This window comes from Cherax quadricarinatus, chromosome 5 (genome assembly GCF_038502225.1).
Source record: "Cherax quadricarinatus isolate ZL_2023a chromosome 5, ASM3850222v1, whole genome shotgun sequence".
NCBI lineage: Eukaryota > Metazoa > Arthropoda > Malacostraca > Decapoda > Parastacidae > Cherax > Cherax quadricarinatus.
This window is the reverse complement of record NC_091296.1, coordinates 73,868,571-74,012,749: the sequence shown is the minus strand read 5'-3', so window position 1 is coordinate 74,012,749 and position 144,179 is coordinate 73,868,571. Positions and strand designations below refer to the sequence as shown.

At 41.6% G+C, this 144,179-nt stretch overlaps 2 protein-coding genes across 5 annotated transcripts in view; one reads left to right on the top strand and one right to left on the bottom strand.

The window, feature by feature from the left end:
• Window positions 1–44,749, bottom strand: part of LOC128685105 (MFS-type transporter SLC18B1-like) — a 46,330-nt gene extending 1,581 nt beyond the window's left edge. The window contains exons 1-15 of one of the 4 annotated variants that reach the window (XM_053771623.2): window positions 44,597–44,749; window positions 36,767–36,897; window positions 31,622–32,291; window positions 30,771–30,963; window positions 27,169–27,264; window positions 26,595–26,668; window positions 22,358–22,485; window positions 19,636–19,724; window positions 19,294–19,381; window positions 13,707–13,843; window positions 4,482–4,681; window positions 4,202–4,300; window positions 3,848–3,916; window positions 2,149–2,242; window positions 1–933 (exon numbers count right to left, since the gene is read on the bottom strand). The exon at window positions 1–933 is cut by the window's left edge and continues 1,581 nt beyond it. In XM_053771623.2, coding sequence (XP_053627598.2) covers window positions 877–933; window positions 2,149–2,242; window positions 3,848–3,916; window positions 4,202–4,300; window positions 4,482–4,681; window positions 13,707–13,843; window positions 19,294–19,381; window positions 19,636–19,724; window positions 22,358–22,485; window positions 26,595–26,668; window positions 27,169–27,264; window positions 30,771–30,963; window positions 31,622–32,291; window positions 36,767–36,897; window positions 44,597–44,688 — 2,217 coding nt within the window. In that variant the 5' untranslated portion in view covers window positions 44,689–44,749 and the 3' untranslated portion in view covers window positions 1–876. Of the gene's footprint in view, window positions 934–2,148; window positions 2,243–3,847; window positions 3,917–4,201; window positions 4,301–4,481; window positions 4,682–13,268; window positions 13,515–13,706; window positions 13,850–19,293; window positions 19,382–19,635; window positions 19,725–22,357; window positions 22,486–26,594; window positions 26,669–27,168; window positions 27,265–30,770; window positions 30,964–31,621; window positions 32,292–36,766; window positions 36,898–44,596 lie in introns of those variants that run through there. The other 3 variants (XM_053771622.2, XM_053771624.2, XM_070104286.1) reach the window with 3 other exon arrangements.
• A 6,526-nt stretch (window positions 44,750–51,275) lies between these two features.
• Window positions 51,276–125,497, top strand: LOC128685101 (uncharacterized). Its single transcript, XM_070104658.1, has 16 exons — window positions 51,276–51,483; window positions 67,753–67,966; window positions 68,923–69,057; window positions 69,492–69,649; window positions 70,027–70,160; window positions 70,422–70,592; window positions 72,101–72,289; window positions 72,692–72,814; window positions 73,076–73,175; window positions 73,727–73,929; window positions 104,123–104,269; window positions 118,311–118,499; window positions 118,859–118,981; window positions 119,557–119,653; window positions 120,324–120,475; window positions 124,868–125,497. The coding sequence occupies exons 1-16, from the start codon at window positions 51,480–51,482 to the stop codon at window positions 124,973–124,975; spliced, it is 2,247 nt and encodes a 748-aa protein (XP_069960759.1). The 5' UTR covers window positions 51,276–51,479; the 3' UTR covers window positions 124,976–125,497.
• Window positions 125,498–144,179: the final 18,682 nt, after the last annotated feature.

The window sequence follows — 144,179 nt, the reverse complement described above, 5'->3', positions numbered from 1 at the left end:
TGTTTGCTTTGTTGAAGCCTTGTGTGTGCACACACGTACCATCTCTTTTGAGTTCATTTCTTGTCTATAGTAGAAGTGGCATTTAGGAAGCAATCACCAAACTTCAAATGAGAGGGTATGTGCTGAACGGTACGATGTTGCCAGAGTACTGAAAGTGTTGTGACCTGGTATTTGTGTACTCTGCCATCAGTGATCAATGACCCATGCAGGTTTGAGGAAACATTTATGCTTATGGAAAACTCCTCCTTGCAAATTCACTTCCGGCTAGGTAATGTGCCTAGCCTCACCACTGCCATGACCATCACCAATCAGTGGTAGCCAGCATCCAGGCTCTAGCATAAGTCTCTCAACCTACTACTTGCCCCCTCTGCCCATTATTACTGCCTTCACAGTTCAAGTCATTGTTTTGATACTGTGAAGTTTTTATAAACAAGACTAAGTGCAATTATATTTGTCATAGCATATTTATTATCACTGGTCAATTTCTTTGCTTTTTCATTTGTTATACTATATTTACAAAAGTAATTAGTTGGATGTTATCCCATGACTTACATATTTGAGGCACTACTTTGGGTTAGGTAATATTGCCTTGATTAGGAACACACACAAGTAGAGATGGTGCTTTATGAAGATGCACCTTTTTATGTGCCATTTGTTGTGTCAATTATGCTTCTGAGATGGACAGAGCTAAAGACAAGTAAAACAGGCAGACAATAGTATCTGCAAAGAAAACTTTGAACATGATCCAGTTTTCTGACAACTGGAATAAAAAACACAAAAGTGCAGCTAAAGTAGCATATTATGCAAAAGGAAGTGGATGGAGTAGTAACTTATTGCTACATGCAGGCAAAGTCCCTTTAGGCAAGCAAGTGATGCTCATTCTGAGGTGATGGGGAAACAAGTGGTACACTTGTAGGTCCCTAACACAATTGCCTGGAGGAGGAAAAATGAGCGATAAAAACTTGTTAAATAGCAACTGGAAATAAAAAAAAAAAAATGGAGGACTAAAAGGAACAAAAGAATGATTGATGAAAAATGAAATTAAGAGAGAACGAGGGCTGATTTTTTTTTTTTTTGTTTTTTTTTTAAGGATCTTTCAAGCCTTTGGATATTGAATGTTTTGAATCTAAAAAGATGTTGCAGTTGGAGGGTCCCACATTTCCCAGCATATTAGGCACACTCCTACAAGGTGCACCCCAATTTTAACAGGCAAATTATGAGGAAAGTAAAAGAAAATGCAAGGCTTTCTTCAAAATGAGTGAGCATATAGCTGGCTGGTCATCTGCAGTGTAGCTGAGACAGGGTAGAACCTTGCACAGCTTGCCTAGGCTATTGCTGCCAAAACAAACATGGCTACTTGTCATTTACAGATGGCTACTTTACCATTATTTACAACTGCTGAAACTGGTCTGCTTATTATATACCAGTTACTGTGATAATGGTAATGGTTACTAATTACTAAAATAATCTGAGGAAACAGTTTTGCAGGAGGGAAAGGTGCTTGAAGTTTAATAAACCAGTCAGCACAAACTACCATCTGCCAGTAACCCAAAGCATACTCTTGTTCCTGACCTTGAGCATACAAGGCATAGGGTAATTTTCATTTTTTTTTTGTGTGTGGGGGAAGGGGGGGGGGGCTGGAAGTGCCTAATATACCAAAAAATACAATAATCTGAACTGTGACCCTGCCTTGGTGGGAGATGACCAAGGAAGTTACATAACTAAAAAAAAGTTGCAACTATCATTACCCACTTGTTGCTAGTGTCACCAGTTTCCCACTACTACAAAAATCATAATACAGTGCAATCAAAGCCTTTAAGTTACATTTCATGTTTCTGAAAATTACTGAAATTATCACAGATGTAATATTTTTTAAGAAAGTTAGGGAGGATTCTGTTTTAATCTGAGGAAAAAGGGCAAATATTGCTCCAATTTCTTAGATCAAGAATCCTTCACTAGAGAAAAAAAAAATGAAAAAGATGGAAAGGAAGAGGAATGAAAGAATTCAATGACCTTAAAGTAAGAGGCAAGAGTTAGATAAAGGAAGAAATTGGAAAATGAGGATACAAGGGAGTAGGAAGTTTATGGAAAATGTAAAATTGAGAAAAGAGAATAAGACAAGGCACTTCCGATCAATGGAACACTCACCACAGCAATGGGCAGAAGGGCAGTGAGGGTGGTGGCTGTAGCAAAAGTGACATAAGCCATCATCATCCCACCATAGAGGGGGCCCAGCATCTCCCTGTTGATGAAAGTCATGATGCCTGAAAGGGTCTTAACCAAATTATATCCCATTTCCTCCCCCTCCTTCCCCAGTGCAGTTTGTTGCTCATAAGAACCTAAGAAAGAAGGAACACTGCAGCAAGCCTACTGGCCCATGCGGGACAGGTCCTCCACTTAAGGAAGAAGCACGGCATCTGGTCCAGTAGCACCAGCTAGTCAGGTCCAACCCACACCCACTCATGTATTTATCTAACCTATTTTTAAAACTACACATCATCTTAGCTTCTATGACGGTACTCGGGAGTTTGTTCCACTCGTCCACAACTATTGCCAAACCAGCGCTTTCCTATATCCTTCCTGAATCTAAATTTTTCCAGCTTAAAACCATTGCTGCAAATCATGTCTAGGCTAGATATTTTTAGCATGCTATTTACATCCCCTTTATTCATTCCTGTTTTCCATTTATACACCTCAATCATATCCCCTCTAATTCTACGCCTCTATAGAGTGTGCAGATTCAGGGAAGATTTCTGATAAATGGGATCAACTTTGTCATCCTCCTCTGTATGTTTTCCAGTGCATTTATATTCATTCTGTAATATGGTGACCAGAACTGTGCAGCCTAATCTAAATGAGGCCTAACAAAGATATATAAAGTTGAAGAACAACCTGAGGATTTCTATTAGTTACGCCTCTTGATATGAAGCCAAGTATTCTGTTAGCTTTATTGTGAATGCTTATGCACTGTTGTCTTTGTTTCAGGTTACTGCTAACCAGAGCTCCCAAATCCTTTACGCAATCAGTAATATTAAGATCTACATTATTTAGTTTATATGTGGCATGGTTATTTTCCTGTCCAACATTTAGAACTTAGTACAGGATTATGCACACTATACATGCAATTTGACTATTAATCAAGGACCAAAAAATTCAGTGTGTGCGAGGCAAATTAGATATTATTTAACCCTTAAGCTGTCAAAACATAGATCTACGTTTTTTCAACATTTGAAAGTATGTAAAAAAAGTAGATCTTTTCTTTTTTTACATTTGAAAATGTGTAAAAAAACTTTGATCTACTTTTTTTTTTTTTGTAATATTTGAAAATGTAAAAAAAATGTAAATCTACTTTTGGAGCACTACACATGTGAACATAGGTCTGCTTGGACAGTTTAAGGGTTAAGGAGAAGTGCCAAACCCATATGGGTCATACAGCACATGGGGAATGAGAGGCAATCTGGTTTGATCTAAGGAAGGCAAGAAGAGGTTTAATTTCTTTGATCAAGAGCCTCTCACTGGCATCAAGGAACCTCCTTTGAAGAGAACTGTAATTAATAAAATACTGCATACATAAAATTTTTAACCACTTAAAGGATAGTACAGTATGATAAACTGCTAAACTTTCTATCCATTTAAATACTGCAATACCTACTAATAATACACCTTTGCCACAATCATCCTTAATGCTCTGGTTTAACTTTTGGGTTTCTTCTTGCTATCTCACTTGTAAAGTGATAATAGTTCAGGATGGGTCATAAGAGCCCCTCTGGTTTTCATTTTCATATTGTGGGTCACTTTTGAATTATTTTAGCCTAGGTACTGTGACAATCCAGCATTAATTGCTCACCCGAGAGAGTATGTTGCCGACCAGACTCCTCCCACCATGCTGTATGTATTAATGTCATCGTCTCCTGCACTGATTACATGGAAGCAGAGAACATCAACTTTAAAGGGCAAAAAACAGTGGAAGGTGGCAGTGTTCCAAGTCAGGAAAAAAATTAATGAATTACATTAACCAGAGTGTATAGTATAGTATTGCAATTATTTGTATTTTAAATTCATAAATATACATAATGCAAACCATGATAAAAAAAAATTATTAGATTAGGAAAACAAGAACACTAATGTCAAATATGTAAATCCCAGAGTTACATAAATGTATATTTAGCTTGTCCACATAGTTACCCAAGAATCAACTCACCTAACAGCAATGCTCAGTATAGCACCGTATGTAGGCACGATGCACATGGCAGATGAAAGTCCTAGTAAAACAATACCAGCCACATCTTCATTGTACAGCCTGGAACAAACATGAGGATGCACAAGACTGGATATGGAACATACTACACTAGAATAGTACAGTTGCAAAAAATCCTCCTATGCCCAAAACAATTATTTTTCAAACCTGAAAGATTCAGACCTCATTCTCATTTTGGAGACATTTAGGGATAAGTCCTTAATTACTATCCCTTCCAACTTACTCATCGTGGGATAGATGAGGCAGGAGTGGGGAGTTGCCAATAAGTATGTAGGCAACAGCAGTGAGCAGAAGGCCCACCAGCATGATACCAAAGGGGCAAACAAAACGATCTGTGGCAAGGCCTGCTAGAGGAGAGGAGACAGCATAGGATGCGGAGAGCAGCAAGTACACCAGTCCCACGCCCTCTACAGACACACCCAGCTGAGGACACAGAATGTGAGGGAAAACATCATCTGCAAGGAATATAGGTCCACATCCCTTTGTCCGAAACCCTTGGGGCCAGTGTAATTTTGAATTTCAGAATTTTTCGAAGTTCAGAATGATTCTCAAGGCCGCCATGTGGTGGCGTGACCCATGTGGTGGCGTGAACTTTTCCAATTTCAGAATTTTGGACAAAGGGTTGTGGACCTGTATAATATTAGCAAGGCAAAAACAGTGACTAACTGAAAAGAGGAGAATATCAATAATATTTAAAACACTAGTAGGTAAAGGAAATATTAAAAGCATTTGACTTTCATAAACCAAGAAAAAAATACCTTGCCATTCTAATTAGATGAAAATATTTGGCAGACTATTAAAAATAAACTACTATTCTCTTTCCATCAAGGTAGAGCAACCTAAAAAAAAACATTCACTGTAACTACCTTTCTAGGTCACAGTGGCCTTGTGGCTTAGCGCTTCTTTTTTGATTATAATAATAATCTAGGTCACAGTAATCCTGGCCCTGTTTTGACCCAAAACTTCCCAAAGAGCAAAAACTGAATGATCCAACATCCAAAATTAAGTCCAATTAGTCTATTTTCCTTAATACCTCCACAGATACCCACAGATACTGCTGGAGTGTAAGCTTGGTACTACGTCAATTTTTTTTTTAGACTACATGCCTCCATGGTAATATAAAACGATGATTTATGTTCAACATCCTATTATTCAACTTTATTTGTGCTAAGAAATATACAGTGGACCCCCGCATAATGATTACCTCCAAATGTGACCAATTATGTAAGTGTATTTATGTAAGTGCGTTTGTACGTGTATGTTTGGCAGTCTGAAATGGACTAGTCTACTTCACAATATTTCTTATGGGAACAAATTCGGTCAGTACTGGCACCTGAACATACTTCTGGAGTGAAAAAATATCGTTAACCGGGGGTCCACTGTATACGTATTTAACCTGTGCTTCATTCTTCCTACATGACCAAAACCATCTCACCAACCCTTGCACCTAATTTCATTTCTGTTTTCCAATAACACATTTTCACTGCTGTCAGCTTCCTCCTGCTTTATGCAACACAAAGACCATGCATCACACTCGTACAAGTGGCAATATCACTATACACGTACTGCAATTCTCATTTTGACATTTACTGAAACTCTTTCCAGACTTGGCCCCATCCTTTTTTTTTTTTTTACCATTTATTGTGACTTATTTCCCTTACAGATCCATCAGCTGATACATATATTCTCAAATACTGTACCTAAAAACATTCATCTCTTCAATAGTTTCATTTCATGTCCTTTATTACTATACTTTTTTCATTTTACCTTTTCTTTCTTATTCACTTTCAAATTTCTTTTACTAACATAGGGAAAGGAGAGAGAAGAAAATTTTGGAAACTGCAAATGTTGGGATTCTGCAGTCATTCAGCACTGCAATAAAAATATTGATCATATAAACCATACCTTCTACTTTTTAGGAATTAATACATACAAGTGCAATACAGACAAGTGAAACCATAATAGACCATATATGGACCAATATATTAGCCTCCCTTAATACACAAAGATATTCTCACACTATTCATCAGTTCTCACCAAAGTAATAAAGAAAGTCAAACAACTGTACTACTCCAGCAGATTCACTGACAAGAGGAGATATAAAAAAGACCTGGAAAACACACTCAGATTCTGGGCACCCACAAACTGAAAAAACCAAGAATATTGTCCTAACTAAACCTAACAAAACACCACTGCATCCCACTGAAACAGCTAACAAGATAAACTACTACTTCTCAACCATAGGATCTAATCTTGCCAGTAAAATTCCACGTACCAACGCCCGTGCCGGGGACTATCTAGATGGGAATTTCCCAAATTCCTTCTATCTTGTACCAACTGAGCCCACCAAAGTCACCGAGATTATAAAGTCACTTAAAAATAACTCGGGAGGGGGGGGGGGGCTGTCTCATGTCCCACCATTATTGTACAAGCAAGCGCCCCATGTCCTCTCGCATGCTATTTCATTACTTTTTAACAAGTCACTAGAAACTAGCACCTTCCCGAAACTACTCAAGACAGCAAGAGTTACACCAATACATAAAGGTGGTGACCCTACAGATGTAAACAACTATAGGCCAATATCAAACTTACCATTGCTATCCAAAATCTTCGAGAAACTCGTGCACAGGAGACTGTATTCATTTATAACGGCACAAAACATACTTAACCCCTGCCAATTTGGTTTCAGGAAAAATAAAAGCACTAATGATGCAATTGTAAAAATGCTAGATCTGCTTTACACAGCATTGGAAAATAAGGAATATCCACTAGGAATTTTTATTGACCTAAGAAAAGCTTTTGACACAGTAGACCATGGCATCCTGCTCCACAAACTTGACCATTATGGTATAAGAGGGCATGTGCTTCCATATTTCAAATCCTACCTTACTAATAGGTATCAGTATGCCACCATTAAAGACACAGCATCATCAACACGGCCACTTGATACTGGAGTTCCACAGGGAAGTGTCCTTGGACCCCTTTTCTTCCTCATTTACATCAATGATCTTCCAAACGTATCCCAACACCTGAAACCCATTCTCTTTGCTGACGACACGACTTATGTCATCTCTCACCCTAATCTTGCCACCCTCAACACCATTGTTAATGAAGAGCTGCTCAAAATATCAACTTGGATGACCGCCAATAAACTTACACTTAACACAGACAAAACCTACTATATTATGTTTGGTAGCAGAGCAGGTGCTGCACAACTAAATATTAAGATTGACAGCACTCTAATTGCCAGACATAATGAGGGCAAATTCCTAGGCCTATACCTCGACAACAACCTGAATTTCAGCACCCATATCCAACACATGTCAAAAAAAGTATCCAAAACAGTTGGGATCCTCTCCAAGATATGATACTACATGCCGCAAAATGCCCTTCTCACACTATACCATTCACTCATTTATCCATACCTCACCTATGCTATTTGTGCTTGGGGTTCAACTGCAGCAATACACCTAAAGCTAATAATAACTCAACAAAAAGCCGCAGTAAGAATAATCACTAAATCCCATCCCTGGCAACACTCCCCCCCCCCACACTCTTCATAGATCTAAACTTACTCCCTGTTCAGAACAACCACACTTACTACTGTGCAATCTACATATACAGGACCTTAAATTCCAATATTAACCTTGACCTAAAATGCTTTCTTGATGGTTGTGATAGGACCCACAAGCATAACACCAGACACAAACATCTCTACGACATTCCCCTTGTCCAACTAAATCTATACAAAAATTCAATGTATGTCAAAGGCCCTAAAATCTGGAACACCCTACCTGAAAACTCTAGAATTGCAGACACATTCATCACCTTCAAAACTACTGTTAGAAAACATCTTATCTCCCTGATACACCCTGTCAACTAACTACATAAAAACCACCTGGTGGTTCACACTTACACTCACTCACCCATTTGACTATAGGCACAGAAATACGTATCTTAATCTTAAAATAATGATTCCTAACTAGTCACAAGTTTGCCTGTGATACTCCAATATAGAAACTATGTATTGTGCCAAAACAAAAGCATTCACATTGCTAAACTCACAAACTAGTATTTAGTCACTTAGTATTTAGCCACTTAGTATTTAGTCAACTTACTCCACAATTTGTAATAATTTAGGGTTAGGAATTAATCTAAGTTTGCCCGAAATGCCTAGCCTTGCTAGGTGTTCTAGTGGCCCCCTCTGTAATTAGTATTTTATTACATGTAAACCACACAATAACCAAAATCTGTAAACCCCACATTGTAATCCTTATAGAGAATAAATTTTGATTTGATTTGATTTGATTTGATACATCTGATGAGGCAAAAGTGGAGGATGGCAGGGCATGTGCAAGTGTGATGGACTGGAGTTATTGGAGAAAAGTGGCATTTGGGATTTGATGGGCTGTTGGAGTGAGCAAGGTAACATCTATGAATCAAATCAAATCCAATAAAGTTTGTTGTCTATAAAGATTACAATGCAGGGTTTACATATTATAGGATATTGTGTGGTTCACATGTTATAAAATACTAATTACAGAGAGGGCCACTATCACACCTAGCATGACTAGGCATTTTGGGCAGACTAAGATTAATTCAAAACTCTATATTGGTACAGATTATGCAGCATATTGGTATTAAGGCTAAATAACTGCATTACAGTTTGTAAATTTAGCAATTTGAATAGTTTTGTTTTGGTACAATATATAGTGTTTATTTAGGAGTATCACAGGCAAACTTATGACTAGTTAAGATTCATTAGGTAATAGTTGTATTACGTATTTCTATGTTTATAGTTAATTGGGCGAGTGAAACTGTGAATTGTGGGGAATCACAGATATCGAGGGCAGGTCTAGGTTGTTTTTGTGTGTGTATGATAAAAAAGAATAGGCAGTTTTCATGTAGTTAACTGATGGTGGGGTGTGTCAGGGAGACATGAAGGGATTCAGGGGCACTGATTAGCTGGACCGGAGTTTTCAAACTAAGTATAGTACTGTACCTGTACTTTGAATGAGACAATGTGGTTCAATTTTTGGGTCCAAAGTTTTACTCTGATTACAGTAAATTCTCAATATAATGAACTTAAATTATTAGGCAATATCTACCAGTTACTTATAATTTTAACTGCTTTATTTTCAATGTTTATTGTAATATAAATAGTGTACAGTACTATATTAGGTATGCAGTGGAGTACTTAAAAAATAAAAACTCTACATTTTGATTTAACAGACTCAGACAATACTCCCCATTAATCTGTTACATCAAGAATTTACTGTATTAACCCAGACAGGTTAGTAACCCAGGATAACTCAATAAAGCCACTATTTGGTTAATTTCCATTGGGGAGTATTACAACCCAGGAACAAAAAAGCCTGTTATCCTGGATGTAAAGGGAGCAAAATAAACACAGCCAAAAACTTTGACTTGTATTATCCTTTACCAGGTATAAACAGCAGTATGTACACTATATACACTATGTAAAGCAATAGGTATTAGTGCACGCCACGGTAATCAAGCAGAATTACTACTACTAGAGAGCAGACTGTGCTTCAACCAGCTCTCGAATGGAAATGACAAGGGTGGAACCTTGAGTGGTTACCATGTTACCTCCACAATTGCCAGATCCACTTTCTCATTGGCTGAACCTAGATACTGATCTGAAGATGGGGCCCCATCGTCTGACCCTTAGCACCAGGTTCACTGGTTGGGGAGATAGTTTTTTAATGAGGGTGTGCACATGCGCCGAATAAAGGTTACATACTTTCTGCATGCCACAGGGAGTCACCCTTTAAAAAAAAAAAAAAATTACTGTACCGTACTGTACCTTTTCACAATGTACTGTATTATATCTGCCATAAAACAATAAAATGACATTACAGTAAGACCTCTATGTAATGGACTAGTAATTGGGGAGCAGGTAGCCAGTAATGGTAACTGTGGTAGATAGAGAAAAAGATTGTTTTGCCCTGACTAACTAATGAACAATTCTGGGGCCAAAGGACCTTGTTCATTTCCAAATCAATTGACCCAGTGGATTTCATTTTGCATTTCCAGAGTCCATTAAATGGAGGGTTTACTGTATTAGCTCATACAAGGTTAAAATGATTTGCATCCATCAAACAGATCATTCCACTTTAATTGGGTAAACACTAAACCAAAAGGGGTCACAGTGCCTGGGAGACCACTAGGTTCAATCTGAGGAAAGGGAGGCGAAGTTCAGTTCTTTGGATCAATAACCTCTCAATAGCAACAAGGCATCTTCCTGGAAGGTACAAGAGATCAATGGTCCCACATTACAGTAGAAGACTTGGATAAAAGTTTGTCAAGGTCTTGGCAGACACCTACATAAAAAAAAATATGCTAAAGGTGAAAAATCTGAAGAAAGTCTGAAGAGAGCAGTTAAAATACTGTCACACAGAGGACTTCAGAAATGTTGTAGTAGTATATTACCAACCAATCTCGAAAAACACCCTGACTTTGCCCATTGTAAATAATGCATTACCACTTACCTTTTTTTTTTTTCTGGGTGTGACCCAATTCATGCTTACATAAACTTACAGTGGAGAAGATCCCTGGCAAGCAGAATCCATGAGTGAGGATTCCTGTGGGAATACTGGGTACAAAAATCAACTTCCTGCCTACCCATATACAACATTCAACTCTTCTGCACGGCCCACTGCCCTTGGACATAACGGACTAACAGGGATTGATATGGGGTAGTGGGGGGGCATGGGCCCCCTCCTGGGCCATTATGGAAGACCACTGGGCCACAATAAAATCCTTCTGGGCTCTAGAAAACTGTCTAGAAATAGAGAAATAAACTTAACTAAACCAGATAAAACCTCACATACAGCCTATACCCACAGCCAACAAATTTAATGTCTTCTTCTCTACTGTAGGATCGAAGCTAGCAAGCAAAATTCCTAGCTCAAATACCCAGCCGAAAGACTACCTCACTGGCAACTACCCAAACACTATATCTAGCTCCAACTAATTCTACTTAAGTCCCACTCATCATTAAATCATTAAAAACAAAGGAGATCTAAATAACATACCACCATTCATATAAAAAAAGCTACTCACATGCTGTCACCCATTACTGCAACACTGTTTAACAAATCTGTAGAGTCTTCAACCTTCTCGTCCATACTCGAGACAGAAAGGGTTACCTCGATCCTCAAAGAAGGTGATCCAACTGATTTGAAAAACAATAGACCTATAGCAAACTTGCCCTTACTTTCTAAAATATTTGAAAAAATAATACACAAATGACTTTACTCCTACCTTATATCCAACAACATACTTAACCCCTGCCAGTTTGGGTTTAGAAAAAAAAAAATATAAATGATGCTATTTTACAAGTGCTTGAACTAATGTATACAGTCCTCAATAAAAATGATTATCACCTGGGGCTCTTCATTAACTTACGGAAAGCATTTGATACAGTGGACCACAATCTCCTGCACCTAAATCTAAATCATTATGGCATCAGAGGACATTCCCTCGATTACCTAAAATCTTATCCTAATGATAGACATCAGTATGTATATGCAAATCGAGTCAACTCCACTATCCAGGCTGTAGCTGTCAGAGTGCCCCAGGGTAGTGTCCCAGGCCCACTCCTCTCTCATCTACATCAATGATCTCCCCAATGCATTTCAACTCCTTAAACCAGTTCTATTTGCAGATGACACTAGTGTCTACTCCCACTCAAACCCAGCTATACTTAGAGACTAAACAATGAGTTGCTAAAAATATATACGTACTTGGATGATGACCAACAAACTCACTCTCAACATAGACAAAACATCCTTCATGCTGTTTGGAAACAGAGCCTTAAATATCCAACTTAATAAATAGATACACAGTTCCCCTATTACAAGACAAACTGAGGGTAAATTAAATAACAAAAAAGGCACAATACCCTGACTGGAACGATACACAAATAACCCGCACATAAAAGAGAGAAGCTTACGACGACGTTTCGGTCCGACTTGGACCATTTACAAAGTCACATTAACCAGAAGTGGAGCAGGACGGCTATATATAGGCAGGAAGAGGTGGTGGAAGTAGTAGTAGTAGTAGTAGTACAAGAATGGTGTATAATACCGACAAGATGAAATTAAGACACATGCGCAACACCTGGGCATCTCTATCGTAGACGTTTCGGCATCCAGCCAGCCATTGGATGGCATCCTTTCCAAGATATTATACTATATACCCCAAATGACACTCCTTACCCTATACCACTAATATATCCCTACCTCACCTGTGGTATTTGTGCCTGGGGATCAACCACAGCCAACCATCTTAAACCTTTAATAACCCACCAAAAAGCTGCTGTGTGGATGATTACCAGCTCCTGTGCTGGACAGCACACCCCACCACTTTTCAAAAGCCTGAACTTACTAATCATACGAGACATACACTCACATTATTGTGCCTACTACATATACAAAACATTAAACTCCAATATAAATCCTCCACTTAAACTTCTCCTTGATAGCTACAACAGAAAGCAAAGTCACAACACAAGGTACTCTGCGACATCCCTAGTGTCAGTCTCAAACTATGTAAAAATGCAATGCACATAAAGGGCCTGAAGATCTGGAATTCACTACCTGAACCAGTAAAGGATCCCCTGACTACTTATAAATTTAGGATTGCTTAAAAATCATCTCTTCTCTCAATGCTAACCAAACCAACAACTTCTAATCAGTTTGAAACAACTCTCCCAAATATGTATATTATATGACGTAGTCTATTAAACATCTGCGAATTTATGAAATATTACCGTTTGAACCATTATTTGTAATAGTTTTTATTATGTGCAACTTCAAGATTATTATTCTTATAAACTTCCACCTTGACTACCTTGCATTAGTATTAAGGTTAAATAAAGATTTTAATACAAGTTAACCATTTATCTTGTCTAGATTTAAGTAATTATCTACTACTAGGACTAGTCTACCCAAAATGCCCTGGCATGATAGTGGCTTTCTTCGTACTTAGCAAACCAAAACTGTAATTACACACTGTAACCTTTACAAAGAAATAAACTTTTTTTCATCTTTGATTTGTACTTGGTACTGGGTGGCCATGGGGTCAATTGGTAGCGGCCTCAGCTCTATAGAGGGATTGGGGGTTCGGTTCCCAAAGGAGTGGAAACTTTGGGTAGTTTCCTTATACCCATTGCCCCCTGTTCATGTAGAAACAAGTACCTGGGTGTTGGGAGACTGTTGTGGGTCACATCCTGGTGAGAGAATTAGAGGATCCAATGGAAATAACCAGACAGTTTAAGGGCTATTTTTTTTTTTTTTTGGGGGGGGGGGGCTAATTTGAATAAAATCTACATCTAAAGGCATCAACAAGGATGACACTATTTACAAGACAGACCTGGACGAGGGAAAAGGAATACACTGAAAATGTGGAGACAGACACTGACCTTGCTCATGTGGGGCTGGAGGGTGGGATAGAGGACTGCTAGACACACAGCTGTAGTGAACAGTATAAGGAGAGAGACAAGTGCTCCAGGTTGCACCAACACTCGCAAAGCTGACCTAGCTGCCCCACGCTCCACCTCTATCTCTGAAACATTGTAGTACTGCAAGCAGGGAGCAAAGGGTCTTATTTTTAAGTGGGAAGAAAAGAATTTTGAATGTTAAATACTGCAGGGTCCAGAAGGCCAATCAGTGCATCTGCTCACAATTAACCCATAAACGATCCAAACGTATATATACATTCACTACCGTACTGCCCCAACTTTTTTGAGAAAAAAAAAAATTGTTGTTTTTTAACCCTTTGAGGGTTTTGGCCGTACTAGTACGGCTTACGACCCAGGGTTTTTGACGTACTAGTACGCCTAAATTCTAGCGCCCTCAAATCTAGTGGGAGAAAGCTGGTAGGCATACATATGAAAGAATGGGTCTATGTGGTCAGTGTGCGCAATATAAAAAAATCCTGCAGCACACAGTGCATGAGAAAAAAAACTTTGACCGTGTTTTTGGAATAAAAAGCGACTTTGCACTGTATTTTCGTATGGTATTTATTGTTGTATTCTAGTTTTCTTGGTCTCATTTTATAGAATGGAAGACATATTACACAAATCCAGACGATTTTGACTGGTTTTGCAATGAAAAGTACCTTGAAACTGAGCTCAAATTAGCAGAAATGTTCGATTTTTACCAAAGTTCAAAAGTAAACAAATCATGCCAAGCGTCCAATACACATCAACTGGCGAGTCTAATATTCTTTCACAAGTGCGCTGATATTATTTGTACCATTTCTACACTAATGCAGCAGTCTGCATAACAGTAAATCTTCTATTTTTTGTAAGAATAAAAATTGAAAGTGGAAAGCCAAAGAAATATAAGAGGGGCATGGGGATGTGACTAACGAACAGAGGAAATGTTATTTTAGTGCCAGGAATGTCTTTGTTTATTCTGGACCCTATTTGGAAATTGGCATCTTTTGAAATTTGTGTGAAATTGGCAAAATTTCTAAATTCTGACCACTGTACAATGTATTGGATAGTTGAAATCAGTAAATGGGTGGTTTCTTGTACTTAATAGAAAAAATAGAGTTCTAGAAAAATAGTTATGATTTCTGTCGACTAGTACACTGGAATTGGCCGAAAATAGGGCTCAAAGTGGGCAAAATCGCTGATGCGTAAACATCGCCGAGACCGCTAACTTCGCGAGAGCATAATTCCGCAAGTTTTCCATCAAATTTCATACTTTTGGTGTCAATATGATCGGGAAAACATTCTCTATCTTTTCATAAGAAAAAATAATTTTTTTTTTTAAATTTGGCTGACCCTGAGAACGAGTCTTGGAGAGGGCCTGTTGACCCTCAAAGGGTTAATAGGAAAAAAGAGCATATGGTACCCTGGCATCCCCAATTATTTTAATATGGCGCACAGCGAGTGCTCACACCCATTCTCTCATGTCTAGGTACTCAGGCTTATCGTGGCAATGTTAAATGTATGACACAAAACGTATACAGGAGGGCCCCGCTTTACGGCGTTTCACTTTACGGCGTCCCGCTAATACGGACATTTCAAATTATGACCAAAACTCGCTATACGGCTCCCCCCACCTGTCTTTCTAATACGGTCACAGCGGCCCACCGAGTTTGTTTACATTCTCCCTGAGCACATCTCCTTATTATGTCTGGAAACTTTCCAAAATTTCAAGTGTTTTAAAGTTATTGTATATTTTATATGTATTGTACTTGATAATTAAACTTGTGTACACCTGTACCTAAATAAACTTACACACTGTGCTGGCATGTAGGTACACATTAAAATCACTAAGAGTGTCTCTACTCTTGATGCAATAATAATAATAATAAATAATAAAAATAATAATAATAATAATAATAATAATAATAATAATAGTAATAATAATCTCTTGGGCGCATTAATGTCGCATATTACGTTAATATAGACATTTCCCTTAATCTATCTAAGATATTTTTTCAAAATTATATAAGAAACACATTATGTAACACACAAACATGATACATACACCCACAGTATAAAAATTTATACAAATATATATGAGATGTTTGCCAAACGGTTTGTAGAAGTGTCGGAAGAATTACGTTTTCTCTAGAAGAAGGGGTTACTACCCCCTTGCTCCTGGCATTTTAGTTACCTCTTATGACACTCATGGCTTATAGAGGAAGAATTCTTGTCCACTTCCCCATGGAGATGTTTGTATATGCATATGTAGTGTGACCTAAGTGTAAGAAGTAGCAAGACGTACCTGAAATCTTGCATGTTTATGAGACAGAAAAAAGAGACACCAGCAATCCTACAATCACATAAAACAATTACAGACTTCCATTTTAAACTTACTTGGCAGGACAGTAGTACCTCCCTGGGCAGTTGCTGTCTACCAACCTACTACCTAGGATTAAGAGAATGTGCCTATTATATTACAGGTTGGCCCTCATTAATCTGGCATCGCTGGGACCTGTAGCAAGCCAGATTAGCAAGTTTGCCGGATTACAGAGTGATTAGATTAGAATACACTTAATTAACCTAATCAATAGAGACTTTCTGCTACACCTGCCTCATTTTCACCACTGCTTTCTCCTCCACTGGCTTGTTGCTGTGGATTTACAACCATATGCACAATTTCTGAGTCAGTATAATGATTCGAGTCAGTATAATGATGAAATCTGAAATTATGCTAGCTGAAATTAGTGCTGGATTACTGATGGAACTGGATAACTGATTGCTGGATTAGTGATGGGTGACTTGTACAGCATTTTAATCATAGGGAAGTGCTAAACCCATAAAGAACATGCAATATTAGGAAACTAGGAGTAATGGGGTAATCAGGTGGGATCTGAGGAAGAGGAACGGGGTTCTAATTCCTTGGATTAAGAGCCCTTTATTTGTATCACATAGTCCAAGACTGCTTTTTTAAGTATGATTTTTTAGAACCAACTAGAAGAAATAATTTGCCTGATTTGGTTTTGTCAAACAAGGAATATGATAAATAACCTTAAAGTTAATGAAGAGCTTGAGGAAAGTGATCACAAATCACCTAATTTCAATATCTGCTAAATTACCTTAATGACAAATTTGGAAAAAGTTGTCAAGTAGCCCAAGCCACACTCACTCCAGAGTGAAATTAAGTAAAGACTGAAAGTTAAGACACTTGTGCAACATCTGGTTATCTTTATTGTAGACGTTTCGCCATCCAGTGGCTTTATCAATACTGGATGGCAAAACGTCTACAATAAAGATAACCAGATGTTGCACAAGTGTCTTAACTTTCATCTTGTCGGTATTGTATACCTGTCTTGCACAACTTGTCAGGCACTGCAACATCATGGTATCTTGATTCAGAGGACATCTACTTGACCTTCTTCACGACTTCTACAACTAGCCCATCAATTTGGGAAGGACCTACTTCCACTGGGGAATCCCGCCTACCAGTGACTATGCCCTCGTCTGCTACACGTCCCTATTCACTGACGCCTATATAAGCGCCAGTCTCCTTACCTGTGCTTCAGAATCTCTACAACCATGGTGCTGTAAACACCACCTCCAAGGCTGAGGGACTGATTACCTCATCTTTTATATATATATCTTGTTTTCTAATTATGTCCAAGAATCTGTATTGATAAAGCCACTGGATGGTGAAAAGTCTACAATAAAGATAACCAGATGCTGCACAAGTGTCTTAACTTTCATCTTGTCGGTATTGTATACCTGTCTTGCACAAGTAAAGACTGACTAAATGAATAAATAGACAATCATTTCTGGGGGTAAAAAGGGGCATTTAATAGTGAATCAAAAGAAGGGTCACTTTATTGACCAATAAATTCAATGTAAAAAATAATAAGGATAAGCCAAAAGATGTTGTGAGGGAATCTAAGGCCAACCCAAAGGGTTTGTCAGGTATATAGAATAAAGTTTAGGGGAAAATCTGGGCCCACTTATGTAATTTGAGTCAACTTACTGCTAATGGCAAAGAAATTTGTACCATTTTTTACTACAGTGGACCCTCAGTTTTTGAGATTAATCCGTTCCAGAGAGCCTGCCGAAAACCAAAACCATTTTCCCCATAAGAAATAATGTAAATCCAATTAATCTGTTCCAGACACCCAAAAGTATTAACAAATTTTTTGTTTTTTTTTTTAGAGATTAAATATAGATTTACATACAGAAAAGAATGACAAATCAATATAAAGCAAAAATAACATCACACTTACCTTTATTGAAGACTTGTTGGTGTATGCAAGACGGGAGGAGGGGAGAGGGAGAAGTTACTATTGTTCGGAAGGAGAATCCCCCTCCATAAAGACTTTAGGTACAGAGTCCTTATCCAGGGTTACTTCCCTTTGTTTTTTAATGGCACTAGGACCAGCTTGAGAGTCACTGGACCTCGGTTGCTTAAAAATTTGTTCCAGAAAGCACTGTTTCTGGCATCTCTAAGGTTTGCCCAAAATGGGACAAAGCGTTGTCATTGAACATGTCACAGACACGGCCTACAACAGCTTTGCTAGGGTGATGGTCCTCCACAAAAGTTTGCACCTCATTCCACTTTGCATAAATGTCCTTAATCACTGAAGAAGGCACCTTTTTCCCCTCTCTCTTTCTCCTCCTCCTCTGAAGCAATTTCCTCAGTTGTGGTCTGTTGCTGTTGCAGATGAAGCTCTTGCAGTTCTTCAGTGGTTAGGTTCAGTGGTCTGACTCACATCCAACCCCATGGATTTCCCCAAAGCTGCAATAGATTCCACAACAGGCATAGGGTTGTCAGGTGTGTGTGGGGAAGTGCCTTCGCTGGTGTGTTTCTTGAATTCTATCATGTTTCTTGCCTTCTTTATTAAAGGGCTGGCACTAGCAGCTTTCTTTGGGCCCATGGTGGCTTATTTAACAGTCACACACAAACAAGTGCAAAAAATAATGTACGTATTATGAAATGTTTCGTATTACCTCGCAGGGTAATGTTCACTCGCCGAGAAACAATGCCAGACTGACTCTTGAATGCGTCTGTGGGAGGCTTAGTGTGCGCAAGGCTACTGGGACATGTACTGTACGACTGCTGAAATCCAAGGGAAATCACAAAAACCAAGGGTCCACTGTATTTATTGTACACAAGGAGATAAACAAAATCCTAGAAATCAATAATTATACAGGATAGGGCAAAAATAAATTATGCAAGATCACAACTAGGCAAACCATTAGCTAGTCCATTCAATGGATCACTACAATTGGGTATCATACCAGTAAGTGAAAAATGGTAAATGTGATACTTGCTTACAAAGCAGGAGATAGGTTCTTAGCTTCAACTTTTAGATCTTAATTGAAAAAAAGTCAATAATCCATTGCAAATACAATTCAAAGCCATCTTGAATGATATAATTTGATCAATGGTTTTACAAAAGAGTGATCTTCCTTTACAAATTTACTAACCATTAGTACTGAAGGTTATTGCTCATAATGGACCGAGACACAAGAGAAAAGACAGTGGAGGGCAAACACTGCTTTTAAATTTTTTGATAAAGCTTACCATTACTAGGGAAGGCAAAGTAGCTGGCAGGAACAGTGAGGAGAATGAAGGTTCCCAGGCAGAAGAAAGGCAGGCTGAATCCTCCTTCCTTAGGACCAAGACAATATTAGTTAGCACAATGACTAAAGTCATTATGTTAAGGAACAATGCTAAAATGATGGTTAAGTTAGGGTTGTTTAAAAAAAAAGGGGACATTTACAATCCCAGAGTTTTGGTAGGTAGAGGATGGGGGGGAGGGAATGTTAGGTGTTAATAGGTTTCGGGGATATTACGCTACACTTTCCAATCTCAAACCAAAGGTTACGCTTTTTTCCTCTATCCCAGATACAAGAGTACACTTACCAAATACAACCAGGCACCAGCAGCAGGACCAATACACATGCCCAAACCAGACACTGTTTCCAGCATTCCATTCACAGCATTCATGTCATCTGGAGAGAGATTTTGCATAGACTAAGAAACTGATCTGTTGATAAAGTTGCTTACAATCACAATATTCAAAATTTTGATTTTAGAAACAAGTCCCAAAAATCTCTGATAAAAATCAGACGTTTAAGAAGGATCAAAGGAGCACAATGAATTAAAAGTATTTTGTTCTCTAATGAGCTTCTACAGCTATCTTAATGATGGCAAAACAGATGTGAAAAGTGTAGAAAGGCAAAATGTTAATGAAGGTTTAAAGAGGAATAGATATTTTTGGTAGAGGACCAGCTTAAGGGACAGTTATGGTCGCTGACAATTCAATGGAAGTGTCTATGCCTGTGAATGGCTCTTGATCTAGAGAAGTGGAACCATCATCTCCTTTCCTGGATCAAACTTTAGATCATATACTGTATGACCTGTATGGGTTCAGAATTTCCCCTTGAACATACTACTATATGATCACTGTTATATCTTTGAAATTGGTCATCCTGTGTTATTTAACTATTGTAAGAGAAAATGTTCATCACTTAATATTATAGCGCGAAAGTCCCCGTTTATAGCTAAAATAGAGACTTTCGGCGTTATATTATTATCTGTTAATATATGAAAAATACCATGGTATTATCACTACAGTGGACCCCCGCTTAACGATCACCTCCAAATGCGACCAATTATGTAAGTGTATTTATGTAAGTGCGTTTGTACGTGTATGTTTGGGGGTCTGAAATGGACTAATCTACTTCACAATATTCCTTATGGGAAAAAAATCGGTCAGTACTGGCACCTGAACATACTACTGGAATGAAAAAAGTTCGTTAACCGGGGGTCCACTGTATTTTGTTATTATCGCTATTTTGTTATTATTATCTCTATTATTTTATTATTATTGTTAGGTAGGATTTCTTGTGTATATAGAGTTTAAGTCTCGGAACTATCCGGTGAATTGTTCAATTGTTTATGTCCGGCTGGCTGACATTTGGGTCAGCTGATCCAACCTGACGACGCGTCAACAGACTGGCAAGTAGTCAGTCCGCTCCCTGCTCTAGCCCTGACAACTGATCGTATATTGGCTCTTACGGTGTACAGTTTGAATGGTTTTGAGAATTGGACTATAGAGCTGACTCAGTTTGTTCCTAATTGCTCTGAAAGATTCTTTTGATATTTATATTCTTGGTCAGTTCAGTAATCCATAGAGATACTTTACGGCCAGATTCAAAGGTCTTGCCAAATCTTGTACCTTTTGTATTTTGAGTTTACAGTCTTATTAAGACAAAGACGTAAATGTTATTTAAGTCTTAATTACACGAAGAATAATTAAACTTCCTTATTAATGTGACATTTCCATGATTTTGAACTAAATGTATATGGTAAATTTATTGTACAAAGTATTAAGAGAGAAGATAAAGTATTGTATTTAAATACTTTAATAAATTTGAATATTACTCTATGGAGTTTCCCAGTTGAAATTATTTCCCCTAGACTAAAATACCTTTAAATAACTCGGATCCAAAAATCTTGTTGCATAAGAAATAAATGGTAACAGGCCATATTCTGAAGTTCTTTAAAAAATTTCTTATTTGCAACAATCACTGACATGACAAAGTTTAGCATCATTAAGAACATGTCATCCTTTGGATATTACACTTGCATTTTTGCAAATTAATAAAATTCTAAATGCTCTGATTCATACTGCTATTATTGTCACTAACATTTCAAGTACAATACAGTATTTTTTGGCATGCAAGGCACACGAGCACATAAGGCACGCGAGCACATAAGGCACGCGAGCACATAAGGCACGCGAGCACATAAGGCACGCGAGCACATAAGGCACGCAAGCACATAAGGCACGCAAGCACATAAGGCACACAAGCACATAAGGCACACAAGCACATAAGGCACACAAGGCACACAAGGCACACAAGGCACACAAGGCACACAAGGCACACAAGGCACACAAGGCACACAAGGCACACAAGGCACACAAGGCACACAAGGCACACAAGGCACACAAGGCACACAAGGCACACAAGCACACAAGCACACAAGCACACAAGGCACACAAGGCACACAAGCACACAAGGCACACAAGCACACAAGGCACACAAGCACACAAGGCACACAAGCACACAAGGCACACAAGCACATAAGGCACACAAGCACATAAGGCACACAAGCACATAAGGCACACAAGCACATAAGGCACACAAGCACATAAGGCACACAAGCACATAAGGCACACAAGCACATAAGGCACACAAGCACATAAGGCACACAAGCACATAAGGCACACAAGCATATAAGGCACACAAGCATATAAGGCACACAAGCATATAAGGCACACCCCAATTTTGGCAGGCATCTTCTGCCAAAACTAAAGATACAGTACTGGGTTAAAAATGAAAGTGAGCCAGTGGCTGACCACTTGTGCCCAAAGTAGACTTAGCAACAGTTATTCACAATGAAAAAGTTAGAAACACCAATTGCAGATAAAAGAATTAGATTTCAGTGGAATCTGTGCAGATTAAGTCTACAGTTAGTCTCCACTCTCCTGATTTGTATTATACAGAGCTTTCAGTTTCAGAATTTTTCAAGGTTAGCTTATAAAAGGATCCAAACAATGGCAGAACAAGAGACTCACTGGGAAAGAGAAGGGGAACAACAGCATAGATGACAGTGAGGAAGAAAGACGAGCCAATGGCAGTCATCAGCCGCAGGATGATGCTTGCCAATACGAACACTTCAGGTGTCCGTGCATAAGAAACCAACCTAAAAGAAAGGAACATGCATGAAGTAACTGCATACACAGTGTGATCAAGTGATTACATAGATGTGGATGACACAAGATTGTATTTTGTTATAGTTATGGGGAAACTAAACATGAAGGCTCATAGTGATTGGGGAATGGGCAATTATGTCTGATCAGAAAAGGGGGAAAGTAGATAATTCCTTGGATCAAGAATCCTTTGCTGGCACCAAGGTATACCTACTTTCTGCTCCCCCTTGAATGGCTTTCATCTTTCCTTATTTACAAAGTACTTTAACCACTTGGTTATTCAGTGCTGAGAACAATGTAACAAACACTGAATTTACATTATCAACTTCCTACTGTTCTTACAAATTCACATTTCATTAATCCTAATCACAAAGCAAGTAAAACTTTGCTAATTATATTTTTCACATTCTGCACTTCACATCCATTCATTCATTGTCAGTCAAGATCAGCAAATTTAAATGAAAGGGGAAATATCCCCACAGTTACTCTCAAGAGATGCAATGTTCTTAGTCAGGAAAGGACTGAGGAAAATAGCAACTCACTCAGACAAGAGGCCCCTACCCTTAGACACAAACCACTCAAACCTCACCACTGTCTAAAGGTGACCCAGTGGAGGGAAAGCACTCTTCTTTATAGGATGTTTAGTGCAAATTATTGTGGTTGGAAAATTGGCAAATTAGGTTCACTTTGAAGGGGCAAGAGCCTAATCTTTATAAATGAAAATAACCCTAGCACTTGTAAACTAATTAATATAGACCTATCATACAGGTGAAAAGGACTTTTGGAGTTGGTAACCAGAAATCTAAAGCCAAAACAGCAGTGCCTAAGCAGCTGTAATAAAGCTAACAGACTGCTTGGATTTATGTTAAGCATAAGCCACAGTATATAAGAGTATTATACAGCTCTTTACATAATAAGTAAGGCCTCATACAGATTGTACAACAGGTCATGTTTTTATACAGGATGGCTATCAGTGTACTAAAGAAATTAACACTAATCCACCAAATAGAGAATCTTTACTAAAAAGAGAACAAGAGCTCTGAACCTGCACCCTTTTGAAAAAGTTAGGATAAGGAGAGAACTTTTATAAAGTGGAAGATAGGTATAAATAATGAAGATATCAATAGGGTGCCTGGAGTATACCTGGAGAGGGTTTTAGGGGTCAATGCCCCTGTGGCCCGGTCTGTGACCAGGCTTTGCAGTGGATCAAGGCCTGATCAACCAGGCTGTTACTGTTAGCTGCACATAAACTGACGCATGAACCATAGCCTGGCTGGTCAGGTACCAACTTTAGATGCCTGTCCAGTGCTTTTTTGAAGACAGCCAGGGGTCTATTGGTAATCCCCCTTATGAATGCCAAGAGGCAGTTGAACAGTCTTGGGGCCCTTGACACTTTTTGTGTTGTCTTATAGTCTAATTATGGGGCCCCAACTTTTCATTGGGGGGGATGTTGCATCGCCTGCCAGGTCTTTTGCATTTGTAGGGAGTAATTTTCATGTGCAAATTTGGTACTGTACCAATCTCTGAGAATATGTAACAGAAAAAAATTAAACAATGGATTAAATTCTCATTTAGAGACATGGGAAAGTATGAGTTTGGAAATAACTGTAGGAGAGTGGAATAATCTGCCAAGTAGTGAATGAAGTTAGCATCTTTGGTAGCTTAAACATGGTTGTCCCTAACCATACAACCCCAGGTGCTTGAGCCTACCCTCCCTCATATATAACCACACATGCCGCCACCATGGTGATAACTACTCTTATGTCAATTTAAAAAAATAAATTTTATAATTCCCCCATTAATGTTACAGAAATATGAAGCATTACCATTCATGGTTACATACCTTAACTACTGTAAGGACTGTACTTAACTGACCACCAACTTGCTCAACCAAAAGAGCACTCTCAGCCTTTTAACATTTGATGTTACTGTATAGTGTACAGTAATGTACAAGCATTTCATTAAAGTTTTACTAATTCTGATAATGCATTCCTTGCTACTGTAACTTCCTCGGTCAGTAGAACTTTGGGTAGTCCTTTAGCCCATTGTATACCTTTAAGGAAGGGATTACCAGCAATGAGCTTCTTGGGAGGGACTTGCAGGTATGTGATATTAAATGAACACACCTTCCATGGAAGGCTGAAATGCTCTTGTTGTCTACAGTGATACAGTTCATGCGGGTTATAAAACTTAATGTAATTGCACGTTTTCACAATCCATTTAGATCCGTGTGTATTTACTTCTCGACACTTAGTAAGATTCATTATGACAGTTTCTGGTTCATTTCTTAACATTCTAATACCGAGTACAGTGTTAATCTTAACAATCCTATCACTGATACTAGAAATACCTAGCTCCTTCCTCATATTAAGAACCTTTGTAGATTTGGGACAGCCAAGAATAATTCTGAGAGCTTAATTTTGCATTAACTCCAAGGGTCGGAGATAACTTTCTCTAGCTAATATCAAGATGGGAGCAGCATAATCAATTAAGGACCCAACATAGGCTATGTACATCATTCTCACGATTCTCACATTAGCACCATAATTGGGGTTGTAGCCAGCAACAGCTTTGAGAGCATTTAGCCTATCTTTGCATTTCTTATTTAGTTGTGGTATAGTGGATTTGTTATAGGGTACATCTACACCAAGATATCTAAGTTTTAACGTAGCTAATGCTTTCACCCTGCAAATAGATGGGTGGGGGATGTCGTTTGCTTGTTAATATCTTTGTTTTAGAGAAGATGTTATGAGGCCTAGTCGATTACAAATTGCTTGAACTTCATTAAGAATGGCATTCAATTCTTATGCCCTGTTGTGTGGATCATGATGTCATCAGCATAGCTTATAGCTATATGTTAGGCGAGGCAGGTAGAGCATTTAGAAGAGCATTAATCAGAATATTAAATAGCATGGGACTGAGAACTCCTCACTGCGGTGTACCTAGGGACATTTCTTTAGACTCACTTCTAAAGCCTTGGTAGAGGACAGAGGATACTCTATTTGACAGGTATCCTATTATCCAGCATAGTAAGCTACCACCCATATTCATTTTGGCTAGTCATGTAGTATAACGGTTCTGTTTGCGATATCAAACGCAGATTTTAGATCAAGAAATGTGGTAAAACTAGTAGAGGTGTGTGCAGTGAGAAAGGTGGAAATACAGTTCTGCACACTTTTACCTTTCATGAACCCATAGAGGTAGGGGGAAAGTTGGTGTCTGATTCTGTAGGAAACAGAATATCAGTGGATATACGTAGGTTAATTTTGATGGTTTCCGGGTATTTTGTATTGGCCTTATATTCAGGAGCTCAAGTATCAACCAAAAAATTGATATGATTCCATCAGTAAGTTGAATATAGAGATAACATTTCATTCACAGAATCACAAAACCTACAGGAGTCATACAGCGAGTTGGGAATGATGAAGTTTAGAGAGTGCGAGAGTTTTTGACATAGTATATCACTTGGTACTCTTGAGAAGAAATACAACTCATAAAAATGTTCAAAAGGCTGATTTATATAAGAACTAATAGCATTAACTGTGAACGAAAGTTATTCAGGTTTGATTCAAGGGAGCTCAAATTCCTTGAATCAAGGCCCATCACTAGTATCCAAGCATTTCCCTTGAAGGAAAAAATGTTATACAGGCACATTTCTTTAAAGGGAGGGGGAAGGGAGTGACTGTATAAACCTGTGAAGGGCTCTCTATAAAGAATTCAAGCTACTCTTCCCTTCTTCAATTAAAAGTGATTCTCTCTCATTTTCCAGGCTAAGTCTTAGTGCTTTCCCATGAATAATATCAGATTACACAGGCACAGGGATGCAGGTTCATAAAGGCACAGGGACTGCAGTTTTGTAAAGTTGTGATAAGTAAACTAGATATAGTAGAAATTGGTAGTTTAAAAATTACTAATTAAGAGAAGCAAGATATTCTACAATAGTCTTAATTTTCTCCATTGTTTAAAAATACAGTAATAAAATTTGTGATGTGTAATGCATCACCTGATAATGGTTGTGCCCATAAAATGGGAAAGCCTGTCTTAATATTCATTACTTTTGGCAATACTGTAAGAGCTTCCAAAATTAAATTTTTTTACTTACCCAAAGCAGATATCAGAAAAGCCATTAAGGAAGATTCCCCCGATGTATGCAGTCCGCAAATTCATTAGTGGTAACTAGTTATTGTAGAAGATAATCATTATTGCTAATAAAATAAATAAATGCTGGGAGCGAGGGGACTAGTAACCCCTTGTGTATAAATTACTAAATGTTAAAAGGAAAACTTTATTAAAGTTTTTTTTGGGGTCACCCTGCCTCAGTGGGAGATGGTCAGTGTTAAAAAAAAAAAAAAAATAATTATGAAGAGCCTCAAAGACCAGAAGTCATTAGTTTATTCAAGTTCATATACATTAACATGAAGTAGATATTTTTTTAAGACAGGAACTTTTATATTGCAGTATTAGTAATTAAGAGAAATTACCAAAACTAAATTAAAAATGATTTTACTAAAACTGGTAATCACTGCAAGTTATGGAAAATAATGAGTCTACCCTAATGAAGCTGAAGAAGTAGTGATGTTATTTAATAATCATTGCATGGCATGGGAAACTATGAAACACGGCCATGAAAAACCATGAAATGCGAGGATCACGAGAATAGGAAAATCAGAACTCACAAATTTTCCAATGATGGGGGAGGTGATGACCAATGCCAGGGAGTACATACTGAATATGATGCCATCCAGAGTACTGCTCATGCCCATCTTTTGAACCTGAACCACAAGAGAGCACATTAATGCTAAGACAAGTCTGAGGTTTTTAAGCTACTGATTAATTAATTTCAGTTCCTACATTACTGGTAGAGTAAATATAAATGTATCATGTATCCTAAGACAGGCATCTGCAATGAATTAAACCAAGTCTGTCAACAGAAATCAAAGACATTCAAGAGCTAATTCCATTCAAAGTCTCAACCTGAGTCCACTGACACTGCTGAAGCTCTTGGTTCATAGTAGAATCACAGGCTGACACAACCAAACCTTATCTTTGACTAGCTAGTTAAGATAACCTTGGCTAAGAAGTAATACTTTCATTTTTACATAAAATAGGTGGGCTAAATGATTTACATCATAACTAAGTTTATTCAGGTACAGGTAAAATAAATAAACATACACAAATACAGTTACACAAATTACCATATATAGCAGCATATGTAATCCAAAAATTATAGGATGACAGGCTGCCAAAATGGTGGAAGGCTTTTTTTTTTTTGGGGGGGGGGGGGGGAATCCTTGATAGACTAATAATAGGGGGTTATCAGTATCTTAAATCAGAATAATGTTACTGGAAAAAATGCAAGTACAAATGTACATAATAATCTACTGTATACCCACCCAATATACTATATGCACAATTTAGTTAAACTGTAATAAGCACTGAAAATTAAGGAGTCAGTGTCTCTAAGGTTTATAGTATTAAATTATCAGGTATGCTACACAATGGTTTCAAACATATCTTTGACAGATTATAAACACTAATTTCCCAAAACTAGTTTATCTTTATAATCTGACAATATGAAAAAGCTACTACAGTGGAACCCCGAATATCAATTGCTGCGCTTATTGGCCAAATTGTATTTAGGCTGGTTTTTGGGCCGAAGTTTTGCTCTATTTCAGCCGGTGCCTCACAAATCAGCTGTATTAGACGTGTCAGTCCGCCTCCCACTGAGACGCCACGCGTAGGTGAGTCAGTCTCCCCGTGTCTCTCAGAATTAGCATATAGCCCATTCATTCTTCCAAATATTTCCTTAAAATCGATTGGTTTCTGTGCTTGTTTATTAAGTGGGACTGTGAAATAAGCCACCATGGGCCCAAAGAAAGTTCCTAGTGCCAGCCCTTTGGTAAAGAAAATGAGAAATATGATAGAATTGAAGAAAGAAATTGTAGAAAAAATACAAGTGGTGTGTGTGTTCTCAAGCTTGCCAGGATGTATGGCAAAAACAAATCAACAATCACTTGTATCCTGGCAAAGAAAGAACAAATCAAGGAAGTTGATGTGGCAAAATGGGTAAACATGTTAACAAAAAGGAGATCACAAACAATGGAAGGTATGGAGAGAGGCAGGGAGTGTAGCATGGAGGGAGGGAAGTAACCCCAGAGGGCTTCTATACCTGAAGTCCTTATGGAGGGGGATTCCCCTTCCAAGCAATACTCAGTCCCTCTCTCCTCCTCCCTGTCTTCCACAAGCCGACAAGTGTCTTCAATAAAGGTATGTAGCAGTTTTTAGCAAGCCACTAACCAGACGGAGTTGAAGATCTAAATGATTTTTTTATGAGAGAGCCACAGAATTTGGTAAACACAAGCCTATCTGATGTTATCCTGATGGCAAATGACTTCGAACAGGCGATAAATGACATGCCCATGCACTTTTCCCCAGGGCCAGACTCGTGGAACTCGGTTTTCATCAAGAACTCCAAAAAGCCCCTATCACGTGCTTTTAACATCCTATGGAGAGGGAGCATGGACACTGGGGTTATCCCACAGTTACTAAAAACAACAAACATAGCCCCACTCCACAAAGAGAGCAGTAAAGCAATTGCAAAGAACCACAGATTGATAGCACTATGATCCCATATCATAAAAATCTTTGAAAGGGTCCTAAGAAGCAAGATCACCACCCATCTAGATACCCATCAATTACACAACCCAGGGCAACATGGGTTTAGAGCAAGTCGCTCCTGTCTGTCCCAACAACTGGATCACTATGACAAGGTCCTAGACGCATTAGAAGACAAAAAAATGCAGATGTAGTATATACAGACTTTGCAAAAGCCTTCGACAAGTGTGACCATGGCGTAATAGCGCACAAAATGCGTGGTAAAGAAATAACAGGAAAAGTTGGTAGATAGATCTATAATTTCCTCACAAACAGAACACAGAGAGTAATAGTCAACAGAGTAAAGTCTGAGGCGGCTACAGTGAAAAGCTCTGTTCCGAAAGGCACAGTACTCTCTTGTTTCTCATCCTCATATCTGACAGACAAGGATGTCAGCCACAGCACCGTGTCTTCCTTTGCAGATGACACCCAAATCTGCATGACAGTGTCTTCCATTGCAGACACTGCAAGGCTCCAGGCAGACATCAACCAAATCATTCAATGGGCTGCAGAAAGCAATATGAAGTTCAACGATGAGAAATTTCAATTACTCCGATATGGTAAACATGAGGAAATTAAAACTACACCAGAGTATAAAACAAATTCCAGCCACAAAATAGAGCGAAAAACTAACGTCAAAGACCTGGGAGAGATCATGTCGGAGTATCTCGCCTTCAAAGACCATAACATCGTATCAATCGCATCTGCTAGAAAAATGACAGGATGGATAATGAGAACCTTCAAAACTAGGGATGCCAAGCCCATGATGACACTCTTCAGGTCGCTTGTTTTATCTAGGCTGGAATATTGCTGCACACTAACAGCACCTTTCAAGGTAGGTGAAACTGCTGACCTAGAAAATGTACAGAGAGCACTTGAAGTTCCTGAACCTGTACTCCCTGGAATGCAGGCGGGAGAGATACACGATTATATACACCTGGAAAATCCTAGAGGGAGTAGTACCGAACTTGCAAACGAAAATCACTCGCTACGAAAGCAAAAGACTCGGCAGACGATGCAACATCCCCCAATGAAAAGCAGGGGTGTCACTAGCATGCTAAGAGACAACACAATAAGTGTCAGGGGCCCAAGACTGTTCAACTGCCTCCCAGCATACATAAGGGGGATTACCAATAGACCCCTGGCTGTCTTCAAGCAGGCACTGGACAAGCACCTAAAATTGGTAACTAACCAGCTGGGCTGTGGCTCGGATGTTGGACTGCGTGCAGCCAGCAGTAACAGCCTGGTTGATCAGGCTCTGATCCACCATGAGGCCTGGTCATAGACCGGGCCGTGGGGGCGTTGATCCCGGGAACTCTCTCCAGGTAAACAGTGATTTAAATGTTCCTTTATTTTATTTAGTTCTCATTGTTTTGTGCATGTAAAACTATAATTAATCTTTAAATAATGTATTTTTTTTTTAATATTTTTGAATGTCTGGAATGGATTAATTGTATTCACATTAATTCTTGTGGGAAGTATTGCTTCGAATTTAGGCCTTTTCAAATTTAACCGATCTTCTGTAACGGATTACAGCCGATATTCGGGGTCCCATTGAATTTAGCAAAGGCAAGAGCCATTATCAATGCACTGTCACATGAATCACAAGATTTAAGTTACCAACCTGATGTGGGAAGAATGGGGCCATGATGGAGAGAGAGGCATAAGAGAAGAAGACTACAAGGAGCATGGAGGAGAGGATTGTCATTTGCTTCTTGGTGAAGTTGTAGCAGCCCCAAATGGTACCATGGCTCTCTATCACATCTTCCTCTCTCACTCCTGCCTCCTGACTTACCCTGCCATCTCCCAGCAACTCCCTGCAAAATGTGTTGCTGTAAACAAAGTACATAAATGTGCAATGTTGGTAATATGAAAATTAGTCAATGAGACTGGAGAAACCCCACTTGGAGGAGACATTAAAACATGCAAAGAGGCTGCAAAGTATCTTTAACCGAACTCCTCTTCAGCACACTTTTCATTTTTAACATCAATTATATTTATTCGTGGGTTTCTTTATTCCCAATAAGTGAACATTTATAAATCACATGAGCACTAACAAGGAAATACTCAATTATGGATTAAAGTGAACTATATTATTATACTAATCAAAAGGAAGTGCTAAACCTACCAGGGTCATACAGCACTAATAAAGTGAACTATAATATGAAGTTTTTTATGTATAAAAACTCCAAGTGCATGATTATGGAGCTCAACAAAAAGTGTTCACTGCATTGGATGGCAAGACTCGCCTGCTAATATTGTAAAACCCATTATCAAGCAAGCAATGCACATACCCAACAGCTACAGATAACAGCCTCTTCTCATCACCTTACCAACTTTTTATGTACATAATGTCACATAGCATTACTCTTACTTGATAAAACTTTTAGAGCAAACCTTCACCAAATGAAGGTTTGATCTGCACATAGTGGCCTTTTCCAAAATATTGCATTTTTAAAAAAGACAAATAAATACCTGTGAGTGGTATTAACACAAGACTCCTGACAGGGAATCATAAGGGCCTGGACCACATGCTGATCACAGAGCTTACCAACCCCAGGCTGGGTAAACCCTTGGAAAGGAGCCTCTGAAATGGAGTGTGCACAGTCTTGTTCAACTTGTTGAGTAAGGTTTTGGTTGGAAGCCTTCACGTAAGAGTGATCTACTGCTTGGTTAGAAGCTTGAGTGAAGGACTGAGAAAGATTGGAATCAGAGAGGGAAGACAGCTCAGTGGTATGTCCATGGGCAGGGACAGAGGTGTAGGCTGGAGGGTGGGCAGGGTACAAGGCAGAAAAGAAATCTGAATTTGATGGGGACTCAGAGAGAGGTTCACTGGTGCTCTGGACAAGACTAGTCACTGGGACAGCAGGGCTGCTCAGTACCACGACAGAGGGCAAAGATTTGGAGGTGGCAACCGAAACCCAGAATGATGGTATGGATGTGGTGGGTGGAGGAACATTGGTCTGGGATGATGTAGAGACTGTGAATGGAGGAACAGAGGCCTGGAGGGGGACAGTGGTAGTAGTAGAGGCTGAAATATGATAGGAGTCCATCACTTTCTGTAAAGGTGGCTGTTGCAGTTTACTTCCTGGATTTCCATCCATAAGGCACCCTGACATCACTGAGACTTCTGCCACAGCAACACCTGTTCAAGGAACACAAAATTTAAATTGTTTACGATTTTTGCTTATTATTACTGCTCATTTGTTTTATTAATTATAAAAGTATCACATCATTATTATTATTTTCAAATAAGTAATAAACATGTATTGTAGGGGTGAAACACCAGAGAAATGGGAAACAGCCTGATGTGACCAAAGGAAGGAAGGGTTCCTCCAAATTATTTTACAAAGTTGAATTTAAAGTCCAAGAGCGGTTATCCTACATAAACTCATTTAGAAGTCCTGCCCTATTTAAGGTACAGTAATACTGCCTGGGATGCAATGCACAACAGTCTGCTGATATCCAGGTACCTACTCACTCCAGGATCAAATCCAGGTCCCTCAGTTAAAAGATGATAGTGATTTAGATTTTTGGGACAGAAGTAGCTAGTTTATTGTGCACCCATATTCATCCTGTGGACGGTAGTGCAAGAGAATATGGATACACAAAAGGCCTAGGAACTAGGCCCCAAAAGGATTAACAGGTGTACATATGGATTTATATCTACAGCTCACTTGTCTGTTATAAGCAAATTTAGGAAATTTCCTTAGTATATCTGGTATCTTATTTTCATTAATAAGAAATCTTGACATGTCACATAGGTTATTATACTGTATCTATATTCTTCAATAAGTGGACAATTATGCACAATGTTCAAGAGTGACCATATGCCTGACCACATAACTTGCATTTAGTGTGATAATCATCTGTATGTCTCCCAAACTGCCAGTAGTAGTATTTGTAACCAAGCCTAAACCTGGCCACTACATCAGTCTGTCTGTGTTCACATTGCAAGTTGCTCTATAAACCTACTTATCTACGTTCATGTTATAGTGGGTTATAGATCTACTGAGACTAACTGCATTCCTATACCAATCATTTTCATTATTTACTTCTCTCCTAAAATTATTCCTAATGCTAGACACAGATTTACCAAAGTTATATTCTTGGTTAACATATCAACTTTATCGCTAACACTCAAGCCACAAATTCTTTACATCGAGTGCTTTACTAGACAATGCTAATTATGTGCCATATTACATTTATGGGGAAGTGCTAAAGTGGTAGGACTTCACTTATCTTACAAAATCTCAAATATCCAGCTAAAGCAAGGTGTGCATTTTTTTTAACACACCAGCAATCTCCAACCGAGGTAGGGTGACCCAAAAAATAAACTTTCACTATCATTCACTATTGCCTTGCATGCATTTATACTTTAATATTTAGAACCTTTGCCTCCTATCACGTGCTTTTAACATCCTATGGAGAGGAAGCATGGACACTAGGGTCGTCCCACAGTTACTAAAAACAACAGACATAGCCCCACTCCACAAAGGGGGCAGTAAAGCAATAGCAAAGAACTACAGACCGAGAGTGCTAACATCACATATAAAAATCTTTGAAAGGGTTCTAAGAAGCAAGATCGCCACCCATCTAGATACCCATCGGTTACACAACCCAGGGCAGGATGGGTTTAGAGCAGGTCGTTCCTGTCTGTCCCAACTACAGGATTACTACGACAAGGTCCTGGATGCACTAGAAGACAAAAAGAATGCAGATGTAATATACACAGACTTTGCAAAAGACTTCAGCAAGTGTGACCATGGCGTAATAGTGCACAAAATGCGTGCCAAAGGAATAACAGGAAAAGTTGGCAGATGGATGTATAATTTCCTGACAAATAGAACACAAAGAGTAGTAGTCAACAGAGTAAGGTTTGAGGCAGCTACGGTGAAAAGCTCTGTTCTGCAAGGCACAGTACTCGCTCCCATCTTGTTCCTCATCCTCATATCAGACAGACAGGAATATAAGCCACAGTGCCGTGTCTTCCTTTGCAGATGACACCTGAATCTGCATGACAGTATCTTCCATTGAAGACACTGCAAGGCTCAAGGCAGACATCTACTAAATCTTTCAATGGGCTGCAGAAAACAATATGAAGTTCAACGATGAGAAATTTCAATTATTCCGATATGGTAAATGTGAGGAAATTAAAACTTCATCAGAGTATAAATAAATTCCAACCACACAATAGAGCGAAAAACTAACGTCAAAGACCTGGGAGTGATCATGTCGGAGTATCTCACCTTCAACGACCATAACATTGTATCAATCGCATCTGCTAGAAAAATGACAGGATGGATAATGAGAGCCTTCAAAACTAGGGATGCAAAGCCCATGATGACACTCTTCAGGTCACTTGTTCTATCTAGGCTGGAATATTGCTGCACACTAACAGCATCTTTCAAGGCAGGTGAAAATGGTACTAGTCCTAGAGGGACTAGTACCGAACTTGCACACTAAAATCACTCACAACGAAAGCAAAAGACTCAGCAGACGATGCAACATCCCCCCAATGAAAAGCAGGGGTGCCACTAGCACGTTAAGAGACAACACAATAAGTGTCAGGGGCCCAAGACTGTTCAACTGCCTTCCAGCATACATAAGGGGGATTACCAATAGACCCCTATCTGTCTTCAAGCAGGCACCGGACATGCACCTAAAGTCGGTACCTAACCAGCCGGGCTGTGGTTCGTACGTTGGCTTGCATGCAGCAGGCAGTAACAGTCTAGTTGATCAGGCCCTGATCCACCATGATGCCTGGCCACAGACCAGGCAAGGCGGGCGTTGACCCTCGGAACTCTCTCCAGGTCAACTCCAGGGGATCTTAACTGTTATGCTCATAGGAAGAGCTAAGCTATGGGGATCATAATAAATAAATTTATATATATATATATATATATATATATATATATATATATATATATATATATATATATATATATATATATATATATATATATTATATACACATTTTTTTTTTCAAAAAGTCGGCCGTCTCCCACCGAGGCAGGGTGACCCAAAAAAGAAAGAAAATCCCCAAAAAGAAGATACTTTCATCATTCAACACTTTCACCACACTCACACATTATCACTGCTTTTGCAGAGGTGCTCAGAATACAACAGTTTAGAAGCATAAACGTATAAAGATACACAACATATCCCTCCAAACTGCCAATATCCCAAACCCCTCCTTTAAAGTGCAGGCATTGTACTTCCCATTTCCAGGACTCTAGTCCGACTATATGAAAATAACCGGTTTCCCTGAATCCCTAAACTAAATATTACCCTGCTCACACTCCAACAGATCGTCAGGTCCCAAGTATCATTCGTCTCCATTCACTCCTAACACGCTCATGCACGCTTGCTGGAAATCCAAGCCCCTCGCCCACAAAACCTCCTTTACCCCCTCTTTCCAACCCTTTCGAGGACGACCCCTACCCCTCCTTCCTTCCCCTATAGATTTATATGCTTTCCATGTCATTCTACTTTGATCCATTCTCTCTAAATGACCAAACCACCTCAACAACCCCTCTTCTGCCCTCTGACTATTAACTCCACACCTTCTCCTAATTTCCACACTCCGAATTTTCTGCATAATATTTACACCACACATTGCCCTTAGACAGGACATCTCCACTGCCTCCAACCCTCTCCTCGCTGCTGCATTTACCACCCAAGCTTCACATCCATATAAGTGTTGGTACTACTATACTTTCATACATTCCCTTCTATATCTATAATATATATATATATATATATATATATATATATATATATATATATATATATATATATATATTTATATATTTATTTATATATATATATATATATATATATATATATATATATATATATATATATATATATATATAATATATATATATATCTTTCCGCTTTCTTTGTGGCCAATCTTCATTGTTCGACTTTCCTTATATTATTTAATGCTTCATGCAAATTTACAAATGCTATTTTCTTTATTATACGGTTAATACAAACCTATAAAATGTTTTACTACAAATAAGCCAATTAAAAAGGAACCGATTTGTTTGGCAAACAGATTACCTTCAAGATTTTGTCCGAGTGTCTACTTTAGTGGAGAGTGACATTCATCTTGGCTGAGAGTCAACATACGCCCGAGATAAGAAAGTATAACTTTATATTTCTGTTTTTTTTCTAGAGTGTTGGTAGGTGACCTTGTTTAGCTCTAAAATATGTTGGGTAAAATAGACAAGTGCAAGTAATGCGACATTTTACTGTGGCAACGCTTCGCTCTCCAGGAGCTTTTTGTCGCTCCTGGAGCGCAAAACGTTGCCACAAAATATCACATTAGTTGCACTTGTGTCCTTTTTACCTAATATATTGTCGGTAATTCTACCAACATTAATACAGCTTCAAAATATACAGCATCTGTTCATGTTTTGTGTTAATATCACAAAGTAATTTGTATTATTAATGCAAGCAAATTCTTTGGTTATATTAAACTTACTGAGGTCAAGTTGTTTTATTAAACAGGTAAGTGGTAAATCGCAAGGTGAAATTGTTATTAATATAATTCTATACATATACGTATTAATCCAAATTAAAACAATATAAAAACCAATAAAAAAAACTTACCATTAGCCATACAAGTGTTCAGTGGAGGTATTAAGACTGTGGTATCCCTCTCCAAAGTATCCAGAGCATCATCCAAAGTACTCAGAGCAGCATCACCAGTACCTGCCCTGGGCTCCACACCCTGACAATCCCTTGGTGAATGAGAATTAGACTGATAATCAAAAACAGTTATTCCAGGTAAGATATCGTATGAATAGGTTTATATACTGTATTATTCACAACACAATGCTAAACCTTATAAGGGTAATTTAGCACAGGTCAGGAGAGGGACTCTTGAGAAGAGCAGCAGCATTTACCTGGAGTTTACCTGGAGAGAGTTCCGGGGGTCAACGGCCCAGCGGCCCGCTCTGTGACCAGGCCTCCTGGTGGATCAGAGTCTGATCAACCAGGCTGTTGCTGCTGGCTGCACGCAAACCAACGTACGAGCCACAGCCCGGCTGGTCAGGAACCGACTTTAGGTGCTTGTCCAGTGCCAGCTTGAAGACTGCCAGGGGTCTGTTGGTAATCCCCCCTCATGTATGCTGGGAGGCAGTTGAACAGTCTCGGGCCAATGACACTTATTGTATTGTCTCTTAACGCACTAGTGACACCCCTGCTTTTCATTGGGGGGATGTTGCATCGTCTGCCAAGTCTTTTGCTTTCGTAGTGAGTGATTTTCGTGTGCAAGTTCGGTACTAGTCCCTCTAGGATTTTCCAGGTGTATAAAATCATGTATCTCTCCCGCCTGCGTTCCAGGGAATACAGGTTCAGGAACCTCAAGTGCTCCCAGTAATTGAGGTGTTTTATCTCCGTTATGCGCGCCGTGAAGGTTCTCTGTACATTTTCTAGGTCAGCAATTTCACCTGCCTTGAAAGGTGCTGTTAGTGTGCAGCAATATTCCAGCCTAGATAGAACAAGTGACCTGAAGAGTGTCATCATGGGCTTGGCCTCCCTAGTTTTGAAGGTTCTCATTATCCATCCTGCCATTTTTCTAGCAGATGCGATTAATACAATGTTATGGTCCTTGAAGGTGAGATCCTCCGACATGATCACTCCCAGGTCTTTGACTTTGGTGTTTCGCTCTATTTTGTGGCCAGAATTTGTTTTGTACTCTGATGAAGATTTAATTTCCTCGTGTTTACCATATCTGAGTAATTGAAATTTCTCATCGTTGAACTTCATATTGTTTTCTGCAGCCCACTGAAAGATTTGGTTGATGTCCGCCTGGAGCCTTGCAGTGTCTGCAATGGAAGACACTGTCATGCAGATTAGGGTGTCATCTGCAAAGGAAGACACGGTGCTGTGGCTGACATCCTTGTCTATGTCGGATATGAGGATGAGGAACAAGATGGGAGCGAGTACTGTGCCTTGTGGAACAGAGCTTTTCACCGTAGCTGCCTTGGACTTTACTCTGTTGACGACTACTCTGTGTTGTTAGTGAGGAAATTATAGATCCATCGACCGACTTTTCGTTATTCCTTTAGCACGCATTTTGTGCGCTATTACGCCATGGTCACACTTGTCGAAGGCTTTTGCAAAGTCTGTATATATTACATCTGCATTCTTTTTGTCTTCTAGTGCATTTAGGACCTTGTCGTAGTGATCCAATAGTTGAGACAGACAGGAGCGACCTGTTCTAAACCCATGTTGCCCTGGGTTGTGTAACTGATGGGTTTCTAGATGGGTGGTGATCTTGCTTCTTAGGACCCTTTCAAAGATTTTTATGATATGGGATGTTAGTGCTATCGGTCTGTAGTTCTTTGCTGTTGCTTTACTGCCCCCTTTGTGGAGTGGGGCTATGTCTGTTGTTTTTAGTAACTGTGGGACGACCCCCGTGTCCATGCTCCCTCTCCATAGGATGGAAAAGGCTCGTGATAGGGGCTTCTTGCAGTTCTTGATGAACACGGAGTTCCATGAGTCTGGCCCTGGGCCAGAGTGCATGGGCATGTCATTTATCGCCTGTTCGAAGTCATTTGGCGTCAGGATAACATCGGATAGGCTTGTGTTAACCAAATTTTGTGGCTCTCATAAAAAAATCATTTTGATCTTCGACTCTCAGTCTGGTTAGCGGCTTGCTAAAAACTGAGTCATATTGGGACTTGAGTAGCTCACTCATTTCCTTGCTGTCATCTGTGTAGGACCCATCTTGTTTGGTGACAAATTTAAAACAGCTTGAAGAGTTGGCAAAATAAATGAAGAAACCATTTCTCTAAATGAGAAGGCCAGACAAGTGAACACAAGCACAGAGTACGAAATGCAGTTATACCGAATTCTTAGTAGGAGCATACAAGTTAATATGTTTAGAACAGTTCGCAATGTCCCGTGGCTTGGTCTGCAACGCACCCAAGCACCCTCCCCCCCACACAGCCCATGGTTTAATCCCCGGCATGGTAACCTTGGGGATGTCTCCTCACATGTATGCACTTAATGTCCCTGCTCACCTCGCAATAAATACTTGAATATTAGTCGCTTGGTGTGGGTCGCATTATGGGAGACGAGATTGAAGGACCACCAATGGGACTAAGACAGTCCTCTATAACGCACTGACTTTCTTGGGTTACACTGGGCGGCTAACCTTCTCCCGGGTTAAAAATCCCAGCAAATCTTATCTTCCCTATATAAATCCTAACCCCCATGGTACTGAAGCCCCCCCTCTCTGTTTTCTTAATTGCAAGAAGTTGATGGGGAACTTTTTTTTTTTAATAAATAGAATACAGTCTTCGACATTTCTAAAATCAGTGCTCTAACAAATCCACGAGCTGCAGAAAAAAAAAATATTACAAAGATTATGTACGCTGATGGCTCCCTTAAGAGCTATAAGCATAGTCTGTGATAGTTTTCTTTGATCTAAGGTCGTGTGTGTAAGTTTATTCAGGTATACAGAAATATAATTACATATATTATCATACATAGTAGAATATGTGTAGAGAACGTAGGATAACTCAAAAAATTGAGAGAGAGAGAGACAGACAGATATTGACTGATTTTCCAGAGTACTGATTTTTGGAAGTAATCGAAGTTGAGGACTGCTCAATTAGTTTCTTTGGGAGGTTAGGTGTTAGTTTAATATGTTTATTATGCACCCCATACCCATCCAGTGGGCGGTAGTCAAAAGATTACAGAGGTACATAATGGGTCCAGGGACTGGGCCTCAAAGTTTTGATAGCTGAGCAAGTTACAGAGGTAATGAATTCACAATTTACAAAGGTAATGAACTCACAATTTACAAAGGTAATGAACTCCAGGTAGGTCTAGTCACAATCATGACAAGTTACAAAGGTATTTACAGATTACAGAGGTACACAGTGGGTCCAGGGACTGGGCTCCAAAGTTTTGATGGCTGAACTAGGTACAAGGTAATGAACTCACAAGTTGCAAAGGTAATGAATACTGTAAGAATGGTTACTTACGTGTATACATGGCTGCAATCATGAACAAATTTTAGAGTAATGAGCTATTCACACTTCCACACCCGGTCACAACTGTAGCGAGTTATTGGTGCAAATGTTGATTGCTGAGTCTCTCTCTCTCTCACACACACACACACACACACACACACACACACACACACACACACACACACACACACACAATCACACACAATCACACACAATCACACACAATCACACACACAAACTCATACACACGCACACACACTCATACACACATACTCACACACACACACACACACACACACACTCACACACACAAACACACAAACACACACACATGTGGTAATGCTTTATTTACAGCTAGCAAAGTCAGGGTATTTCTCCAGAATGGTCTGTAATATACCACTGTGGATAAAATACTTAGCCATTTCTTGAACACTTCTGAGTGAGTTGTTTCTAAATTCATTAATTTTATCGCACTCCAGTACATAATGACGCAGGGTGTGACAATAGTCCATCTGGCAAAGTTTACATTTCGTTTGGTCTACATCTGGTGGTGGTGATTTAACCTGCCAAAGATACTTGTAACCCAGCCGGAGCCGGGCGGTAGTGACATCCAAGAGTCTGCTTATTTTGTTGGATGCACCATAGACAGGTTAGGTGGGCACAGTGATATCAAAACTTATCATCTGCCAGGGTGGCAGGAAATACTGTTGTTTCCTACCATGATACAGTTCACGTAGTCAAAAATTTTTGTATGTAGCTGTTATTTAAAATCCATTTGGATTCCCTTGTCCCATGATATTATATGCTCTAGTAATTCTGTTCGGAACAGTTTTCATCACCAGGAAGCAGCTTCAGTTCTATCATGATACTGATTTCACTTATGTTATCAGCAACACTAGGCATATCTAATTCGTTCCTGATATTAAGTATTCTTGTGGTTATAGGGCAGCCCAGGATAATTCTTAAGGCTTCACCGTGAGTTTTTTTTTCTCTAGTCTTTCAATGGTTCTATTGTGTTTCGGGACAAACTGGTGCATGGTAATCTACCAACGATCTTATGTAATGCTTGGTACATTATTTTTGCAATTTTAACATTTGCTCCATATTTGGGATTATACCCCTACAACAGTTCTGAAAACTTCAAGTCTGTCTTATATTGATGTTAATTTTATTCACAGCTATTAGTGTATATGGATATTTACAGGACAATTAATAGGTCTGCCATAGACTTTTTTGATGGTCCACTTTTACTGTCTTAAATACTTCTTTGATCTTTTCTGCAGAAATTATAAAGCCAAGATTATCACAGACATACTGTATGATTTAGAGGTTTGCCTTTCACAACACGTATTGATATACACAATATCAACGTAGCGTACGTCAGCGTGCGTGCGGCCAGCAGTAATAGCCTGGTTGATCAGACCCTGATCCACCATGAGGCCTGGTCTCAGACCGGGCCGCGGGGGCGTTGAACCCCGAAACCCTCTCCAGGTAAACTTTTGTGTGTGTGTGTGTGTGTGTGTGTGTGTGTGTGTGTGTGTGTGTGTGTGTGTGTGTGTGTACGCTTGTGTGTGTGTACGCTTGTGTGCGTGTGCGCCCTCGTGTGCGCGCGCTCGTGTGGGTGTATGATCCACTTAATATTTGTATTTATAACTCATTACAATTGTGACCGGGTGTGGACATATCAGTGGCTCATTACTTTGTAATTTGTTCATGACTGTAACCATGTATAGGAGTGTAAATGGTTCATTACCTTTGTAACTTGCCATGATTGTGACCAGATCTACCTGGAGTTCATTACCTTTGTAACTAGTTCAGCTATCATAACTTTGGGGTCCAGTCCCTGGACCCATTATGTACCTTTGCAATCTTTAGACTACCTCCCACACCATGGGTATGGGGTGCATTGTTATGCTACAAATTTGTTACTATAATGTTTATTTGAAATACTCATTTGTACTTCATGTTGTAATTTGTTTACTGTAATCTTAAGTTACTTTTAAGCCTGCCTATAATGATCTGCATACAAGGGGCTTTTGGTATGTACACCCAATCACTATTTCTTTGTACAACTATGTATCGTGTCCAAATAAATAAACTAAACCGATATACCCACACGAGCGCGCGCACGCGCCCACACACGAGGGCGCGCACGCACGCACAACTAGTTTATTGCGAACCTGTTTCGTCCTGTGAGCAGCAGTGCAGAAAACAAGATCACAAAGGTCTATGGGTTTTTATGCTGTATAGTCCTTGTGGCTTAGCGCTTCTTTTTGATTATAATAATAATAATATGGGTTTTTATCAGACTCCACTGGGCATTGTTACGTCACACAAAATATATATTAGTCATTTCATGTTTTACAATGTCTTCATATAGATAATGAACATAAAATATGAAATTAGTCTCAAACATTTAATATCTTATTTATTAGTTACGTATCACTAAAACATTAGTCTTGAAAAAGGGTTGCAGACTTCAAAAATGATTCATCTAGTAGATGCAAAACTTGAGTAGACAAGATTTCATTCATCATATTAAGAAGAGTGTTTTGCCATAGCTTATAAGGTTTGCATAAAGATGTTTCGGAAAGGCTGGATGTTTGGACACTAAGATATAGTACTCGTGTATGGGCCTGTATGTCCTGGCACTTTGCATTTTGTTATTGACACCCTCACAAACCAAACTGCCAGAGAGACATATAGCCTAGTCTTAGTCTGGCAATAACATCTCTGATAATACTGTATGGAGAATGTCAATGACAAAATGTACAGTTTGGGGACAGAGACGGGGTCATGTAGTGAAGCATTAAATGTTAGTGTCCAAACAACGAACCTTTCAGACACACCTCCATGTGAACCTAACAGTATGTGGCAAACTCTCATTGTTATTGATAGGATAACTAAAATCTTGAGGTTGTATCCACATTTTGCATCGATTAAATGAATGAATGGTTTTTATAGAGGAAATTACGATTCAATTATGACCATTGTTTTTTAATGTTAATAAAATATTTTTCTGAGATTTATTCTATACTGCATTATGTAAACTATATGAAGTAACCGTAAAATATGAAATGGCTAATATTTCTTTCTAGTGATGTAACAATGCTCAGTGGGGTCTAACAAAGACCCATTGTGACTTTTTTGTTCATTATAATCAAGGGAAAGCGCTAAACCCGTAGGGTTATACAGCGCCGGGGGAGATGTGGAAGGCATTCAGGATTAATTCGGGGAACTGGAGCACAGATCCAATTCCCTAAATCAAGAGCCCCTCACCAACATCAAGGAACCTTCCGTGAGGGGACTTTTATGTTCAACCGGTCGCAGGATGATCATGGGATGCACAAACTAGCAGCTCAGGTGGATCAACTAACATAACTATGGTTGCAGTAGCTACGGCACTACAAAATATTTTGCTTATTACTGTGTTTGTTTTTTTTTCCTCCCGCAAAGTATTTTGCTTGGCGTTGTATCGACTACACGGGAATCAAAAGCTACATAGTACATTATAGCTATAATACTTTGTATCCGAAAACAGGGATTAAAGTACACTAGACACTTATTGTTATACATAATACCCTGCGTTATATACAAAATGAATCTAACTTGACAAAAAAAATAAAGCATTTATGTGGAAAATACTGTATATTTTCCGGAAATACGGTAATTTATAGGTAAATGGATGCCATATATTGTATTTAATAAAAGTGTATTTTTAAAAAGGGGAGTCGCCATTTTTGTTTTTCAATTGAGTAACAGACATTAGTAATGGGAAGAACTTTTCGTGCTCTAGAGGTTAAATTTGGGCTGACACCTCTCAAATAGGAGCCTAAATTGTTGGATGTGCATTCCTGCATAATTTGAGTATCAGGCGACAGGACAGGGCAACTCCAGGAACCTCAGACAAGCTGTCTAATTTATGTTTAAATTCTGGCCAGTAAATTTTTCATAAATGTAGGCAAAAGGGGGGGTGGGTCCTGTACATGACACATTAATCTCCAGTCAAATTGGTGAGTGTTATGATTAAGATATTCTCTTTGTTATATAAATGTGTGTATATACTATAATCTTTTTAATTTTAATATACAGTCCACAAATTTATATATTTACCAGCATTCCTGGTGATGCATATTTCATTTAATTAATAGGTCCAGAGCAACTTGTGGATATGACAGTGGTTGGTATCGAAGGGGGACATTTTTTGCGACCTAGGTGTCCCAAATTCCTACTTGTCTAACTGATAAATAATAATTATCTATGTTCATTTACTGTTATGTATATAATGATACATCCAAGTAAATGCAATTTTCCACAATTTATGACCCTGGACTTTACCATACCTTCATCCATTTCACAACCTCTACATCCACCCATTTCACAACCTCTACATCCATCCACTTCACAACCTCTACATCCATCCATTTCACAACCGTATATGTATAATACTCACATAGCTACAAAAATTAGCTGAGCAGAAACAATCCTCTCTCTCTCGCTCTCTTTACACTCATTCAGTTTCCTCACAGCCTTGTTGTTGACCATGACTGAAAAGGTTTAGGAGTTTAGGAAGAAATGAAGGCTGACACAGCCTAAGGTTATTAGTTTGCTACTCTGGTGATCGTCGCTGTCTACTCAGAGATGGCGCTACTCTCAACTGTACACAGTGCCCAGAGTATATACATTCCCCAGAGAGAAATTAGGTCTAATAATAACGATCCCAAATGGGTTAACGGGAGGTTAAAGCATCTATTAGGGGAGAAAAGGGGAATTTATAGGCGCATCAGAAGAGGAGAGGTTAACCTTACTGACCAATATGTTCAGCTTAAAAGAGAAGTAAAAAAGGCGATTAGAAAGGCTAAACGTGACTATGAAATTAGAGTCGCTAATGAATCAAAGACTAATCCAAAGGGGTTCTTTCAAGTGTATAGGACGAAGGTGAAGGAAAAAGTAGGACCTCTGAAATCTGGGAATGGACAGCTGACGGATAATGAACTGGAAATGTGTTCCTTATTTAATGACTATTTTTTGTCAGTTTTTACACAGGAAGATGTAAATGAGATTCCAGTAATTAACAATTATTTAGTTCCTGATGAATTTAAGTTAACTAATATTACTGTCACGAGGGACATGGTTATTAAACAGATAGACAAACTGAAACAAAATAAGTCCCCGGGACCCGATGAGTTGTTTTCAAGGGTACTTAAGGAATGCAAGATGGAGCTTAGTCAGCCATTAACGAGTGTATTCAATGCGTCCATCCTTACCAGTGTTGTGCCAGAGAAGTGGAAGATGGCTAATGTGGTTCCTATATTCAAATCAGGGGATAAGTCCACTCCTTCAAATTACCGTCCAATAAGCCTGACATCTATAGTGGGCAAGTTATTAGAATCAATTATAGCTGACATTATCAGAAGTCACCTTGAAGAGCATAACTTGATAAATGAATCTCAGCATGGATTCACGAGAGGTCGTTCCTGCCTGACAAACTTACTGACGTTCTTCAATAGAACATTTGAGGCAGTTGACAGTGATAAGGAATATGATATTGTTTATTTGGATTTTAGTAAAGCCTTCGACAGAGTACCTCACAAGAGACTCTTAAGAAAAGTGGCAGCTCATGGTATAGGAGGTAAAGTTCTAGCATGGATTGAGGCATGGCTTACCAATAGAAAGCAGAGAGTTACCATTAATGGAGTGAAATCTGAATGGGGATTAGTCACTAGTGGCGTTCCACAAGGATCAGTTTTAGGCCCTCTCTTGTTCATAATTTACATTAATGACCTTGATGAAGGGATTACTAGTGACATGAGTAAGTTTGCTGATGATACAAAGATAGGCCGTATAATTCACTCTGAGGAGGATATCAATGAACTCCAGGACGATTTGAACAAATTAATGTCTTGGTCTGAGAAATGGCAGATGAAGTTTAATGTGGATAAGTGTAAGGTACTTGCCCTTGGTAATGAAAATAACCCTCGAAGCTATAATCTAGGTGAAGTAGAGCTTGGTCATACAGAATGTGAAAAAGACTTGGGAGTCATGGTAAGCAGAAATCTAAAGCCAAGACAGCAGTGCCTCAGTGTGCGTAACAAGGCCAACAGATTACTTGGATTTATCTCAAGAAGTATAAGTAACAGAAGTCCAAAAGTTATTTTACAGCTCTATACATCACTAGTGAGGCCTCATTTAGATTATGCTGCTCAGTTTTGGTCCCCTTACTACAGGATGGACATAGACTCATTAGAGAACATACAGAGAAGAATGACTAAAATGATTTACTGTGTAAGGAACCTCCCGTATGAAGATAGACTTAAAGCTTTAAATCTCCACTCTCTGGAGAGGCGTAGAATGAGGGGAGATATCATTGAAGTGTATAAGTGGACGACGGGCATAAACAAGGGAGACATTAATAAAGTACTGAGGGTGTCGAACCAGGTAAGAACCAGGAATAATGGATTTAAGTTGCATAAATTTAGATTTAGAAAGGACATAGGTAAGTACTGGTTTTCTAACAGAGTTGTAGATGCGTGGAACAGTCTTCCCAGTGGGGTGATAGAGGCTAGGACCTTGGGTAGCTTTAAGAAGAGACTGGACAAATATATGAGTGGGAGGGGCTGGGTTTGATTGGTGTTGGGGGGTGCGGGAGTTGTTTCTTGAGTAGCTTTAGGTAGATGTCGTTTTGATAAGGACCTGCCTCGTATGGGCCAGTAGGCCTTCTGCAGTGTTCCTACATTCTTATGTTCTTATGTTCTTATGTTCTGTGTTGTCCCTGGACCCATTATGTACCTCTGTAATTTTTTGACTACCGCCCACAGGATGGGTATGGGGTGCATAATAAACATATTAAACTACTGTTGTCACTGGTTGCCAGCAGTGACGCGGTCACCTGGTCTGGGGCTAAAGATGCAAAGGTTCCCAGATGCAAATATTTTGTCCAATTAATGGATATTTTTTACTGCAGTATATTAAACAGTGACCACGAAAGCACGACAGTTTAAGAAGTTCCACATTCATACTGAAAATCATGTTTTCAAAGACGATTTCTTTTAATAATAATAATAATAATATCTTTATTTACTACAAGTACATGTACAAGGTATACAGGCCTAGCTGACATCAACGACATACTACTATATAGAAAGCCCCTTGTTATGTAGAGCATTCCCCCTCAGGGGAGGCTCCTTGACGCTGGTGAGGGGGCTCTTGATCTAGGGAATTGGATCTGTGCTCCGGTTCCCTGAATTGAGCCCGAATACCTTCCACATCCCCCTCCCCCCAGATGCGCTGTATAATCCTAGCGGTCTTCCATAATAAAAATAATGTAAAGCATTTCCGGCTAATTAGGTCAATTTTGTCCCACACCAGTCGACTAACACCCAGATACCCATTTTACTGATGGGTGAACACTGGATAGCAGGTATTCTGGAAACAAGTCCTAATGTTTTCAGCTGTACCAGGGATCGACCCCCGGACTACAGTGTGCCGAGTGCGCTAGGCCTTCCCGAGATTGAAATCCTAACTTTTAGTTTTCAAAATATTCGTCCATTTGGTATTTAACACACATATATACTAAGTAACTTTTTTTGCGGTTACCCTAGATAATTTACACGTGTTAAACTTTGTATGATAATTATACTTATGTGTACCTGTACCTAAATAAACTTAATGAACATTGCTTATGAAGCAAGGCCATCCAAAGGACACAATGTCTTGAGGCTGGGTAAAGGGCTCTTGATCCAAGGAAGTGGAGCTTCCTCCAGTGACCTGGATCAGATCTGATTACCTCCCATTCTCCAAGTGCTGTATATCTCTTATGGGTTTAGCGCTTCCCTGTGAATATATTAATATCAAGATACCTGTGGAATTTTTTTTATAATTTTCCTAAATTCAGCAAGTGTAAATATGAATATAATAATTGTGTATTATAATGTGACTGATTTGACTCGTCAAGAAGAAGGGTGTGCAGCGGCCGCAGAGTGATGCAGGGAGGAGGACGCCATATTGGAAAAACCTGGGAGCACTAGTTGTGACATTTTGTGTATGTAATCAAGTGTCTTCGAGGTCAAATTGGTGTATATTGGCCTCAGTCCGTAATTTAGAAATTGCTGACACGATCCCCGCTGAAGAATTGGGATAAATAGTGTGGAAAACCCTTACAATTCTGCAACAAGGATGGAAAAATAGAGTACTCCGATTCTTCCCAGCAGCACACCTTAGCTAAGTGACGTTTACCCATAATGTAGGTTAGGGTAGTGTTAGGGTGTGTTCCACAAATAATAATTGTGATCCTGTAATTAAATGATGAGTGCATATATTTTTAGAAAAAAATACTGTGTTCTCAATACTTCCTTCCCCCCTCCCCCCGTCTCCTTTCAAGTCACAAATCATCATACACTCCACTCAGTATCTTGTAATTTACCAACATTATTGGCATTAATTTTTATGTTGTAATAATTGATAGGCCTGACTTTCTTTGTGGGTGGGAAAGAGTGTGTGTGTGTGTGTGTGTGTGTGTGTGTGTGTGTGTGTGTGTGTGTGTGTGTGTGTGTGTGTGTGTGTGTGTGTGTGTGTGTGTGTGTACTCACCTATTTGTGGTTGCAGGGGTCGAGTCTTAGCTCCTGGCCCCGCCTCTTCACCGGTTGCTACTGGGCCCTCTCTCTCCCCGCTCCATGAGCTTTATCAAACCTCGTCTTAAAACTGTGTATGGTTCCTGCCTCCACTACGTCATTTTCTAGGCTATTCCACTGCCTTACAACTCTATGACTGAAGAAATACTTCCTAATATCTCTCTTGACTCATTTGTGTCTTCAACTTCGAATTGTGGCCTCTTGTTTCTGTGTCCCCTCCCTGGAACATCCTGTCTTTGTCCACCTTGTCTATTCCACGCAGTATTTTATATGTCGTTATCATGTCTCCCCTGACCCTCCTGTCCTTCAGTGTCGTCAGGCCGATTTCCCTTAATCTTTCTTCATAAGACATTCCCCTTAGCTCTGGAACTAACCTTGTCGCAAACCTTTGTACTTTCTCTAGTTTCTTGACGTGCTTTATCAAGTGCGGGTTCCAAACAGGTGCTGCATACTCCAGCATGGGCCTGACATACACGGTGTACAGTGTCTTGAACGATTCCTTACTAAGGTATCGGAATGCTGTTCTCAGGTTTGCCAGGCGCCCATATGCTGCAGCAGTTATCTGATTGATGTGTGTTTCCGGAGACATGCTCGGTGTTATACTCACCCCAAGATCTTTCTCCTTGAGTGAGGTTTGCAGTCTTTGGCCACCTAGCCTATATTCTGTCTGTGGTCTTCTGTGCCCTTCCCCTATCTTCATGACTTTGCATTTGGCAGGATTAAATTCGAGAAGCCATTTGCTGGACCAGGTGTCCAGTCTGTCCAGGTCTCTTTGAAGTCCTGCCTGGTCCTCATCAGATTTAATTCTCCTCATTAACTTCACATCATCTGCAAACAGGGACACTTCTGAGTCTAACCCTTCCATCATGTCGTTCACATATACCAAAAAAAGCACTGGTCCTAGGACCGACCCCTGTGGGACCCCGCTCGTCACAGGTGCCCACTGTGATACATCATTACGTACCATGACTCGTTGTTGCCTCCCTGTCAGGTATTCTCTGATCCATTGCAGGGCCCTTCCTGTTATATGCGCCTGATGCTCTAGCTTCTGCACTAATCTCTTGTGAGGAACTGTGTCAAAGGCCTTCTTGCAGTCCAAGAAGATGCAATCAACCCACCCCTCTCTCTCTCGTGTCTTACTTCTGTTATTTTATCATAAAACTCTAGAAGGTTTGTGACACAGGATTTGCCTTCCATGAATCCGTGCTGGTTGGCATTTATACTCTTGTTCCGTTCCAGGTGCTCCACCACTCTCCTCCTGATAATCTTCTCCATAACTTTGCATACTATACACGTCAATGACACAGGTCTATAGTTTAGTGCCTCTTTTCTGTCTCCTTTTTTAAAAATGGGAACTACATTTGCCGTCTTCCATACCTCAGGTAGTTGCCCAGTTTCCAGGGACGTGTTGAAGATTGTGGTAAGCGGCACGCACAACATATCTGCTCCCTCTCTAAGGACCCACGGGGAGATGTTGTCCGGTCCCATTGCCTTTGAGGTATCGATGTCCCTTAGCAGTTTCTTCACCTCTTCATCTGTATGTATGTCGTCCAACACTTGTTGGTGTATTCCTCGCTGGTGTCCCCATCTGATCTGTCCCCCCAGAGTCCTTCCTGTCTCTACTGTAAATACTTCCTTAAATCTCGTGTTGAGCTCCTCACATATCTCTTGATCGTTTCTTGTGAGTTCTCCACCTTCTTTCCTCAGCCTTATCACCTGGTCCTTGACTGTTGTCTTCCTCCTAATGTGGCTATACAGCAGTTTCGGGTCAGATTTGACTTTCGATGCTATGTCGTTTTCATACTGTCGCTGGGCCTCCCTCCTTATCTGTGCATACTCGTTTCTGGCTCGTGTGTGTGTGTGTGTGTGTGTGTGTGCGTGTGCGTGTGCGTGTGCGTGTGTGTGTGTGTGTGTGTGTGTGTGTGTGTGTGTGTGTGTGTGTGTGTGTGTGTGTGTGTGTGTGTCGGAGGAGAGGCATGGTGCAGCCTAGTGTCTAAAGTGTCACCTAACTCTGAGGTACAACTAACATTGGTAAGTACAATAAATTCTTGTTTAGTTGTGGCCCCCCCCCCAATTATGTGGACGAAATATTTCAGGAATGTACCTGTGAGCCTCATCCCCATAATTTCCCACAATACCGTTTTTCCTCCAGAGGTACTGGATTTTTAACAACAGTGATGTATTTCACGAATTGGTTCTGTACAAGGTAGTTTTTTCCCCCATGCAAGGAATTTCCATTTGGTTAATGGGGTTTAATGCCTATCGACCACACGAGGGTCATGAAGGCTGCTTGGTAACCTTTTCACCACCGGGCAAGAATACTTTAATACCTAAAAAGGAATTAAGGTAAACTCAGTATATATACTCTGAGAGAAATACACCCATCAGGGTGTATGTCCTGCGTTTCCATTTAGTGTCTTAATCCCCTGACTTTATAATTCACGGTGGCCAGAGTATGATTTTTAAAAGTTGTTTGGCAACCTATGTTATAAATACTGGTAGATATGGCCACCAGCTCACTCCTTCCCGAGCCTTCAACGTGTTAAAACCCACTACATTTCTCCCTCAGCGCTAGCAATAGTCACTTGTGAGATAAAGGAACTTAGTTTCTCTTCAATAAACGTTAGTTTGTGCCCGATCACGACGTGTTTTCAACGATAAAAGAATTAAGAGATTATTCACCTGCAGTTTGTGTTCCACAAGGACATGGGTAAAGTGTTTTTCACATTTTCTTATATATTAGTTGCAGGCACACGATAGTTTCAGTTAGGACTGACTTTGTTTTATTAACTAGGAGTTCCTTAATGTGTTGGTGGGTTTATTTGGTTTAAAGGTTATTATTGACTACACGAGGGACATGAAGATTGCATCAGTCACTCTACCAGTCAAGGATACATGCAGCCACAAGACATATACTTCTCCTAAATATAGAGTTCCTTAACCACTTGACTGGTGTTGGTGAGATACCAACACGATATAATCGTTCTTTTAGTTTTCACAATAAAAAACAAAATGCATGTGTAGTCGAGAAAGACAAAGTCAACAATTTACACGACATTTGTAAAAACTTGATTTTCCGTACGGTGTATTATGAAGGTTATCACCATCTGTTTTTGTCTCCCTCTAAGTATTTACAAAATTGTAATTTGTGTACAAGTTGTGAATGAATTTGTAATATTAGTGTATGTCGAGAGGCACCAGTGTGAAAACTCGCTTCACCTCCCATCATATACTCCCAATATCCACACACCAGCTACACTTCCCACGTTAACTAGTCACACCTCCGTCAAACCAGCCTCATCTTCCATATAGACTAGCTACGCCAGGGCTACTGAATTAGCGGCCCGTGGTCCGAATCCGGACCTTCTGAGTGTTGTAGTTAGACCGCGGGCTTCAGTGTTGTAGTTGGAGCGCGGGCTTCAGTGTTGTAGTTGGAGCGCGGGCTTCAGTGTTGTAGTTGGACCGTGGGCTTCAGTGTTGTAGTTGGAGCGCGGGCTTCAGTGTTGTAGTTGGAGCGCGGGCTTCAGTGTTGTAGTTGGAGCGCGGGCTTCAGTGTTGTAGTTGGAGCGCGGGCTTCAGTGTTGTAGTTGGAGCGCGGGCTTCAGTGTTGTAGATGGGGCGCGGGCTTCAGCGTTGTAGTTGGAGCGCGGGCTTCAGTGTTGTAGTTGGAGCGCGGGCTTCAGTGTTGTAGTTGGAGCGCGGGCTTCAGTGTTGTAGTTGGAGCGCGGGCTTCAGTGTTGTAGTTGGATTGCGGGCTTCAGTGTTGTAGTTGGAGCGCGGGCTTCAGTGTTGTAGTTGGAGCGCGGGCTTCAGTGTTATAGTTGGACCGTGGGCTTCAGTGTTGTAGTTGGAGCGCGGGCTTCAGTGTTGTAGTTGGAGCGCGGGCTTCAGTGTTGTAGTTGGAGCGCGGGCTTCAGTGTTGTAGTTGGAGCGCGGGCTTCAGTGTTGTAGTTGGAGCGCGGGCTTCAGTGTTGTAGTTGGAGCGCGGGCTTCAATGTTGTAGTTGGAGCGCGGGCTTCAGTGTTGTAGTTGGAGCGCGGGCTTCAGTGTTGTAGTTGGAGCGCGGGCTTCAGTGTTGTAGTTGGACCGCGGTCTTCAGTGTTGTAGTTGGAGCGCGGGCTTCAGTGTTGTAGTTGGAGCGCGGGCTTCAGTGTTATAGTTGGACCGTGGGCTTCAGTGTTGTAGTTGGAGCGCGGGCTTCAGTGTTGTACGTCATATGGTGTAAATAAAGTTGGGCAACAGTGGTGTTATTTATAGGTTTTTGTGGTTAGGTGTGCGCTAGGCACAATCTTTGTGTTACTTATGTCATGGTTATATTTTATGTTGTACTGTACTGTTGTCAATAGCACTGTTATGTCCATATAAGCTGTATAGAGCTTGAATGTCATAGTTGAAGCTGTGTTATTGTTTTTTAACGTTTGGAATTGCATGTTTAAATGTGTAGAAGCTTACATGTGTTGGGTTTTTGAGACTAAGTTTATACCTATGGCTTTGTAGTAATTTTGTATAAGAACATAAGAACGAAGGAACACTGCAGAAGGCCTACTGGCCCATGTGAGGCAGGTCCAAGTCTCCTACCGGCTTAAGCCAATGCACCCAACCTAGTCAGGTGGGTGGCCCGGTGGCCTGGTGGCTAAAGCTCCCGCTTCACACACGGAGGGCCCGGGTTCGATTCCCGGCGGGTGGAAACATTCCGACACGTTTCCTTACACCTGTTGTCCTGCTCACCTAGCAGCAAATAGGTACCTGGGTGTTAGTCGACTGGTGTGGGTCGCATCCTGGGGGACAAGATTAAGGACCCCAATGGAAATAAGTTAGACAGTCCTCGATGACGCACTGACTTTCTTGGGTTATCCTGGGTGGCTAACCCTCCGGGGTTAAAAATCCGAACGAAATCTTATCTTATCTTATCTTATCTCAGGTCAGGTCACATTGACTTAAGGGAGGAACACATATTGTTATGTAACTGAAGCATTAGGACAATTACATAAATTAATGTTTTGATCATTGCTGTGTGACATTAGATTAGGTAACATCCATTGTTTGTAGTATGTTAGGTTGTAAATAGTGGGGTGGTTGGATAACCACGGGGGAGGGGGTAATATGTCTGTGTAATATGTTCAGTGCAATGAATTGCATGGTCTGTAGTCGATTGCATCATCAGTGTGGGAAGAAAATGGATGTCTCTGAGGGTACAGATTACGTACCATTTCGAGGGATGTGTATATAAAAGTGTTGTTCATATTGTATAATTCTGATAAGTTGGGTAGCTCCAACAGGTTTGGGTTAAGTGATAGGATGAGGGAACAGAGAGGGGGGGGGGGTTGAACCCACACGGAGTTGTAAGTGTGGTGTATAATGTTAGCTGTAGGTAGGATTGTGTTAATTTTATAGCCCTACATGAGCTTTATATATATTATATTTTTGTAATGTCATGTTTTAAATAAAATATAAAAAAAATAAAGCAGATTCCATTATCTGATAATACATCAGCGAGGAGAACAGAACTATTGGCAGAAGATCTTATGTCGCAACTTGATCTATGAGTGAAAAAAGCACCTTGTATGTCATTGGCTTTAGATGAGTCAACAGACAGTACCGATAATGCTCAACTCATGGTATTTGTGGGATATTATGACGCAGAGAAAAAGAATTTTGTCAGGACTTGTTGGGTGTGACCGACCTTAAAGGAAGAACACGAGGAGAGAATATACGTATATGGATCCTTGAAAATCATTTTTAGAATCGAGAAATAGTGATGTCAAATCCATCATTTCACTGACCACAGATGGAGCTCCAGACATGGTTGGTCGAGAGAGGGCACTAGTCGCAAGATTAAAGGAAGATAATCTCGATATGATAAGTTATCACTGCATTATCCACTAATCAGTAGTGTGTACCAGTCTGGGAGATGAATATGGTGACCTCATGGAGACTATTATGAAGCTAGTAAACTTCCTTCGATCAACGTCAGCACTACAAGTCCGTCTACTCCGAAGCTTTCTAACTGAGGTCGATGCTATGACGATTTACTTGTGCACAACAATGTGAGATGTTTGAGTAAGGGGCTGCTACACCTTCCACATAAACTGGTACACTTCTCATAAACCAGCTACACCTCCCACAAACCAGTTACATATCCCTACAAACTAGCTACACTTCCCACATAAACTTGCTACACCTCCCACATAAACCAGCAACACCTCCCACATGAACTAACTACTGTATATAATTGCAATAATACCTGTTTCAATTGCGAACTCGTATAACCTATGGATAACTGCTAATAAAGCCTTCTACTTGGTAATATTTTTTTCTGTCAATAAAGTCTTCTAACTGGTAATACATTCTTCTAACTGCTAATAGTCTTCTATTGTCGCCAGTGGCTTGTCGACGCGAACTTTGGCAGTAAAGTAGTGCGCCCTTCAGTCTCTAAGAGACGCCTGACTAAACTGTAACTTGTTCTCTTGAGTGCCCGTCTGGTTAATTGTATATTTACATCACGTAAGACACGCAGCGATGGCGATAGCGTGTAGCAGTTATCGGTTGTTGAACCGATATTGTATACAAAAAATGCTACCAGACGCTGATTGATTCATTTTCGTGATGTCTGAAGAATTGTATGAAGGCTAGGCGTTCCCCTTGCTGACTTATGCAGAATTGACGGCGAAATTAGCAGCAGCGACAGCAGTAACAACGGCAGCACTAGCAGTAACAGTAGGATTATTATTATTATAATCAAGGGGAAGCGCTAAACCCGGAGGATTATACAGCGCCTGGGGAAGGGGGGGTGTGGAAGGTATTCAGGCTTAATTCGGGGAACTGGAGCACAGATCCAATTTCCTAAATCAAGAGCCCCTCACCAACATCAAGGAACCTTCCTTGAGGGGAGTAACAGTAGGAACGGCAGAAGGAAAAGCGACGATAGCAACTGCAAAATATGCGCTTTGAGTGTTTGCGCGTGTATTTATGAATGGATCCTGCCTCCACAACATCGCTTCCCAAACTATTCCACTTCCTGACTACTCTGTAACTGAAGAAATACTTCCTAACATCTCCGTGATTCACCTGTGTCTTCAACTTCCAACTGTGGGCCCTTGTTGTGTCCCATCTCTGGAACATTCTGTCTCTGTCCACCTTGTCAATTCCTCTCAGTATTTTGTGTGCGTGTGTGTGCGCGTGTGTACTCACCTAGTTCTCACCTAGTTGAGGTTGCAGGGGTCGAGTCCAAGCTCCTGGCCCCGCCTCTTCACTGGTCGCCACTAGGTCACTCCCTGAACCATGAGCTTTATCGTACCTCTGCTTAAAGCTATGTATGGATCCTGCCTCCACTACATCTCTTCCCAAACTATTCCACTTCCTGACTACTCTGTGGCTGAAGAAATACTTCCTAGCATCCCTGTGATTCATCTGTGTCTTCAGCTTCCAACTGTGTCCCCTTGTTGCTGTGTCCAGTCTCTGGAACATCCTGTCTTTGTCCACCTTGTCAATTCCTCTCAGTATTTTGTAAGTCGTTATCATGTCCCCCCTATCTCTCCTCTCCTCCAGTGTCGTCAGGTTGATTTCCTTTAACCTCTCCTCGTAGGACTTACCTCTTAGCTCTGGGACTAGTCTTGTGGCAAACCTTTGCACTTTCTCTAGTTTCTTTACATGCTTGGTTAGGTGTGGGTTCCAAACTGGTGCCGCATACTCCAATATGGGCCTAACGTACACGGTGTACAGGGTCCTGAACGACTCCCAGGCGCCCATATGCTGCAGCAGTTATTTGGTTGATGTGCGCTTCAGGAGATGTGCCTGGTGTTATACTCACCCCAAGATCTTTTTCCTTGAGTGAGGTTTGTAGTCTCTGGCCCTCTAGACTGTACTCCGTCTGTGGTCTTCTTTGCCCTTCCCCAATCTTCATGACTTTGCACTTGGTGGGATTGAACTCCAGGAGCCAATTGCTGGACCAGGTCTGCAGCCTGTCCAGATCCCTTTGTAGTTCTGCCTGGTCTTCGATCGAATGAATTCTTCTCATCAGCTTCACGTCATCTGCAAACAGTGACACCTCAGAGTTTATTCCTTCTGGCATGTCGTTCACAAATACCAGAAACAGCACTGGTCCTAGGACTGACCCCTGTGGGACCCCGCTGGTCACAGGTGCCCACTCTGACACCTCGCCACGTACCATTACTCGCTGCTGTCTTCCTGACAAATATTCCCTGATCCATCGTAGTGCCTTCCCTGTTATCCCTGCTTAGTCCTCCAGTTTTTGCACTAATCTCTTGTGTGGTACTGTGTCAAACGCCTTCTTGCAGTCCAAGAAAATGCAATCCACCCACCCCTCTCTCTCTTGTCTTACTGCTGTTTCCTTGTCATAGAACTCCAGTAGGTTTGTGACACAGGATTTCCCATCCCTGAAACCATGTTGGGTGCTGTTGAGATCATTCCTTTCTAGGTGTTCCACCACTCTTCTCCTGACAATCTTCTCCATGACTTTGCATACTATACATGTCAGTGACACTGGTCTGTAGTTTAGTGCTTCATGTCTGTCTCCTTTTTTAAAGATTGGGACTATATTTGCTGTCTTCCATGCCTCAGGCAATCTCCCTGTTTCGATAGATGTATTGAATATTGTTGTTAAGGGTACACATAGCACCTCTGCTCCCTCTCTCAGGACCCATGGAGAGATGTTATCTGGCCCCATTGCCTTTGAGGTATCTAGCTCACTCAGAAGCCTCTTCACTTCTTCCTCGGTTGTGTGTACCGTGTCCAGCACCTGGTGATGTGCCACACCTCTCCATCCCTCTGGAGCCCCTTCTGTCTCCTCTGTGAACACTTCTTTGAATCTCTTGTTGAGTTCCTCACATACTTCACGGTCATTTCTTGCTGTCTCTCCTCCTTCCTTCCTTAGCCTGATTACCTGGTCCTTGACTGTTGTTTTCCTCCTGATGTGGCTGTATAACTCATTCACAGGACAGATACGACGTAGACAACCGGCAGCGGCAACAGGAACCTTGTCCTCTAATTTTACTTCTACCTGAGGTTCCCAGCAGCCCAGTGATGACCTAATCAAGACCCACATAACACTAACATGTGTGGATACCCAGAATGATATAAATCAACTGCAGAAATCACCCAAAAGTTCACAAATTACCAACTAATAGGACTCGTACTACCACCTCCTACCCCGCTGCCACTGAAGCGATACTTCACAACATTCACCCATCGCCTATTATTCACCCGAAGCCACAGCCAATGGACAAGGGTCAGAGCAATAAAAGAAGATCCAGTAACCAGCTAAGGACTCCTAACATCAAAGGTGAGAGCAGTAATAACACGAGGAAAACTTGTGGTACTGCCAGCCAGGACACAACCCTCATCACCCACCGGCACCACCACAACACACGACAGACAACAACAAACATGGCTGCCGTCACAGTCCAAGATAACTCCTTCCCAGTATTTGATGTCAAGAAGATCACCGACCCAGAAATAGCTAAACTCCTTACGATTCAGAACCAAACGATCACCAAACTAACTCAAGAAATGCAGGAACTAAAAGCTAGCAATGCAGATTACCTCAACAAGATCACTGCTCTAGAACATAAACTAGACACACTGGAACAACAAAGCAACACCCACACCCAGTCCCTAGACACCATCAACACTCTAAAAGACCAAGTCACCCTACTTACTACCAACATTACAGAGGAAAGATCAAGAGTGGACCAACAACTTGCCAATGTCATAACCAACTTCCAAGACCATAATGACCAACAGCAGCTATCTGACGCTGTTGTAGTTAACAGCAAACATCTCCCACCCACAGTCACCCAAGAGACCTGCATGGAGACCACCCTGCGGCTTATCAAGGACCACCTTCGCCTTAACATACGTAGTGACGACCTACAGGATTGCAAACTGATGGGCTACCAAGCAGGTAAAAAAACAGTGCTGTTAAAATTCCAAACTAGCCTACAAAGAAACAACCTACTAAAAACATCTATTTCTATGAAAACTGATGTTTACGTCAATGAGTGCCTTACCAAAATAAGACAAAACCTTCTTTATCGGCTAAGAAAATTACGCTATGCCCAAAAAATCCACCAGTGCTTTGTGAGGGATGGAAAAATCGCAGTTAGGAAACAGCCCGCTGGGAAGAGATACTTCATCTCTACAGAACATGACCTTAAAACATTCCTAAGTGAGGCTGGACTAACAGAGATTAAAGTGCAGGTAATACCCACAGTCCACAGTTAGTGTTATATTGTCATAAATTTGTGCCCCCCTAAAATTCTAATACCCCAACTACTTTTGATTGTCATTGTTGTATTCAACGACCATTCTACCTCATAGTCTTAATTTGTTTAATATCTACAGAATCTATCTCCTTTTTTTACAACTTAACGCATCACTGTTCCATCTTATTTTATTATAAACTAGCCATAACTTGTCCTCAATAATTCTACCTCACTTTAAGAAATACTGAATTGCCCAATTTTATTCTAAAATCCCTATTATTGCCCAATTTTGCTTTAAACTATATTGATCAAACTTACTGTAAAATTCTTTTATTGACCATTTTATTCTATACTTTTTTAAACTAGTATTTTCAACTACAACTTTTATATTATCCTGTCTACCATCTTACTAGCATATTATAACCAAGTCATTGCCATTTTTATTTTTATTTTTTTTATTATTATTCTTTTGCTACCTTAACTTGTGTATTTTATCCTGTCAATTTAAATCTAGTTATACTCTAATTCTTGTAAACAACTTAAATAAGACCTTAGTGCAATTACAATTGAGAGTCTTGTGCCTTTTTTATATTGTTAGATTAAACTCAGTTGTACTATAGTCAATACCAAATTCGTTATATTAGACCATACTGCAATTACTAATGAGAGACTGGTGCTATTTTTAATTTGTATTTTTATATTATTAGATTAAATCTAGTTGTACTATAGCTCATTCTAGCTCAAAACATAGACTCCACAAAAGTCATTATATTAGACCTTAGTGCAATTACAAGTGAGAGTCTTGTTCTATTTTAAATTTGTATTTTTATATTACTAGTTTATACCTAGTTGTACTTTAGTTCATTCCAGCACAACACATAGACAACATCAACTTCATTATGTGTAGTAGTGACTATACTCTATATGACCAAAATACTCTAGCTATATACTTATCCAAACTTCCCACCACTACAGATATCAGTACTAGAACTCAACACACAACTCAGGATATAAATAACCATAATTTAAACCTAGAAGATGATTGATCACGTTGACCCTGATCTAAACCTCCATAATCTGACACCCTATCAAAACCTATTGGAAAGTAACTGCCTTTATTACACAGCATCACAAGCCAGCACTATCCTAAACAATGCTAAAAGTCTATCAGTACTTAACTACAACATCAGGTCCTTAAGCAAACACTATGATGACCTCCTGGCACTCCTTGAATCACTAAAGACACCCTTCTCCTGCATTATTCTTACTGAGACCTGGCTTAAGCAGGACACAATAGATATCTACCCTCTACCAGGATACACAGCAATTCACAACTGCAGACCAAACCAAGTTGGGGGTGGTATTGCAATCTATTACTCTAACCAATTATCTTGTATTAGCACCACTTGCTTTAGTGATGAATATGGGGAATACATTTTTGCTAATTTTACTGTAAAAAACCTTAAGACACCTATAACAATCGGTGCCATTTACCGGATACCTCACACAAACATCCCAAATTTCAGTGAGAAATTAAAGTCACTAATAACAGACAAATGAATAAGCACCACCTTCTCTTAGCTGGAGACTTCAACATCAACCTTGGCTTACTAGATGATCAGCCTGTAACTGATTTCATCAACAATATGAACAACACACTTCTCATACCAACAATAACTAAACCAACCAGGCTCAGTGAGACAAGCGCAACCATAATAGACCACATATGGACCAATATACTAGCCCCCCTTAAATCAGGGATAATCACAGATAGCACTACACACCACTACCCTACCTTCCTCCTGACAAACATTAGTAAACCACCACTTGAATACAACAAAGTCTCGTTTGGACTCCATGACGAGGCCTCAATAAGGAAGTTCACAGCTGACCTAGAGATTGTTGACTGGCCTACAGAATTCTCCAAGGCCAATGGTATTGATGACTGGACAGACATTTTTCTTAACAAATTACTTAGACTATACAACAAACATTGTCCTATAAAAACGAAACAGATCACAAACAAACGGCTTGGTTGCCCATGGCTAACCAGCACCATTCTGAAATCCATTGACAAGAAACACCAATATGAAAAGCAATATAGACAGGGCTTAATACACAAAGATATTCTTAAACACTATTCATCAGTTCTCACCAAAGTAATAAAGAAAGCCAAACAACTATACTACTCCAGTAGATTCACAGACACTAGAGGGGATATAAAAAAGACCTGGAAAACACTCTCTCAGATTCTAGGGACCCACAAACTGAAAAAAACAAGAATATTGTCCTAACTAAACCTAATGAAACACCACTACATCCCACTGACACAGCTAACAAGATAAACGACTTCTTCTCAACCATAGGATCTAATCTCGCCAATAAAATCCCACATACCAATGCCCATGCCGGGGACTACCTAGATGGGAATTTCCCAAATTCCTTCTATCTTGCACCAACTGAACCCTCGGAAGTCACCGAGATTATAAAGTCACTTAAAAACAACTCAGGGAATCTGTCTAATGTCCCACCATTACTGTACAAGCGAGCGGCCCATATCCTTTCACATGCTATTTCATTACTTTTTAACAAGTCACTAGAAACTAGCACCTTCCCGAAACTACTCAAGATGGCAAGGGTTACACCAATACATAAAGGTGGTGACCCTACAGACTTAAACAACTATAGGCCAATATCAAACTTACCATTGCTATCCAAAATCTTTGAGAAACTCGTGCACAGGAGACTATATTCATTTATAACAGCACAAAACATACTCAACCCCTGCCAATTTGGATTCAGGAAAAATAAAAGCACTAATGATGCAATCATAAAAATGCTAGATCTGCTTTACACAGCATTGGAAAATAAGGAATATCCACTAGGAATTTTTATTGACCTAAGAAAAGCTTTTGACACAGTAGACCACGACATCCTACTCCACAAACTTGACCATTACGGTATAAGAGGCCATGCGCTTGCTTATTTCAAATCTTACCTTACTAATAGGTATCAGTATGTCACCATTAAAGACACAGCATCAACAACACGGCCACTTGATACTGGAGTTCCGCAGGGAAGTGTCCTTGGTCCCCTGCTCTTCCTCATATACATCAATGATCTTCCAAACGTATCCCAACACCTGAAACCCATTCTCTTTGCTGACGACACGACTTATGTCATCTCTCACCCTAATCTTGCCACCCTCAACACCATTGTTAACGAGGAGCTGATCAAAATATCGACTTGGATGACAGCCAATAAACTTACCCTTAACACTGACAAAACCTACTATATTATGTTTGGTAGCAGAGCAGGAGATGCACAAATTAACATTAAGATCGACAACACTCTAGTTACCAGACATAATGAGGGCAAATTCCTAGGCCTATACCTTGACAACAACCTGAATTTCAGCACCCATATCCAACACATAACCAAAAAAGTATCCAAAACGGTTGGGATCCTCTCCAAGATACGATACTACGTGCCGCAAAATGACCTTCTCACACTATACCACTCATTTATCCATACCTTACCTATGCTATTTGTGCTTGGGGATCAACTGCAGCAACACACCTAAAGCCAATAATAACCCAACAAAAAGCTGCAGTAAGAATAATCACTAAATCCCATCCCTGGCAACACCCCCCCCCACTCTTCATAGATCTAAACTTACTCCCTGTTCAGTACATCCACACTTACTACTGTGCAATCTACATCTACAGGACCTTAAACTCCAATATCAACCTTGACCTAAAATGCTTTCTTGATAGTTGTGACAGAACCCACAGGCATAACACCAGACACAAACATCTCTACGACATTCCCCGTGTCCGACTAAACCTTTACAAAAATTCAATGTATGTCAAAGGCCCTAAAATCTGGAACACCCTACCTCAGAACTCTAGAACTGCAGACACATTCATCACCTTCAAAACTACCATTAGAAAACATCTTATCTCCCTGATACACCCCATCAACTAACTACACGAATACCACCTGGTGGTTCACACTTACTCACCCATTTGACCATAAACAGAAATATTAATCTCAATCTTAAAATAATGAATCCTATGATACTCCAATACTGAAACTATGTACTGTGCCAAAACAAAAGCATTCACATTGCTAAACTCACAAACTATTATTTAGTCACTTAGCCATAATACCAACTTACCTCATAATTTGTAATATTTTAAAATAAAGAATTAAACTAAGTCTGCCCGAAATGCCTAGCCATGCTAGGCGTTCTAGTGGTACACTCTCTAATCATTATTTAACTACATGTAAACCACACAACAACCAAATTCTGTAAATTCAACATTGTAATCTTTATAGAGAATAAACTTTGAATTTGATTTGGCTTTCGCTGCTATGTCGTTTTCATATTGTCGTTGGGCCTCCCTTCTTATCTGTGCATGTCTGTGCATGTGTGTGTGTGTGTGTGTGTGTGTGTGTGTGTGTGTGTACTCACCTAGTTGAGGTTGCAGGGGTCGAGTCCAAGCTCCTGCCCCCCGCCTCTTCACTGGTCGCTACTAGGTCACTCTCCCTGAACCATGAGCTTTATCATACCTCTGCTTAAAGCTATGTATGGATCCTGCCTCCATTACATCGCTTCCCAAACTATTCCACTTCCAGACTACTCTGTGGCTGAAGAAATACTTCCTAACATCCCTGTGATTCACCTGTGTCTTCAACTTACAACTGTGTCCCCTTGTTGCTGTGTCCAATCTCTGGGACATCCTGTCTTTGTCCACCTTGTCAATTCCTCTCAGTATTTTGTATGTCGTTATCATGTCCCCCCTATCTCTCCTGTCCTCCAGTGTCGTCAGGTTGATTTCCCTTAACCTCTCCTTATAGGACATACCTCTTAACTCTGGAACTAGTCTTGTGGCAAACCTTTGCACTTTCTCTAGTTTCTTTACGTGCTTGGCTAGGTGTGGGTTCCAAACTGGTGCCGCATACTCCAATATGGACCTAACGTACACTGTGTACAGGGTTCTGAACAATTCCTTTTTAATATGTTGGAATGCTGTTCTGAGGTTTGCTAGGCGCCCATATGCTGCATATGTGTATGTGCTCGTGTGTGTATGTACACTCGTGTGTGTGTGTGTGTGTGTGTGTGTGTGTGTGTGTGTGTGTGTATACTTGTGTGCCTATGTGTGAGTGTGCTTGTACTCACCTAATTGTACTCATCTAATTGTGGTTGCAGGGGTCGAGACTCGGCTCCTGGCCCCGCCTCTTCACCGAGTGCTACTAGGTCCTCTCTCTCCCTGCTCCATGAGCTTTATCATACCTCATCTTAAAGCTATGTATGGTTCCTGCCTCCAGTACCTCACTTGCTAGGCTATTCCACTTCCTGACTACTCTGTGACTGAAGAAATACATCCTAACATCCCTTTGACTCATCTGGGTCTTCAACTTCCAATTGCGACCCCTTGTTTCTGTGTCCCCTCTTTGGAACATCGTGTGTGTGTGTGTGTGTGTGCGTGTGTGTGCGTGTGTGTGTGTGTGTGTGTGTGTGTGTGTGTGTGTGTGTGTGTGTGTGTGTGTGTGTGTGTGTGTGTGTGTGTGTGTGTGTGTGTGTGTGTGTGTGTGTGTGTGTGTGTGTTTGTGCGTGTGTGTGTGCGCGCGCGCTCGTGTGTGTGTGACCCAATTAATATTTGCACTAATAACTTATTACAGTTGTGACCGGGTGTGGACGTGCGAATTGCTCATTACTTTATAATTTGTTCATGATTGTGACCATGTATAGACGTGTAGATGATTCATTACCTTTGTAACTTGTTCATGATTGTGACCAGATCTACCTGGAGTTCATTACCTTTGTACCTTGTTCAGCTATCAAAACTTAGGTGCCCAGTCCCTGGACCCATTATGTACCTCTGTAATCCTTTGACTACCGTCCACAGGATGGGTATGGGGTGCATAAATAAAGATATTAAACTAACTAATAAGTAAAATCGCTGGTAATAGCTGCATTAGTAGCAGCAGCAGTGGCTATCGTAGAAGCTGGAGCAACAGTAGCAGCGGAATCAAAAGTAAAAGCCGGAGCAGCAGTAGCAGTAGTAACAGCGGAAGCAACAGTAATAGAAGCGGCGGTAGCAGTAGCTGCGTTAACGGTAGCAACAGTATGAACGATAGCAGCCGAAGCGACAGGAGCAACTACAACAACAAAAAAGTTAAGATAAAATTTGTTGGAATTTTTAACCTGGAAGGGGGTAAGATAAGTTTAGTCACCCAGGATAGCCCAAGAAAGTCAGTGCGTCTTCGAGGATTGTCTTATTTCCACTGGGGTCCTTCAGTCTTGTCCCCCAGGGTGCGACCCACACCAGTCGACTAACACCCAGGTAACTACGTACTGCTAGGTGAACAAGGACAGCTGGTGTAAGGAAACATGCCCAACGTTTCCACCCGTGCCGGAGATTGAACCACGGACTCGTGGAACTCCGTGTTCATCAAGAACTACAAGAAGACCCTGTCACGTGCCTTCAGCATTCTATGGAGAGGGAACGTGGGCACAGGGGTCATTCCACACTCACTAAAAACAACAGACATAGCCCCCGCTCCACAAAGGTGGTAGTAAAAAAATTGCAAAGAACTACAGACCGATAGCACTAACATCCCATATTTTGAAAGGGTTCTAAGAAGCAAGATCGTCAACCGTCTATATACCTATCAGTTACACAACCCGGGTTTAGGGCAGGTCGTTTCTGCCTGTCCCAGCTACTGGACCACTATGACAAGGCCCTGGATGCTGTAGTGTAGAGGATAAACAAAATGCAAATATAGTATACACAGACTTTGCAAAAGCTTTCGACAAGTGTGACCATGGTGTAATATCGCACAAAATGCATGATAAAGGATTTTTATTATTATTATTATTATAATCAAGGGGGAAGCGCTAAACCCGGAGGATTATACAGCTCCTGGGGGGGATGTGGAGGGCATTCAGGCTTAATTCGGGGAACTGGAGCACAGATCCAATTCCCTAGATCAAGAGCCCCTCACCAACATCAAGGAACCTTCCTTGAGGGGCATGATAAAGGAATAACAGGAAAAGTTGGTAGATGAATCTATAACTTCCTGACAAATAGAACACAAAGATTTAGATTTTGCCACCGAAGTGGCTAGTTTATTGTGCACCCCATATCCATCCTGTGGACGGTAGCGCGAGAGCATATGGATACACAAAAGGCCTAGGAACTAGGCCCCAAAGGGTTAACAGGAATACATATGGATTTATATCTACATATCTATAGTTCACTTATCTGTTACAAGCAAATTTAGGAAATTTGCTTAGTATATCTGGTATCTTATTTTCATTAATAAGATATCTTGACATGTCACATAGGTTATTATACTGTCTGTCTCTGTATTCCTCAATAAGTGGACAATTAAGCACATAGTGTTCAAGAGAGTGACCATATGCCTGATCACATAATTTACATTTAGTTTGATCATCATCTGTGTGTCTCCCAAACTGCCAGAAGTACTTGTAACCAAGCCTAAGCCTGGCCACTACAACATCAGTCAGTCTGTTCACATTGCTATATATAATAGAACACAAAGAGTAAAGTTTTTAGGCAGCTACGGTGAAAAGCTCTGTTCCACAAGGCACAGTACTCGCTCCCATTCTATTCTTCATCCTCGTATCTGACATAGACAGAGATGTAAGCCACAGCTCCGTGTCTTCCTTTGAGGATGACACCCGAATTGCCGTGACAGTGTCCTCCAACGAAGACACCGCAAGACTCCAAGCAGACATCACCCAATGAAGAGAAATTTCCATTGCTCATGAAATTGCTGACCTGGAGCGTGTACAAAGAACTTTCACGACACACATAAGTACGATAAGGCACCTAAATTGTTGGGAATGGTTAGTCTCTTGATTTGTATTCCCTGGAACGCAGGCGGGAGAGATACATGATAATATTCACTTCGAAAATCCTAGAGAGATTACTACCAAACTTGCACATGAAAATCACTTCCTATGAAGGCAAAAGACTCGACAGGAGATGCAACATTCCCCCAATGAAAAGCAGGGGTGCCACGGGTATACTGAGAGACAACACAATGAGTGTCCGGGGCCCAAAACTGTTCAACTGACTCTCAGCATACATAAGGGGGATTACCAATAGACCCCTGGCTGTCTTCAAGAAGGCACTGGACAGGCACCTCAAGTCAGTACCTGACCAGCCGGGCTGTGGTTCGTACGTCAGTTTGCGTGCGGACAGCAGTAACAGCCTGGTTGATCAGACCCTGATCCTCCACGAGGCCTGGTCTCAGACCGAATCGCGGGGGCGTTGACCCCCCGAAACCCTTTTCAGGTATACACTGCGAGGCGAGTGTTGCTAACCGAACCACTAGACACCCAATCAAGCTACGAGGCAAAAGTTAACTCGGACCAGTTTTGTTTAGGCAGATTTAATGAAAACTGAAACTATTACTGTTAGCTTGTATAATAGACGTAGAAACATCTAGACTAACTAGTCTTTCTCAGTCTATGTAGACCTCAAGATGGTGTGCTGCCTGCCTTTCCCGTGTACCTATTTGTGCCGCCTTTCAAATTATTCCTGACTTTTTCATAGTAATGTTCTGAAATTTTGTAATGGACGAATGTTACAATTCATTGGATTACCAATGCAGTATTCTGGTTAGGGAAACTTTATGACCTTCTGCAGCACAGTAACTAAGCCTGAATTTACCTATTCATGCTATTAATACAAGCTACATATTTGTTGTGTGGCCAGCGCGGTTCATGACATTCAGGAATGAGAGGGATAAGGAAGCCTCGTATGTGAGACAGAAGATGAAGTGCTACTGGCAGACGTATAGTCCTTCCATGGAGTCGATGATGCTGTCCCACGACGCACTCTACCTGAACCAGAACGAGCAGAACGAGATCCTCTCGTACCTCCCCAACTACCACGGCAAGAAGGTGCTTGAGCTGGGAGCTGGGATAGGGTGGGTTAAATGTTTTTTAAAGGTTTCCCATGTTTTTTGTGACTTTTAGTTTCTTTTTTCTTCTTTTATATGTTTTTAGGATGTGTTGAATAACAAGTCATACTGTTACTAGAATATTTGTTATGCTTTGTTAGCTGAAGGTAGGCTTTGGTTGTGGCGAGTTGTGTGAACGAGATGTTCCACAAGCTGTTAATTACACTACAGTAGAGAGTTTTCAGTTTGGGTAATTGAACAAGGTTAATTTTGTATCCGAGAGGTAAATTAATTTGTCAGAGGGTTTGGAGTCTGCTGTCATACTTTCAACATAATTGTGCAAAACAGAACACGTTTTTATTTAGCCAGATCCTTGTCTACTCATCCTCTGATTAAAAAATGTCACCATGTTCCAGCAAAGAATGGTTTCCTTCACTACTGAACCTTTTCAACCCACTTACAGTAGAACAATATTGTTTACCTTCACTCATCCCTACTGTCTTGAAAAAGCTTGATGAGTAAGACACATCTGTAACATTTAGGTATCATTATTAACGAAAAAAATTCGTCTGCACAGCAGACCCCTTCAGGCGAATTTAGACGATTATAACACCGGAGACAGTGTAAGTGGAGATGTAATATTAAGGTGATCAATTCTTCAATATTTATAAATTAAAAAATCCTGTTGTACAGGCGAAACATTATCATTAATAAAGTTTTTCAAACTGCATTTATTCTTGGTGTACAGGTAAAGTGTGGTCTTAATGACCCACTTCCAGTCTGTAGGCTTGAAACCCTTCAAGGGAGGTTCCTTGACGCTGGTGAGGGGTTCTTGATCTAGGGAATTGGATCAGTGCTCCGGTTTCGTGAATACCTTCCCTTCCTCACCCCTAAGGCGCTGTATAATCCCTACGGGGTTTAGTGCTTCCCCATGATTTTAATAATAAGGTAGGCTTGAAACCTTACACAGTGTCTATTCACAGGAGGTTCACTTCCAAGCTGGCATCAGTGGCAAGTCACGTGACTGCGGTGGACTTTATGCAAGATTATATCACCGAGAACCAGAAGGAGAACCAACACCTTGGCAACGTTACCTTCAAGTGTGCTGATGTCACAAAGTGTGTATACGCTCACGTATAGGTATTGTATAAGCAGAAATAGGCACACACATATGCATTTGTGTGACAGGTTCATGCAGAAACATTCACGTGTATTCTTAATATTTAGATATAAAATAAAGGTTAGATATAAAATAATTATAGTGCTATAAAAGTCTTTAAATAACCTTTATACTTGCAATGTACTATTATAAAATAACATTTTTCTAATTTATAATTAAAAATCCAAAACAAGTAAAAATAGACTACAAAAATGCATAAAGACAAGTAATCATATTCATTATTTTTATTGGTACATATATTAAAAAACAATGCTAGGCCCGTATGGGTCATTCAGCACTGCTTAGATCTATTTGGTTCCTTCTAAAGTACACGATAGCTTGGTTGTAAAAAATTATTCTACACCTCCTCATCACCGTCTGCGTCTCCGACAGACTGGACTTTCCTGCTGCGTCGTTTGATCTGGTTTTCAGCAATTGGCTTTTCATGTATCTGAGTGACACTGAGAATGTCCAAGTCTTCAGGAAAATCCTCGCTTGGCTCAGCCCTGGCGGATACTTCTTCCTCAGGGAGTCCTGCTACCACCAGTCAGGTTAGATATATAGTCACACATGTATATATGTACCTACATATAGACTATACACAAATAACTCGCACATATTTACGGGGTAATTTGTGTATTGTTCCAGTCATGGGATTGTACCATTTTATTTTTTTATCATAGACTGATTTATTTACGTGCATATTAAGCAGTCATTGTTTCCTGGAAAGAACTAGCAATAATGGACACAAAGTAGACAAAATCAGATTTACAAAGGTTTGATAGCTAAGCTACAGATTTGTGGAACAAATTACGACGCGGGATTATAGAAGCAAATAATTTGAATAACTTAAAGGGCGGAATGGACGAATGGGAATGATTGCTTGTGAGTTGGACTAGCGTTCATATTTCAAGCTTTTCATTAACAGGTAACGTGAAGCGCAACGAGAACCCGACGCTGTACCGCACTCCACTGGAGTACTTCGAGTTACTGAAAGATGTGTCCAGCGACAACTTGGGCTACAAAATCATCAGGAGCAAGAACATTCTGGCTTATATTAAAGTACGTAGGTGGAAATGTGTATCAGATCCTCCGTTGATCTGTAGCTTTATAGGTTGGTACATGGGAGTGTAGTACTGAGGTGATTAGTCTTAATCACCAATACTGTGTGTATTAATTGTTACCAAAGTATTATTATTATCATCAAAACTAAGCGCTAAACCCACGTTGCCAAAATAACCTTAGTGAAATTAACTGATGAAGCCATTTTTTTTGTGTGTGTGAAGAGGGGAATTAATTGATAGTTTTGTGTATATTTTGCAGTATCACGCCAATCCCAACCAGCTGTGTTTCCTGACCAAGCGTGTAGAAAACAACGAGTTGGACAACCGGACTCAATATCTCGAGTCCCAATACACTATAGAACATATCAGGTCCATGGAACGGGTATACGGACACAACTACTGCTCTACCGGAGGCGAATATGCCACCAGAGTACGTAATGTCCTTAGCATATAAATTCACAAATAAGTTGCAGTTTGGGGAGGAAACTTCAAATGTTTCAGTATGTCCTGGACCATTTTTAATGTTTCTGGACAGAGTGAAACTTCGTTCAACGTTTTGTCTCCAATGTGTGGGTTGTCTGAATTATTTCAAAGTACTTCTGTACCATATAAATTTAGCACTTAATTTACACTGCTTTATTTTATCAGCATGTGGATCTGGGAATTATGTTCAATAACTGTAAAAGTACATAGCATTTCTGCTTAACATAGCTTAGTATTTAAAGGTTTAAAATTTGTTGACTGGCGAGATCATTCAAGTCACAACCTACCTAGTTTCTAACCTTCAAATACACTTTAAAGCCTAACTTAGATAAAGAGAAGATATGCACCCCTCTGACGTCTGCTATATGGATATAAAAATATATTTTTATAAGACTACAGTGCTTTGAATGACGGTATGTTTAGAAAAACATGAAGAGGAGTAACAGTGATTCCTATTTACTCGTATGCAAGCCTGTCAGTTTGAGGACGAATATGGAATATGTACTAGGTCCTGTTTCCTCCTACTCATTATCACATATTTAATGCGTACTACTTCCTTAACTTTCCCTCTCAAGTTCTGTTTTTTTTTTTTTTTTTTTTTTGGGGGGGTCTCAAAAAGTTGTAGCACTAGGTTCTCTCATCTTACCTTTCTATTTCACTCTTTTGGCATCAGAGGATTGTTAGACCCTGTGGCCTGGCTGCCAAAGCTCTCTCTCTTCACACGCTGAGAACCCGGGTTCGATTCCCGGCAGGGTGGAAACATTTCGACGCGTTTCCTTACACCTGTTGTCCTCTTCACCTAGCAAGTAGGTACCTGGGTGTTAGTCGACTGGTGTGGGTCGCATCCTGGGGGACAAGATTGAGGACCACAATGGAAATAAGACAGAAAGTCCCTCCATGACGCACTGACTTTCTTGAGTTATCGTGGGTGGCTAACCTTCCGGGGTTAAAAATCCGAACGAAATCTTATCGTATCTTAAGTCTTACTAATTTTTCGTCTCGTCAGTGTTTCTTATGGTCTCAAGGAATTGTGGTGTGTGTGTGTGTAACCCAACAATTGTTATTTGCACTAATAGCTCATTACAGTTGTGACCGGGTGTGGACATGTGAATTGCTCATTACTCTATAATTTGTTCATGATTGTAGCCATGTATAAACGTAAGTAAATTTACTTACATGATTCATTACCTTTGTAACTTGTGAGTTCATTACCTTTGTACATAGTTCAGCTATCAAAACTTTGGGGCCCAGTCCCTGGACCCATTATGTACCTATGTAATCTTTTGACTACCGCCCACACCATGGGTATGGGGTGCATAATAAATATATTAAACGAAAAACTCAAGGAACTCTGGGCACTAAATCTTGTCTTAACTTTCCCTCACACTCTTACGGTCTGAAAGACTTGCAGGCTTTATTAACTGTCTATTTTTTTTTGTTTCTTACGGTCTGAAGGACTTCTGTACTCGTCTTGGGCTGCTGCCAGGGCAGAAGGTATTGGACGTGGGCTGCGGGACTGGTGGCTCAGCCATCTTTATGGCTAGACACTACGGCGTTGACGTTCATGGTGTTGACCTCTCCACTAACATGATTCACATCGCCATTGAAAGGCAAGGGAAGCTCGAGCCACAGGTGAAGAAAAAGGTAAGTGAATCTGGATAGGGAAAGTGGTCACTACTAATGCGGGAAAAATAATTGAAAATACAGTGGTTGGAACAACTGAGAACTAACCCACAAACTGGAAATAAAAATTGGATGACGTTTCTGCAATTCGTAGACTATTATTAAGTGGCGCAAGAGACTGATAATGACCCAAAATAGATAGTTATTGTGGTAGCAGGAAGTTTTAAGTACTCTCTATGACCAAACCTAACTAGACTAATGCCTAAACTTTGTTTAAGGATAATTTCTTTCTTGCATCAACATTTAAATCTCGGATGTATAAACGTAGTCATTTTGACTGAAAACAACTTAATATGTACAAAAAACATTAAACAGATTTTTCGATTCCCACTGACAGATTTAGTTTTGTATTCCTGTTGACAGATTCAGTTCGAGATTAGTGATATCCTCGACGTGGAGTATGAAAACGACTCCTATGATATAATATACAGCAGGGACTGTATTCTTCATATAGAAAATAAATTACAACTCTTCAGGAAGCTACATGTAAGTTGCTGAGAAATGGTTATTAATTTTGAAAATTTAGTTACGACTTCTCCAGGTATACGTAGTGTGTTTACCTCAGGGATTCAGGTTTTCGATCCTCTCTCCTGAGATATGTTAAATAATGTTAAATATCATTTGAGAATATAATTAATGTGACAAGATTATTGTTTTTGTATATGGCATAATATTTTCCTCTACATTAAATAATAGTTTTGAGGGAGTTAAGATGTACGACAAAACTGTGTTTTGTGTATTTACCAGAGATGGCTGCGTCCAGGAGGGACTCTCTTCTTTACGGATTTCTGCATGAATAACTCTCAGCCTTCACAGAGCTTCCTTAACTATGCCAAAACATTTAAATGTGAGTATAACTTCGTGCTTTTAACTTAAATAAATGGGCAATGCAGGTTCTCCAACTTACGAACGCCTTACGTTATACATCCACATTTAGGTTAAGTTAGGTAATATGATGACCCACCACTGGAGCATTTGGTCATCTGACTGAGGCCTTCCACTGCCTTACCGGTCCACATTTATAAACGGGAGTTTATACAAGGAAAAAAACGGTTTGCAAAGACAAAAAAAAATCAAAAGCTCTGTTCTTTCGTAAGTTTTGGAACCTTATGTAAATTAATTTTACTATTTCTGTTAGGATCAGAATTATGAATAGTAATACCTAGAGAGATTTTTAAAGTATTAAAACATTTATACAGTAATAAATGTTTATATCAGTACAGTTCCCATTTGCGTTAATTCACAGACCATCGGGCCTGATCAAGATATGTTCCAAGTGTAACTTTCAACATCCTTCTTGCGAATATTTAATAATGTGTATCTATGCTAAATAATCATATACATTCTTGCTTGACAGTTGTCAATCAATCATTAATTAAGGTGGTGTCTGTAATGCAGGTAACACCCTCCCGACAATCAAGTCACACGGTGAGGCACTCAGGAAGGTTGGCTTTCAAGACATTGAAACGCAAGACCTACACGAGGAGTATATCAAGTTTATCGAAACCGAACTGAGAGCCTTCACTGCCACCCGCGAGGCTTTCGTCCAAGATTTTTCACAGAAGCAGTTTGACGATATCTCCAAGAGCTGGAGAGATAAGGTACGTCTCTACTTGAACAAAAAGCATTTCATATAACTCGGATCAAATTATTATTATTATTAGAGTTAAACCCGTAAGTCATACAGCATAGGATAATGAATGGTCATCAGGCATGAATCGAAGAGAAGTTTACCTGGAGAGAGTTCCGGGGGTCAACGCCCCAGCGGCCCGGTCTGTGACCAGGCCTCCTGGTGGATCAGAGCCTGATCAGCCAGGCTGTTACTGCTGCCTGCACGCAAACCAACGTACGAGCCACAGCCCGGCTGGTCAGGTACCGACTTGAGGTGCTTGTCCAGTGCCAGCTTGAAGATTGTCAGGGGTCTGTTGGTAATCCCCCTTATGTGTGCTGGGAGGCAGTTGAACAGTCTCGGGCCCCTGACACTTATTGTATGGTCTCTTAACGTGCTAGTGACACCCATGCTTTTCATTGGGGGGATGGTGCATCGTCTGCCAAGTCTTTTGCTTTCGTAGTGAGTGATTTTCGTGTGCAAGTTCGGTACTAGTCCCTCTAGGATTTTCCAGGTGTATATAATCATGTATCTCTCACGCCTGCGTTCCAGGGAATACAGGTTCAGGAACCTCAAGCGTTCCCAGTAATTGAGGTGTTTTATCTCCGTTATGCGCGCCGTGAAGGTTCTCTGTACATTTTCTAGGTCAGCCATTTCACCTGCCTTGAAAGGTGCTGTTAGTGTGCAGCAATATTCCAGCCTAGATAGAACAAGTGACCTGAAGAGTGTCATCATGGGCTTGGCATCCCTAGTTTTGAAGGTTCTCATTATCCATCCTGTAGGTGGGTAGTTAAATTCCTAGAATCAAAAGTCTTCATCTGGAGCAAGACATCCCTTTGAAGGCCTCGAGCTAACCCATATGAACTCTAGGCTGATTCATTCAAAGTAACCACGGTTTCCTTTTCAAGAGCAAGCCAATAAAATGTGTGATTTATCTTTCGTTGTGGTATGTTCAGATAAGTCTCTTGAGATTTTATCACTGAATCACTGACTCGTTTGCTGTTTATAGTACCCTCACCTCATTTATTTTTTTGAAATTTATCATTCGATATGTAACACATCGTGCAGTTACTTTTGTATGACGCAGCATTTGAACACTTCCAAGTCTGAAGTTTTCTTGCACAGTGACCCTTGCAGGGCTAGACTTTCTCACATTTGCATTACAATTTTTGCTAGGATGCGACCCACAAAAAGTCGAATAACCCACCGGTAGCTAACTTTTTTTGTGGAAGTGATAAGAGCAGGAGTACAGAGACACGTGGCAGTGTTTCGCCGGGCTCAAAATTTGAGCTCTAGACTTCTTGAGGATAGATAGACTATTATTCATTTCATGGGGAGCGCCAAACCGGTAGGGGATAATAGATAGGAGGTATAAGGGACGTCTGAGGAAGGAAGGCGGGTGTGAATGAGATTGTGATAGGTAGAGGCTTGCGCATCCAGCATCTACTTGTTAGCGTGTTTAGTCAGAGTGAAGGAAACTTATTTTTTGGCACTTGAATGTGCTGTAGGAGTGTGAAGAAGGTAATATCCATGAAGGAATTCAGGGAACCCAATTATCCAGATTTGAGTTTTGCAGGTGGGATATACTGTCTTTATCCATCTTTAGAAAAATAGGTAAGGATGCTGTTGGTGGGTTATTGGGGAGTGACGATAACTAGAAAGATAACTAGCAAGTGAGTAATGGTGAATTATTTTTTGGTCATCCTATCCGTGGGAAATGACCAGGGCCGGATTAAGGCATGGGCTTTAGGGGCTGCAGCCTAGAGGCTTCTGCCAGCTGGAGAGCCCTCAGAGATTGAGTGATAAGTGTGAGAAATTACCTGCATGAGGTGTACAGGGTATTACCTGAACTGTTACATGTAAGTAATTTGAGTGATGTAAGTGGGGCTTAGTCACAGTAGGTCACTCCTTCGATGCCCACTCCACCACTCTCACAAAAAAGCTTGATCTGACATTAAATTAATAATTACAATATTAAACATTAATACCAATAATGGTATATTATTAAATAGTGTGGACTGCATATGATTTCAGGACCTGATTGTTAGAAATGGTTAACGGGACTATTTTTTACAGAGACTAAAAGGTTTTCTCCTAACCATATCATTAAAACAAATTTTATACACATTAACTTACTATTTGTCACAGGAAGACACTTATTGCTGGTGGAACACACCCTAACACTTACGTGATACAGAATCCTACTGGCCAGCGAGAAATCTAAATGAAAGGACTAATTGAATACATACTGGATGTGCTGCATGACGATGCCTCAGCATTTCCACTATCACCAACTAATTCTGGAGGCCCCGCAAATTCTCTGTTCCTAGTCTTCAACAGGGGACGTTCCAGTACTTATTAATTATAGTTTGAGGCCGATCCATTCAATTATGGCCTTGATGATGCTGGATTACTAGACGAGTTCACCACAACCAATGCTCACACATTAATTCACTATAGCATCCTCTTCCCCCTGTATTACTCTGCAGCCGCTGCTCACCCTCCTTCACACAAAATTTCTTGAAGGGTCAAGTCAGCGTCACATTTTAATGCACAATTATTATATTATTCATATGTAAACATGCTGAATTTAGGAAAATTATAAAAAAATTCCACAAAGTGTTTCCAGTTACTGTTGAAAGTTTATAATATAGTACTTTATTACATCACGTATATTACGAACTACTGACTGTTGTGATTATTTTTTTCCTTTTGCAAATATCACTAAGGGCCCCACTCCCGTACCTGTAGCCCAGGGGTCTACAAAATCTTAATGCGGCTCTGGAAACGGCCAATATACATATTAATAATCATTATTCCTGGTCACGACCAGGAGACGACCCTCGCCCATAACCACACTCCATAATATGTATGTCCACAACATAAGGTTTTATTCATTTTCAGACTTAAACAACAGCGAATAATTACCTCTGGCAAGACACTGTTTTTTCCTTATTTCTGCTTTCAGAAACTTAAATATACACCCAAAAAAATTATACAGGAGTTTTTCCATCAGATTCGTTGGACAGGAGAGGGAGAGCTGACGTGGGCAGCCTTCACTGCAGCCAAGAACTAAGCAAAGACAACTCGGAACAAGGATCAACTCAACAAAGAAAAAAATAAAATCTTTTTTTTTTTTTTATAAACATACATACAAGTTATAATAGTATGGTTTGGAGTTTATTTGTTTACCGTTTTGATACAATTATAATACAATTGTAATTTGATACAATTACTCAGGATATAAATAACAAAAAAAAAAAGGCACAATACCGTGACTGGAACGATACACAATAACCCGCACATAGAAGAGAGGAGCTTACGACGACGTTTCGGATGTATTTCTCTCAGCATTTATATCTTTTTTTCATTTCCTGTTAATATCATGAACTTAAAAAATACCAATGCCATGAACTCCTTAAAAAATAAAACTTTGCAGATCTTAAAACTAGTTTAAGTTATACCTGAAATGCTGTGTATTCTATGGACCTTCACCTCTTCAAGGGGGGCTCCTTGGCGTGGTGAAGAGGCTCTTGGTCTGAGGAATTAGACCTGTTGGTCTCCTTCCTCAGACCGAACCTAATTACCCCCCAATCCCCCCTTCCCTATCCCATCCTCCCCTTTTTCCTTTCCTCCTCCTCCTCCCCACCCCTCCCTTTTGCCCTTCTTTTTTTGGCCTTTGGGATTTTTCCCACAGGCGTGCTAGTTCCTGGGTAGGGGAAAGGGTACCAGGGTCCATCCCATTCCGTTGAGGTTCTTGGCGGTGGCGTAGTTTGCCATGGAATCTGGATTGCCTGGGGATGTCCCGATCCCTCTCCAGTATCCTGGAGGGTGGCTTTGGGTGTCTTTTGAGCGACGGGTGTATCTCTGGAAGCCACCTTTCGGATTCCGGCGGTGGTGGCCGAAGGAGGTATGCTTTGTGGCAGATATCCGGCCGCCCTCTCTTTTGTCCACCGAGGTAGCTCGGCAGATGTGAGGTTGCTATCCCGGATTCCTGGTTTACTGGCATGATGGGTAGGGTATGGCATGGGTTCCATGCTGCATCTGCGCTACTTGCTACTTGCGTGCTGAGGTCCTCTTGGGCGCGGAGGGAGATTTCTGGCCCTTTCATTCCTCCTAGGAACTATCCCTCCCCGGTCCCCCCTTTTTTTATTCTTTTTTTTATTTTAATTTTCTTTTCTTTCTTTTCTTAAAAACAAAAAGAAAGAAGTAACCTAACCATGGAGTACCCGATCCATGACCCCGCTACCCCCAGGCCCCTTATTGTTACCGCACCCCGTTCTGACCTCGCCTCATCTTTTGGCCACTTTGGAACATTCCTAAGGCCACCGTACCTCTTGCTGGTGCTGTTTCCTCACCCGCTTCAGGTACCGGGGCTTCCACTGACTCCTTCGATTTGTCTGACCTCTGCTCTCCCTTGACTATGCTTCCGGCTTCTCCCTCTATGGTGCGGCGATTTTCGAATCGCCAGCCCGTCCCACGTCGGACCAACTCTGGTCCCACTTGTTCTTGTCCAGACCAGAGCTTTGGTGAGATGGGTAAGGAAGAAGGATGGGTAAGGATAGAAATATTGGAAAAGGGTGGGAGGGGGGAGAGAGGTAGGATATAAAAGGTAAGTGGCCCAACCACTTTGGTGTAATTTAAAGAGTGTATGTGAAATGATAAGATATTCTTTAAGGGGTATAAGACTAACCCATCAGAGTCACATAGATATAACAGATATATAAGTACATGACTCTGAATTGGTAGTAATTATACAAGTTGCAATTGCTTTTTTTTTTTTTCGATTGCACAACGGATATTTATGCGACAATGAAGGCAATAATTTTCTGGTCAGTTTATAGAATTACGTGACAATGGCTTCTTACAGGTGGTGTCCAGCCATAGTAAATAGCATAATTTTTACATTAGATTGTTATATAAGATGTCTCCCTAATTGGGGGCGATGATTTTCTCAGTATACATAGAATGGTTCTGGTGTTACCCAATCTTCTTCATCAGGGAGGTTGCTCAATATCATGGGTCGAGGGTAATCATCTTTATGAATAAAACGACGGACCCTCTGTGGGAGAGTCGTTCTTTGAGTCCTGTGAGGAGGAGTATTGATGGTATAATCCGTGGTATTTACCACCTGTATAGGATGTTCTCTATCTGGCATGTATAGTTCTTGCATTGTATAGAGTTGTTTCTTTTTTAGGGTGTCAAGGCGTACATTTATGGCAGTAATATCTTGTTGTATGTGTAAATCTGCCATTTTAACTCTGTCTCTCCTCCTGGTATCGGTAATGAAGCGAAGAGCTCTATTCTGGACCCTTTGTAACCGGAGCATGTTGGTCTTTGTTGTTAATGACATTGGGACACAAGGGTATTCGAGTATAGGTCTTATTATCATTTTATACAGATGTTTTTTGACATGTTGAGGGGCTTGATTGAATCGAAAGAGACTGCTAAGACCGGCTTTGGCTATGTTGATCTTTTTAGTTACATGAGATGTTGAGTGGAGCAGCCTGTCTATTTCATATCCCAAAATCTTGTTAGGGTTTCTAATGGCTACAGGTGTACCTCTGATGGAGATACCCCCTTTATCTTCAATTGTTGATGCAAAACATCCTATCGTGCTAACAAGGACCTTGTCAGGATTAGTCGTAATTCTCCATTTCTTTTCCCAATTAGATGTTCGACGAAGTTCAATATTCATTTTTTCTATGACTCTCTCATACTTGTATTTTCCTGTTACCGGAGTTGATGAGACGACATGAATAACATCATCTGCAAACTGTGTCACAATTGTATCATTAAACTCTGGTTGAGGAAGGTCATTCACATAAATGTTGAACAGAATTGGACTGAGACAAGAACCTTGTGGGACACCAGCTGTCGGTATAAAAGGCTCTGTCGACCTGCCATGAAAGGTGGGAATGATTTTTCTTTGAGTTAAGAAATTATATATTATTTTGAGAAAAGTCCAGTTATGGTCTGGTAGGTCAATGAGTTTGTATATAAGGCCATCATGCCATAAGCTATCAAAAGCTTTATGAACATCTCTGGTGGCAATTAAGGCAAGATTGCCCTGATGTTTTAGACTTGCTACATTATCGAAAATAACATTTATTGCATGATTGGTACCTCTATGTGTTCTAAAGCCAAATTGTTTTTCAGTAAAAAAGTGATTAAACTCCATATAGTAGTTCAATCTGTTGGAAATGACCTTCTCAAGAACTTTTCCAGTGACTTCAAGTAAAGATATAGGTCTATAGTTCCCAGGTTGGTGGATGTCTTTATTGGGCTTACCAAGAAAGATCATCCTAGCAGTCTTAAAAACCACTGGAAAATGTCCTGAGGCCAAGATGGCATTAAAGATATTTACCAAAGACTGTTTACAATTTCTGGGTAGGAACTTTATTTGTTTCATTGTTATTCCAGAGAGGCCAGGGGCTCTATTTCGCATTCTTCCAATAACCTGACTCATCTCTAGTAATGTAATAGGTCTAGTAAGTGGGTGGGTATCTTCAAGAGTTGAAGTATCGATGGAAGGTAGTGGTTGTAGATCATCCAAGTTCTCATCTCTCCATTCATTTACCAACTGATAACGATTATTGTTAAATTGACGACTGTTATTGTGGGAGAGAATTTTCTCCCATACATCACCCATCAAATTAGCCTGGTCCTGTGGATCGTCAAGTTTAATTTCAACATCTTCATCATCCTCATCAGTGAAGGTATGAACTAGGTAGTTAGGAGCCTTGTGCTTTGCCCTTAAAAGTTGTCGGATCTTACTCCAAAATTTTGCTGGTTCACGTTTATACCGATTAGCTTGAAGAACTAGTAATTTCCATAAGTCTCGTTTGTGATGATTAATCATGTTAATTAATTCTTGCCTTAATCGGTGCAGTGTAGCTACTGGTGGTTGTCGCGTTTGAAGATGCCTTCGACATTCTGCTTGATAATTTCTAAAATTGTCTCTAATTTTCCTAGTAGGTTTGTATTGTTGGTATATCTTTGTGGAAGCTAATTGAGAAGTTGCATTAGTAGCTTCAATTATTCTATTATGCAGGGACCTGATTGCATCATCAATTGGAGTGGAAGGTAGATTTTCCAATGACACAATTTCATCCTCACCCAGAAATGCCCTGAAAGGGTCAAATCCTAGGGTGTTAAGATTGGGTTTAGGAGTTACAGGTATTCTAAATGGAGAAGTTTGTAGTTGTATTATAACAGGGATATGGTCAGATCCTACGTTTCCACCAGGAGATATACGACAGTGAAAGATGTCACAGTCTCTGTTTGTCAGTACTATATCTGGTGTTCCTGGATGAGGTCCAATGTACGATTTAAAGAATGGGCCTTGAAATGACAAATTTCTAGCTGTCATGATATTAAATAGTTGTTTTCCTTTTAAGTCACCCAGTGGAATACCAGCTCCACAGTTGAAGAGGGCAGGGTGATGAGCATTAAAATCTCCCGCTAGAATTGTTGGAATATTTCTGCTTAATATCCTATGTAGAGGAATTGACTCTATATATTGTTGTATCGGGGGAAAATATCCAGTTCCTATCACTAGTTGTCCATGAGACGTTGTCATTTCTATTGCAAGAATGTTATCTTCATCAACATGAATATTTTTAAATGTATAGCCTAATTTAACTAAAATGGCTACACCACTAAAGGGTCCTCTCGATTTCTCCACAGTAGAGTAACCACTTAATTTAATATGTTGATCAACTCTTGCAGCTGTCTCGTTCAAGAGTATAACATCGGGATTGTAATTATGTAGTTCAACCTCAAGGAGGTAACGGTTATTAAAGAAATGTTGAACATTAAGTTGGAAAATTGTAATCCCCATTATTTCTTGCACTTCGATCGTGTACTGAGGTCTGAACGCCTGCAAGTAATGTCATGTTTGGTATCCACACTATTCCTGCTGGACTCGTCAAGGGGAGGAGGGAACTTCTGCGTAGTTGCTTGTGTATTAAAAATGCCATCATCTTCACTAGAGGTGGTAATATTAACAGACTCATTAGAACATCAGGTAGACACTTATGTTCTTCCTGCCTGCGGGTGAAGACGATACCCTTGCAATGTGGCTCGTTTAACTTTTGACAGCCGTGAACTCCCATCCTCTGTTTATGTAGCAGGACATCGGTTAAAAGTTCGGAAGGTGATCCCTACACCACAACAGTGTAGGAATTGCTGGCAATTTGGCCACCCAGCAAAATATTGCAGATCTATAGCTGAATGCCCAGTCTGTGGTGCCGATGACCATTCTAATACATCTTGCAGTTGAACTCCCTCTTGCCTCAATTGTCATGAGGCTCACCCTTCATACTCTCGCCGTTGCCAAGTCTACTTAACTGAGCGGGAAATTCGTTGCCTCAAAGAGGCAGAAGGTCTCCCTTATGCCATGGCAGTTTCTCATCTCCACCTCCAAGGGAGACTGCCCCGTGTTTCTTATTCTCGTGTTTCAAAGTGTCCCCCCACTTCTGGGGTCACATCTTCTGCAGCCTCCTCTGCGGTTGCCAGTCCCATAGTCACTCCTGTATCTAATTCTTTTGCTGTCCTGGGCTCAGACGTCCCTACTTCAACTCCTCAGTCTGTCCTCGCTTCTTTGTGTCCTCCCTCACAAACCCCGGTATCGACAAGACCTCGTACGACACCTCCCAATCATCCCTCTACTTCTCAGAGACCCAAAAAATCTCCTTTAACCTCTCCTTCTCTTCATCCACCTCCACATTTTACCTTCCCAGTCTCTGTACCTGAGTCTTCCCCTTTCACTGGCTCTGTTACAAGTGTGGAGGTTCATTCTCCTCCTCGTACTGTGCCTTCCTCCCCTGTCCCCTCCCATGTTTCTTCCTCTGCCACCTCCCAGGTTTCTGCCTCTTCTGTCCCCTCCCACACTTCTCCAGTTCCCTCCACCCTTTCACCCCCCCTACCTTGGTACAGTCCATTACAGCTCCGATCTTTACTCAAACTCTGCCTCCTTCCATCTCCAATATTGTCTCCCATACGACGTCTCTGAACTCTGAAACACTTGAAGCAATCTCTGAATATATTGCGGAGACCAAACCATCAATGGACACTGATCCACCCTCTGTTCCTTCTCTTTCCTCTTCTCCATCTGCGCAACTCCTTTCTTCACAACGCACCGTTCCTTCGCTACTTGAATGTTTTCCTTTGCCACCGCATGTGGACTTTTCTAACTTCACTAGTCCGTAGGTACCCTTACCTGCGGATTTCAGGTATCTTTATTGTTGCCAATCATGGCCTATTTACAGTGGAATATTCGCGGCCTCGGGTAATCAGGGTGAGCTTCAGATGTTGCTCTCCCAGTTTTCCCGTTGGCGTTTGCTTACAGGAACCAAAATTACACTCTGCCGTTATTTATCCTATCTCAGGCTATAATTTATTGTATTCTTCAGATCCTTTTCCTGATGGGACCTTTAATGCAAGGCTCCAGGTGGACATCAACCAAATCTTTCAGTGGGCTGCAGAAAACAATATGAAGTTCAACGATGAGAAATTTCAATTACTCAGATATGGTAAACACGAGGAAATTAAATCTTCATCAGAGTACAAAACAAATTCTGGCCACAAAATAGAGCGAAACACCAACGTCAAAGACCTGGGAGTGATCATGTTTGAGGATCTCACCTTCAAGGACCATAACATTGTATCAATCGCATCTGCTAGAAAAATGACAGGATGGATAATGAGAACCTTCAAAACTAGGGAGGCCAAGCCCATGATGACACTCTTCAGGTCACTTGTTCTATCTAGGCTGGAATATTGCTGCACACTAACAGCACCTTTCAAGGCAGGTGAAATTGCTGACCTAGAAAATGTACAGAGAACCTTCACGGCGCGCATAACAGAGATAAAACACCTCAATTACTGGGAGCGCTTGAGGTTCCTAAACCTGTATTCCCTGGAACGCAGGCGGGAGAGATACATGATTATATACACCTGGAAAATCCTAGAGAGACTAGTACCGAACTTGCACACAAAAATCAAAAATCACTCACTACGAAAGCAAAAGACTTGGCAGACGATGCAACATCCCCCCAATGAAAAGCAGGGGTGTCACTAGCACGTTAAGAGACCATACAATAAGTGTCAGGGGCCCGAGACTGTTCAACTGCCTCCCAGCATACATAAGGGGGATTACCAACAGACCCCTGGCAGTCTTCAAGCTGGCACTGGACAACCACCTAAAGTCGGTTCCTGACCAGCCGGGCTGTGGCTCGTACGTTAGTTTGCGTGCAGCCAGCAGTAACAGCCTGGTTGATCAGGCTCTGATCCACCAGGAGGCCTGGTCACAGACCGGGCCGCGGGGGCGTTGAGCCCCGGAACTCTCTCCAGGTAAACTCCAGGTAATGAAAGTGCCCTTCTTCTACACACTGATATTCCATACCATCAGCTATTTGTTCGTACTTCGCTGCATTACACAGCAGCCTGTATCCACTTGCATAGGTGGTATACACTCTGTTCTTTGTATCTCTCTCCTTCTCGGGCATTATCTATCCCAGATATTGCCTTTCTTATTTCGTCATTACCGCCACCACTTCTGTTACTTGGCAATTTTAATGCCCATCATTTCCTCTGGGGGAGGGGCTCACTGTGATTCCCATGGCATTCAGTTAGAGGCTTTTCTTGCTACCCACCCCCTCCATGTTTTAAATACAGGTACTCGCACCCATTTTGATCCTCGGACTCATGCTCTCTCTTACATTGATCTCTCAGTCTGCTCTTCCTCCGCCGCATTAGACTTCACCTGGTCTGTTCTCCCGGATTTACATGACAGCACTCATTTCCCAATCATTCTTACTTCCCCTTCATATTCACCACCTCTTCGTAACCCATGCTGGCAATTTGATCAGGCAAATTGGAACCTTTACTCACAACTAACTGTTTTTAGTGAGGTTCCTTCTTCGTCCTCCATTGATGAGCTTTTACACCTCTTCTCGTCCTCTGTTTTAACCGCAGCTTCTCATTCTATACCCCAAACTTCGGGCAGGCATTCTCAGAAATGCGTACCTTGGTGGTCTCCTGCTTGTGCTCATGCGGTAAGTTTAAAACGCACTGCGTGGGGCAGGTACCGGTACAATAGAACCACGGAGAGACTTCTTGATTTTAAGCAGAAGCGTGCGATCGCTCGCTGTGTCATCTGTGACGCTAAACGCACTTGCTGGTGAGATTATGTCTCCACCATCACCTCTGCTTCCTCTATGAGTGCAGTCTGGAAAAAAGTACGAAAACTGAGTGGTAAATATTTTCCTGACCCAGCTCCTGTTCTGCGGGTTGCCGGTGTTGATATAGCAAACCCACTAGATGTTGCCAATGAAATTGGCAATCATCTGGTCCGTATTTCTCAGGGGCTCCATCTATGCCCCTCGTTTCTTTCCTCAAAGTCTGCCAGAGAGTTAGCACCCTTGGACTTTTCTTCTCTCAGAGAAGAACAGTATAATGTGCCTTTTACACTTCAGGAACTGGAGGCAACACTCTCAGCTTGCCGATCATTGGCAGCTGGGCCCAACGACATTCATATTCATATGCTACAACATTTACATCAGTCAGCCCTTGCAGTCCTATTATGCCTTTTCAATCTTATTTGGTCACAGGGAGTTCTTCCACAGCTGTGGAAATCTGCCATTGTTCTCCCTTTCCACAAACCGGGTACTATGGGACATGAAGCCTCCCACTATCGTCCCATTGCTCTTACCAGTGCAGTTTGCAAAGTGATGGAATGCCTGGTAAATAGACGTTTAGTGTGGTATTTAGACACACAAAACAGTCTCTCCACTCGTCAATATGGCTTTCGTAAGGGCCGTTCTACCATAGACCCCTTACTATGCTTGGATACATATGTTTGTAATGCCTTTGCGAATAACCACTCAGTTATTGCCATATTTTTTGACCTTGAGAAGACATATGACACAACTTGGAGGTATAATATTTTGGCCCAAGCCCATTCCTTAGGCCTTCGAGGCAATCTACCACCCTTCCTTAAGAACTTTTTAACTGACAGACATTTCCATGTTCGGGTTAATAATGTGCTCTCCCCGGACTTTATCCAAGCTGAAGGTGTCCCCCAGGGATGTGTTCTGAGCACAACACTTTTTCTCCTTGCTATAAATGATTTGGCCTCTAGTCTTCCATCAAATATTTGGTCATCTGTCTATGTTGATGACTTTGCTATTGCATGTGCAGGCGCTGACTGTCACCTCATTACAGTTTCTCTCCAACATGCAGTCGACCGTGTTTCCAATTGGGCCACCACACATGGGTTTAAATTTCCCAGTACCAAAACTCACCAAATTACTTTCACTAGACGCTCTGTCATCTCCGATCATCCTTTGTACCTCTATGGCTCCCGTATCCCTGAATGTGATACAGTCAGGATTCTAGGCCTCTTCTTTGACCGTAGGTTATCCTGGAAACCTCACATTACCTCTTTGAAGGCAACTTGTCACAGCTGGCTGAAGTTTCTTAAAACCCTTGCTCATCTTTCATGGGGAGCTGATCGTCGAACTCTCCTTCGCCTACATTCTGCCCTCATTTTATCGAAACTTGATTATGGTGACCAGATCTATTCAGCGGCCTCTTCTGCTACTCTCTCTAGCCTTAACCCCATTCATCACCAAGGATTACGTTTATGCCTTGGTGCTTTTCACTCTTCCCCTGTTGAGAGCCTCTATGCAGAAGCGAACGTTCCATCCTTATCCATTCACCGTGATGCCCATTGCCTTCGCTACTATGTACGCTCTCATGATCTCCACAATCCTTCCATTTATAGAATAGTCACCGATATTAGTAGACATTCTTTATTTGTTCGCCGCCCGTTTGCTCCGTCCCTTCTCCCTTCACCTACATTCGCTCTTGTCTTCTCTTCAATTACCACCTCTCTATGTTCATGTAGCATCTCCCTTTTCCCTACCCCCCTGGGAAGTTCCAGCTGTTCGAGTCTGTTCTTTCTCACTCCCTTGCTCGAAAGCCCAACTGTCTATGGTAGCTTCCTGCTCTCTTTTTCTTGACCACTTCCACTCTCATTCTCATGCCATTGCAGTGTACACAGATGGCTCTAAGTCTTCTGACGGCGTAGGATTCGAAGCAGTGTTTCCGGACAGCGTCGTACGAGGGCATTTACTATCTTTGGCTAGCATTTTTACTGTTAAATTGTATGCCATTCTTTCAGCACTTATCCATATTGCATCTATGCCTGTGTCATGATTTGTGGTTGTCTCAGACTCCCTTAGTGCTTTACAGGCTATACAGAAATTTGATACACCTCACCCCTTAGTCCTCCGTATCCAACTTTGGCTACGCCGCATCTCTTCCAAGCATAAAGATATTGTTTTTTGTTGGGTCCCTGGTCATGTTGACGTACAGGGCAATGAACAGGCAGACACTGCTGCGCGGTCAGCAGTACATGACCTACCAGTTTCATATAGAGGTGTTCCATTTACGGACTATTTTGCTAGAATAGCTACCCACCTTCACACCCATTGGCAACAACGTTGGTCTACTCTGCTCGGTAACAAACTTCAATCTATTAAAGCGAGTATAGGTTACTGGCCGTCTTCTTGCCACCAGCGTCCAGGTTGGGAGACTACTCTCTCCCATCTTCGCATTGGCCTTACTCGTCTTACTCATGGTTATCTCACGGAGAGGTGCCCTGCTCTTCTCTGTGAGAATTGTCAGGTTCCATTATCGGTTAGCCACATTCTATTAGACTGCCCACTTTATCAACGAGCATGCAGAATATACCTCCAACGTCATCGCTCCGCTGCTCTCTCTTTACCTTCCCTTCTCGCTGATGGACCCACCTTTCATCCGTACTCTCTCATTGACTTTTTGACAACAATTGACTTACTTCACAAACTCTGATGATACCTTCAGCCCTTTCTACCTCAATCTCTTGCTGCCCTCTACCCCTGCACTATCCCCTGCCCCGCTGTTTTCTGTAACCTACTGATCATTCCTTCCCCCTTCTACCGCCCAATACCCTCGCTTCCTTCCCTACCCTGCAGCGCTGTATAGCCCTTGTGGCTTAGCACTTCTTTTTGATTATAATAATAATAATAATATGGACCTTCACGTTACTGTATGTTCTGTATATGAATTAATTTCAAATAGAGAACTGTATTGCATTCAAGGTGATGCCTTGATACTGATGAGAGGCTTTTTATCCGGGGATGTGGATCTAATTCTCCTCTTGAATAAACCCTGACTGCTTCTAATTCGGATTTTTAACTCGGAGGGTTAGCCACCCAGAATAACCCAAGAAAGTCAGTGCGTCATCGAGGACTGTCTTCTTATTTCCAGTGAGGGTCCTTCAACCTTGTTTCCCCAGGATGCCACCTACACCAGTCAATTAATGCCCAGGTACCTACCTACTTACTGCTAGGTAAACAGGGACAGCGGTGTAAGGAAGCATGCCCGACGTTTCTACCCTTGTCTGGGACTGAACCACAGACACTAAATGTGTGAGGCCAGAGCATTACTAACTGAGCTACAGGACCTAACCATCTGAGGTTCTACCGATATTCAAACTCTGACCTCTGGATTCAAAGTCCAAGGTGCTAACCATTACACCATGGGACCAATATGACCCCTAGGGGTTTAGTGATCCCCTGATTACAGTCATGGGGAAAGGTTCTTGCTCCAAGACACTGGCATTAACTTCATGTGAAATCTGATTACCTCCTATGCCCCAGGCATGGTGTGAATGCTAGTTTCTTGAGCGTAGTCAAATTTAATGTTAAATTTTATATAAATAAGTTAATCGCAATTTTTGACTTAACTAGAAAAAAAAATTGTTTTTGTTTGGTTGCTTTGTAATAAATATAATATAATCAAGTAAAGCTTCGTATGATCCAAAAGCGATCACAGCGCTGCAGGGAGGGATGTGCAAGAGAAGGAAAGTGTGACGGGTACGAGGGAGTAAGTCTAATAATGGTTATAATTATAACCTTAATTTTAAAAGGGGTGGACCGGTAAGCCAACGGAAGCCCTCGGTCATTTGACCAGACACTCCAGCAGAGCATCATCTGCGTTAGGAAACACTTGTCCTGTTTCTTGACAAATCTTGACTAACCTAATAGGGAGTGAGGGGCCGGAGTGTGCAAGGGTAGAGGTTAGCTGGAGTAGGGAAGAGTAAAACCCACTTCAAAGTTGCTGTAAAGGTGGGACCTTAAGCTAGGAGTCAGGGTGTTTTGGGGAGTCAGAGATATCATATGTGAATCCTGGATACCCTCTGATAGGGTAGTTTATTAATTAAGATATGGTGGACTGACATAGCAATCTGACAGTCCTCACAGAGTGGTGTTAGGCTTCAGTCAAGACCCTACAAACACAACAATTCACCATATCCCCGTCTCCATTCTTGAAGGGGATTTGTTCGGTCTTTGTGAAAAGACTGGAGAAGATCGTCACCTCTCTCTCCACTGAAGCACTGAAGAGTGAGTCGAGTATGACCGATTCGTAAGCAGAGTATAGTCTCCAAGACACGACAGATGTAGAAAACTCGAAAGAATCCCAAACATGATTTGGTAGAAAACGATTTATTGTGGTGATATTTTGACCAACACTGTTGCCAGAGGTGGCGAAGTTGGCGAGAGATCACTAAAAAGTAGAGAATGGAATACCCTGTAGGAAATTGGGAGAATATGAATAGCTGACTGAGCTGTTGTGTCTGCCTGTTCATTATCTCGAACATCAGTGTGTCCCGGGACCCACCAAAATATTTTCTGCTTGCTAGAAATGAAACGACGATGGTATGAGGAAAGCTGACTTTCTGGATAACCTGTGATGCACTTTGGGAATTTGAAACAGCCACAAATGACGAGGTAGACATGGATGCAATGTACATGATAGTAGTGAAAATTGCATATAACTTTTAAAAAGAGGCATTCCACTGCTGACCTTGCTACTGGCTAGACACAGTTGCTCTACACTCAAGAAGTCTCCCTTCGAGTCCCGTTGGGAGGGGAATTTATATTCTACAGGCGCCGCCACCTTTCTTACAATGCTGTCGCATCGTGTGAAAATCAAGCCTGTGAATGGAGTAATCAATGACTCCTCGAAGCTAGCTTTAGCTACCACCGTTAGGACCTGCATTCCACTCTCTGAAGTACTCCTTCAGTGTCGTCTGCACAGACGACACTGAAGCTTCAAAACTAATGGACGACTCTTCAGTCAAGACCCTACAAACACAACAATTCACCATATCCCCGCCTCCATTTTTGAAGGCGATTTGTTCGGTCTTTGTGAAAAGACTGGACAAGATCGTCACCTTTCACTGAAGCCCTGAAGATGTCTATCGAGGAACAAAACACCTGGGCCTCGGTAGACAGCATCTCCAAGATCCCTAACACCTCATCTATGCTTAAGATCACATTTTCAAACGTCTCCATGGCTGCCCAAGCTCTCTCTGAACGTTTCACACACGTTTCCCACTGTTGGACCCTGCTACTCCTATAATCATACCATCAAGGATAAAAAGTTTTGAAAATTAGACATATGTGCAACTGGTGGTGCTGGAACAGTCAAGTATGCCTGCGAATCACCTCTTCACTTCACACTCACCCAAAGTTTTGAGTTCATCAAGCCAATACGTTTCACCTTCAGTAACAAGACTAAACTATATCAAGACTCGACAGACGATGCAACATTCCCCCAATGAAAAGCAGGGGTGTCACTAGCACGTTAAGAGACAACACAATAAGTGTCAGGGGCCCAAGACTGTTCAACTGCCTCCCAGCATACATAAAGGGGATTACCAATAGACCTCTGGCTGTCTTCAAGCAGGCACTGGACAAGCACCTAAAGTCGGTACCTGACCAGCCGGGCTGTGGTTCGTACGTGGACTGCATGCAGCCAGCAGTAACAGTCTGGTTCATCAGGCCCTGATCCACCATGAGGCCTGGTCACAGACCGGGCCACGGGGGCTTTGATCCCCGTAACTCTCTCCAGGTAAATTCCAGGTCTCCAGAAGCAGCTTCAAAAAATTTGAAAATGGCTCCACTGCAAATTTGCCTCCTCAATTACTCCAATAACTCTCACCTGTGTGCTGCCCTCTGATATTTCTACCGCTCTACCTTCTCCTGCGACCTAGAAACTGCCGGCTTTTCAAGACTCAAGACCTCAACTACCACGAAACCGATGCATACCGTTTGCCCTTCCTATTTTCTCCAAGTTCGTCCCACGAGCGCCTAGCAGATGGATTAAGCCCTGGCTCTTTTTCTTCGACTGTGGACACCTCTCCACCGCTATTCTTCGCCTATTCCGTCTTCCCAGATCACCCTACACGGGGTCTTACCTGTACTCTCTTGATCTTTGCATATAACTTTGCTGTGAAAACACTGACTGATTTAAGTGAATGACCTTGAATGATTTTCTAACGAAAAACAGCTGCATACCTAACACCAGGGGACTGAGAACCATCAGTGTACACTGCAACATGAGAATGTGAAGAAGTTGCAGTAGGTAAATTAGCTTCCGCACATGGAAGTAGGGAGGAGCAAATATGAATCGTTGGAACCTTCCATCTTATGCAGAGTGAAAATAAAGGTGAGGCAAATCAAGGAAAGCCAGTAGTGTATAGAGAGACGAAAGGAGTGTAATAAATGGGGAAGGGGGGCGACGATTAAAAAAATTAGCCATACTGATCTCCATGGCCGTTCTATGCATAGTAGTGTGTGGGAAAAAGACACTTGTGTACAGTTCAATGCATTAATTACAGGAAACGTTTTGTAACAAGTATCATTAGCTCAGTTCTGTCTCATTTCCATACTTACGCCAACAATCTCAAGATGTTAATATATAGTTACACAAATCCAAACTTTGAGAGTCCGGGAGGTGGAAGTACAGTGCCTGCAATCTAAGGATGGGCAGGCATGGTAATAAGTAAGTTTATTTAGGTATACCCAGATACAGTTACATAGATTATCATACATAGCAGCATATTTGTAGAGAACCTAGGATAACCCAAAAAAGTCAAAGTGACTTATTTCCATTGGGGTCCTTGTGATAAGTATTATTTATTGAAAAGTTAAAAACAGGTATCTTAACTATATAAAAGCAGTTACAATAGGAGATATACTAGGGGAGAGGTAAAACTCATTGACATTAAAGACAGGATCAGATTATAAAGTCACTCTTCTCCCTTTCTGTAGCCTTGTTCATAAGGTACAGTTTGGCTCTCTACTTGAACTGGTTCATGCTATGACAGGCTTTGACATGTGCAGGCAGTCTATTCCACTCTTTTATTGCAGTACATAAAAAGGTGTTTGAAGCCTGACCACTGACTCTAGGTACTGCAAAGTTGTTCTTCCTTCCCCTAGTTCTATAATTCTAATGGTTCCCGGCCTTAACAAAATTGGCAGTAAGATATTGGGGACACTTGTGTGCAGTTTTAGTTGTTTTACTGTTTTCAACATTCAGCATATTCAGTTGTTGTACAGGACAGTCATTCGAACTGTGATGTCTGCACACTTCTTGTAGCTCCTGTCACCTGTCGCTTCCTTTCAGCTCATCCATAGTACAGATAAAGGTGACAGCAGATCAGAGGTTAGATGATGTGGTGCCACTGATACCACAACCACCTTTAACCTGCATTGTCAGTTGTTGTATGATCAGGACATTGTTGGAAGATAACGCCTCCACATATCTTCACTCGCTAACTCAATTTCATCGTCAAGTTTCAAAGTATTAGGTTGTTTTGGTCTTCCGAATATATTCGACCTAGCGATTTTTTTTTCCCTACCGAGTAACATCATTCCCATTTTGGGGTTATTAATAATATATTTTTTTATGACTTTAGGGGGCCATAAAGGTCTGGTAATGGAAGACAATCGAATTCGATATGAGAAAGTAGGTCTAATCCCTTGGATCAAGGCACCTTTCCCCTCCTTATTCCTAGGTTAACGGTCGCTCTGACAGCATTTAAGTGTCATTTAAGTGAGTCGCATGATTGACATTCAGTGGTAGTGAAGACGCTACACACTGATAAAACACGTAAGTTAGATATCTTAGCAAAACGTCTTGCCTATATTACAGGCTTCTTTAGTCGTGGAGGCGAAATATTTCAGCAATAAGGATACGTAACTGTTACACATGTGTCCTACTCATCAAATTGTTGGTATTATATACCATTATTATGATGATGCAATATATATTGTAGCAGATTAGTATCAGATAATATAAGACAAGTTATAGTGTGAAGAGTTATCTTACATAGCCTACTCAGTCGTACGACGCTCTGTTATCATTCCTGAAGGTGATTCACAAACACAAGATGAGTGTAGACGATACATCAGCAGAATTGGAGCCTGTTATCACTTGCACGGGGATAGGCACACAAGTTATATATTCAGTTGTCAGATTCAACGTCTGTCGACTACACGTGAGTTTAAAGTTGAAATTCGCTTGTAAACTAACACCAATAATTCTTGAGTGTCTGAAAAGAGTAAGGTTATAAAATTAATTGTATATAAACTGAGATGCACCTCTCTCGATATACATGTTCTCAGTTTATTACCTGGAGAGAGTTCCGGGGGTCAACGCCCCCGCGGCCATGGTGGATCAGGGCCTGATCAACCAGGCTGCTACTGCTGGCTGCACGCAGTCCAACGTACGAGCCACAGCCCGGTTGGTCAAGTACCGACTTTAGGTGCTTGTCCAGTGCCTGCTTGAAGACAGCCAGGGGTCTATTGGTAATCCCCCTTATGTATGCTGGGAGGCAGTTGAACAGTCTTGGGCCCGACACTTTATTTTGTTGTTTCTTAGCGTGCTAGTGACACCCCTGCTTTCCATTGGGGGGATGTTGCATCGTCTGCCGAGTCTTTTGCTTTCGTAGAGAGTGATTTTCGTGTGCAAGTTTGGTACTAGTCCCTCTAGGATTTTCCAGGTGTATATAATCATATATCTCTCCCGCCTGCGTTCCAGGGAGTACAGGTTCAGGAACTTCAAGCGCTCCCAGTAATTTAGGTGTTTTATCGCAGTTATGCGCGCCGTGAAGGTTCTCTGTACATTTTCTAGGTCAGCAGTTTCACCTGCCTTGAAAGGCGCTGTTAGTGGGCAGCAATATTCCAGCCTAGATAGAACAAGCGACCTGAAGAGTGTTAACAATTATCCAAAATTATCCTCACAGAGGGAGGGAGTAGATTACAGTTACGGACTGTCAGTTAGTAATTTGAGAACAATAATACGAAAAGAACTTTAGCTGAGCTTATATAACTTGAGACTGACATCAGTCACCCCATCTATCATGCAGGAAGAACTACATGTCTATGGTGCATCCATCAAAATAAACAGACAAGATTTTGAATGTCACTACTGCTAGGATCCGGCTGGGTTACCAGTAACTCGGAGAAGTTAAGTCACCACCACCAGATGATGTAGACCAAGCTAAAAGTAAACTTTGCCAGATGGACAATTAGTCACATCTTGCGTCATTATGTGCTGGAATGCGGTAAAATTAATGAATTCAAAGAAAACTTACTCGGAAATGTTCATTAAATGTCAAAGTATTTTATCCACAGTGGAATAGTACTATTCTGGAAAAATACCATGACTTTGCCGACTGTAGATAACGCATAACTACTTAAACTTTTGTTTTCTGTTACCTAATTCATGTCTGCATAACTTATTACGGTAATAATCAGATAAAAACATGTAAATAATTCGTTACCACTAATAACTTATTCAGCTATCATGCCCATGCACTCTGCCCCAGGGCCAGACTCATGGAACTCCGTGTTTATTTATTTATTAATTTGAACATGATACAGAGAAGTACAAAGGAATACAGTTATTAAAGTGCAACATGCCAGAGCCCCTTGTATGCAGAGCATTATGGGCAGGCTTAAAATTAACTTAAGATTAACTAAGCAATGATATATTCAGTGGTAAAAACATTATTGTAAACAGATAACAATTTAGCACAAATGTGTGTGTGTGTGTGTGTGTGTGTGTGTGTGTGTGTGGGTGTGGGTGTGGGTGTGCGTGCTTGTATGCATATGCATGTATTGTGCCAAAACAAAAGCATTCACATTGCTAAACTCACAAACTAGTATTTAGTCACTTAGTATTTAGTCACTTAGTATTTAATCAACTTACTCCACAATTTGTAATAATTTAGGGTTACGAATTAATCTAAGGTTGCCCGAAATGCCTAGCCTTGATAGGTGTTCTAGTGGCCTCCTCTGTAATTAGTATTTTATTACATGTAAACCACACAATAACCAAAATCTGTAAACCCCGCATTGTAATCCTTATAGAGAAAAAATTTTGATTTGATTTGATATATTTGTACGCTCGTGTGCATGTCTGTGCGTGCGCCCTCGTGTGTATGTGTGCGCGCGCGCTCGTGTTTACCTGGAGAGTTCCGGGGGTCAACGCCCCCGCGGCCCGGTCTGTGACCAGGCCTCTTGGTGGATCAGAGCCTGATCAACCAGGCTGTTACTGCTGGCTGCACGCAAACCAACGTACGAGCCACAGCCCGGCTGGTCAGGAACCGACTTTAGGTGTATGACCCACTTAATATTTGTATTTATAACTCATTACAATTGTGACTGAGTGTGGACGTATCAGTGGCTTATTACTTTGTAATTTGTTCATGACTGTAACCATGTATAGGAGTGTAAATGGTTCATAACCTTTGTAACTTGCCATGATTGTGACCAGATCTACCTGGAGTTCATTACCTTTGTAACTAGTTCATCTATCATAACTTTGAGGTCCAGTCCCTGGACCCATTATGTACCTTTGTAATCTTTTGACTACCGCCCACACCATGGGTATGGGGTGCATAATGAAGATATTAAACTAACTCACTCTGTACAGGAGGTTCTGTCGTTTTCTTGTGAGACACTCATTTATGTATATATCTTTTTTTTTTTTTTTGCTTTAATAGATGAAATTATTAGACTTTTTTCCTGTCTTGTGTGTGAAATCTGAGCATAACACTTTTTCTACTTTGGTTCCCTAGTAACCGCGATTTTTTTATTTCCGACACTGGTACATTAACCTGTAGGTGGTCACGTATGATCTGGAGAGTTGTATCTGCAGTTGGAATGGTTTAATTCGCTGGGAAAGAGTGGAGTGTTAATTACTACTGCATCAGATAATTTGTCTTGCTCTGCCTTATTATCTTGGTTAGCAAAATAATTGTTCAATTGGGTTTACCTGGAGTTTACCTGGAGAGAGTTTCGGGGGTCAACGCCCCCGCGGCCCGGTCTGTGACCAGGCCTCCTGGTGGATCAGCGCCTGATCAACCAGGCTGTTGCTGCTGGCTGCACGCAAACCAACGTACGAGCCACAGCCCGGCTGATCAGGAACTGCCTTTAGGTGCTTGTCCAGTGCCAGCTTGAAGTATCCATGTTTATTTTCCAGTTCTTGACGGCATTATCAATCTTCGTGTTTAGGGAAGTTATTTGATGTGTACTCACCTATTTGTGGTTGCAGGGGTCGAGTCATAGCTCCTGGCTGGTTATGACTGATTGGAGGGTCTTGCCAAAATCAGTCATGCCAGTTGATGTTTGCTGTTGTTCAAGGTTGTTGATCTTATTCTCAAGGTGAAGTAACTTAGATTCATGGTTTGTGGTGGCCCGGTGGCCTGGTGGCTAAAGCTCCCGCTTCACACACGGAGGGCCCGGGTTCGATTCCCGGCGGGTGGAAACATTTCGACACGTTTCCTTACACCTCCTGTTGTCCTGTTCACCTAGCAGCAAATAGGTACCTGGATGTTAGTCGACTGGTGTGGGTCGCATCCTGGGGGACAAGATTAAGGACCCCAATGGAAATAAGTTAGACAGTCCTCGATGACGCACTGACTTTCTTGGGTTATCCTGGGTGGCTAACCCTCCGGGGTTAAAAATCCGAACGAAATCTTATCTTATCTTATCTGCACGGAGAGACATATTCAGCATGAAGATTCAAGTTATCCGCCGTTAGGGTGGTGATGTAGTGCTGTAGTGTCAGGATCATTAGTCATACCTGGGAGCATTTCAGCTGGGTTATTTCCTGTGAAGGTAGTAGAGGTAGACAGGGAATCAGTCACGGTTGGTGGTGGTGTTGTAGCGTCGCCTGGGTTGGTGGGTGAGGGTGAGTCGGCCATGTTTGTTGTTGGTGATGCGTCGCTCTGGGTTGTAAGGGGTTTGGATGATGCACCGGCGTCCTGTTGGGTCGTCTTATGGAATAGTCGATTTATAGGTGCTGCCTTGCTGTTCTTAGTGCTGTTTCTTCTATTAGTTGGTCTCATAGTAGTACAGGAGTTGCTGTGGTAAGATGAAGAAACTAAGAAAGTTAAGAGCTTGGAGTAGGTAGTACTCTGTCAGCGGGGTTGTGCTTGGAGTTTGTGGGGCAGTCTTCGTTTCACTCGGTAATTTTTCGGTTTGTAGGTATCACTGTTGATTATCTTGGGTCATGCTGGGTTCTACGTACGTTAGTGCAGTTATGATTGCAATTATGCCATCATTGAAGTGTTGGTGGGCTCTGCAGGTGAGAAAAATGACAGAGCTTGCTGCCGAAAGAAAGTGATAAGACTAGTGTTCATCAAGAACTGCTTTTAACATCCTATGGGAAGGGAGCATGAACACTAGGGTCGTCCCACAGTTACTAAAAACAACAGACATAACCCCACTCCACAAAGGGGGCAGTAAAGCAATAACAAAGAACCACAGACCGATAGTACTAATATCCCACATCATAAAAATCTTTGAAAGTTTGGTCCTAAGAAGCAAGATCGCCACCCATCTAGATACCCATCAATTACACAACCCAGGGCAACATGGGTTTACAGCAGGTCGCTCCTGTCTGTCCCAACTATTGGACCACTACAAGGTCCTAGATGCACTAAAAGACAAAAAGAATGCAGATGTAATATACACAGACTTTGCAAAAGCCTTCGACAAGTGTGACCATGGCGTAATAGCGCGTAAAATGCGTGCTAAAGGAATAACAGGAAAAGTTGGTAGATGGATCTATAATTTCCTCACAAACAGAACACAAAGAATAGTAGTCAACAGAGTAAAGTCTGAGGCGGCTACGGTGAAAAGCTCTGTTCCACAAGGCACAGTACTCGCTCCCATCTTGTTTCTCATCCTCATATCTGACATAGACAAGGATGTCAGCCACAGCGCCGTGTCTTCCTTTGCAGATGACACCCGAATCAACATGACAGTGTCTTCCATTGCAGACACTGCAAGGCTCCAGGCGGACATCAACCAAATCTTTCAATGGGCTGCAGAAAACAATACGAAGTTCAGTGATGAGAAATTTCAATTACTCCGATATGGTAAACATGAGGAAATTAAAACTTCATCATAGTATAAAACAAATTCCAGCCACAAAATAGAGTGAAAAACTAATGTCAAAGACCTGGGAGTGATCATGTCGGAGGATCTCACCTTCAAGAACGATAACATTGTATCAATCGCATCTGCTAGAAAAATGACAGGATGGATAATGAGAACCTTCAAAACTAGGGATGCCAAGCCCATGATGACACTCTTCAGGTCACTTGTTCTATCTAGGCTGGAATATTGCTGCACACTAACAGCACCTTTCAAGGCAAGTGAAATTGCTGACCTAGAAAATGTAAAGAGAACCTTCACAGCATGCATAACGGGGATAAAATACCTCAATTACTGGGAGCGCTTTAAGTTCCTGAATCTGTACTCCCTGGAACGCAGGCGGGAGAGATACATGATTATATACACCTGGAAAATCCTAGAGAGACTAGTACCGAACTTGCACACGAAAATCACTCACTACGAAAGCAAAAGACTCGGCAGACGATGCAACATTCCCCCAATGAAAAGCAGGGGTGTCACTAGCACATTAAGAGACAACACAATAAGTGTCAGGGGGCCAAAACTGTTCAGCTGCCTCCCAGCATACATAAGGGGGATTACCAATAGACCTCTGGCTCTCTTCAAGCAGGCACTGGACAAGCACCTAAAGTCGGTACCTGACCAGCCGGGTTGTGGCTTGTACGTTGGATTGCGTGCAGCCAGCAGTAACAGTCTGGTTGATCAGGCCCTGATCCACCATGAGGCCTGGTCGCAGACTGGGCCGCGGGGGTGTTGACCCCCGGAACTCTCTCCAGGTAAACTCCAGGTATCAAAAGTTTTCTGTCCAGTCCCTGGACCCATTTTGTCTTAGTAATCTTTTGACTACCACCCACAGGATGGGTACGGAGTGCATAATAAACACATTAACTAGTTTCTTTGATTTTGTGCAAATCAGCAATGCAATTACATTAGATTCAGTTAGGTATATTTTCTGTTTATCAATATGGAAAATTTTATATGGGGTTACCTGTATGTACCTCAACATTACATTCATACACGCAATCTCATTAGGAGGCGACAACCATATATTGTTTACAGTAGTTACCCCGTGTAGACATGTGAGAAAACTTAGCCACCCCTGGTCACTGCAGGTGGCTCCTTCGACCTCACAATCTTGCCCATATCTATCCGAGACCAGTACGAAGTGGATAGCACCCACATGTACGGCGCTACTAATTAATTGTGGACTGTATAGATTATTGGTTTGACTGAAGGAAAGGGGGGAGTAGGTTACACACACGTATATCCATCAAGGGAAAACAGTTGTATATTGTAATACCACCACTTACCAGATTTTCTCTGGTGGTCACTTGATGTAGCTGGATCACCCACAACCTGTCAAATTACAACATACCTAACTGGCCAGTATCAGTTTGCTATAACTAGAAAGGTTACTTAACTGTGGGTGGTTGATGCTCCTTATTTCCTCCATTCAACATCTCCTTTCGAAGTCTTGCTAGGTTGATATGATGCAACCTCAGCAAGAAGCTATTTCCGATTTGTTTTGTTCCAATACAGGAGGCTGTACTCATTTAAACTCTCCGTGGATATCGGAAATGGAAGGCCAGGTTACCAGGCGCCCACATTCAATTCAATTCAATTCAAAGTTTATTCTCTATAAGGATTACAATGCTGAGTTTACAGAATTTGGTTATTGTATTGTTTACATGTAGTAAAATAATAATTACAGAGTGTACCACTAGAACACCTAGCATGGCTAGGCATTTCGGGCAGACTTAAATTAAATCTTAAGTTTAAAATATTACAAAATTATGAGAATTAAACCTTAAGTTTAAAATATTACAAAATTATGAGGTAAGTTCGTATTATGGCTAAGTGACAAAATACTAGTTTGTGAGTTTAGCAATGTGAATGCTTTTGTTTTGGCACTATACATAGTTTCAGTATTGGAGTATCACAGGCCAACTTATGACTAGTTAAGATTCATTATTTTGAGATTGAGATTGATATTTCTGTTTATGGTCAAATGGGTGAGTGAGTGTAAGTGTTAACCACCAGGTAGTATTCGTGTAATTAGTTGACAGGGTGTATCAGGGAGATAAGATGTTTTCTGATGGTAGTTTTGAAGGTGATGAATGTGTCTGCAGTTTTAGAATTTTCAGGTAGGGTGTTCCAGATTTTAGGGCCTTTGACATACATTGAATATTTGTAAAGGTTTAGTCGGACACGGGGAATGTCATAGAGATGTTTGTGTCTGGTATTGTGCCTGTGGGTTCTGTCGCAACTATCAAGAAAGCGTTTTAGGTCAAGGTTAATATTGGAATTTAAGGTCCTGTAGATGTAGATTGCACAGTAGTAAGTGTGGATGTACTGAACAGGGAGTAAGTTTAGATCTATGAAGAGTGGGGGGGGGGGTGTTGCCGGGGATGGGATTTAGTGATTATTCTTACTGTGGCTTTTTGTTGGGTTATTATTGGCTTTTGGTGTGTTGTTGCAGTTGAACCCCAAGCACATATAGCATAGGTGAGGTATGGATATATAAGTGAATGGTATAGTGTGAGAAGGGCAGTTTGCGGCACGTAGTATCGTATCTTGGAGAGGATCCCAACCGTTTTGGATACTTTTTTGGTTATGTGTTGGATATGGGTGCTGAAGTTCAGGTTGTTGTCGAGGTATAGGCCTAGGAATTTGCCCTCATTATGCCTGGCAATTAGAGTGTTGTCGATCTTAATGTTAATTTGCGCATCTCCTGCTCTGCTACCAAACATAATGTAGTAGGTTTTGTCAGTGTTAAGCGTAAGTTTATTGGCTGTCATCCAAGTCGATATTTTGATCAGCTCCTCATTAACAATGGTGTTGAGGGTGGCAAGATTAGGGTGAGAGATGACATAAGTCGTGTCGTCAGCAAAGAGAATGGGTGCAACATCTGGATATCTTTATTGTAGTAGACGTTTCGCCATCCAGTGGCTTTATCAATACAGATTCTAGGACATAATAGGAAGACAGTAGAACTATATACAAAAGATGAGGTAATCAGTCCCTCGGCCTTGGAGTTAGTGTTCACAGCATCGTGGTGGAGGAGAATCTGGAGCAAAGACAAGAAGACTGGCGGTTTATATAGGCGTCAGTTGATAGGGACGGGCAGCAGACGAGGGCAAAGTCACTGGTAGGCGGGATTCCCGAGTGGAAGTAGGTCCTTCCCAAAGAGATGGGTTAGTTGCAGCAGCCGTGAAGGTCTTGTAGATGTCCTCTGAACCAAGATTCCATGATGTTGCAGTGTCTGACAAGTTGTGCAAGGAAGGTATAAAATACCGACAATATGAAAGTTAAGACACATGTGCAACATCTGGATATCTTTATTGTAGTAGACGTTTCGCCATCCAGTGGCTTTATCAATACAGATTCTAGGACATAATAGGAAGACAGTAGAACTATATACAAAAGATGAGGTAATCAGTCCATCGGCCTTGGAGTTAGTGTTCACAGCATCGTGGTGGAGGAGAATCTGGAGCAAAGACAATAAAGATATCTAGATGTTGCACATGTGTCTTAACTTTCATATTGTCGGTATTTTATACCTTTCTTGCACAACTTGTCAGACACTGCAACATCATGGAATCTTGGTTCAGAGGACATCTACAAGACCTTCACGGCTGCTGCAACTAACCCATCTCTTTGGGAAGGACCTACTTCCACTGGGGAATCCCGCCTACCAGTGACTTTGCCCTCGTCTGCTGCCCGTCCCTATCAACTGACGCCTATATAAACCGCCAGTCTTCTTGTCTTTGCTCCAGATTCTCCTCCACCACGATGCTGTGAACACTAACTCCAAGGCCGAGGGACTGATTACCTCATCTTTTGTATATAGTTCTACTGTCTTCCTATTATGTCCTAGAATCTGTATTGATAAAGCCACTGGATGGCGAAACGTCTACTACAATAAAGATATCCAGATGTTGCACATGTGTCTTAACTTTCATATTGTCGGTATTTTATACCTTTTTTGCACAAAGAGAATGGGGTTCAGGTGTTGAGATACGTTTGGAAGATCATTGATGTATATGAGGAAGAGCAGGGGACCAAGGACACTTCCCTGCGGAACTCCAGTATCAAGTGGCTGTGTTGTTGATGCTGTGTCTTTAATGGTGACATACTGATACCTATTAGTAAGGTAAGATTTGAAATATGCAAGCGCATGGCCTCTTATACCATAATGGTCAAGTTTGTGGAGTAGGATGCCGTGGTCTACTGTGTCAAAAGCTTTTCTTAGGTCAATAAAAATTCCTAGTGGATATTCCTTATTTTCCAATGCTGTGTAAAGCAGATCTAGCATTTTTATGATTGCATCGTTAGTGCTTTTATTTTTCCTGAATCCAAATTGGCAGGGGTTGAGTATGTTTTGTGCCGTTATAAATGAATATAGTCTCCTGTGCACGAGTTTCTCAAAGATTTTGGATAGCAATGGTAAGTTTGATATTGGCCTATAGTTGTTTAAATCTGTAGGGTCACCACCTTTATGTATTGGTGTAACCCTTGCCGTCTTGAGTAGTTTCGGGAATGTGCTAGTTTCTAGTGACTTGTTAAAAAGTAATGAGATAGCATGCGAGAGGACATTGGAATTTCAATATGGTGAACTCTTTATTTCACCTAATATCACTTTGACTTGTCCCGATTTAGGAGCCGTGACTCCGTAAACTCCGTGTCCCTCGTACATTTCCATGTGTTCACTCGGAGAACGGCGACTCATTTCACTTCACACATTCTCTTAACTTAGTATTATTATCACCGATTACATTACAGTTCAAAAGACGATTTAACGCCTCATGAATTTTACACACGTTAGAGGTCGACACATTAAGATTTGAGACCGATGAGTGATGATTAAATCACGGGTCTTTTCCCCTGAACACTCCATGGCGTCACGCCATCTCCCCCCGGCGTCTACCATTATTCACTAATTTTACCGCTTTATTACAGTGGTCCCGTAAATCACGTTCCTCACTCTTCACCAGGAACAGTTACGACACTTCCTATTACGAAGTGAGGCCTATATTAATCCTTAGACAGCCGTGGACGCCAATTTCCTGGTCCCATTTTTTCCCAGCCTCTTAACTCCATTCAAAATACTCCCGCCACACCCGTCTTAGTTTAATATGTTTATTATGCACCCCATACCCATCCTGTGGGCGGTAGTCAAAAGATTACAGAGGTACATAATTGGTCCAGGGACTGGGCCTCAAAGTTTTGATAGCTGAGCAAGTTACAGAGGTAATGAATTCACAATTTACAAAGGTAATGAACTCACAATTTACAAAGGTAATGAACTCCAGGTAGGTCTAGTCACAATCATGACAAGTTACAAAGGTATTTACAGATTACAGAGGTACACACCCGTCTCCACCTCTTCCCTCCCATCCGGGAAGGCGCAGAGGTTCCTTGTTGGTTCTCTTCTTTATAATACACTTTAGAACAACAGTAATGCATTGATCATGTATATTTACATTATAAAAAATATACAGTATAATTCTGGGAAATTATTTTCCACAATGTGAGGTTAACACCTTAATGGCGTGGGTAGTCCGAGGTAGTGAGGGTAATTGTTGAAATATCTTTGTTTCATGACAGTGCACTCTTACTGGCTATTAAACCATCAACCTTCTGCCAAAATATAAGTATTATTTGATCGCTTTTAACACCAAACTAACTGACCAGGTTCATTTTAAGTGAAGTGTTATAATTTTTTCATGAGTGCTTAATCCGCTGCCGGTTTTGTAACTAACCTCTCTGTCTCATGCTATCACAGCAGTTCTGTGACGCAGACACCACCATAGATTCAGGTTCAAGATACGGTCATCAGAGGTTAGCGAGGATTAGCTAATCACCACCCTCATGGACAACAAGGCAATTCCCACCTCACAGCAATTCCTGGACACGAACCAGTACTCCCACAGGAGTATTCTTCGCTACGAGAGAATCTTTGGTCATACCTGGGTGTCAACTGGGGGCGAGACTACCACCAAGGTGTGTGAGATTACCTTAACTGTAGGTTCAGTAGCAGAACTTATAGTGCGTGCGTGTGTATGCACAAACTCACTTATGTGTAGTCACCTATTTGTAGTTGCAGGGGTCGACTTTGAGCTTGGTCCTGCCAATTTTCAGATTCACTCGTCTTAGCCTCGTGGGCTCTATCGTATCTTCTCTTAAAACTGTGTATGGAACCTACCTCCACCACTTCTTCACAAAGATCATTCCAATTTCCGACCACTCTTGAGACAGAAGAAACACTTCCTAACATCCCAGTGGCCCGTGTATGTGTGTGTGTACTCACCTATTTGTGGTTGCAGGGGTCGAGTCATAGCTCCTGGCCCCGCGCGCGCGCGCGTGCGTGTGTGTGTGTGTGTGTACTCACCTAATTGTGATTGCAGGGGTCGAGACTCAGCTCCTGGCCCCGCCGCTTCACTGATCGCTACTAGGCCCTCTCTCTCTCTGCTCTCTGAGCTTTGTCATACCTCGTCTTAAAGCTATGTATAGTTCCTGCCTCCACTATATCACTTGCTAGGCTATTCCACTTCTTGACGACTCTTGGACTGAAGAAATACTTCCTAACATTCCTGTGACTCGTCTGAGTCTTCAGCTTCCAATTGTGACCCCTTGTTTCTGTGTCCCCTCTCTGGAACATCCTATCTCTGTCCACAATATCTATTCCACGCAGTATTTTGTATGTCGTTATGTCTCCCCTGACCCTCCTGTCCTCCAGTGTCGTCAGGCCGATTTCCCTCAACCTTTCTTCATAGGACATTCCCCTGAGCTCCGAAACTAGCCTAGTTGCAAACCTTTGTACTTTTTTAATTTCTTGACGTGCTTGACCAGGTGTGGGTTCCAAACTGGTGCTGCATACTCCAGTATGGGCCTGACGTACAGAGTGTACAGTGTCTTGAATGATTCTTTACTAAAGTAATGGAACGCTATTCTCAGGTTTGCCAGGCACCCATATGCTGCAGCAATTATCTGGTTGATGTGTGCCTCCGGAGATGTGCTCGGTGTTATGGTCACCCCTAGATCTTTCTCCTTGAGTGAGGTTTGCAGTCTTTGTCCACCTAGACTATACTCTGTCTACAGTCTTCTTTGCCCTTCCCCAATCTTCATGACTTTACATTTGGCGGGGTTGAATTCGAGAAGCCAGTTGCTGGACCACGTATCCAGCCTGTCCAGGTCTCTTTGTAGTCCTGCCTGATCCTCATCTGATTTAATTCTCCTCATTAACTTCACATAATCTGTGAACAGGGACATTTCAGAGTCTATCCCTTCCATCATGTCATTCACATATACCAAAAATAGCACTGGTCCCAGGACTGACCCCTGTGGGACCCCGCTTGTCATAGGCGCCCAATGTGATACCGCATCACGTACCATGACTCATTGTTGCCTCCCTGTCAGGTATTCTCTGATCCATTGCAGTGCCCTTCCTGTTATACGTTCCTGATCGGCCACGAATGTTGATACTGTGTTTCCTTATTGTGCCCATTGCACCCCTGCTTTTCACTGGGTTTATTTTGCACTTCCTGCCATATCTCTCGCACCAGTATGTTGTTATGGCAATGTGCATATTTGGGACTAGCCCCTCGAGTACCTTACAGGTATATATTATTATGTGGAAAATTTTACATAAATTTCAGTAATGTAAATAATGTATACAGTGTGTTGCTGATGATCTAAATTTAATTTTCGAGTGAAGAAAGAACCAGCAACCGTGGAGAGAGGCGGAGAGGAAGGACGCTATAATGGAAAAATAGGGGAAGACTGCTTACTATAATCGTTGAATGGAATCAGACGACAATTAAATAATGCAGTAATGTCCTCTACTGTAGAAGTGGAAGTAAATTTGTGTAAAACCACTATAATAGAATGGTAAGATTGGATCAATTGAAGGATGCCGGTGATTTCCCTGCAACACACTTTGGATGAGTTACACCTATTTTGTATAGTAGTTTTACGTTGACCTTCTAGCTGTCTAGGTAGCATTAGGTTGTGTTCCACCTCTGGTCCAAATGGTAAGTGTTAACACTAAGAATTTATTTAATTTGTCCACCATATGCTGTTATAGTGTAATATTAAGTGTAAAAGATCCTAACAAGTATTCACTTAAGTCACAAACAATTCGTACAGTCCACGAATGCAGTTTTACCAGAATTACTGGTTTTCTTAAATATTAATAAATAATTTTAGGTCCCACTTAGTGTGAGTGTGCTTTGATTATTATTATTATTATAATCAAGGGGAAGCGCTAAACCCGGAGGATTATACTGCGCCTGGGGGGGGGGATGTGGAAGGCATTCAGGCTTAATTCGGGGAACTGGAGCACATCCAATTTCCTAAATCAAGAGCCCCTCACCAACATCAAGGAACCTTCCTTGAGGGGAGAGTGTGCTTTGAGAAGTGTGGGTATCGGAGGAGTCACTTTCCTGTGACCTATTGTAACTTAACTCCCACTTGCCTCAGAGGTGTAACAAAATTTGGTGAGTAATAATTATCTAAGTTGCATCTTACCCAAATTACATGTATGAACATAATAGTGAAGCTCATACACATAATTTCTCATAACTCCAGTGAGTACATATTCAAGACTTGAAGGCATTCCTAGTCATTTAAATGCTTTATTGGCTCTGTGTGCCGTAAACGATCTATATATTTGTTCAATCTTTGATATTTTGGTATTATTTCCCTTTTTTGAAGGTTCTTAATACCCACCCCCTTGTGGCTTAGCGCTTCTTTTTGATTACCTGGAGTTTACCTGGAGAGAGTTCCGGGGGTCAACGCCCCCGCGGCCCGGTCTGAGACCAGGCCTCCTGGTGGATCAGAGCCTGATCAACCAGGCTGTTGCCGCTGGCTGCACGCAAACCAACATACGAGCCACAGCCCGGCTGATCCGGAACTGACTTTAGGTGTGTTGTGATAGAAACACAGGCCTTATCTCTAGGCTTTATTGAACATAGAATCTTCATAGTACTTCTGCAACAACAAAATATAATGACTAGTACATCTAATAATGGCTTCTACAGGGATGGTGATGTCTTGCATATGTCAAGAGAAAAGTTATAACTACAGGCCACATATTTAAACTCACCATGTAATCTGCATCGGTGATAAATGGATAAAGTAGGAGAGAATCACACACCATATGTTGGTGCCCATGACGCACGCCAAACTGTTGTTGTTGTTAAGGGCCCCTAGAGGTGGTGCAGTATTATCCTGCTGCTGCTCCCCACAGGACCAGTATCACTACAATCTCCCCCTTCTAAAATATCAGAGACAGTAATCTCCCAAACTGTTAGGTGGGCGACGTACACGTCCCGACCTTCGTAGCTCTTGAGCCTCTTCACCAGGTTCGATATTTTCCAGCGGGGTTTGATTAACTGCTGGAGCAGAATCCTCTATTTCCATAGGGGTAGTCTCAAGGGGCTTTCCAGGAGAAAACGAAGCATCTTTCACATCTATTGGTGTATCTTGAGATTCCACACTGATAGGGATTTCAACTGGGGCTAAATGTCTTGTAGATACTGTAGTCTCTTCACCATTTTGGTAGCGAATGTGGGCGTAATGTGGATTAGCTTGCAGGAGCTCTACCTCTTCCACTAAAGGATCCGTCTTGTTCATCCTACGGTGACTCTTCAGGAGAACGGGTCCAGGATGACATAACCAAGTGGGCACGGAGGCTCCCGTAGAGGAACGACGTGAATAGTTGAGGAGTCTTTCATGAGGGGTTGCATTAGTAGCTGTGCACAGCAGTGATCTAATAGAGTGAAGAGCATCAGGTAGGACAGTTTGCCAGTGTTGAACAGGTAGATTGCGCGACTTTAATGTCATTGTAACTGCCTTCCATATAGTACCATTGAACCGCTCCACTTGACCATTGCCTTGAGGGTTGTAGCTTGTTGTTCTGCTGCAGGCAATACCTTTGCTAGCCAAAAACTCTTGAAGTTCGTTACTCATGAACGAGGATCCCCTGTCTGAATGGATATAAGCTGGCATACCAAAAATAGAGAACAACTGTGAAAGACAACTAATAACAGTTGAAGCAGCCATATTTGCACAGGGGAATACAAAGGGAAACCTTGAATATTCATCTACTATGTTAAGGAAATACCTATTCTGATTTGTGCTTGGTAGAGGTCCTTTGAAATCTATATTCAATCTTTCGAAAGGCTGGGTGGATTTTATGAGATGAGTCTTCTCAGGCTGATGAAAGTTTGGCTTGCACTCTGCACATACTCTGCATGCTCTGATCACTTGTCGCACATCTTCCACTGAGTAGGGCATGTTCTTTGATTTGACAAAATGGTACAGGCGTGTAACTCCTGGGTGACACAAAGCCTTGTGGAGAGCTGAGAGTGATTGCAAATCATGACATGCTGCTCCACAGTGGGACCTAGAGAATGCATCAGGTGAGATGTTCTCTTGACCCGGTCGGTACAGAATATCAAAGTCATAACACGATAGTTCCATCCTCCAGCGTAATATCTTGTCATTCTTTATCCTACTTTTGTGCCTCTTGTCGAACATATACATCACGGACCGTTGGTCAGTCCTTATGGTGAAATGTCTACCAGTTAAATAATGCCTCCAGTGGCGAACTGCTTCTATGATGGCCTGGGCTTCCTTTTCTACAGCAGCATAACATTTCTCTGATCCTTGAAAAGTTCTCGAAAAGAAGGCTACTGGTCGTCCTGCCTGAGATAAGACTGCAGCAATGGCAATGTCAGATGCATCCGTTTCCACTTCGAATGGTAGGGACTCATCAATGGCTTGAACTACTGAGTTTTCAATGTCCTGTTTGAGAGTATGGAAAGCGGCTTCTGCTTCCTTTGTCACAGGAAATGTGGTAGCACTCAATGGGCGGACTTTACTTGAATAGTTGTAGATCCATTGTGAGTAATAAGCAAAGAGACCAAGAGTTCTTCGGAGTGACTTTTTGTCTTGAGGCATTGGAAGTTCCCGTAGAGGTCGTAGTCGTTCAGGGTCTGGGAATATTGAACCTCCTTCCACTACATAACCAAGGATGCTAAGCCTTTTAGTTGAAAAAGTGCACTTTTCCTCATTGTAACTGATATTTTTCTTCTTGGCGGCTTCCAAAAACTTATCAAGGTTTGCATCATGTTCCTCCTGGGTCTTGCCACAAATGGTAACATTATCTAAATACGCGTAAGTTCCCATGAGTTGCTCTTCCTGAATGAGTGAATCCATAATTCGTTGGAAGCAGGCTACCCCATTGGTGACTCCAAAAGGGACTCTGGTAAACTGATACAGGCCATCACTAGCCTGAAATGCTGTGTATGGTTTATCTTCATTCCTTATAGGGACTTGATGATAGGCACTCTGCAGATCAATTGTGCTAAACACGTAGTACTGAGCAATTTTGTTCACTGTATCGTCAATTCGAGGTAGAGGGTACCCATCAAGAAGTGTAAATTTGTTGATTGTCTCAGAGTAATCGATAGCCAGTCTCCGTTTCCTATAACCATCTTTAACAACAACAACCTGTGCACGCCAAGGGGAATCACTGGGTTCTATAATACCCTCCTTCAGCAGCCTCTGAGTTTCTTTCTCAATGAACATCCGATCCTCATAAGAATAGCGGCGTGACTTAGCTGATATAGGATGGCAATCCGCGGTAAGATTTGCAAACAGCTTTGGTGGGTCTACCCTTAAAGTGCTAAGTCCACAGACAACAAGAGGAGGCAGTTCACCTCCATATGTTAAGGTGACACTACCATGCAGCTTCTGAAAGTCCTGACCAAGGATAACATCAGAGCACAGTTGTGGCAGAATAGCTAAATGTACATCTTGATAATCCTTTCCATTAACTCTGAGATTTACCTTACAAAACCCTAAGGTCTGAATAGAGAGAGATGTTGATGCCATGGAAACGGTACCTGATGAGTGATGTAGAGTCAAGGAGAGTCGTTTAACTAAGTCAAGGTTGATGAAACTCTCTGAGCTGCCACTATCAATAAGACCATCTACTTCTGTTCCTTTGATGAATACTTTCACAACTGCCTTTGACAGTGAATTTGGAGTAGCCGCAGAAGTCACTGTTGCTAGAGTCGCATGATCACTGGAATGTGTGGAGGCACTAGCTCTTGTTAATGCATTAGCACGACATACTTTAGCAAAGTGACCTTTCTTGTGGCATTTATGGCACATTGCTTCACGAGCAGGACACTTTGGACGTGGATGTCTTGAAAAACCACAAAAGAAACACACCGTACCTGCTGCTGCTGTCACTGAGGCAGGTTCCCCAGTAACTTCATTGCAAGAGTCTTGGTCAGGAATTGCAGCACTTACCACTCGAGAAGGCTGAGTGGTACTGTATACTTCAGAATTCTTCTGGGCTGAATCTAGAGCTCTTGCCTGGTCAAAGGCAGCGGCTAAGTCGAGAGTTTTATTCTCCAATAAACGCTGCCTTATTATTGGTGATTGCAGGCCACTGATAAAAGCATCCCTGATGGACTCTTCACAATACTGAGCAGCTGTCACTGCTTGGAAGTGACAGTCCTTACCTAAAATTTTCAGTGCTTGAAAGTATTCCTCTAAGGACTCATCAATCTGCTGGCGGCGAGTTGCAAGGCGATAGCGTGCAAAGATTTCATTTGTAGGTTTAATATACTGAGACTTGAGGGTTTTGATAGCATCTTCGTAGGTATTACACTCAGAAATAGCCTCATATATCTTAGGTGACACAAAATTGATGAGCAGACTTAGTTTATCTAGATCTTCTTTAGGAAGGGCTCCCAAGAAGTTTTCGAAAGTCTTAAACCAGTGCTTCCATTCCTGAGCAGCCGTTGATAAGCTGGGGTCACAGTCTAGCCTCTCAGGTTTCAGTAAACGCTCCATGTTGTGATGTAGTCTAGCGCAGGATCACCACCAGGTAGCCCAGGATTCTATGTTCAATAAATTGTTGTGATAGAAACACAGGCCTTATCTCTAGGCTTTATTGAACATAGAATCTTCATAGTACTTCTGCAACAACAAAATATAATGACTAGTACATCTAATAATGGCTTCTACAGGGATGGTGATGTCTTGCATATGTCAAGAGAAAAGTTATAACTACAGGCCACATATTTAAACTCACCATGTAATCTGCATCGGTGATAAATGGATAAAGTAGGAGAGAATCACACACCATATGTTGGTGCCCATGACGCACGCCAAACTGTTGTTGTTGTTAAGGGCCCCTAGAGGTGGTGCAGTATTATCCTGCTGCTGCTCCCCACAGGACCAGTATCACTACAAGGTGCTTGTCCAGTGCCAGCTTGAAGACTGCCAGGGGTCTGTTGGTAATCCCCCTTATGTGTGCTGGGAGGCAGTTGAACAGTCTCGGGCCCCTGACACTTATTGTATGGTCTCTTAACGTGCTAGTGACACCCCTGCTTTTCATTGGGGGGATGGTGCATCGTCTGCCAAGTCTTTTGCTTTCGTAGTGGGTGATTTTCGTGTGCAAGTTCGGTACTAGTCCCTCTAGGATTTTCCAGGTGTATATAATCATGTATCTCTCCCTCCTGCGTTCCAGGGAATACAGGTTTAGGAACCTCAAGCGCTCCCAATAATTGAGGTGTTTTATCTCCATTATGCGCGCCGTGAAAGTTATCTGTACATTTTCTAGGTCGGCAATTTCACCTGCCTTGAAAGGTGCTGTTAGTGTGCAGCAATATTCCAGCCTAGATAGAACAAGTGACCTGAAGAGTGTCATCATGGGCTTGGCATCCCTAGTTTTGAAGGTTCTCATTATCCATCCTGTCATTTTTCTAGCAGATGCGATTGATACAATGTTATGGTCCTTGAAGGTGAGATCCTCCGACATGATCACTCCCAGGTCTTTGACGTTGGTGTTTCGCTCTATTTTGTGGCCAGAATTTGTTTTGTACTCTGATGAAGATTTAATTTCCTCATGTTTACCATATCTGAGTAATTGAAATTTCTCATCGTTGAACTTCATATTGTTTTCTGCAGCCCGCTGAAAGATTTGGTTGATGTCTGCCTGGAGCTTTGCAGTGTCTGCAATGGAAGACACTGTCATGCAGATTCGGGTGTCATCTGCAAAGGAAGACACGGTGCTGTGGCTGACATCCTTGTCTATGTCGGATATAAGGATGAGGAACAAGATGGGAGCGAGTACTGTGCCGTGTGGAACAGAGCTTTTCACCGTAGCTGCCTCGGACTTTACTCTGTTGACGACTACTCTCTGTGTTCTGTTAGTGAGGAAATTATAGATCCATCGACCGACTTTTCCTGTTATTCCTTTAGCACGCATTTTGTGTGCTATTACGCCATGGTCACACTTGTCGAAGGCTTTTGCAAAGTCTGTATATATTACATCTGCATTCTTTTTGTCTTCTAGTGCATTTAGGACCTTGTCGTAGTGGTCCAATAGTTGAGACAGACAGGAGCGACCTGTTCTAAACCCATGTTGCCCTGGGTTGTGTAACTGATGGGTTTCTAGATGCGTGGTGATCTTGCTTCTTAGGACCCTTTCAAAGATTTTTATGATATGGGATGTTAGTGCTATTGGTCTGTAGTTCTTTGCTGTTGCTTTACTGCCCCCTTTGTGGAGTGGGGCTATGTCTGTTGTTTTTAGTAACTGTGGGACGACCCCCGTGTCCATGCTCCCTCTCCATAGGATGGAAAAGGCTCGTGATAGGGGCTTCTTGCAGTTCTTGATGAACACAGAGTTCCATGAGTCTGGCCCTGGGGCAGAGTGCATGGGCATGTCATTTATCGCCTGTTCGAAGTCATTTGGCGTCAGGATAACATCGGATAGGCTTGTGTTAATCAAATTTTGTGGCTCTCTCATAAAAAATTCATTTTGATCTTCGACTCTCAGTCTGGTTAGCGGCTTGCTAAAAACTGAGTCATATTGGGACTTGAGTAGCTCACTCATTTCCTTGTTGTCATCTGTGTAGGACCCATCTTGTTTAAGTAGGGGCCCAATACTGGACGTTGTTCTCGATTTTGATTTGGCATAGGAGAAGAAATACTTTGGGTTTCTTTCGATTTCATTTATGGCTTTTAGTTCTTCCCGCGATTCCTGACTCCTAAAGGATTCTTTTAGCTTAAGTTCGATGCTTGCTATTTCTCTGACCAGTGTCTCCCTACGCATTTCAGATATATTGACCTCTTTTAGCCGCTCTGTTATTCTTTTCCGTCGCCTGTAAAGGGAGCGCCTGTCTCTTTCTGTTTTACATCTACTCCTCCTTTTTCTTAGAGGAATAAGCCTTGTGCATACATCGAGTGCTACCGAGTTAATCTGTTCTAGGCATAAGTTGGGGTCTGTGTTGCTTAGTATATCTTCCCAGCTTATATCGGTTAGGACTTGGTTTACTTGGTCCCACTTTATGTTTTTGTTATTGAAGTTGAATTTGGTGAATGCTCCCTCGTGACTAATCTCATTATGTCGGTCTGGGGCTCCGCGCATACATGACTGAACCTCAATTATGTTGTGATCTGAGTATATTGTTTTTGATATGGTGATATTTCTTATCAGATCATCATTGTTAGTGAAGATGAGGTCTAGTGTATTCTCCAGTCTAGTAGGCTCTATTATTTGCTGGTTTAAATTGAATTTTGTGCAGAGATTTAAAAGCTCGCGTGAGTGTGAGTTTTCATCAGAGCTGCCTCCTGGTGTTATTACTGCAACAATATTATTTGCTATATTCCTCCATTTTAGGTGCCTTAAGTTGAAATCCCCCAGGAGCAAGATGTTGGGTGCAGGAGCTGGAAGGTTTTCCAGACAGTGGTCAATTTTTAACAGCTGTTCCTGGAATTGCTGGGATGTTGCATCCGGAGGCTTGTAGACTATCACAATGACTAGGTTTTGGTTCTCGACCTTTACTGCTAAAACTTCCACTACATCATTTGAGGCATTTAGCAGTTCTGTGCAAACAAGTGACTCTGCAATGTACAGGCCAACCCCCCCCCTTTTGCCTGTTCACTCTGTCACATCTGTATAGGTTGTAACCTGGGATCCATATTTCGTTGTCCAAGTGATCCTTTATGTGGGTCTCAGTGAAAGCCGCGAACATTGCCTTTGCCTCTGCAAGCAGTCCACGGATGAAAGGTATTTTGTTGTTTGTTGCTGGCTTTAGACCCTGTATATTTGCAAAGAAGAATGTTATCGGACTGGTGGTATTGTTGGTACTGGGGGGGGATTTTTTTTCCGGCATTAGTATCTGTATCTGTTGGTTTGGAGTGGAGGCCATCGACTGTGGTTCCACTCCAGGAATGACTGGATTTGGTGTACGATTTCTGCCATTTCCTGCCAGTTTTTTTTCCTTCCTGGCACTAAAAAACCTCTCCCTCTTGAGTGGCTGTGGCTACCCAGGTTTTCCCATGGATTTAGATTTTGCCACCGAAGTGGCTAGTTTATTGTGCACCCCATATCCATCCTGTGGACGGTAGCGCGAGAGCATGTGGATACACAAAAGGCCTAGGAACTAGGCCCCAAAGGGTTAACAGGAATACATATGGATTTATATCTACATATCTATAGTTCACTTATCTGTTACAAGCAAATTTAGGAAATTTGCTTAGTATATCTGGTATCTTATTTTCATTAATAAGATATCTTGACATGTCACATAGGTTATTATACTGTCTGTCTCTGTATTCCTCAATAAGTGGACAATTAAGCACATAGTGTTCAAGACAGTGTTTTCCCATGGCCTGGATGTTTTGTATCTTTTTGTCCCCTTTAGATGGTATGCCTGGCAATTTAAGTTATAGCACAGTCTTTCCTGTACTGAAGAGGTACACAGTTCAGGGTGAAAAAGCTTACAGGAAGGGAGTTTGCATTTTCCTTTTGTCATATGGGCATGGCATTTTCTAGGGTGGTCATAGTTGCACGTCCCATCTGTTTTTCCAGATTTCCCATGCCAGCAGATACCGAGTGCATAGTATGTGCACAGGCTTGGTTTCCGTTTGCCTTGGGTTTCTGTGACTGTATTCCCTGTTGGTGCATGTTTCCCTGTCTTACTTCTATCCTCCCTAGCACCAACAATGGAGCTCCCACCATTTGTTTTTGGTAATATATCCTCACTATTGCTAGTGGAGTCCTCTTGTTTGCTATTTCCTGCGGTATTTCTAGTTTGCAATATTGGTTTTATCTTATCTTTGACTACACTTGTTTCCCTACTATGGCTCCTGTCCCCTATGAGGTCATTCATATGTATTCCTTCCTGCGTATAATTCCCGACTACCTGGACAAAATCTCCAGCTTCACCATTACTGTCTCCCAGGACAGCATCTCCAGCTTCACCATTACTGTCTCCCAGGACAGCATCTCCAGCTTCCCCAGTACTGTCTCCCAGGACAGCATCTCCAGCTTCACCATTACTGTCTCCCAGGACAGCACCTCCAGCTTCACCATTACTGTCTCCCAGGACAGCACCTCCAGCTTCACCATTACTGTCTCCCAGGACAGCACCTCCAGCTTCCCCATTACTGTCTCCCAGGACAGCACTATCAGCCCCCCATTTACTGACTACCAGGACATCATCTCCAGCCTTACAGTTTCTGACTACATGGCCAGTATCAAGGGCAGTACCATTCAGCCCAGACTTTTTATGTTCCCATCTGTTGTAGAAAGCTTCCAGGTTTTCTATGAAAGCAGCTTTGATGTTGACCTCTTTTAATACCCTTGTGATTTTAGTCCACAGATTTATCTCATTTGGGCATACCCAAAAACACTTCCCTGTTTTAATACTGCTTGTAGCTAGTTCTTGGATATCTGCACAAGGCTGTCTGTCTTGACCTTTATCTTATTACGTTCTTTGAAAGAAAGATCACCTGACACAGTTATTCCCAGGTCTTTCAGGTGTTCCTTTTGTTCTATTTGATGATCCTCTTGAGTTTTGTGTATCATATTCCTTATGAGTGCTTCATTCTTTCCATACCTGTGAAAATTATTATTATTATTATTATTATTATTATTATTATTATTATTATTATTATTATTATTATTATTATTATTATTATGTGAGTAAATTACCTGCAGGAGATTTACAGGACATTATCTGAATTATTACCTGCAAGTAATTTAGGTGAGGTAAGTGGGGCTTAGTCACATTAGGCCGCCAAACTGTCACTCCCTCGAAACCCACTCCTTACCACTCTCACCAAAAGCTAGACCTAACATTAAATTAATAGTTATAATATTAAAACCAGTTACTCTGGTAAATTGAAGTTGTGGACTGTAAGTGATTTAGCTTGCTGGGTACACAAAAATAATTGGTATTAACACTTACCATTTAATTTCTGGAAGACACTTAATGCTGATGGAACACATCCTAACGCTACCTCTACAGCTAGGAGTTATGATGGCCAATGCATAAACTACTGTACATTATGGGTAAGCATCGCTTAGCTATGCTGTATTGTTGAGAAGGATTCATTGAAATCCTCTGTTTTTCTGTCTGTGAGAAATTAAGTGTATGAAATTCATTTACATACAGGTACAGTGGAACCTCAGTTTTCGTCATTAATTTGTTCCAGAAAGTCTGACAAAAACCAAATTCGATGAAAACTGAAGCAATATTTCCCATAAGAAATAATGTAAATCCAATTAATCTGCTCTGGACACCCAAAAGTATTAACAAAAAATACATTTTATAGAGAATAACTATAGTTTTACATATAGAAAACAGTGAGAAATAAATATAAAGGACAAATGAAATGGATAAATGAACTTTTAACATCACTTTTACCTTTATTGAAGACTCTTGTTGGCATATGGAAGATGGCAAGGAGGGGAGAGGGAGGAGAGGTTATCTCTACCACAATCACTACCACCCTTTACCACCATCACTGCCACACTCTACCTGGAGTTTACCTGGAGAGAGTTCCGGGGGTCAACGCCCCCGCGGCCCGGTCTGAGACCAGGCCTCCTGGTGGATCAGAGCCTGATCAACCAGGCTGTTGCTGCTGGCTGCACGCAAACCAACATACGAGCCACAGCCCGGCTGATCCGGAACTGACTTTAGGTGCTTGTCCAGTGCCAGCTTGAAGACTGCCAGGGGTCTGTTGGTAATCCCCCTTATGTGTGCTGGGAGGCAGTTGAACAGTCTCGGGCCCCTGACACTTATTGTATGGTCTCTTAACGTGCTAGTGACACCCCTGCTTTTCATTGGGGGGATGGTGCATCGTCTGCCAAGTCTTTTGCTTTCGTAGTGGGTGATTTTCGTGTGCAAGTTCGGTACTAGTCCCTCTAGGATTTTCCAGGTGTATATAATCATGTATCTCTCCCTCCTGCGTTCCAGGGAATACAGGTTTAGGAACCTCAAGCGCTCCCAATAATTGAGAAACAAAACCTGACTGACTCAAAATGCGTGGGATGCTTTGTGTAGGCGTGGGCAGACACGTTCAGTATGGCAGACCACCATCAACTTGATGAAAACCGAGGTGAAGAACAAAAACTGGGACAAAATTTGAAAACCGAATTTGACGAAAACCAGGGCAAACAAAAACCGAGGTTCCACTGTACTCACCGGTACATGGTTGCAAGGGTCAGGTCCTATTTCCTGGGCTTTTCCCCCAACTTGCCGCTTGCCAGATTTACTCCCTTCCAGCCTCAAGGGCCCTATTATGTCTGCTCTTCTGTAATCCAAGAAGCATCCAATATGCCCAGCCTTGTCTTTCTTGTTTCATCTCTGTGACTGCCATAGAAATACAGCAGATTTGTAAGACTATTTTCCATCCCTAAATCTATTCTGGTATTCTGTCAAGAATCACCTCTCCATGTGCTCTAATGCCCCTTTCCTTACTATCTTTTACAGGACTTAAGACAGTATGCATATATAAGATACTGGCCTATAATTCAGGGCCTCTTGTCTGCCCCCCACCCCTTTTTTTTGTACAAGGGGACTGCATTTGCCTTTTTCCAATACAAAAAAAGTGATTATATTAATAAATAACAATAGTAATGATGAATAAATTCATTTGCAGATAAAACCCTGCAATGATATTTACTAATTATCCTATGAAATTTACTCTACCCATTTTTTTTTATTAGGACTTTCTGATCAAACTTGGGTTACGACCAGGTCAGCAGGTGTTGGATGTAGGCTGTGGGACTGGTGGATCAGCCTTCTTCATGGCTAGATACTATGGTGTTTATGTTCATGGCATTGACCTCTCCTCCAACATGATCAACCTGGCTCAAGAACGCTTAGCTCGGGAGGATGTTAATGTCTCAGATAAGGTAACTGTGTGAGCAAGCTAGGAAAGCGAAGCTAGGTAAACAATACATAAATGTATGAAATAAATTCAACAGAATATAAGCATTACACAGCAGAAAAGAATAAGTGCCACCACAGCCAATATCTGGGTCAGTGAGGTAATCAATTTCTAATGTTTTATGGTAACTTGAGCTTCATAGCTATGATCTCCCCCACATCCATGTTTTGCTCCATTGTTTGACTTTGGTACTTATAATTTTCTGTCGCACAATGTCTTGTACATACATATATCTAGAAGCTTCAATAATAATAAGTTTCCCTTGTTGCTGTTATTGATTGAAGCTTAAGGTGATGATGAAGTGACTGAATCTTGTTCTGACAGGTGCAGTTCCAGGTGGCAGACATAACAAAGGTGCAGTTTGACACTGCCAGCTTCGATATTATCTACTCTCGAGACACTGTCCTCCACATCGCAGACAAGGAGGGACTCTACAAAACCCTTTATGTAAATCTTTGGTGCAAATTTACCCTTGTAGAGAAGGGCTAATAGGTGGTAATTGTCTCCAAAGGGTGAATGATATGCCCGTGGTATGGTTTATATGCAGGAAAAACTGTATTATCTGCTCCAGCAATACTATCTGCAACACTGAAGTTTTTACTATAGCTTCTAGTAGTAATAAATATAATTATATAGTAATAGCAGCACCAATATACTGTAGAATATTTATTATGCGAGTGCAGAAAGCAATTACATTCATCATTATTTTTGTGTTTGTGTGCCCCTCAACCTAACCATATTCTAATCTCTAGGACAAAATTTTCTATTCTACAAGTATGTAGAAGGAATAATGATATTCATAAAGAACCTGGGGAATGGAAGGCAATCATGTTTGACCTGAGGAAGAGGAAGGTAGCTCCAATTCATTGGCTCAAGAGCCCTTCACTGGCATCAAGGCACCCCTTTGAAATAAGAGAAATAAGCACTGTAGCACCAATGCTTTTGCACATCAGAAGCATGTGTGATACTCCTCCCTTTTACCAGCATATGCTGGAAAACTAACAGTATTACCAATCCTCCAGAGATGGCTGAAACCTGGTGGCACCCTCTTCGTAACGGACTACTGCAGAGGTGACCGCAAACACTCGCAGGAGTTCCTTGACTACGTCAAACAGAGAGGTGTGTGAACACTAGGAATGAACTAAATAATAATTGAGGTAGAAAACTTTTTTTTTAGATTCCTAGGTAGGCAATAAGCCCTTAGGGATCATATAGTGCCTAGGAATGGTAAACAGTTAAGTTTCATCAGAGGAAAGGGATGTTAGTTTCAATTCCTTGGATTAAGAGCCCTTAACCAGGTTTAGAGCATATCCCCCTTTCCTCTTCTTAAAAGGAGAGGTGGACAAAGAATGAATGGGAATGAACTATGTCCTAAGTGTTTATTCAGATGGGCAAATGTAATAAGCAGGAAATAAAGCTACTCACCAGAATTATCATTAAAATATAAGCCACAAACAAAACCACAGTGACAACAAAATAGAAGATCAATACTCTATACTTCAGTCTCACACTGACACTTCTTCAGCAAACTTTTTGCTGAAGAGAACCTATAAGATCAAACTATATAGCACAACAATCACCTTATCTTATTTCATTATCTCCAAGTGGGTTCCTTAGAGGCAATGAGTTTATTACACTTTTTCTGTTTGAATTAAGATATATCCTGCACTGTATATGCAACACTATTATTATTATTACAATCTAATATAAGAACTAAACCCAGTATGCAACACTAGAGTTACAGCCACAGGCAGTCTATTGTACAATAATAGAAGGTGTTGTTGTTCAGGGTACGACTTGCGGACAGTGCGGGAGTATGAACAGGTGCTGCAGGAAGCGGGCTACACTCAGGTAGAGGCTGTAGACCTAACCAAGACCTTCATCTCCATCCTCACTACAGAACTCATGTATTTTGAGCCCACCCGGGAGGCCTTCATCAAAGTAAGTATTAGTATTACACTAAAAAGTAATGAGGGATCATGTGGGTTATTTAACACTTTTCAAATAAGTAGGCAGCCCTATACTGAATATTATAAAAGTTGAACTGTATGATTCTCTTTATACAGTATGTTCTCTGAATTATTTCTGCACTATCCTCTTGAGTTATACAGCCTCTCCTCATTTAGCGATGTACTCGTTTACTGATGACTTGGGCTTACGACAGGCTCTCTGACCAAACCATACCACGGGCGGGATTGAACCCGCAGTCAGAGAGTCTCAGAACTCCAGACTGTCGCGTTAGCCACTGCGCCAGCTAGCTTCAATAAGATTCGTCCAACTAGGTGTATTTCTACACCATAGGAAGGTTAGCATAGGCACCACTGTGTCCACAAATGCAAGTTTTTACAGACGAATCTCCCGCTAGCATGGCCATGACGAACTCTAGCTCAAGTCCCTTCAAAGCTGTCAACATGACTCATGAAATCGTAATGACACAATTGCAAACAAACCATACCACGGACGGGATTGAACCCGTGGTCAGAGAGTTTCAAAACTCCAGACCTTCGTGTTAGCCACAGCACCAACTAGCTTCAATAAGATTCGTCCAACTAGGTGTATTTCTACACCATAGGAAGGTTAGCATAGGCACCACTGTGTCCACAAATGCAAGCTTTTACAGACGAATCTCCCGCTAGCATGGCCGTGACGAACTCTAGCTCAAGTCCCTTCAAAGCCGTCAACATGACTTATGAAATCGTAATGACATGATTGCAAACAAACCATACCACGGGCGGGATTGAACCCATGGTCAGAGAGTCTCAAAACTCCAGACCGTCGCGTTAGCCACTGCGCCAGCTAGCTTCAATAAGATTCATCCAACTAGGTGTATTTCTACACCATAGGAAGGTTAGCATAGGCACGACTGTGTCCACAAATGCATTTGTGGTTTGTTTGCAATCGTGTCATTACGATTTCATGAGTCATATTGACGGCTTTGAAGGGGCTTGAGCTAGAGTTCATCACGGCCATGCTAGCGGGAGATTCATCTGTAAAAACTTGCATTTGTGGACACAGTGGTACCTATGCTAACCTTCCTATGGTGTAGAAATACACCTAGTTGGACGAATCTTATTGAAGCTAGCTGGCGCAGTGGCTAACGTGACGGTCTGGAGTTTAGAGACTCTCTGACCGCGGGTTCAATCCCGCCCGTGGTATGGTTTGTTTGCAATCGTGTCATTACGATTTTGTGAGTCACTCTGACCAGTATGCATACCTAAATAATGTATATTAGAGCTAATTTCCTCTATTCTTTTTATTACAATATACAGTACACTACTGTATAAACATTTAAAAATATACTAAAAATGTTATAAATAGTGCATAGGTGACATTAAAACAATATCAAAGATGGTTGACACAAACCCACTACCATTATAGTAAGCTCCTCGTTTAGTGACGAATTCGTTTACTGACGTGGTCTTAGGAACGGAACTCTGTCATTAAGTGAGGAGAGGCCGTACTGTATTACAGTAATACATATATTACTTTCTCTTTGTGGATATCATTCATTATATTATTTCTTGGCACATACCATTCCTGTTCCCTACTTGCTTGCATTGTTTCTAAAAGACATGACTTGTGACTATGTACTTTATTTCCTCATGATAGTTTCTTCATTTTGTATTAATTTGATTCCTTCCAGCTTTTATCATACAAATATATAAGCCCATATGGGAAATCAAACATCAACGCAGCAATTCTAATTATTAATACATATTCACAAAAAAAAAAATGAAACAGTTTGGGTTATTCAGTGCTGTAAGTAAGCCTAAGCCAGGCAGTTTATTCACTGTTTTAAGCCTTCTGGAGATTGTGGTAGCATATTACATTCAGTTATGCTACTACTTCTGGCAATCAATTATTTGTGTTTACCACTCAATTAAAAATACAGTGGAACCTCTACTTATGAGTTTAATCCATTCTGTGACCTTGCTTAGATCTGAATTTGCTTGTTTGCAGAGTCAATTTTCCTCATTTAAATTAATTGAAATGCAATTAATCCATTCCAGCTCTCAGGAGGCACGACAAGATACTTCAATATTTCGCTAATATCATTTATACGGCTTATTTATCTATCACAATTCATCTAATATGACATAATAAACAATATAAATAACATAGAAACCTGATATATACTCTAGAATGAATAAAATATGTCATTACGTATGTGGCTACATAGTGGTATCGGCGGTGTCGGCGGCAGATGAGAGTTTGTCTGGAGACGGACAAAATACTCCTTGAATATTTCGCTAATATCAACTCTACGGCTTATTTATCTATCATAGTTCATCTAATATGACATAATAAACAATATAAATAACATAGAAACCGGATATTTAATCTAGAATGAATAAAATGTCATTATGTGACAAGTGGAGGCGGCCACAACCACTCCCGCACTGTTGTGGTAATCACTGCCATCTACTTTCGAAGCCGTCTATTATAATTATTATTATATAGTACCTTATTATTATACATGTATTATTATTATACATATTATATTCTTTCTTTCTTTCAACACACCGGCCATATCCCACCAAGGTAGGGTGGCCCAAAAAGAAAAACGAAAGTTTCTCTTTTAAATTTAGTAATTTATAAGGGAGAAGGGGTTACTAGCCCCTTGCTCCCAGCATTTTAGTCGCCTCTTACAACATGCATGGCACATATTATATTATTATTATTACAATATAAATAATTTGTAATTTTTATTCACACAAAAAAATAGAAGATTTACTTTTATACAGACTACTGCATTATTGTAATAATTGTATAAATAATGTCAACCCATTCATGATTGCATATTGGAATGGACAGTGATGTCATTTGTTTACTCTTGAACATCACCAAAGATTCCTACATTTCTGCTACTTTGAGCTCAATTTCAAGGTACTTTCCGTTGTGAAACCAATCAAAATCATAACTATTTCTGTAATGTATCTTCCATTCTATCAAATGAGACCAAAAAAACGAGAATACAACCATAAAAACCATACGAAAATACTGCTAAGGCTGAGAAGTGAACTCCATTATTTATGGTTCGATTTCTTTCATTTTTGGTGTATTTTAAGAAGCATCTTTCCATCATACATTGCCAAAGTTTCAATAGTCCAACAAACAACTGAGATCCAATTCCCTAGATGAAGAACCCCTCACTAGCATCAAGGAACCTCCCTTGAGGCCCGCTTTCATCTGGAAGGAAAAAATCGACCAAGCGACGTCTCATATCTGGAAAAACTTGCATGTGGATGGACTCGTAAGTAGAGGTTCCGCTGTACGTATTATATTTTGCTTCAACGAATTAAAATCACTTGACTAATAGAAAAGTTTATCAGTGGAGACAAAAAGCATAATGTACTGTAGTGGTACTAATACTGTTATAAAGGTATAAGGGATGAGCTTTGAACATTGCACTGAGGCAGCTGGAGGCAGTGGAGATGTCATGTCTGAGAGCTATAAATACGTGTGTGAACAAGTCTAGGGTAGGGGATCATCCCGAAAAGTGTCGGAGGATGTGGAAGAGGTTTAAGTGGTAAAGGTTTGAGCATCCAACAAGTGTGTGAGAGCATGTTTGATTAGATTAACTGGAGATAGATGAGTTTTAGGATTTCATGTGCTGTATGTGTGTGAGCAAGGTAACAATTATGAAGGGATTAAAGAAAAGCTGTTAGCTAGACTTACTCTTGTATAGTGCCTGCACTCTGAAGGATTGAGGGATAAGGGGTCATTTGAAATTTGATGAATAAATGACGTTTCCTTCTTGGGTCACCCTATCTTGTTGCAAGAGCCAGTGTGGTTAAAAGAAATACACAAAAAGTTTTGCATGTTAGGCTTGACTGTGCAATGTTTGTCTGAATCGTGACTGCCATGACCTTCCATAATAGCTATGTTCATTCCAAACATAATGAACACCCATCAAACCTGGTGGCTGTTCTCAATGATTATACAGTATTAGTGCAGTGCCGTATGACCCTTGTGCATTTAGTGCTTAGATTTGATTATAATAATAATGTGCAGTATTAGTGAAAAGTACTAAACCTGTAGGGGTCACAGCTCTTGGGGAATGGGAAGCATCAAGTTTGATGTGAGGAAGGGAAGGACAGATCCAATTCCTGGGATCAAAAGCTCTTTATTTGCATCAGGAAACCAAAATACAAAAGGCCGAAGAATTTCCCATTACAGATGACCAGAAAACTTCCCAAAGCATACAGCCTCATGTTTTCCAAAACAAGCAAAGCAATGTTTGGTTAGGTTCCTAATGCATACGGTTTATGATTATGTTATTTTATCATTAAATACACTTCTTGTTTTGGATAATGTTGGCAATTCTTGCAGGACTACAGCGAGGAGGAATACAATGAAATTGTAGACGGCTGGAAGAGGAAGGTGATCCGTTGCACTGCTGGGGACCAGGCCTGGGGCATGTTTCTGGCCATCAAGTAGACCTTGTAAACTCCTCACTATTAATCCAACTGTTTTCCCAATCCTATTAAATGGTGGTCCCATAATCCTTTTAAATGGTACTAATAGGATGATCACCTATCAATACACCTGTTCAGTCTTACAGATTTGAGCTAAGACTTGAACACATTACTCCAAACACTTTTACAAGAACAATATATATAAAATCTCAACTGGAATGCAACACTAAGTACCTAAAGTTCATACAGCAAGATGACAGAAATTAACAGGCTACCATAAAATTAAAATGAATTATAGTATTTACTTCACAAACAGCACTTGATATGAATACAGTTCCAAAGGTTATTTATAACATAGACCAGAATTGTAATATACAGTTGTAGTGTAAAAGATCTGCAGCAGATAAAAAAAAAAGGAAAAAGAAAAGAAAGTTAAAAGATATGACAATGGCTACCAGAACTAAGATAAATCATGACTTGAATGGGTCATATAGCACCTGAGGAATGGTAGGTAATAAGGTTTAATCCAAAGAAGGGGATGGTAGTTCCAATTCCCTGGATCAAAATTTTTTATTTTTTTTTTTTTTTATTATCACACTGGCCGATTCCCACCAAGGCAGGGTGGCCCGAAAAAGAAAAACTTTCACCATCATTCACTCCATCACTGTCTTGCCAGAAGGGTGCTTTACACTACAGTTTTTAAACTGCAACATTAACACCCCTCCTTCAGAGTGCAGGCACTGTACTTCCCATCTCCAGGACTCAAGTCCGGCCTGCCGGTTTCCCTGAATCCCTTCATAAATGTTACTTTGCTCACACTCCAACAGCACGTCAAGTATTAAAAACCATTTGTCTCCATTCACTCCTATCAAACATGCTCACGCATGCCTGCTGGAAGTCCAAGCCCCTCGCACACAAAACCTCCTTTACCCCCTCCCTCCAACCCTTCCTAGGCCGACCCCTACCCCGCCTTCCTTCCACTACAGACTGATACACTCTTGAAGTTATTCTGTTTCGCTCCATTCTCTCTACATGTCCGAACCACCTCAACAACCCTTCCTCAGCCCTCTGGACAACAGTTTTGGTAATCCCGCACCTCCTCCTAACTTCCAAACTACGAATTCTCTGCATTATATTCACACCACACATTGCCCTCAGACATGACATCTCCACTGCCTCCAGCCTTCTCCTCGCTGCAACATTCATCACCCATGCTTCACACCCATATAAGAGCGTTGGTAAAACTATACTCTCATACATTCCCCTCTTTGCCTCCAAGGACAAAGTTCTCTGTCTCCACAGACTCCTAAGTGCACCACTCACTCTTTTTCCCTCATCAATTCTATGATTCACCTCATCTTTCATAGACCCATCCGCTGACACGTCCACTCCCAAATATCTGAATACGTTCACCTCCTCCATACTCTCTCCCTCCAATCTGATATTCAATCTTTCATCACCTAATCTTTTTGTTATCCTCATAACCTTACTCTTTCCTGTATTCACCTTTAATTTTCTTCTTTTGCACACCCTACCAAATTCATCCACCAATCTCTGCAGCTTCTCTTCAGAATCTCCCAAGAGCACAGTGTCATCAGCAAAGAGCAGCTGTGACAACTCCCACCCTGTGTGTGATTCTTTATCTTTTAACTCCACGCCTCTTGCCAAGACCCTCGCATTTACTTCTCTTACAACCCCATCTATAAATATATTAAACAACCACGGTGACATCACACATCCTTGTCTAAGGCCTACTTTTACTGGGAAAAAATTTCCCTCTTTTCTACATACTCTAACTTGAGCCTCACTATCCTCGTAAAAACTCTTCACTGCTTTCAGTAACCTACCTCCTACACCATACACTTGCAACATCTGCCACATTGCCCCCCTATCCACCCTGTCATACGCCTTTTCCAAATCCATAAATGCCACAAAGACCTCTTTAGCCTTATCTAAATACTGTTCACTTATATGTTTCACTGTAAACACCTGGTCCACACACCCCCTACCTTTCCTAAAGCCTCCTTGTTCATCTGCTATCCTATTCTCCGTCTTACTCTTAATTCTTTCAATTATAACTCTACCATACACTTTACCAGGTACACTCAACAGACTTATCCCCCTATAATTTTTGCACTCTCTTTTATCCCCTTTGCCTTTATACAAAGGAACTATGCATGCTCTCTGCCAATCCCTAGGTACCTTACCCTCTTCCATACATTTATTAAATAATTGCACCAACCACTCCAAAACTATATCCCCACCTGCTTTTAACATTTCTATCTGGATCAAAATTATCATTGGAAAATACTAAACCCATAAGGGCCATATACCACCTGGGGAATGGGAGATGATCAGGGGTGAGCCAAGGAAGAGTGTAGCTTAAATTCTTTAGATCAAAAGCCTTTCATCAGAATCATAACACCATTTCCATCGCTTGAAGGGTGCTTGAATAATTATACTGTATTTATATAAAGTGATAAACCCTTATGGGTTTGCTGCTTGCAATGCTGTATATTTGTACTGAGTGTACCAGCAGCTGTCAGTGACTACACACACTGGATTCACTTGCTATTTGCTGTTTGATTTTAAGCAGAAGCGTGCGGTCGCTCGCCGTGTCATCCGTGACACTAAATGCACTTGCTGGCGAGATTATGTTTCCACCATCACCTCTGCTTCCTCTGAGTGCAGTCTGGAAAAAAGTGAGAAAATTGAGTGGCAAATACTCTCCTGACCCGGCTCCTGTTCTACGGGTTGCCGGTGTTGATATAGCAAACCCTCTTGACGTTGCCATTGAAATTGGCACTCATCTGGTCCGTATTTCCTGGGGGCTCCATCTATGCCCCTCGTTTCTTTCCTCAAAGTCTGCCAGAGAGTTAGTACCCTTGGACTTTTCTTCTCTCAGAGAAGAACAGTATAATGTGCCTTTTACACTTCGGGAACTGGAGGCAACACTCTCAGCTTGCCGATCGTCGGCAGCTGGGCTTGACGACATTCATATTCGGATGTTACAACATTTACATCAGTCAGCCCTTGTAGTCCTCTTACACCTCTTCAATCTTATTTGGTCACCAAGGAGTTCTTCCCCAGCTGTGGAAATCTGCCATTGTTCTCCCTTTCTGCAAGCCGGGTACTACGGGACATGATGCCTCCCACTATCGTCCCATTACTCTTACTAGTGCAGTTTGCAAAGTAATGGAACGTCTGGTAAATCGACATTTAATGTGGTATTTAGAGCACACAATAGTCTCTCCACTAGTCAATATGGCTTTCGTAAGGGCTGATCTACCATAGACCCCTTACTACGCTTGGATACGTATGTTCGTAATGCCTTTGCGAATAACCACTCAGTTATTGCCATATTTTTTGACCTTGAGAAGGCATATGATACAACTTGGAGGTATAATATTTTGACCCAAGCCCACTCCTTTGGCCTCCAACGCAATCTACCATCCTTCCTTAAGAACTTTTTAACTGGCAGACATTTCTGTGTTCGAGTCAATAATGTGCTCTCCTCGGACTTTGTCCAAGCTGAAGGTGTCCCTCAGGGATGTGTTCTGAGCACAACACTTTTTCTCCTTGCTATAAATGATTTGGCCTCTGTTCTTCCATCCAATATTTGGTCATCACTCTATGTAGATGATTTCGCTATTGCTTGTGCAGGTGCTGACTGTCACCTCATTACAGTTTCTCTCCAGCATGCAGTCGACCGTGTTTCCATTTGGACCACCAAGCATGGGTTTAAGTTTTCCAGTACCAAAACTCACCAAATTACTTTCACTAGACGCTCTATCATCTCTGATCATACTTTGTACCTCTATGGCTCCCGTATCCCTGAACGTGATACAGTCAGGTTTCTAGGCCTTCTCTTTGATCGTAGGTTATCCTGGAAACCCCACATTACCTCTCTGAAGGCAACTTGTCACAGCCGGCTGAACCTTCTTAAAACCCTTGCTCATCTTTCATGGGGAGCTGATCATCGAACTCTCCTTCTCCTACATTCAGCCCTCATTTTATCGAAACTCGATTATGGTAACCAGATCTATTCAGCGGCCTCTCCTGCTACTCTCTCTAGTCTTAACCCCATCCATCACCAATGATTACGTTTATGCCTTGGTGCTTTTTGCTCTTTCCCTTGTTGAGAGCCTCTATGCATTAGTGAATGCTCCATCCTTGTCTGATCTCTGTGATGCCCATTGCCTTCACCACTATGTACGCTCTGACGATCTCTGCAATCCTTCCATTTATAGAATGGTCCCTCTTCAAGGGGGGCTCCTTGGCGTGGTGAAGAGGCTCTTGGTCTGAGGAATTAGACCTGTCAGTCTTCTTCCTCAGACCGAACTTAATTATCCCCCAATCTCCCCTACCCTATCCCATCCTCCCCTTTTTCCTTTCCTCCTCCTCCTCCCCACCCCTCCCTTTTGCCCTTCCTCTTCTTGTCCTTTGGGATTTCTCCCACAGGCACGCTAGTTCCTAGGTAGGGGAAAGGATACCGGGGTCCATCCCATTCCGTTGAGGTTCTTGGCGGTGGCGTAGTTTGCCGTGGAATCTGGATCGCCTGGGGATGTCCCGATCCCTCTCCGGTATCCCGGAGTAGCTTTGGGTGTCTTTCGGGCGACGGGTGTATCTCTGGAAGCCACCTTTCGGATTCCGGGGGTGGTGGCCAAAGGATGTATGCTTTGTGGCGGATACCCGGCCGCCCTCTCTTTTGTCCACCGAGGTAGCTCGGCAGATGTGAGGCTGCTATTCCGGATTGCTGGTTTACTGTCATGAAGGGTAGGGTATGGCACAGGTTCCATGCTGCATCTGTGCTACTAGCGGTGCTGAGGTCCTCTTGGGCGCGGAGGGAGATTTCCGGCCCTTTCATTCCTCCTGGGAACTATTCCTCCCCACTCCCCCCTTTTTTTATTCTTTTTTTTTTCTTTTTATTTTCTTTTCTTCTTTCTTTTATTTTCTTAAAAACAAAAAGCAAAGGAGTAACCTAACCATGGAGAACCCAATCCATGAACCCACTACCCCTGGGCCCCTTCTTGATACCGCACCCCATTCTGACCCTGCCTTGTTTTTAGACCACTCTTCGGACACTCTTGATGCCCCTGTACCTCTTGCTGGTGCTGTTTCCTCACCCGCTTCAGGTACCGGGGCTTCGACTGACTCCTTCAATTTGTCTGAACTCCGCTCTCCTTTGGCTATGCTTCCGGCTTCTCCCTCTACGGTACGGCAATTTTCGAATCGCCCGCCCATTTTACGCCGGACCAACTCCAGTCCTACTCCTAAACGCCAACGTCAATCTCCTGATGATGCTCCTTCATTACCTTCCCATTCTACTCGGAAAAGACCGACACGTCATGCACTCCCTCTCCACGCTCAGTTTCCGACCACACAATGGACTAAATTCTTTACTTTAAGACCAACTTCTTCTTCTGCCTACCTTTCTGACCATAGTATTGGCAAAGCGCTCCTGCGTCATGTTGGTAGAGATATTTCATTTCATGCTCTCAAGAGCGGTACGTGCATCGTCACTGTCCAGAATGCTACCCAAGCTCATGATCTTTCTCTCCTTTCGCATATAGATACTACTCCTATCACTTTTGAAAAACATCTTTCTCTCAATTCTTGTAGTGGTACTGTCATTCTGCCCCATACCATAGTCCAACAGAATTTCCAGTCATGTGGCAATGACATTCTTGAACAGCTGGAACTCCAGGATCTCCCAATCCTCACAGTAGACACTTATGTCCTTCCTGCCCGTGGGCGGAGACGTTACCCTTGCAATGTAGCTCGTTTAACTTTTGACAGCCAAGAATTCCCGTCCTCTGTATATGTCGCGGGACATCGGTTACAAGTTCGAAAGGTGATACCTACACCGCAACAGTGTAGAAATTGCTGGCGTTTTGGTCACCCAGCGAAATCTTGCAGATCTATGGCCGAATGCCCAGTCTGTGATGCTGACGACCATTCTAATACATCTTGCAGTCAACCTCCATCTTGCTTTAATTGTAATGAAGCTCACCCTTCGTACTCCCGCCGTTGCCAGGTCTACTTAAATGAACGTGAAATCCGTTGCCTCAAAGAGGCAGAAGGTCCCCCTTATGCTATGGCAGTTACTCATCTCCGCCTCCAAGGGAGACTACCCCGTGTTTCCTATTCTCGTGTTTCAAAACATCCCCCCACTTCTGGGGTCCCATCTTCTGCAGCCTCCTCTGTTGTTACCCCTCCCATAGCCACTCCGGAATCTAATCCTTTTGCTGTCCTTGGCTCTGACGTCCCGACTACAACTCAGTCTATTCTCACATCTTTGCGTCCTTCCTCACAAGCCCCAGTATCGACAAGACCTCTTACGACACCTAATACCAATCGCCCCTCTACTTCTCAGAAGTCCAAAAAATCCACATTGCTCAAATCTTCTTTGCCCCTTCCTTCCCTTCTTCCACCTCCACACTTTACCTTTCCAGTCTCTGGGCCTAGTTCTTCCCCTCTCTCTGGCTCTATTACAAGTGTGGAGATTCACCCTCCTCCTCATACTATGCCTTCCACCCCCGTCCCCTCCCAAGTTTCTCCCTCTTCTGCCACCTCCCAGGTTTCTGCCTCTTCTGTCCCCCCCCACACTTCATCTCCAGTCCCTTACACTCTTTCCTCCCCCTCTACTTTGGTACAGTCCATTACTGTCCCAATCTTTACTCACCCTCCCCCTTCTATCTCCAGTATGGTCTCCCATACATCTTTGAATTCAGAAACACTTGAAGCCATTTCAGAATATATTGCAGAGACTAAACCTTCAATGGACACTGATTCCCTTCCTGTTCCTTCTCTTCCTTCTCCTCCATCTTCACAACCCCATTCTTCGCAACGCTCGGTTCCTTCGCTGCTTGAACGTCTTCCAATGCCACCACACGTTGACTTTTCTAACCCCTCTAGTCTGTAGGTGCCTTTCCCTACGGATTCCTGATATTTTCTTCATCGCCAATCATGGCCTATTTACAGTGGAATATCCGCGGCCTCAGGGGTAATCGGGGTGAGCTTCAGATGTTGCTTTCCAGGTTTTCCCCTGTTGGTGCTTGCTTACAAGAACCAAAATTACACTCGGCTGTTTTCCAACCTATCTCAGGCTATAATTTATTGTATTCTTCGGATCCTTTCTCAGATGGGACCTTTAATGAAAGTGCCCTTCTTCTACGCAATGATATTCCATACTGTCAACTATTTGTCCATACCTCGCTGCATTACACTGCAGCCCGTATCCACTTGAATAAGTGGTTTACAATATGTTCTTTATATCTCTCTCCTTCTCGAGCATTTTCTATCCCAGACTTTACCTTTCTTGTTTCATCCTTACCACCACCACTTCTGTTACTTGGTGATTTTAACGCCCACCATTTCCTCTGGGGGCGGTCTCATTGTGACTCACGTGGCATCCAGTTGGAGGCTTTTCTCGCCTCTCACCCCCTCCATGTTTTAAATACGGGTACTCCTACCCATTTTGATCCTCGTACTCATACTCTCCCTTGCATCGATCTATCAGTCTGCTCTTCCTCCACTGCACTAGACTTCACCTGGTCTGTTCTACCGGACTTACATGACAGCGATCATTTTCCAATCATTCTTACATCTCCTTCCTATTCACCACCTTTCCGTAGCCCTCGCTGGCAATTTGATCGGGCAAATTGGGATCTTTACTCGCAACTCACTGCTTTTAGTGAGGTTCCTTCTTCATCCTCCATTGATGAGCTCCTACACCTCTTCTCGATGTCAGTTTATACCGCAGCTTCTCATTCTATACCCCAAACCTCAGGCAGGCATTCTCAGAAGTGCATGCCTTAGTGGTCTCCTGCTTGTGCTCGTGCAGTATGTTTGAAACGCGCTGCATGGGGCAGGTACCGGTACAATAGAACTGCTGAGAGACTTCTTGATTTTAAGCAGAAGCGTGCGATCGCTCGCCGTGTCATCCGTGAAGCTAAACGCACTTGCTGGCGAGACTATGTTTCCACCATCACCTCTGCTTCTTCTATGAGTGCAGTCTGGAAAAAAGTGAGGAAATTGAGTGGTAAATACTCTCCTGACCCAGCTCCTGTTCAACGGGTCGCTGGTGTTGATGTAGCAAACCCTCTCGACGTTGCCATTGAACTTGGCACACATCTCGTCCGTATTTCCCGGGGGCTCCATCTATGCCCCTCGTTTCTTTCTTCAAAGTCTGCCAGAGAGTTAGTACCCTTGGACTTTTCTTCTCTCAGAGAAGAACAGTATAATGTGCCTTTTACACTTCGGGAACTGGAGGCAACGCTCTCAGCTTGCCGATCATCGGCAGCTGGGCCTGACGACATTCATATTCGTATGTTACAACATTTACATTGGTCAGCCCTTGTAGTCCTCTTACACCTCTTCAATCTTATTTGGGCACAAGGAGTTCTTCCCCAGCTGTGGAAATCTGCCATTGTTCTCCCTTTCCGCAAACCGGGTACTACAGGACATGATGCCTCCCACTATCGTCCCATCGCTCTTAGTAGTGCAGTTTGCAAAGTGGTGGAACGTCTCGTAAATCGACGTTTAATGTGGCATTTAGAGACACACAACAGTCTCTCCACTAGTCAGTATGGCTTTCGTAAGGGCCGTTCTACCATAGACCCCTTACTACGCTTGGATACATAGGTTCGTAATGCCTTTGCGAATAATCACTCAGTTATTGCCATATTTTTTGACCTTGAGAAGGCATATGACACAACTTGGAGGTATAATATTTTGGCCCAGGCCCACTCCTTAGGCCTCCGAGGCAATCTACCATCCTTCCTTAAGAACTTTTTAACTGACAGACATTTCCGTGTTCGAGTCAATAATGTTCTTTCCCCGGACATCGTCCAAGGTGAAGGTGTCCCTCAGGGATGTGTTCTAAGCACAACACTTTTTCTCCTTGCTATAAATGATTTGACCTCTGTTCTTCCACCCAATATTTGGTCATCACTCTATGTTGATGACTTCGCTATTGCGTGTGCAGGTGCTGTGATCTCATTGCAGTTTCTCTCCAGCATGCGGTCGACCATGTTTCCACTTGGGCCACCACGCATGGGTTTAAATTTTCCAGTACCAAAACTCACCAAATTACTTTCACTAGACGCTCTGTCATCTCCGATCATCCTTTGTATCTCTATGGCTCCCGTATCCCCGAACGTGATACAGTCAGGTTTATAGGCCTTCTCTTTGACCGTAGGTTATCCTGGAAACCTCACATTACCTCTCTGAAGGCAACTTGTCACAGCCGGCTAAACCTTCTTAAAACTCTTGCTCATCTTTCCTGGGGAGTTGATCGTCGAACTCTGCTTCGCCTACATTCAGCCCTCGTTTTATTGAAACTCGATTATGGTGACCAGATTTATTCAGCGGCCTCTCCTGCTACTCTCTCTAGCCTTAACCCTATCCATCACCAAGGATTACGTTTGTGCCTTGGTGCTTTTTGCTCTTCCCCTGTTGAGAGCCTCTATGCAGAAGCGAATGTTCCATCCTTGTCTGATCGCCGTGATGCCCATTGCCTTCGCTACTATGTATGCTCTCACGATCTCCACAATCCTTCCATTTATAGAATTGTCACCGATATTAGTAGACATTCTTTATTCATTTGCCACCCCTGTTTGCTCCGTCCCTTCTCTCTTCGCCTACATTCGCTCTTGTTTTCCCTTCAGTTACCACCTTTATATGTTCATGTAGCATCTCACTTTGCACTACCCCCCTGGGAAGTTCCAGCTGTTCGGGTCTGTTCTTTCTCACTCCCTTGCTCGAAAGCCCAACTGCCTACGGTGGCTTCCCGCTCGCTTTTTCTTGACCACTTCCATTCTCATTCTCATGCCATCGCAGTGTACACAGATGTCTCTAAGCCTTCTGAAGGCGTCGGATTCGCAGCAATGTTTCCGGACAGCGTCGTGCGGGGGCATTTACTATCTTCAGCTAGCATTTTTACTGCTGAATTGTATGCCATTCTTGCAGCACTTATTCGTATCGCATCTATGCCTGTGTCATCATTTGTGGTAGTCTCAGACTCCCTTAGTGCTCTACAGGCTATACGAAAATTTGATACATCTCACCCCCTAGTTCTCCGTATCCAACTTTGGCTATGCCGTATCTCTACGAAGCATAAAGATATTATTTTTTGTTGGGTCCCTGGTCATGTCGACGTACAGGGCAATGAACAGGCAAACACTGCTGCGCGGTCAGCAGTACATGACCTACCAATTTCCTATAGAGGTATTCCATTTCTGGACTATTTTGCTGCAATAGGTATCCACCTTCACGCCCGTTGGCAACAACGTTGGTCAAGTCTGCTTGGTAACAAACTTCATTCTATTAAACCGAGCATAGATTACTGGCCGTCTTCTTGTCATCAGTGCCGTGGTTGGGAGACCATTCTCTCCCGTCTTCGCATTGGCCACACTCGTCTTACTCACGGGTATCTCATGGAGAGGCACCCTGTACCTCTCTGTGAGCAGTGTCAAGTTCCTGTATCGATTAGCCACATTCTGTTAGACTGCCCTCTCTATCAACGAGCACGCAGAATTTACCTCCAACGCCGTCTTCGTTCTACTACTCTCTCTTTACCTTCCCTTCTTGATGATGGACCCTCCTTTAATTCTGACTCTCTCATTGACTTCTTGACAACGACTGATTTACTCCACAAACTCTGATGATGATACCTTACGCACTCCCCTCAGCCCTTTCTAGCTCAGTCTCTTGCTGCCCTTTACCCTTTCACCATCCACTTCTCCGCTGTTATCTGTAACCTATTACTCATCCGCCTCCCTTTTGCCACCTGATGCCCTCGCTTCCTTCCTGCCCTGCAGCGCTGTATAGCCCTTTTGGCTTAGCGCTTCTTTTTAATTATAATGATAATATAGAATGGTCACTGATATTAGTAGACATTCTTCATTTGTTCACCGCCCCTGTTTGCTCCAACCCTTCTCTCTTCGCCTACATTCGCTCTTGTCTTCCCTTCAGTTACCACCTTTATATGTTCATGTAGCATCTCACTTTGCACTACCCCCCTGGGAAGTTCCAGCTGTTCGGGTCTGTTCTTTCTCACTCCCTTGCTCGAAAGCCCAACTGCCTATGGTGGCTTCCCGCTCTCTTTTTCTTGGCCACTTCCACTCTCATTCTCATGCCATCGCAGTGTACACAGATGTCTCTAAGCCTTCTGACAGCATCGGATTTGCAGCAGTGTTTCCGGACAGCGTCGTGCGAGGGCATTTACTATCTTCGGCTAGCATTTTTACTGCTGAATTGTATGCCATTCTTGCAGCACTTATTCGTATTGCATCTATGCCTTTGTCATCATTTGTGGTTGTCTCAGACTCCCTTAGTGCTCTACAGGCTATACGGAAATTTGATACACCTCACCCCATAGTTCTCCGTATCCAACTTTGGCTACGCTGTATCTCTACCAAGCATAAAGATATTGTTTTTGTTGGGTCCCTAGTCATGTTGACGTACAGGGCAACGAACAGGCAGACACTGCTGTGCGGTCAGCAGTACATGACCTACCAATTTCATATAGAGATGTTCCATTTCTGGACTGTTTTGCTGTAATAGCTACCCACCTTCACACCCGTTGGCAACAGTGTTGGTCAACTCTACTTGGTAACAAGCTACATTCTATTAAACCGAGCATAGGTTACTGGCCGTCTTCTCGTCATCAGTGCCGAGGTTGGGAGACTACTCTCTCTCCCGCCTTCGCATTGGCCACACTCGTCTTACTCATGGGTATCTCATGGAGAGGCACCCTGTTCCTCTCCATGAGAAGTGTCAAGTTCCAGTATCGATTAGCCACATTCTGTTAGACTGCCCTCTCTATCAGCGAGCACACAGAATTTACCTCCGTCGTCGTCTCCGCTCTACTACTCTCTCTTTACATTCCCTTCTTGCCGATGGACCCTCCTTTAATCCTGACTCTCTCATTGACTTTTTGACAACGACCGATTTACTCCACAAACTCTGATGATGATACCATTCGCACTCCCCTCAGCCCTTTCTACCTCAATCTCTTGCTGCCCTCTACCCTTTCACTATCCACTGCCCCACTGTTCTCCGTAACCTATTACTCATCCAGCTCCCTTTTACCACCTGATACCCTCGCTTCCTTCCTGCCCTGCAGCGCTGTATAGCCCTTGTGGTTTAGTGCTTCTTTTTGATTATAATAATAATAATGTGTATTTGTACTGAACATGTTTGTGGCAAGAATGTGGTATTTATAAAATAAATCTCTGGTATCTACATTTATCCAGGTTTCTTAGTGTTGTGTTTTACTAATTATCAGGTTTGAGCCAAGGAATGCAGGTAGCTCACAATTCTTCAGATTAAAAACCATACTATAAGAAATCCCCTGCATTTATTAAAAATTCATGATTTTGTTGGGTAACGAATGCACTGTATAAAATGTAAAAAACACGTATAAAGATGAGTGATCATTTAATGAAATGGTCATTCAATGTTTTAAATAATTTTCAAAAGAAAAAAGGGTGGTTTAATGTGCAGTGCAGTGCATGAGAAAAAAAAAAACTCCGTGTTTTTGGTTTAAAACAGCGATTTTGCAGTGTACTCTCGTTTTCTTGGTCTCATTTGATAGAATGAAAGATATATTACAGAAACAGAGATGATTTTGATTGGGTTCTTGATGAAAAGTACCTTGAAATTGAGCTCAAAGTAGCAGAAATGTTCGATTTTTGCCAATGTTCAAGAGTAAACAAATCACGCCGTGCATCCAATATTCGTCAACTGGTGAATCTAATATTCTTTCACAAGTGCGCTGATATTATTTATACCATTTTTACAATAATGCAGTAATCTGCATAGCAGTAAATCTATTTTTGTGAGAATAAAAATTCAAAATGGAAAGCAAGAGTAATATAAGAGGGGCCTGGAGACATGACTAATGAACAGAGAAAATGTTATTTTTAGTGCCAGCAATGTCTGTCTTGTTTATTCTGGACCCTATTTTGAAATTGGCATCTTTTGAAATTTGTGTGAAATTGGCCAAATTGCCAATTTCTGACCACTTTATTGGGTAGTTGAAATTGGTAAATGGGTAGTTTCTTGTACTCAGTTGATAGAACAAATGGAGTTCTAGGGAAATAGCTATGATTTTAGTTGGCTGGAACAATGGAATTGCCTGAAAATAGGGCTCAAAGTGGCCAAAATTACTCCTGCATAAATATCGCCGATATCACTAACTTCGTGAGAGGATAATTTCGTAAGTTTTCCATCAAATTTTGTACTTTTAGTGTCATTACCATCGGGAAAAATTCCCTATCATTTCATAAGAATTTTTTTTTTTTAATTTCAACCCTGAGAGTGAGTTCAGAATTGGGGGTCTCGACCCTGAAAGAGTTAATGATATTTCAAGCATACTGTACTGGTAGTGGGTTTGTGTCAACAATCTTTAGATATTGTTTTAATCCTTAAACTGTCTAAATTCAGATCTACATTGTTACCGCTAGCACTCCAAACGTAGATCAACATTTTATTTTTCCTGCCTCCAAATTTGGCACGATTGGCCCGAGATGCCTGCTCAGTATAGAATGGGTCTTAACACTCTGTATATACTGTATTAAAAAATCTGGAACCACTTAGTACCTTGTGGGAGCACCAGTTCAACTGAGTGCCAGCTAGAGCAAACAGCGTGACAAACACCAAGGATTCACTGATGCCATGTTATATTAACACTCCCTCTTTAAGAGGAAAGTGATGTTGGCCAAGAGTTTAGTGGCTTTAAGGTGGATGTGGCCACAAGTGGTTGAGGAAATATAAAAAAACCTCGATAATAACCCATGTGCAACAATTGTGCAGCATCCTTCAATTTTGCCAGAATGTCCTGTAACCCATGTCCCAAGTAAAGAGAAACGATTCTGAAGTGTGTAATAGTAATCGGCTTGCTGGGTGGCCAGCTGGCTGGATAACTGACTGGGTGGGTAGCTGATTGACTTTGGCTCTCTCTCCATCTGTATCTATTTTTATCTCTATCTCTGTACCTCTGTCTATGTCTTTGTGTCTACCTGTCTCTATTGCTTTCTCTGTTTCTATCTCACAGATACACATAAATACAGTTATCATACATAGTATAAATTACCTAGGATAACCCAGAAAATTCAGACAAAGTGTTATGCTAAGCTTGTAGATAATAAGCATGACTGACAATAAGCATTTTCACTTGATCAGGAATCAGACATGACTCTGCATCATGTATAATACCTGTTGGCTCATGAGTGGTTCTCTGAGACAGAGACGCACAAATTAACATTAAGATCGACAACACTCTAATTACCAGACATAATGAGGGCAAATTCCTAGGCCTATACCTTGACAACAACCTGAATTTCAGCACCCATATCCAACACATAACCAAAAAAGTATCCAAAACAGTTGGGATCCTCTCCAAGATACGATACTACGTGCCACAAAATGCCCTTCTCACACTATACCACTCACTTATTTATCCATACCTCACCTATGCTATTTGTGCTTGGGGATCAACTGCAGCAACACACCTAAAGCGAATAATAACCCAACAAAAAGCTGCAGTAAGAATAACCACTAAATCCCATCCCTGGCAACACACCCCCCCCACTCTTCATAGATCTAAACTTACTCCCTGTTCAGTACATCCACACTTACTACTGTTCAATCTACATCTACAGGACCTTAAACTCCAATATCAACCTTGACCTAAAACGCTTTCTTGATAGTAGTGACAGAACCCACAGGCATAACACCAGACACAAACATCTCTACGACATTCCCCGTGCCCGACTAAACCTTTACAAAAATTCAATGTAAGTCAAAGGCCCTAAAATCTGGAACACCCTACCTGAGAACTCTAGAACTGCAGACACATTCATCACCTTCAAAACTACCATTAGAAAACATCTTATCTCCCTGATACACCCCATCAACTAACTACACGAATACCACCTGGTGGTTCACACTTACACTCACTCGCCCATTTGACCATAAACAGAAATATTAATCTCAAATCTTAAAATAATGAATCCTATGATACTCCAATACTGAAACTATGTACTGTGCCAAAACAAAAGCATTCACATTGCTAAACTCACAAACTATTATTTAGTCACTTAGCCATAATACCAACTTACCTCATAATTTGTAATATTTTAAAATAAAGAATTAAACTAAGTCTGCCCGAAATGCCTAGCCATGCTAGGCGTTCTAGTGGTACACTCTGTAATCATTATTTAACTACATGTAAACCACACAACAACCAAATTCTGTAAATTCAACATTGTAATCTTTATAGAGAATAAACTTTGAATTTGAATTTGAATTTGAATTTGACAGAAAGACAGATAAGCAGATAGAGCTAGACAGACAGACATATTTGTGTGTAACAGTGAAAACAAACAAAGCCACAGTTCCCTGGAGAAGTGCTTGATCAAGTGTCACTCCACTGCTGCACTGTCAGCAGTGAAGTGACACTCATCTCACACAGTGCCTCAAGGAGTTTCGTATGTACTTCAGCATGTCTAAAGCATTGCTGGGACCTTTGAATACTTTGCATATATTTGTAGACAATAGTATGCAACCAAGACAGGTGAAAATGTTCACCTGTCAGTGTGTTTGTGACTGAGTACTATTTCAGCACCTAATTAGTGTCAGAACAAAGATTGGCTATGAAGTCACAAGAACTACTACAAATTGTAATTATCAGAACAAATTATATAAATTAAAATAAAATGAGAAAAAAAGGTATATTGGCAACCCTTCTGCAAGAGGCAGGACTCCATGTTGCCGTCAGGTGAGCATCCAGCACCAACTTCACTGTCTTATATCTTGGCATGTACTGACCCTAAAAAATTGTTTGGGGTCTTATTACACAGAAAACTGATCTCGTTAATTTAATTTTTTTTTTTCCAAAATATTCGGAGCACTGGCAGTGAAAATGTAGATCTACATTTGGACACTTCAAGGGTTAATGTCACCTTTGCACCATTTATAACATTTTTAGTATGTTAAGATTATTATTATTATAATAAAAAAAACGCTAAACCACAAGGATTATACAGCAAGTATATTAAGAATAGACCTAGGCATTAAAAACAATAAAAAGATAAATACACATACAGTAAACTGGTTGGAGAGCTGGCCATTAGTCTGAGCGCCCCCTCAAGGAAGGTTCCTTGATGTTGGTGAGGGGCTCTTGATTTAGGGAATTGGATCTGTGCTCCAGTTCCCCGAATTAAGCCTGAATGCCTTCCACATCCCCCCCCCCCCAGGCGCTGTATAATCCTCCGGGTTTAGCGCTTCCCCCTTAAGATAAGATAAGATAAGATAAGATTTCGTTCGGATTTTTAACCCCGGAGGGTTAGCCACCCAGGATAACCCAAGAAAGTCAGTGCGTCATCGAGGACTGTCTAACTTATTTCCATTGGGGTCCTTAATCTTGTCCCCCAGGATGCGACCCACACCAGTCGACTAACACCCAGGTACCTATTTGCTGCTAGGTGAACAGGACAACAGGTGTAAGGAAACGTGTCGAATGTTTCCACCCGCCGGGAATCGAACCCGGGCCCTCCGTGTGTGAAGCGGGAGCTTTAGCCACCAGCGGTCGTTAAGCAGGTAGGTGAGGAGTACCTGTAGGGGTGATTCAGAGGAAATAATTCCCAAAGCCAGTTGTGGATTATGGGTGGGAGACTACTCTCCCCCGCCTTCGCATTAGCCACACTCGTCTTACTCATGGGTATCTCGTGGAGAGGCACCATGTTCCTCTCTGTGAGCAGTGTCAAGTTCCAGTATCAATTAGCCACATTCTGTTAGACTGCCCTCTCTATCAACGAGCACGCAGAATTTACCTCCAACATCGTCTCCGCTCTACTACTCTCTTTTTAACTGACAGGCATTTCCGTGTTCGGGTTAATAATGTGCTCTCCCCGGACTTTATCCAAGCTGGTGTCCCCCAGGGATGTGTTCTGAGCACAACACTTTTTCTCCTTGCTATTAATGATTTGGTCTCTAGTCTTCCATCAAATATTTGGTCATCACTCTATGTTGATGACTTCGCTATTGCCTGTGCAGGCGCTGACTGTCACCTCATTACAGTTTCTCTCCAGCATGCAGTCGACCGTGTTTCCAATTGGGCCACCACACGTGGGTTTCAATTTTCCAGCACTAAAACCCACCAAATTACTTTCACTAGACGCTCTGTCATCTCCGATCATCCTTTGTACCTCTATGGCTCCCGTATCCCTGAACGTGATACGGTCAAGTTTCTGGGCCTCCTCTTTGATCGTAGGTTATCCTGGAAACCTCACATTACCTCTCTGAAGGCAACTTGTCACAGTCGGCTGAACCTTCTTAAAACCCTTGCTCATCTTCATGAGGAGCTGATCGTCGAACCCTCCTTCGCCTACATTCCACCCTTATTTTATCGAAACTTGATTATGGTGACCAGATCTATTCAGCGGCATCTCCTGCTACTCTCTCTAGCCTTAACCCCATTCATCACCGAGGATTACGTTTATGCCTTGGTGCTTTTCGCTCTTCCCCTGTCGAGAGCCTCTATGCAGAAGCGAACGTTCCATCCTTATCCGATCGCCGTGATACCCATTGCCTTCGCTACTATGTACGCTTTCATGATCTCCGCAATCCTTCCACTTATAGAATGGTCACTGATATTAGTAGACATTCTTTATTTGTTCACCGCCCGTTTACTCCGTCCCTTCTCTCTTCGCCTTCATTCGCTCTTGTCTTCTCTTCAGTAACCACCTTTCTATGTTATGTAGCATCTCACTTTTCCCTACCCCCCTGGGAAGTTCCAGCTGTTCGGGTCTGTTCTTTCTCTCTCCCTTGCTCGAAAGCCCAACTGTCTATGGTCGCTTCCCGCTCTCTTTTTCTTGACCACTTTCACTCTCATTCTCATGCCATTGCCGTGTACACAGATGGCTCTAAGTCTTCTGACAGCGTAGGATTCGCAGCAGTGTTTCCGGACAGCGTCGTACGAGGGCATTTACTATCTTCGGCTAGTATTTTTACTGCTGAATTGTATGCCATCCTTTCAGCACTTATCCATATTGCATCTATGCCTGTGTCATCATTTGTGGTTGTCTCAGACTCCCTTAGTGCTTTACAGGCTATACAGAAATTTGATACACCTCACCCCTTAGTCCTCCGTATCCAACTTTGGCTACGCCGCATCTTTACCAAGCATAAAGATATTGTTTTTTGTTGGGTCCCTGGTCATGTTGACGTACGGGGCAATGAACAGGCAGACACTGCTGCGCGGTCAGCAGTACATGACCTACCAGTTTCATATAGAGGTATTCCATTTACGGACTATTTTGCTGCAATATCTTCCCATCTTCACACCCGTTGGCAACACCGTTGGTCTACTATGCTCGGCAACAAACTTCAATCTGTTAAACCAAGTATAGGTTACTGGCCGTCTTCTTATCACCAGTGTCGAGGTTGGGAGACTACTCTCTCCCGTCTTCGCATTGGCCATACTCGTTTTACTCATGGATATCTCATGGAGAGGCGCCCTGCTCCTCTCTGTGAGAATTGCCAAGCTCCATTATCAGTCAGCCACATTCTGTTGGACTGCCCACTTTATCAACGAGCACGCAGAATTTACCTCCGTCGTCGTCTTCGCTCCGCTGCTCTCTCTTTACCTTCCCTTCTCGCTGATGGACCCACCTTTCATCCGGACTCTCTCATTGACTTTTTGACAACAACTGACTTACTTCACAAATACTGATACCTTCAGCCCTTTCTACTTCAATCTCTTGCTACCCTCTACCCCCGTACTATCCCCTGCCCCGCTGTTTTCTGTAACCTACTGATCATCCCTCCTCCCTTCTGCCATCCAATACCCTAGCTTCCTTCCCTACCCTGCAGCGCTGTATAGCCCTTGTGGCTTAGCGCTTCTTTTTAATTATAATAATCTACTACGTACTCTCTTTACCTTCCCTTTTGCTGATGGACCCTCTTTTAATCCTGACTCTCTCATTGACTTCTTGACAATGACTGATTTACTCCACAAACTCTGATGATTATACCTTTTGCACTCCCCTCAGCCCTTTCTACCTCAATCTCTTGCTGCCCTCTACCCTTTCACCATCCACTGCCTCGCTGTTCTCCGTAACCTATTACTCGTCCATCTTCCTTTTGCCACCTGATACCCTCGCTTCCTTCCTGCCCTGCAGCGCTGTATAGCCCTTGTGGCTTAGCGCTTCTTTTTG

Excerpts from the sequence above, each read along its gene's own strand:
- LOC128685101 (XM_070104658.1), top strand. Across the intron at positions 67,967-68,922 it reads GAGCTGGGAGCTGGGATAGG|GAGGTTCACTTCCAAGCTGG; the intron begins GTGGGTTAAATG and ends GTCTATTCACAG. Across the intron at positions 119,654-120,323 it reads TGACTACGTCAAACAGAGAG|GGTACGACTTGCGGACAGTG; the intron begins GTGTGTGAACAC and ends GTTGTTGTTCAG.